Below are 106,256 nucleotides of genomic sequence, written 5' to 3' on the forward strand. Positions count from 1 at the left end.
TTATGAACCATACAACACAATTAATCACATAATCCACAAACATAATCCGGGCCGTTCCTATAGTCATTACACGTCATTCCATATCTATTTATTGCACAGATTCTCCAAAGGCTTGGTCACAGAGCCATGTTTTTACTCTTTTATGGAAGATCAAGATGGAGGGGCTGATCTAATGAGGGTTCTGAGGAATTGAAAATGTAACTGATGCTAAGCAGGATTTCAAACTACAAAATTATCATTTTTCTTTTAATACAATGTGGCAAAACAAGAAGTGACCACTGAATGGTCATCATATGACCATCCAGTTGTCTGAAGGCCACTGGGATTGCAAGGATCATTGTCTGAAAGCCATCTATCTCTGGTGACCCCATTCCCAGCATCTTAGCATTTTGTGTTTTTTTCTTCATCATCTTCTTCTAGACTGTAAATAATTGAAAGCAGGTACATGGAGACCTGCCAATGGATGGATAGATTAGTGCCAGAAAACCCTGGAAGTTCCGTTCTTTCATCGAATAGAAAGGGATAATAAAGTGCTTTTCAGTTAGGTGACTCTGTCCGGAATTCTGAATAGGCTTTTGCCAGAACCAAGCTTTAAAGATGTTTCCTACTAAATTAATGAACCCTGTCTTTGGTGAAAATGTTGTGTGAGACAAAACAAAACCAATTAGGAACATTTCAGACATTAACTTTTGCAGTCACTTTGTGTTCATAAGTCAAAAAACACTAGACAACCATTAGGGAGGCTGAAAATCAAAGTAGTTTTCTTTATAACTACCAAATTAAGCAGGATTTTCAACTTTTGATTTTGCAAGTTCTACCTACCACTTCTTTAAATCATACATAGGTGGTGAGAATGAATCCAGATATAAAAGGAAATTCAGAGTTTTGTTAGGGCGAAACTCTTCAGGAGAGGGGACTTGGGATTATCTTGTTGTCAGAGGAACATTTCCCTTCCACCTCCCAGGGGCTTTTTGGGCTTGGCAACTGATTAGATTAATCCTTTAAGAATGTCTGGGTTCTATGTGGTAGGAATGGTTGTGAAAGACAGCCATTGGACTTCTGCAGGCAGATGAGGCAGGTGTTTTGGATTCCTGTGATCGTTCCCAGGGAACCGGGGAAAGTGAAAGAAGTGAAAGGTCAATTTCTCTTGAGAAACGGCCTTCGGACAATGGGGAGTTTTACCGAGAAGCCAGATTAAGCTTGAGAATGGAGGGAGTGAAAACAGAGCCGGCCCGAGGTATTTTTCAAGTGTAGGCGAACAGAATTTTGATGCCCCCCCCCCCAAAAAAAATCACTGAAAAATAAAAGCGTTGGATAAGGGAAAATGTTGGATAATAAGGAGGGATTAAGGAAAAGCCTATTAAACATCAAAATACATTAAGATTTTACAAATTAAGCACCAAAACATCATGTTTTACAACAAATCAACAGAAAAAGCAGTCTCGACTGCGCCCTCGTATGTTTGGCGCTCGAAGCGACCGCTTAATTTGCCTCATTGTTGGACCGGCTCTGAGTGAAAAATAGATTAATTAGATGTTCTGAGATAATACGTGATAAGACTTTGAGGACCAGGTGCATTTGGCATGATCTCATGGCTACTTGGACGGGCTTAAAATAAGTGGGATTGGCTTCATGCCTCTCAGAGGACAACATTGCCATATGGGATGGCTCTCCTGTCTGTCTCTGCTCTCACGTTCATGATTCAAGTATCCTCAAGTTTCCTGTTCTGGTCCATGCCTTTGTTTTCTTGAAGGATTTACCTTGAAAAATGTGTTGTTGAAGGCTTTCATGGCCGGAATCACAGGGTTGTTGTGTGTTTTCCTGGCTGTATGGCCATGTTCCAGAAGTATTCCCTCCTATTCTGAGGATGCCTGTCATAGATGTGGATGAAATGTCAGGAGAGAATACTTCTGGAACATGGCCATACAGCCCGGAAAACACACAGCAACCTTACCTTGGAAAAGTTCCTGTTTTCTTGTTCATGGATTTATGTTTGAAGTACCGTTGTGGATTTTGGCTGTCTTGACTTTATATACTTTGTGATTTTTAGATTAGTACTCTTTTGTATTTTCTATTCTTCTGGCCCTTTTGGAAATACCCTTTCCCCCTTTTTATCTGCTTTCTTCCATAAACATTTTTAGATAGAACTACTGGACTCTGGTGTGGTGCTGGGTGAAAAGGTGTTTTCAGTGCTAGAGTGCAACACCAGTACCACATGAAACAGTGAAAAGAAAACAACCACCATGAAAAGATAATTCAGATCACCGTTGTTCTTGTTGGGTGTGTTCAACTTATTCCAACTTATGATGACTCCATGGTGAATCTGTTACTGGATTTCATGTCAAGATTTAGTCAGAGAATGTCTTTGCCTTGCTCTGATAGCCAAGCAGGGATTCAGATCCTGGTGTTCGAGAGTGCTAGTCCAACACTCAAAGCACTGCACTACACTGGATATATGTGTGAAGAGAATGGGATTTTTGTAAGTGTGAATTTTAATAAAACGAAGTTGGGAAATGAAAAGACTGGGATAAGAGGGAGGGAGCAGAATGAACAGGATGGCAAAGTTCACTCTATTAGCATGTTAAACAAAACAAGCACAGCAGGAGCCTTGGAAGGCAATTGAAAGAATGGGACTAGGTGAAAGGCTTTTCAATAGGACTTTATGACCTGAAAGAAGGGAGGGGGAAGCAGAAGAAAGGGAAGAGAGGGAGAAATTGTTTTGGAAAGGAGGCACCCAGAAAAGGGGGGAGAGAAGCCTAAAAACATTGTGAATAGAAAAAGGCCATGCATGCATGTTTCTTGCTTTCTTGCTTTGGACTATAAAGGTACTGAACTGCTACTCAGATTTTGTGGCACATTCCTTTGCTATTAATGGTCTCCTTCAACTTATTCCGATCAGAAATAAAACTGTACTTGGATCTGCCATTTCCAGTGTCTAATTTGGAAGGGAAAGATACTGGGGACTCACCAAGCCCCAACATGTGGACATAAATGCATATTGAACACTTATTCCTTTATTTTGGTGTTATCAAGTGGATCTCCCTTTTTGGCTATTCCCGCAATCCATTCTCTTACTCTTTTGGATTGCAAAATGGAAACTAAAGGTTATGCCTCTATTTTAATGCATGCAATACAATGTTGATGTTTTGGAAACAACATCTATTACTTTATCTTATTCTTGTTTTTACTGTATTCTTTTACTGATTATGTTAACAAGGCATCACATCACTCGGTCTTCTTCTGGAAATCTCCCCAGCCCCAATTATTGAGGGTTAATAGTTTAAATATTAGCGGTGTGTATTCGTATAGAATTGCTGTTCATTTTGTGTAGTTTCATTCATGTCGTTTCATTTTCGTATTTGTGTCCTGCTAACGAAAATGGACCTCCTATATGACACAAATTTTCATCTGGCTGATGAAAAACACTAAAATGCTTGTGCCATTGGTGGCAATGGGAGGGCTTCTGTGGCTCAATCCCCCCCCCCTCGGTTTTTGGGCTAGATGGGTGAAAATCGCCACACATAGATGGCATTTTGACCCCATCGACTTTTAAAATGCTTGGGTCTTCCCCAGAGTACTATTGTTATTAATATTATTCCTATTATCAAGACTCATCGATCCACATTGGATGGAATTAGGAGGAACTGCCCTCCCAGACTTGGCTTAGGGTGCCAGAATAACTGCTGTTCTTAATATGAATGTAAATATTACCATAAAGACCCATCGATCCACATTGGATGTAATTGAGAGGCACGGCTCTCCCAGACTCAGCTGAGGATACCAGAGTAACTATCGTTATTTATATTAATATTATTATTAACAGCCATTGATCAGCCATTAATATTATTATTAACAGCCATTCCCATCAGCTGTAATGGGAAAGCAGCCCTCTGTCAGTACCTGCTTGTTATGGGGCCGAAAGGAAAGGAAAAGAAAGCAAGCATGATGATTGTGCAGCTTTTATTTTTGTGTCGTCTCTCGTTTCCTATGAAAATGTCATCATTCTTTTGTGTAGACGAACGGTCAAAACGAAATGATATCACGAAGGAAACAAAGGAACATTTTTCGCACACACCTCTATTAGATATGCGTTGTATGCCATATTTTACCAAAACCTTGCCAACGTAACCTACATTGTATTACTTACCGAGTTGAGAAATGACCCTTAATCTCCTTCTGTCCTATGCATCTGTCATTTAGAATTGATCCCAATGAATGTGGAAGGTTGACTTTACTTTGATTATTGTAAAAAGCAGAAGTGAAGATCCAAATCAGGTACTGTGTTGAAAACTACCCAACCTGAGTAAATGTGCTGCTAAACGGGAAGACTCCAGCTGCTTTCATTCAATAGGTCCAACAGTTTTGCTTCAGCCTTTTGTGAGGTTTAAATATGTTGCCTAGGAAAACAACCTCTGTTTTGAATAGGTGATATTGAGAACCTGTATAATAAAAAAAACAGACCCCAAAATGATGAACCCCATAGTCTACGGCCCCATAGAGATGAATTGCGGAGCCCACGTGGACTTCAATCATAATTTCAGAGTGATTTTCATTAAACACTCCTAGAATGCTGCATAGACAGTGACACTGTACACACTTCAGACCTCAGGGGATGGCAAGACCTTAGTTAACATAATCCCCTCACAAAGCCCCGGGAGAAACACGGAACATATAATGGATTTACAAAACAGGATTTCTTCCTGTTTTTCCTGATATTATATGCTTTATTTCTGGGTATATATCTTCATCTCTGCCACCAAATCAGACCCCTCCCTAGGGCTTCCATTCGGATTGCCAACATCCTGAGCACCCTTTAGTTTACCAGACTGGCACCCATTGTATTAACTAAGGTGGGATCATGCCCTGCAATTCCTATTATCCCACCCCCACTCCCAAACCATGCTATCTAAGGTTGAAGGAGGGTCACACTCCAGCATCATCTACAAAATCACAATATGTCCACCCTGTTTTTAAAGTGCTGCCCAAGGGATTGCATTGGGTTTTGTTGAGCCTTGGTTTTGGCAGCAAAATGACATAGGCCAAGAGGAGCTCCCTGAGAAATTGATACATTTGGTCTCCCTGACCACATCCACTTGTTCTTTTGGCCAGATGTGTCTCAACTTGAATTTGTGAAAAGTTAAAGGGCATGCAAACACCACACACAAAAACCCTATCTTCATAAAAGTCCATGAGACTTAGGCCTCTTCTACATTACTTTAGGATCTGATCCCAGATTATCTGTTTATCCCAGATTATATGGCAGTGCGATTATCTTCTTATGCCAGATTATATGGCCGTGAAGGGCCCCCGGTGGTGCAATGGGTCAAACCCTTGTACCAGTAGGACTGCTGACAGAAAGGTCGGTGGTTCGAATCTGAGGAGCAGGGTAAGCTCCCATCTGTCAGCTCCAGCTTCCCATGTGGAGAGATGAGAGAAGCCTCCCACAGGATGGTAAAACATCCAAGCATCCCCTGGGCAATGTAGACAGCCAATTCTCTCACACCAGAAGCGACTTGCAGTTTGTCAAGTCACTCCTGACACGGAAAAAAAAATATGGCAGTAGGGACCCATATAATCTAGTTCAAAGCAGATCATTTGGGATCAAGTCCTGGAATATATAGTGTAGATCCAGCCTTAGCTGTGCTCACATTTCTGACCCAATCATTTTCACAGAAAAAAGGGACATTATTTTGCTAACTTTGATTTTTATTCAGATACTGACAGAGTACACATATGCTTTCGGAGCATCGAAGATAATTTCTGTATAAAAGAGCAATACATATGTACAGCCTTGAAATGCTTCTATTGCTGCCACAATACTGTTATAAACTACAGCGTATATACATACCTAAAAATTGTGTGAAACTGCTTGTTGTTGTTACCACTTTTCTTTGCACATGGCTTGTGTTGTAGACAGTTGCATGACTGTATGAACTATGCATAGATATAGTTACTCCTACTCTAATATGTAGGATGTGATCCAGCCAAATATAGACTGTCTTGTCCTATAGATTTCAATGAGATGGAAATGTGCATGCTTTACTTTTGCAGTAAAATTTGTGGGTCCTCATTGTGCTCAGGGACAGGTAGACCTTCATTGTGCCCATTGTTCTTTCTCTAAATGAAGACAATGGAAACAACAAAGTTGTGTTTAGGCTCAGATACTCTGAAGCTGTTTTCACAATCCATAAAAAACAAACAAAACATCTGGCAAACTTGCATTTCACCTTCTTTATATATCAGTATATATCTGTTTTTCATGCTTGCATTGTAACATGCTGCAAAAACAGTAGAAGTATGATTTGACAAGATACTTTGTGCAACGTTCTTCCTCTTTCAAAACTTTTTTTAAGTATTAAGAGGATGTTGCAATAAGAGTTCATTTTCTTAATACATTTCTGTCCCCTTCCTCTGCGTTTCCAATCCATTCCCAGTGTCTTTCATCCAATAGTACTGATCTGTTATCTTTCAAACAGCAAGGGCGTAATATAGCAAAAGTTAAACATTTTTACATTCCATTAATTTTAATGGGAGAATTAAGCACATGCTTAATGGGAGAGTTATGGGTATACTTAGCTCTTACACTGAAAGCAATTGGGCTTGAAAATTTCTAATTTTGCTGCATTGTGTCCTTGGTCCTAATTTTGTGACTTGGTCATTGCAGAAGCAAAGTCAACCTGGATTCAGAACCTTGTTTCTTTATAAAAGGGTCTCAGGCAGCATAGGCTCAACTGTTGAAGTGATACAGTCTGAGAATAGCATCTTCACCTCTCATTGCTTTCTGTGAGAGATTTGAGCATGCAGCTCTCTGTGCAACACTTCCACATTAAGTTGCTGTGGCCATGTTCCAGAAGCATTCTCTCCTGACATTTTGCCCACATCTATAGTAAGCATCCTCAGAGGTTGTGAGGTCTGTTGGAAACTGTTGCAACATTCACACTTGCCTCCAACAGACACGTGTTCTTCCTCTCACCCTGTATATTCCACAGATATATAAACCCCACTTGCCTAGTTTCCAACAGACCTCCTAACCTCTGAGAATGCCTGCCACAGATGTGGGCAAAACATCAGGAAATAATGCTTCTGGAACATGGCCATACAGTGTGGAAAACTCACAGCAACCCAGTGATTCCGGCTGTGAAAGCCTTCAACATTTTCACATTAAAATCGGTGAGTCCTAAATGCCTTAATTTGGCCCAGATTATAATTATAATATGATCATAATCCATGTTTACTTGAATATGAATTATGCTTATTTTATTGAATCTTTATTCCAAATAGGTTTGCTTATTATTATGATCCAACTTGGTCCTATTTAGAAAAACATGCACTTACCCATTTCAGGAAGATTAAGTATATCTAACCTCCAGAATTTAACCTCCGAATTCGATAGACTCTGATGTTCTAATAACAAGATAGTATAAATTAGCTGTCTCTAAAGTCTTTTGAAACTGATGGGTGTTCATTGGCTGATTCATTATAATCTATCTGTTACCTTTATAAGATTTGTATTTTTGAGAGGATACACCAGTGGTTCTCAACCTGTGGGTCTCCGGGTGTTTTAGCCTACAATTCCCAGAAATTCCAGCCAGTTTACCAGCTGTTAGGATTTCTGGGAGTTGAAGGCCAAAACATCTGGGGACCCACAGGTTGAGAACCACTGGGATAGACCCAAAATCCATAACCGCTCCATTATGGAAACTAGGTTGTTTTTCCTTTGTTTTTGTCCTGTGTGTAAGAAAGATATTTTCTTTGCTGCTTAATCGCCCTCATGATCTATATATAAGGACATACTAATGCTATAATTACTACTTATTGCTTTCCCCAAGTGAATTGTGATTGCTGTACCCATGCCAGTTATGCATTTCTCTAACCTTGACAGAACATACAATAATGATTTTGGAAGGCATAAACTTGGCCTAGCAAGCACTAGCTAGCCAACCTAGCTGGAACAAAGCTTCAAATCAAGGAGACACAAGTCAGTCACAACTGACTTCAATTCCATTACTTTCAATGAGCCTCTGTGGTGCCCCCGGTGGCATAATGTGTCAGCAGTTCAAATTGGGTAGCGGGGTGAGCTCCCGTCTGTCAGCTCCAACTTCCCATGCAGTGACATGAGAGACGCCTCCCACAAGATGGTAAAATATTGGGCGTCCCCTGGGTAACGTCCTTGCAGATGGCCAATTCTCTCACACCAGAGGCGACTTGCAGTTTCTCAAGTTGCTCCTGACATGAAAAAAATGAGCCACTGTGGCTTTATTAGGTTATTACCAATTCAACCTGAGAAATCTCACATGTGAAAACACACTGTGTAATATATGACATTTTGTCATTGTTGCACCAACCCCATCTATCACTTGGTTGTACTTTTATACTATAATAAGAATGTCTAGCCCAATGGTCCACAATTATGATACAGCACTGCACTTTCATCCCATGCCCTTGTTTCTTAGCTCCAACTTGCACTATCCCTTTCCCTTCTTGTTTACAACTGGCCATGTTTTTATGACACTTGCCAGTATAGGTTATTGGGTGCTGGTCTGAGTTCAAATTGTTGTTTTATATACAGTAGAGTCTCACTTATCCAATCTAAACGGGCCGGCAGAAGCTTGGATAAGCGAATATCTTGGATAATAAGGAGGGATTAAGGAAAAGCCTATCAAACATCAAATTAGGTTATGATTTTACAAATTAAGCACCAAAACATCATGTTTTGCAACATATTTGACAGAAAAAACAGTTCAATACGCAGTAATGTTATGTTGTAATTACTGTATTTACGAATTTAGCACCAAAATATCATGATACAGTAGAGTCTCACTTATCCAACATTCTGGATTATCCAACGCATTTTTGTAGTCAACGTTTTCAATATAGCATGATATTTTGGTGCTAAATTTGTAAATACAGTAATTACTACATAGCATTAATGTGTAATGAACTACTTTTTCTGTCAAATTTGTTGTATAACATGATGTTTTGGTGCTTAATTTGTAAAATCATAATCTAATTTGATTTTTAATAGGCTTTTCCTTAATCCCTCCTTATTATCCAACATATTCGCTTACCCAATGTTCTGCCAGCCCGTTTATGTTGGATAAGTGAGACTCTACTGTATATTGAAAACATTGACTACAAAAATGGCTTGGATAATCCAGAAACTTGGATAAGCGAGGCTTGGATAAGTGAGACTCTACTGTACTGCTGGTTTTATTTTGTATTGCACTGTGTGTTTATTTTATGCATTATTTTAGACACTTTGTACCATATGTAAGCTGCCCTGAGTCACTTCGAGGAGATGGAGGTGGGGTACAAAATAAAATTATTATTATTATTATTATTATTGTGCAAAGTACTGATAATTGTTTCTTTAGAATTCCTAGCTTTCTTATATCCTGTACCATAGAGTTATAATGATGCTGTTTCAATTAATTTATCTTTACTTTTTTGTTGCAGATAATCCACAATATCTACTTTGAACTGGATTATATGAGTCCACACCGCCATACAATCCAGCTCAATGTGGGCTCCACACAGCTGTGTGGAAGAAATCTGAGATCAGATCCTGGGATATAAGGACTGTGTCCCCTTCCACACAACTATGTGAGATTAATTAAGCTTTCTAAGAGAAATGTACGAATGGAAGAGCCACAGCTGGATGTTGGAGGTGAACCTACACATATCTAACTGCACGGGACTCCTAAGGGACTCATAAGGGATTCCTCAGCAAAACAGAAGAATGTTTGACTCAATAAAGAAAGGTGACGCAAAGGGTGGGAAACTGTGCTCTTCCATAAGTTGCTGGATTGCAGCTCCTGTCAGCATGAGCTAGCATTTACCGAAGGAATTATGAAAATAGTAATCCACCCTGAAACTATGATACCAATACCCACCCAAACAAATGCTTGCTGCCTCCAGGAAGATGTTGTATACCATATCAGATCTTTGGTCCACCAAAGACAATTTAATTATAGTTAGTGGTTTACTTATACAGCCTGCCTCTTATGCGGGAAACCCTTCTGAAAGTAATGTTAAAAACAGAGGCACAATGCAGCCCAAATCAAGTGCTATTACACCCCATTAATTGCAGTGGGAAACCTAAGCCAGTGCATTCTAATGGTTCGAGTGTTGGGTTTAGGACTGAGAGGTACAGTTTCAAAGTCTCAGCAGGTGATCTTTGTCTCGAACAGTATATTTAATTTTAAGTTTTGTCACGTAGTTGTGTGAATGATATGGTGGCTGCAAGTGAGGGATGAAGAAAATAATCAAAATACATGACAGGGAGGTGGAGTGGATGGTCCTTGTGGTCTCTTCCAACTCTGTGATTCTAAGTATCCTATACAGTCAAGTATAAGCCAAGTTTTCAGAGCTGAAAAATCCCCCCATGGCTTATATTTGAATGAGGGTCTTGGCCGGCTTATATTTGGGTTGGTTTATACTTGAATATACAGGTAATCAGAGTTGAACAGTCTCATCTTATTGAAGTCTTATTATTACAGTAGAGTCTCGCTTATCCAACGTAAACGGGCCGGCAGAATGTTGGATAAGCAAATATGTTAGATAATAAGGAGAGATTAAGGAAAAGCCTATTAAACATTAAATTAGGTTATGATTTTATAAATTAAGCATCAAAACATCCTGTTATACAACAAATTAGACAGAAAAAGTAGTTCAATACGCAGTAATGTTATGATGTAATTACTGTATTTATGAATTTAGCACCAAAATATCATGATGTATTGAAAACATTAACTACAAAAATGCGTTGGATAATCCAGAACGTTGGTTAAGCGAGTGTTGGATAAGTGAGACTCTACTGTATCTTAAATTACTGTTTTATGTAAATATTCAAAAACATTTAACCCAATGATGCCTCAATTAATGTAATTTTATTGGTATCTATTTTTGTTTTTGAAATTTACCAGTAGATGCTGCATTTCCCACACTCGACTTATACTCGAGTTAATAAATTTTTCAAGTTTTTGTGGTAAAATTAGGTGCCTCGGCTTATATTCGGGTTGGCTTATACTCGAGTATACAGTAGAGTCTCACTTATCCAACACTCGCTTATCCAACATTCTGGATTATCCAACACATTTTTGTAGTCGATGTTTTCAATGCATTGTAATATTTTGGTGCTAAATTAGTAAATACAGTAATTACTACATAGCATTATTTCGTATTGAACTGTTTTTTCTGTCAAATTTGTTGTAAAGCATGATGTTTTGGTGCTTAATTTGTAAAATCATAACCTAATTTGATGTTTAATAGGCTTTTCCTTAATCCCTCCTTATTATCCAACATATTTGCTTATCCAACGTTCTACCGGCCCGTTTATGTTGGATAACTGAGATTCTACTGTATATGATATGTTGTGCTGAAAGGCAGGAGTGAAACACAGTCTACCATACATATGAAACTGCTTTATGGACGAGAGAAAAACCAGCAGACACCATATACTTGATCATTTCTGAGGATTTTCTTTCTTTTAATGATATTAGCTAAGACTTATTATATCATGATCTGTTTTACTTCGCACATTAGAAATAAAAGTCAACATTCATGCTTATAGCAGATCGTGTTGTTGTCTTTTCAAAAACAGGAAAATTGAAGTAATTAAATGTTGCTGAGCGCTAGCTTGGTTGATAGTGGGATTCTTACCCACTAACTTATTGGTAGTGTCTTACAGATTTTGTCTTATTGAGAATGTTTAACTGAATTTTACAATGGAATGATGCTGGATGGAGTGAATTTCATCCAGCAATCATGGCATTCACCCATAAGACATTGAAAAAATGGATCTGAGGAATGAAATGTGCATGTCTCCTTGATACCAGTGGGACAGAAGTACGCATCATTTACTTCAAATTACAGAAGGGGTATCCATTTTACACTTATTGCAGCATAAACCAGAAGGAATCCCAGGGTATCTTAAAGACCACTATGTTTATTTAAGAATAACCTTTCCTGTCTGCCTCTGACACAAGTGGACTTGAATCCATAAAAGCTAGTGAATATACAAGTCTCTAAGGTGTCACAAGATCCTTTAATATTTTCTTTGGATTTTGGCTATCATCTTATTGCTCTAGCATGCCAAATATTGCTATATTAAAACCCTGAGCGTGGCCTCTGACCACAGACAGCAAGTTGTCTGGGTAAAGTTAACTTTCTGGATAAAGTCTCTACTCTGTTCCATTGAGGAAAAATAATCATATTGCTTTGTTATAGGACAATTTTGTTTTGTAACCTGGACAGAAGAAGAGAGCACGGCTTGTTTGGCAAAACATACCGCCTGTTCCCAGCCACCCATGACAAAGCCACACACGGCAATGCCACTTTCGTTATGATGAATGAAGGCCACAACCTGCATTCACTCTGTCATCTGTAACATTTATTTTTAAAGCCTGCTGAACAAAGTTTGGTTCTTGAATCATTCACTGGGCCGGCTTCATTTCAGCATCAGCAGAGCTTTCCATCAGCTAGATTGCCTGGAGTGACCTACTGCTAGCGTTTCCCAGGCTTCATTTAACACCAATGTGGTCAGTTATCACTTTGCTGGTGCATCTCATATAGGTAGGGGATAAAAGAGAATTTTGGCTCACTTAATGCAAAGTTATATAAAATATTGTCGACATCAGAAGAAAGACCAACAGAAGAAAGGCCATCTGAAGAAACTGCTTGACTGAAGAACGAGCTCGGCATGCAAGTAACTTCAGTGTAATTTAAGAAAAGGTCTGTTAAGGAGAGAAAGGGCAAAAATAAGAATGCTTTCTCTGATGCCTTGTTGGCACTACTGACAACTCTGATGTCTATGAGTTAAGAGTTGGCAAGCTTCATGGCAAAGATCACACTGTTATCTTTAGCAATAAGAAGTGTTCCTGCTTTCACTGTGCTTTCTGTCCCTTTTGTCCTCATTGCTCCATTCTCTTCTCACATCTCCTGCAAAGAAGAAAATGAAGAGGGTTGTTGTGTGTTTTCAGGGCTTTATGGTCATGTTCCAGAAGTATTCTTTCCTGACGTTTTGTCCACATCTATGGCAGGCATCCTCAGAGGTTGTGAGGTATATTGGAAAGACTAAGCAAGGAAGATTTATATATCTGTGGGAGGTCCAGGGTGGGAGAAAGGATTCTTGTCTGTTGGAGGACAGAACAAATGCTTCTGGAGAGAATACTTGTGGAACATGGCCATACAGCCCGGAAAACACACAACAACCCTGTGATTCCGGCCATGAAAGCCTTCGACAACACAGAAAATGAAGACTCTCTTTGCTTAAGTAGGTAGGAGAAAGGGATGGTCAATGGGACCCAGAAAAGAAGGTGTGATGGTGAACTATTTCACTGCATGTTCATTTTTAAAAGGCTCTTCTGCCTTGACCCATAAAATGGGCTTGATCTGGTGCTGGATGCTGGGTTGGGCCCATTTTGTGGCCCTAAACCTCCCTGTGGTAGATAGGTCACTGGGCTGGGGACCTATCTGCCACTTCTCCCACTGGTTGGCCAGAGCCACGACATGGACTCTTACTCTTGGGGATCTACCAGGTTAACTAAAATTCCCTGCTCTTCCTCTTCCTGGTAGTGAACCTGGTAGATCCCCCATTTTTGGGACCTGCAACAATGCCTGTGGACCCTTAAGAGTAATGTAGGTGCCTATGGACCTCATTACATTGCGGGGGCAATGGGGCATCCATGGGGCAGCGGGGCAAATCCAGCGGGCAGTGGGGGAAATTGTTGTCTCATGCCCCACATCGCCCGCATCACCCCCTTCCCCATCTCACAGCAGAAATTGTCACTGCCCTGACAGCCGCTATTCCCGGCTTTCCTAATGAGAACACGGGTAGCCGTGTTCTCAGGGCTTTGTCTTACAACGTTTCCAGGATGGAGCCTCACTGGAAGTAGTCCTGGGTTATGTGATGGGCTCCATTTGGCTCTGTCCTGGAAGCGTTGTAGGATGGAGCCCAAGCCCTGGGTGATGAAGTGATATGTCATGGCTGTAGCCAACCACAATATAGGGAAACGGGGTGGGAGGGGACATTATGGCGGTCAAGACAGCTGAAGCTGGTTCTGTTTAGAAACTGGCTCAGTTGTCTTGACAAGCCTTAACTCAGAGGAGAACCCAACCCCTGCTTCAGGAGTCATCTTTTCCCCTGAGTTGGCTTAATCTAGAGTAGAAGCCGTATTTGTTGCTTTTCCTTGGATTATGCCAAATCAGCCCCTATGTAGCATTTAGCTGCCATAGAGCTGATCACACCACACACCAACCTAAGGGTTCAGTGTAGATATGTCCCAGGATTCACCTGCCAAGCTTATATCATTACCTGGGCAATTTGGCTCTCAAAAACAAGGAAGGGGATCCTATACACTTAGCTATATTGTGATAAGTGCTGTAATTTTTTTCACAAGGATCTCAAAGGAAAATAAATTTCTTGACAATTAGATTTTCTTTTTGAATTGTTCAGATCCTGGGAAGTACAAAAAACGAAGGTACAGTGTGATCTATAATCTATACACTGAATTACAGGTTAAAACACTTTCTGCTGTAATTATTGTCATCCTAGTGTTCCTATTTATTTATTTCCAACATTTGTACCCCAAAGGGGACCCAGGGTGGCCTTACAACAGACAACAATTCAATTCCAATAACATGTCTATTCTGTTTATAGACATGTTTATTTTTCCTGAGGGGAAATAATTAATGCTAACTGGGGCGGGAGGAGAGCCATCCTGAAACTATGAAATGTTGCCATAATTTTTTTTAATTTCTCTCTTTTTATATTTATATTTATGTTAGAAAAGCTGGGAACTAGATGCACACACAGCCCATTGCCATTTAGAAACACTTAATAATTTGAAGCTAAACTTGTTGTTACTTATAATATTCTCATTTGAACCTTAGGTCTAACCTAATTGCCTAATAATAACCAAAATGAGAAGTTCATTCAAATTTTGTATGGAGTGAATAAAACCGATAAACAAAGCAAAGAAGACTCAAATTGACCAACAGCATAAAAAGTACCAAAACCCACATATGGTGGTCCTTATCAAAATTAATCAGGAAGTTCATGAAAGACTTAAAGCAGAATTAATGGTTTGTGATCCAACCAAAGATAAGGACTATGCATCCTCACATCTTTCAATAACAGCATTAAACAAGTGCATGATTCCCTTCCATGGCACTGCGAAATGTTTATGGTTTGGACTGGGGCCATCTGAGGGAACAGCAGATGAAACAACCGCGGTAGTAAAATGTTGTCACTTGTCATGTTTCTTTGCTAAACTCTGTAAGCAAGACATGTGCCTTGCCTTCACTACATTTAGGCCAGTGATTCTCAACCTGTGGGTCCCCAGATGTTTTGGCCTTCAACTCCCAGAAATCCTAACAGCTGGTAAATTGGCTGGGATTTCTGGGAGTTGTAGGCCAAAACGTCTAGGGATCCCCAAATTGAGAACCACTGGTTTAGGCCATGAAAATCACTACATTAACAGAGGCTGGCTATTAAATGAATTGGTTCAGAGTTTGATCACGCTCACTACAGATCTGCCATGAGGTAGCCACCTTGATAAGAATTTTAGGGAATGTGTCACATGCACACTCTTCATCCTTCCCTTAAAACAGATTAGGCAAGCAAATTTTAACAAACAGAATCAACTTGCACAAAATCAGAATTCACTATTGCGCTTCACAGATGTGCTCCTCAGTTATCTGAGGACTGGTAGTTATTTTCCTCTATTGTCCTAGTGACTGGTACCACAGTTCTTCCTTGTGTCTACAACTGTTTCTCTCTTAGAAACTCTGTGCAGATTGGCAACCAATCGTGCACGGATGACATAGGGACCATGATATGACTCCAGGGGCCCCTCCAGCAACAGCCACCCCAAAAGCCAACACATAGAGCTGTTTTCATTTCCTCTGCAATGTGAAGGGCTCATTTCCACACCTATGACCCTGACAGACCTTTTCCTCCTTGAGATCACTTTTAGACATGACAGTCAAGTATGTAGAGTCACTTATTACATTCCACTTCTGGAAAGCTTGGCTCAAATCATTAGTTTTTTCTTCTTTTCTTTAACGCAGTGGGCCTGTCCTATCTCTTCTGGTTTTCCTTCTTCAATTTTACATCATTTCTTTTAGATTGGTTAGAATTGTTTTTAATGCATCACATTCCCTTTCTGAGTAATAATAGGTTTGAAAGAATCTTAACCAATGGTAATGTGGGCATGCAGTTAGATCCAAGTTAATGCAATCCCTGATTAAATATGCAAACTTCTAAAAAATTCAGAAAACTTCTGACTAATACCATGGATACTTCCTGTTTCCAAGAAGCAAATAATCTCCTTTTTTTCTGCTTGTTTTAAAATATGAAAATGTCATTATGTATGAATTTCCCGCTCCCAGAGCTTCTTCATAAACTCAAATCGACAGTGATGTGTTCAAATATTTGTGTGTGGCCTTTAAAACTAGAAGCAAAGAAAAAATCTCTTCTATCTGTTGACACAGCTGTGAAGGAGCGAGGCGCCTGCACGTAGATCTCTTTAAATATTTTAAAGAGCTTCTTCTCCTCATCCCACTGGAAAATTTGGGAGAAAGTGTAGTCACTTCCCAAGGCTAGGTAATGATGACTCTTAAAGGCGAAAGGCTGAAGGGTCATGGCTCCCCGAGAAGGAAGAGCCTGAATCTCCACAAATTGTTTGCTATTCCACTTCATTACTCTTGAGTCACCAATAAATCTTGTGAGCGTGATGTAGAGGGTATCTTCTATCCGGAAGCTTTTCACAGCCAACACGTCTTCCATGTTGGGGATCTCACTGTGTGGGAGAAACTTTTTGGAATTTTTGTTCCATTGAAGGATAATGGGAATCTGTGAGCGGCTTGACAAGATCAGATGAGATTTTCCATCTATATCAACAAACTCGGCATCTGTGTCCCGAAACCATTCATGCAGGGATTGATAAGAGTAGAATCCCTTGTTATTCCATTTATAAATGGTTGTCAACCCAGCCTTCGAGCTATCTGCGATGACAAAGAAGGTTTCACCCTCTATCTGAAAAAGTTCTATATCATTTGGCTTTGAAATGCGGGAGACTTCTATGTCTTGGAACTTGACAAATTTTGTCCAGTTTTCCTCATACTTGTAAATGTGTGAGCCGCCAAAAAGTTGAGCAACCACCACAAAAACTTGATCCTCAATCAAGATAGCCTTGCATCCCACTATGGACTGACCTGTTGGTGCAAACAAAACAAGAATATTAGCAGAACACAACTGGAGAAGTAAAGCCTTTGAATCAAAATACTGACTATTAGACATGTCCAAAAAATTGTTTTGAATCGTATATCGGAATTATTTCGGATTGTTCTCGCTTTTTGATACGCATTCCGAGACATTGTCTCACAGCTCAACCAGCAATGTAATTCGAACCATTGTTGGCCCATTCTCTAATTGTCTCTTAATGTTTCGTTAATTTTTTTCCCCAAAAAAAATTTTTTTTAATATATTTTTAAAAATATATTTTTTGTTTCTGCAACCTACCTTGAATGGGAGCTTAGCACAGCCTAATATGGCTGCTGCTCCCCAGCCAATCAGAAGCTTCCACGAGGGATGCAAAGGTGGGGGCTAGCGTCTTCTGCGTCCACATGGAAGATTGCCATACAAGCCTGGTATGTAGCGATTGCGCATGCGCGTCTGCCATTTTAGAAACATTTAGAAGCATTACGAATTTTCGGAAATATCTGAAATTTTTGGGTGAAAAAATCGGAAATACTTTCTATATCGAAGCGGCAGCGCCCCCTACTTTAGAAACGAGAACTGAAACATTTTTTTCATCGATCGGACATGCCTACTGACTATACTGACTGTTTCGAACGTACTTTTTATAAAAGAGGATGCAGTCCATAAGGTATGTTTAAGACACATAAGAGCAACTTAGGATAAATAAAGAAAGGTTTCTGTTATAGGAATTCATTCTAAGGGCCCATCCAGACAGGGCACAAAACGCACACCCTCCAGGATATTTGTGGGGGGTATCCAGATGACGCCCCACAAAATACGAATGCTTATGGCACAAAGGGGGAAAACTCTGCTTTGTGCTGAGATTAGTTTTTAGTGGAAAAGAAAGATCTGCGTCTTTCCAGCTGCAAGCACTGTGTAGATGGGACCGGGGATCATGCCACGTGACTTCCAGTGCCTATCTACCTATCTGTCTTGGGTTTCTTGGGCTGCTGGAGCCCAAGAAACCCAAGACAGCCCCTACCCCCTACCAAAACACCTTTAAAAGCCTTTGAAACAGGAAAATAACTCACCTGGCAGCTAGAAGCGAGTTTCCTCCTACCCATCCCTTCTGTTGGCGCATCATTGGTACAAGCCAGAAGAGCCTCAGAGAAATATAAATGGCTGCCACGTGAGTTATTTTCCTGTTTTAAAGGCTTTTTAAAGAGGTTTTCTTTTATGTCCTGGTGCCCTGCTAGAAAGCCCAGCAGAGCATCTGGACACCCCCCGCCCAGAAAAGCATGCTCTTTCTGGATGTGTTTTTTAAACCTGACTGGACTTGCATTAAAGTACTGTCTGAAACCGCCCTAAGATAGCTATATAAGTTGAGGTGTGATGCCAGAGTTGTTGTCTATTTGGCAGAGATGGAAGAGAACTCTGGTGGTAGGAAGTGAATGTAGCTCTAAGAATAGCTAGCTACATCCAAAGTGAGACAAGAGAAAACTCTTAGATGGATATAACTATCTTTCTTCTACACAAAACAGTATGATTCCTTTCAGACATAGAGTTCTTTGACTGGGCATTGATGCAAAAACCCTCTATTTCCAAAGATATAAATGTGTAAACTTAACACTATTACTGGGAAGGAAAACAGCATCAATGTTGGTACGGTACCTGGATTAGTTTAACAATTGGTTAAGTTAAACTTTAATTTAGCTGTGGGCATATATCACTGGACTGAAGAAATGTTAGTCAGAGAAACATTAAAACCAATGTGTTGTCAAACACTTTCATGACCTGAATCACTGGGTTGCTGTGAGTTTTCCGGGCGGCATGACCATGTTCCAGAAGCATTCTCTCCTGACATTTTACCCACATCCATGGCAGGCATCCTCAGAAGTTGTGAGGTCTGTTGGAAACTAGGCAAGTAGGGTTTATATATCTGTGGAAAGTCCAGGTTGGGAGAAAGAACCCTGATTTCAGACAAGAAGCAATCAGGGCCAGCTACCACCTCCCAACAAAGGATCTGTCAGGCAAGAAGCAGCCAGGCTTTGAATCTGCAAGGCCGTTAAATGCTAATCAAGCTAGCCAACTGGAACATTCACACTTGTTTCAAACAGATAAAAGTTCTTTCTCCCAACTGGGACTTTCCATAGATATATGACACTCACTTGCCTAGTTGTCAACAAACCTCACAACCTCTGAGGATGCCTGCCATAGATGTGGGCAAAATGTCAGGAGAGAATGCTTCTGGAACATAGCCATACATCTCAGAAAACTCACAGCAACCCCATTAAAAACAATCTCTGAGCAAGTGTCTACAGTTCCCAAACATGGATCCTCAAATGTCGCAGGAATTCAGATTCCAAAATCTTGGACTTTTGCCATATTTTCTGATACATAATTTTGCTTCAGATGCTTTGGCCCAGCTTATGCTCTGAAAAAATCTATATTCTTCTTTTCTGCCTCACCCTGAGAAGGTCCTGAAGGTGTATGTGACATAATTGTGTGTCCCTTTGCTGTATCCCAAGTTTTCTTTCATAGACCAATAAAGACATTGGAAAAATAAATCTGCTCTAACATTAGCACAGATATCCTAGCAGGAGTGTCCTTATGAGTAAGAGATGTTCTGCTGAGCTGGAACAGTTTCAAGAATGCTAATGGGTCTGTTTATTATAATGAGGCCAGCTGCAGCTAAATAAGTGTCACATTGTCATTTATTAGCTAACAACTGGTAACTTGAAAATCTATTTTGATCTGCGGGGTGTGAAATGAAAGAGGATTGCTAGAAGACACAGAAACTGAAGGGAAGCTGAAAGTAGAGGAAAACAATGCATATGTTGTAGGTGGTGACAGAAGGAGAAAGAGAAAAAGGAGGAATCCCTTCACTTTCACATGCATGGTTTTGATTATTTCAACAAGTTCCTAATTCCTTTCAATGATTTTAAGACAAATAGGAGGTCTATTAGAAATTGGTTGCTATTTCCCCAATATACCTTGCTCACATAAGAAATATGCTGTAGTTCCCCAGTGGAACTCTGACCATTCCCATTGATTTTCCTGATACAATAATAAAAAAGAAAATGCTGGCAGCAGAAACCTTAAGCAATTGAGCACCAACACAAAAAAGACATGTTATTTGTTTTTACCAGTAATGTTGTCATAACTCCTGAAGTTCTTCTCAATGTGATCCCATTCTAATACCATGCAATTTTCCATGCTGGGTTGAGCAATGGCTACATACACGTCATTTTTGGAGTGGAATGTGTCAACTGAAACCGACTCATAGGGCAAAATCTGATGAACCACAAAATCTGAAATCACATAGTTAATTGGGAAAAAACACACATTACAATTCAACATGGCAGAAAACATGAAAGAAACTACATGAGATCCTGATTTCTTACTCACTCACTTTGGTGTCAGTTTTTCTTTATTTTTTTGGAGGAGAGCAGTAGATGGTGTAAAAGTTTAGCACCTTCACCCTCTTATGCCCATTTTTTGTGATTTAAATAAGGGCTTCTTAAACTTTTCCACTTGCAACCCCTTTGGCCCAATAATTTTTTACACGACCCAGGCAACATAGGTATATAAAATAGATATAAAAACAAACATTTATTTGCATTACTATGGTTTTAAATGTGTTTTTATTTGCTTGAAGATGTTGTTTTTACATGTATTTTATTTTGTTTATTTTTTGTTCTTTGGGCTTGGCCCCGTGTTAGCGGCCCTGAATCCCTGCAGGGAGATGGAGGTGGGATAGAAAAATAAATTATTATTATTATTATTATTATTATTATTATTATTATTATTACTATTAAACCAGCATATGCAAGGTTTGCAAACAGGAAAATTTTCCCTTTTAGGAAGTACAGCTGAACATGTAAACACTACATAACAAATTTGTGTAAATGTCTAAAAACAGACACTAGGTGGCATTCAGAAAACTTTTATTGTTGCCAAAAAATTTTGGGATCCCAACAGTGAGCTGTCTAAGAAGCAATGATTTAAATCACATCTGCTGTCTATACATTTCTGAGGAGCAGTAGTGAAATATGCAAGCAAGAAAAAGCAACAGATGACACCACCTCATCTATCTTCCTCAACTTCATTGGCAATGACAGTGAGATGTGTACAATTTAAAACTGGTTGCGATAATGTTTTCAATGGTATTCTCAAGCTCTGCATCTTTCCTCGGGACTATATTGAGTAATTCTGAACTAATTTTCTGAAGGTGCATGAGTGAACAAACATTCAGTTTATCCTATGCTGTGTTAAGAACAAGGAAGGGAAGAAAAGCTAATAGAGAGAAGATTAAATGATATTTCCAATTTGTTCCGAACCGACAGAAATCAGTGGCAAAGGAGGACATCTCAGCAATTTGTTTCACGGCATGGACACTAAAGTATTCTACTTCATGCTGTCGGAAAAATCGCATTTCCATTCGAGAGGTAGGCTATAAGATTGTTCCCTCACTAATGGCATTGTTCTGCTTTCTCAGCATTTTCCTTCTCTTGCTGCTATTTTGAAAACTAGAACACATTTTGCTGATTTTATCCATTTTGAAGCACCAACTATTTTCCCCCTGTTGTTGTTCAGATCAAATAACAACTGTGAGGTTGGAAAATCTCCAAGCCACCTTGCTTGATTGCATTTGTTACTGCAATGTCTAAAAAGCCTTCAAGCAAAGATTGTACAAGTTTTCATCCAACCAAACACGACAAAACACTGTTTAATGCAGGGGCTCTTAACCTGAGGCGCAAGGAATCCCAGAGAGCCCATAAAGCCACTTCCTTTGGAAATCGTGTTTAAGTACACTTTTCTGGGAAGGGTGTTTATAGCTTTATCAGATTGTCAAAAAGGGGCATAATTTGCCCTCCCACCAAAGTTAAAAACCCCAATTCTAAAGTATCAAGGAAAAGGATATTTCCTAGCATTTAGAAGCCTAGCATGTGCTTTCCCTACATTCTCAGTAAATCTTTTAAGCACTAAAATGAATCAATATTATTAATATTATTGCCATTTTACCAGGTGGGTTCATAGTAAAAGACAGTGACTTGTGAAAAGTTTTTTTTTAATGGATTCAAATGTGATGCTTCTTTTTAAAAAAGATCAATATCCAATTAATACACAAACTATTTCTGGATGGATGAGTAACTAGAAAGGAACCATGGAAGAATACTTCAACACAACAACAGAGAGAATATTAGGTAAAGGTAAAGGTTTTCACCTGACATTATATCTAGTCGTGTCTGACTCTGGGGGTTGGTGTTCATCTCCATTTCTAAGCCGAAGAGTGTCCGTAGACACCTCCAAGGTCATGTGGATGGCATGACTGCATGGAGTGTCGTTACCTTCCCACCGGAGCAGTACCTATTGATCTACTCACATTTGCATGTTTTCGAATTGCTAAGTTGGCAGAAACTAGGGCTAACAACGGGAACTCACCCCATTCCCTGGATTCTAACCGCCGACCTTTCAGTCAGCAGCTCAGTGGTTTAATCTGCTGTGCCACCAGGAACTCTGAGAATATTATTCACTCAAAAATGGGATGACTTGTAGCCTACTAAAATTAAATAATTTCACTGAAATGAAAATCATCTACTTTGATTAATTAAACATCATTAATAATGTATTTTAAAACTAGAAATCCTTGTTTAACATTTGTGGAGGCAGGGAATTAAGACTATTGTTGGTCATGTGAATGAGTATTTTATGATATTATTTGATGATAAAGTAGAAAGAAACAGAAGAGTAAGGGCTAAAAATATAAACGTAGAAAAGATAGTTGCAAGTCATATTTTTTCTAGAATCCCCAGTGGCGCAATTGGTTAAACCCTTGTGTCAGCAGGACTGCTGACCGAAAGGCCAGCAGTTCAAATCCGGGTAGAGGGGTGAGTTCCTGTCTGTCAGCTCCAGCTTCCCATGCGGAGACATGAGAGAAGCCTCCCACAGGATTGTAAGACATTCGGGCGTCCCCTGGGCAATGTCCTTGCAGATGGCCAATTCTCACACATCAGAAGTGACTTGCAATTTTTTAAGTTGTTCATTAAACCGCTGAGCTGCTGAACTTGCCGACTGAAAAGTTCGAATTTCGCAAGCGGAGTGAGCTCCCGGTATCAGCCCCAGCTTCTGCCAACCTAGCACTTCGAAAACATGCAAACATGAATAGATCAGTAGATACCACTTCTATAGGAAGGTAATGGCACTCCATGTAGTCATGCCGGCCACATGGCCTTGGAGGTGTCTACGGACAACGCCGACTCTTTGGCATAGAAATGGAGATGAGCACCAACCCCGAGAGTTAGACACAATTAGACTTAATGTCAGGGGGAAATCTTTACCTTTACTATGTTTTAACTTTACTATGTTTTGCTACTTATACTCAACTAAGTAGCTGTATAGAATGGGTTCTTTGGGAGCAACAACTTGTTTTTTGATTACTGGTAATCTATTATCAACACCCATGTACAAATAATAATGTGGTAATTGAAAACTGAAAATAGGGGAATTGCTATAATTCTAATAGAACAAAGGATTCTGTAAAGACATTATCAGGTGCAACAAATGTCAGTCTTTGGGTTTACACCTTCACCATTATTTGTATGTAATAAAATATTCTTTCTAAAATACCTGTAGTGGTACATTCATCATCAAAACTTGAGACATCATTTAACATCTTGTCCTGAAATTCTTCTGGACTAACACACAGGACATCAGAAACAGAAGAATTGGTCATCTTTAACCACAAAAACAACCACTTGGCTCTGCAGTCACACTCAAACTTATTTCCCCTCAAATCTCTAAAAAGAAACACAGAACAAAAGGAACACAGAACATGGATCAAAAGTACGAGTTGAAACGGTTGCAGTTGAGATAAAAGCCAAACATTTTAAAAAGTTATTTGCATTATTTAATTTGAAAAGCATTTGAACAATTCACAGTTGTGATCAAAAAGTGGGGAGGCAATAAATGGTATCCCGACATGTGTTCCATTGATAATAAGGAAGATATAGCACATGATAGAGCTCCCCATTTGTTATTGTGATGCTTATATTAGTGGCAACCAACTGACAGCTTTCATATCAATGGGGCTGTAATTTTTTTCTAGACGTTGGATAACTCAGGCAAGCCCCCTCACTGTACGGCTTTCATAAGGAACTGAAAATCTGGATGTTCCAGCAAGCTTTTGTGAAGAATTAGTCCCTAGACCCAGTTCCCAGGACTTCATCCACTTCCCTGGCCCTGTGATGGGCTGTTTGAACCACCTCTCACCCAATCAGGTCCATTTTAGTATTCCTGGCCATTGGATTCCTGAACCTTGCCTGATGGAGCTCTGGTGTATTCAGTTTTTATATTTTATTTTAGTGTGTTTTATCAGAGTTTCTGGATTTAATCATGTTTGTATTTTATTTTTATTTCTTATTTTTATTTTATTAATCTTTATTTTATTTGTCATCATTTTGTTTATTAAGTTACAGTTAGATTGTTTACATTGTCTAATGTGCCTTGTCCTGACATAAACAGTTTGTATGGTTTCCTTTTGGCATTAAATGGTTGCCATATTTTTGTAAAAGATTGTTACCTTGATGTGGTGCGCCTCAATGATGCCGTGAGCTAAACCATGAAGGGACACCCAAGATGGGAAGGTCATGGCAGAGAGGTCAGAATAAATACGATCCCTGGGGAAGGTAATAGCAACCCACCCCAGTATTCTTGCCATGAAAACTAAATGGATTAGTACAACGAGAGATATGTCGATATACCATCAGAAGATGGGACTCCCAGGTCAGAAGATGGTCAAAATGCTACTGGGGAGGAACAGAGGATAAGCTCAACTAGCCCCAGAAGTGATGACGCAGTTAGCTCAAAGCCGATAGGAACACTAACAGCCGACAGTGCTGGAGGCGAATGATGAATCTGTTATTTCTAAAGATCAGCACACTATAGGAACCTGGAATGTAAGATCTATGAGCCAGGGCAAATTGGATGTGGTTATTAGTGAGATGTCAAGGTTAAACTAATAAACAACAACAATGTGCCTTGTCCAGATGTAAACTGTGTGGTTTTCTTTTGGCATTAAATGGTTGCCATATCGTTGGAAACTGCCCTGAGTCCCCTCAGGAGATAAAAGATTATTATTATTATTATTATTATTATTATTATTATTATTATTATTATTGACACAAAGACATTGTATGACACAGCAAACAAGATAGATATGCTGGATTATTATCATCATCATCATCATCATCTTCAAAAGGAGCTCTCCAAGATGCAGAACAGAATAGAATAACTTTATTATCATTGTACATTGTACAATGAAATCAAATGCTTTCTCCAGCACACATCACAAAACAACACACTCATCCCTCTACACTCCCACCACCACCGCACAGCCCCCAATGCCACATCAATGCGAAGCTAAGGAGTTCCTTAGAAGTCTCAGGTAGTACAGTCTCAGCTGGGCCCTCTTAACCAATGCTGGCGTATGGGTCCCCCAGGTCAGATCCTCCTTCACAGTGACACTCAATAACTTAAAACTGGCCACCTGTTCCACTTCATCCCCATTTATGCAGAACCTATGGTCTCCAGCACCTTGGACAGTTCCTTTAGCTCTATTTCCTTCTGCTTAATCAGGACGATTTTGCGGTTTTATCCTATCAGCACCTTATATAGTAGGTTATACAGTGGAACCAAATGTATATTTTGTCTCACAAATTGATCTCATATTTTGGGCAGGATCCCCAATAGGTTGATGCCATGGAACAATACAGGCGGAGGAATTCAGTGACATACAAATCTCAAAATACCGACTGATAGATTGTTTGAAGACAACTTGAAAACATTGCTTCCACTTACAATTTCTCATTCTTTTTCCACAAGAAGGGCCAAATTGAATTGAAGGATGAGAACAAACCTGACTTGCAGTATGGATTCATAAGCTATCAACTACTGCATTGTGCTATATACCATACTGGTGTTCAAGTTTTAACAATGCGACACAATGATTAGATTACCCCACATTATCCCAGCCGTCTCCCTGACACTTGTCTATGCACTTTATCAAAAGCCCTTGGAATTATGTATTTTTTGCACTCGACCCCTTTTATCCATAGTGGTGATGTTGATATTATTGTCTTAACTTACTTGGTCATTCTATGTCTTCCTACATGGTATGTTTTTAACTGATTATTTTATTTGATTGTTGTACTATTGTTTTTAGTTATTGCTATGTGTTTTAATTTGTTATTCTTTGTTTTTGTGTTGGACTCCGCCTCATGTTAGCCGTCCCGAGTCCCTCCGGGGAGATGGTGGCAGGATAGAAAAATAAAGTATTATTATTATTATTTTATTATGACACAGCAAACAAGATAGATATGCTGGATTTCATATCACAAAATCACAAGTCGAACACTTCCCAAGTGTCTAGGACTGTGTGATGTATTTTCAGATGATGCGTGCAGATCCCAGTAGGGTGGCCTTTTGCAGTTGGCAGATCGTAATTTTGTCAATGTCTATTGTTTCCAAATGCTGGCTGAGATCTTTTGGCACGGCACCCAATGTGCCGATCACCACCGGGACCACCTGCACTGGTTTCTGCCAGAGTCTTTGAAGTTTAATCTTGAGGTCCTGATAGTGGCTGAGTTTTTCCTGTTGTTTTTTGTCAATGCGACTGTCACCTGGGATGGCAACATCAATGATCCAAACCTTTTTCTTTTCCACAACTGTGAGGTCTGGTGTGTTGTGTTCCAGAACTTTGTCAGTCTGGATTCGGAAGTCCCACAGTATTTTTGCGTGCTCATTTTCCAATACTTTTGCAGGTTTGTGATCCCACCAGTTCTTTGCTGATGGCAGGTGGTACTTGAGGCATAAGTTCCAATGAATCATTTGGGCCACATAGTTGTGCCTCTGTTTGTAGTCTGTCTGTGTGATTTTCTTACAGCAGCTGAGGATATGATCAATGGTTTCGTCGGTTTCCTTGCACAGTCTGCATTTTGGGTCATCAGCTGATATTATTATTATTATTATTATTATTATTATTATTATTATTATTATTATTAGCATTCAACTGGTTAAGAGTGTGTTTCCTGATGGTTATCAGAGCAGTGCTAAAAGTGGAAGGACCAAAGACGGAAGGGGCATATCATAAGAGAGCCATAGGCCACCCAAGAACATTTCACAGGAATGAAATGTCTCACATATGTTTTCTCTGAGAGCAAGAAGATTTCATTTGAGCACTTAGTAATCAAAAGGAAAAAAAACAACAGCCAGGCATTGTGATGATGTGACTAGTCATTAGGAGCCCGTCCATACAACATAACAGTAGCATCATGTAACACTTTTAACTCCCATAGTTCAGGGAATCCTGGAATTTGCAGTTTTACAGAGAGATATTTAGAATTCTCTCACTGAGAGCTCTAATGCCTTCCTAAACAATTCCCAGGATGTCACAATGGAAATTAAAACGGAATCATGTGGCTATTATTATGTAACATGAAAGGGCCCCATAAATACAACTTTCACATCATATTATTGACACTGTATCAAGAATGTCAACATGACAGTATGAAGATAACTAGATTGTTGTTACATCTGATGATCTATTAGTATTAGTAAATATGTAACTGCTGTATGTACTGTTTTATGACTATTCAGTACTTTTGGTCAAAAGCTTACAGCCCAAGATGTAGCTGGTTCTTTCAAATCAATATATTTTCATTTCTGCTGTTGCTAGCCAAGCACAGCTTTCTGTCCTGCCCATTCCTCCCTCCTTCACCGATATCGGTCATCCATTCCTTCTCATTTTTTTGGCCTGTTCCTTCTTTCGGTGCCCAACACTTCTCCTGGCCTGTTGCCATTCTGGCTCCTTGTTACCTAGTCTCATATTTCTACTTTTCTTTTTCTTGGCTTTGCCAAATGCTCTGGGTTTTTTTAAAAAAAGGAATCTAATGAGTCCTGGTAACAGAAGCCAAAACTCTTTGTGACACTAGCATTGTCAAATGATCAGTAAAATCCCTGGTCTAGCCATTTTTGCTTCAGAATCCAGTTATTGTTCAAAATCTGCCCTGTTTGCCAGAATTATGTTAGCAAATTCTAGCAGCTGCATTTTCATTTACAGCACAAACCAGGCTTTTAATCTCAGCCCTAATGTTGAGCTCAATCTTAGAACAGGACTAGTATTTAAAAATTTTGATATGTTTGATATGCTTTAATCATTTGAAAGACTATTTTAATTGATATGTATTTTTTTTACAGTTTTATAATATTGTGTTTTACTGATATTGTTATTGTCTGAATCTGGCATTGAATTATTGCCATACAGTAGTGTCTCACTTATCCAACATAAACGGGCCGGCAGAACTTTGGATAAGTGAAAATGTTGGATAATAAGGAGGGATTAAGGAAAAGCCTATTAAACGTCAAATTACATTATGATTTTGCAAATTAAGCACCAAAACATCATGTTTTACAACAAATTGATAGAAAAAGCAGTTCAAGACACGGTGACATTACGTAATACAGTTGAGTCTCACTTATCCAACATTTGCTTATCCAACATTCTGGATTATCCAACGCATTTTTGTAGTCGATGTTTTCAATACATCGTGATATTTTAGTGCTAAATTTGTAAATACAGTAATTACTACATAGCATTACTGAATATTGAACTACTTTTTCTGTCAAATTTGTTGTATAACATGATGTTTGGGTGCTTAATTTGTAAAATCATAACCTAATTTGATGTTTAATAGGCTTTTCCTTAATCCTTCCTTATTATCCAAGATATTCGCTTATCCAAGCTTCTGCCAGCCTGTTTAGCTTGGATAAGTGAGACTCTATTGTAATTACTGTATTTATGAATTTAGCACCAAACATCGCAATATATTGAAAACATTGACTAAAAAAATTGGCTACTAACAAATTGACTACAAATAAAGATAGAATTGCATAAAATGAACTTACAGTAACAACATTGTCAGAAATTAAATCCATAAAAAGTTCAATCCTTGCTGCCTAGAGAAACAGTTGCGGATCCGGACGGATAATCCAGAACATTGGATAAGTGAATGCTGGATAAGTGAGACGCTACTATAGTTTGTAAGCCATCCTGAGTCCCCCTTCCGGGGTGAGAAGGGCAGGATATAAGTACAGCAAATAAGTAAAATATTAGGGGTTTGCAATCTGAGAATGGGCTCTCCACTGTCTCCACACAGATTTGAATTGTCCCAGGTTCTCCAACTTGACTTCAATTTGGTCTGATATCAAAACGGGGGGGGGGGGGGGTGTCATTCACTTTTTTATAATATGCTGTCATAATTTTTGATCCTGCCATTATTCCACTTTGAGTAATCTTAAGATGTGTAGTCTCATGAGCAATCTAGCATTTTCAGAAAGAGAACTGTAGGACCTCAACAAACTACAAGCCCTATCCCATATGAATCTTATCTTAATCATTATCACCACTGCATTGTCTTAGTATATTGCAAGAAAGAGGGATCAAAGTGTTATACCTATGCCCTTTGAATCACTCATGAAAAGGCAGAGATTTAAATGTCTTTGAGAGGTCTCTCTTCCTGAGCTAAAATTTTTGCTGTTTCCAGCTGAATGTGGCTTTTTGGAACAGCTGCTCCCTCCTTCATGCACTCAAATTAATGCTTAAACAAGACTTTCGGATAGCTCTTACAGCGCAGAGTCGGGAAACATGGATATGACTCAGCACTGCATTCCTATACTGCTTACGCTTTTCAAATCCCTGGCTGAAAATCACAAAACACTTAGCATTCAGCTTTGTGTTGCTTTCCTCTTGTTCCTAAAAAATCTCGAAAAGCAACCTTGAAGGCTGCAGTGAAAGATGGGGTTGAGGGAGGTAGGGATATGAGATAAACTTAACTCTTTAACTTCCTGTCATTTTTCAACTTCTTGACTACTTTCTATTCTTGGGTCACAGCATGAAGGAACCCCATGTCCTTTCTTGCAGCAGAATTATGAGATGTATGTTGTCTAATAATGATCAGAATGGTAGCGCAGCACCTCTAGAAGGAACTAAGTTGGGAAAGAATGCCAATATTGTTTCTAGTTGTTTTTTAATGATCCAAATTAAAATATAAGGAAATCCTATTTAACATTTAGTTTGCACTGGAAATATAAAACAAGCTTGTTGAGAAAAATTCTGGACTGAAAACCTCATTGCTATTGAACATGAGAACATGAGAAATCTCAAGCCCATGCTTCTAATGCATGCATATTACTTAGTACATAATGACAACTAGCATCACAGTAACATCATAAAAGCAGAATCTCATATCAAATACAGAAGACATAAATAGACCAGATTTAAACTATTATCTACCAAACAGGGCAAGAAGCCTGCCAGTTTTGTTCTGTTCTGAGGGTTTTGTTATGGATCCAATTAGTCAATAGAAGACAATTACAGAAAAAGCCATCCAAACTTCACCAAGAGTGCAGCCACTGAGACAGGGTAAATTCTTATCACTTTGCTTCAAGTTTCTGAGCAGAACATAGAAAGATTTTCTCTATGGGACCTTAGGCAGTAGACTTGTGCATTGATTCAGAGTGGTTGTTTCTCCTCGGCCAATCTGGCTTGTTCAGCTTGGACAGATGGCCATAATGGTAAGGGTTCAGTCATCACATTTTTTGTCCATTATGGGACCACGTGGCAGCTAATCTCAGCTCCTATTTGGCACCACGCGGTGCAGAGAGACTGCCTGGTACTGTTCACATGGGGTTTTCCTGTGAGCCCTGCCTGTTGGGCCAATAATAATAATAATCATAATAATAATTTTATTTTTATACCCCACCCCATCTCCCCGAGGTGACTCGGGGCGGCTTACATGGGGCCAAGCCCAGGCAATAGGCAATATAAAACTCAGCAATAAAAACAATCAGAATAGACGTGTCTTGCTCAAGCTGTGTCTAAGAAAAGGGTCCCAGAAAGGATGCTTCCTTAATCCTATTCTTCAGACCCAGACTCCCTTGAAAGAAGATAGGAAAGGATCCCAGAGAGGGTGCTATGTGAAGCTGTTGCCATAAATCCAGGTTTCCTTGACAAACTGAAGGGAAAGGATCCCAAAGAGGGTGCTATGTGAAGGCCTTGCCATAAATCCAGGTTTCCTTCACAAACAGAAGGAAAACGAACCCAGAGAGGATGTTATCTTAAGCCCTGCTCCTGCTTCTGGAGAAGTTATGAGGCAGGGCCAAGAATCTTTCGGGGATTCTTTTTAAGGACATTTTATTTCTAAAAAGAAAATAAATTCCTAAAAATCAAGGCATGGCCCAAATGTTATGAAATTTGGTGAGCTAACAGTGGTGATGTGTCCTTCAAGTGTGGTCATTTTCATCCCGATAGCCCTAAAATGATGGGAAGGGGAGCCCGCAGAGCTCCCCCATTGCTGCCAATGGACCAGATCTAGCCATATTTTTTGGATGAAGCCCGAAAATGGCTATCCAGCTACCCGCCCATTTTTGGAAGACACACAAAAATGGAAACGGGGGCCTATCAGAATCCGACAAGCAGAAACAGATCATGGTTCAGCCAAAATGCACAAGCCTATGTAGTTTCTTCTAGACATTCTAGACTACTAATACCCATCAACAGCTGATATACTCCAACTCATATGCATCTCATCTTGCAGGGGAAAAGATATGGGCACCCCAGACCTGATCAGAAGTCAAAGTGCCAACAGGCTCAGATTATTTTTCCAGAATTTAAAATTATATCAGATTGTGAAATTCACTCTAGAATCCAACAATTTAAAATGGATTTGGTTCAAAAGCTTGGGATTACATTTGGAACAATACTGATGGTTTTGTAATATAGTAGAGTCTCACTTATCCAACACTCACTTATCCAATGTTCTGGATTATCCAACGCATTTTTGTAGTCAACGTTTTCAATATATCATGATATTTTGGTGCTAAATTTGTAAATACAGTAATTACTACATAGCATTAATGTGTAATGAACTACTTTTTCTGTCAAATTTGTTGTATAACATGATGTTTTGGTGCTTAATTTGTAAAATCATAATCTAATTTGATTTTTAATAGGCTTTTCCTTAATCCCTCCTTATTATCCAACATATTCGCTTACCCAATGTTCTGCCAGCCCGTTTATGTTGGATAAGTGAGACTCTACTGTATATCTAAGGAACAAAAATTTGATGTGTCATTTCTTGTGCTGCTCTTTTCCTTTTTATGGAAGTCAGAGAAATCACAACAAGGGTAATAATATAATAACTTTATTTTTGTGTCATGCCCCATCTCCCCGAAGGAACTCAGGGCGGCTCATATGGGTACCAAGCCCAAACTACAATTCATTTACTTTGCAATCATGCACGTACCCACTTCATTAAAATAAGCCCCATCGTATTCAATATGGCATATTGCTAACAAAATGCAAAATTAAGAATGTAACTTCTCCTATTTGTATAGGCAACTGCTTGCTTCCATTCAGCCTTTGCTGCCTGGGAGTGAACCTATACATGTTCAGCACCTTGGAGAGGTCCTTCAAAGCCTGATTGAAGCCTTTACCACCCCATTGAAATGGGAGCAGAGAGCCGACAATACTTCTGATTATAAGATCATGTATGCTTAGAAAAGCTTAAATGCAATACCAGAGTGTATATAGCCTGGATTGGGGCCCAGCTTTTGTATTCCTGGTTCCTCTTGTGTGGTCAGGGCTTATGTTTTTCAGTTGGTAGGTTTAACTGTGAGCCATCATGTCTTTAGCAGTTATGTACAAAGAACTCAAGTGATATACAGGCACATAAAAATCAATTATATATATTTATTTAGCAAAATGTCATTTGAACCCAAACTTTACACAAAGGATTAATCAATACAGATCAACACTGGATCAATACTGAATAGACCCATTGTCCCAATGATTTCGAAGAATCTACCATGTGTGGGTGCAATTCCATGAGTATTACTACGTTTATCATTACTATAGTCTGAATAATTACTTAAAAAAAAACAATAAAGTAACGCAAAATTTTCTACTAGGTCATCTATTTAAAAGTGGAGCATTGTAAGGTCTGCAAGAAAATTCATTTCAACAGATGCATTCATTTTAAATATCAGCTGAATTCAAGTCTGCGTTCCGAATTTGGGTTTTAAAACAGAAGAGTATGCTTACAAATAATAAAAATGGTTTCACTTAGCTTTACTTACAGTTCAATCAGAGAATCTAAATCACCGAAAACATCCCTTGGCAGAGCTTTAATCTGGTTATTGGCCAAAGACCTGGAAAAGTGAAGTTAGATGTTAAAATAGTTGGAGAGGTGATAATAACTAGATACAGCAAGATTCGGCTAATGTAATGTTCTGGATGCCGCCCAATTTTCAGTGTTGACAATGAATAATAGGATTATGACTGAAGCAAAACATCTATTTAAAGTTAATGAGAATCTAAAGTGGTTTGACTTAGTTCATAAAAGTAGTGACTACCATGAATAGTCCCAACCAGGCTCAAATGCTGAATGGTAACTCAATTGTAAATCCCATTGGTTCAATGGGGCTACTTTAGAGAAGATTTTGGACAGTGTGTTCTCAAAGGCTTTCATAGCTGGAATCACTGGGATGCTGTGAGTTTTCCGGACTGTATGGCCATGTTATAGAAGCATTCTCTCCTGACATTTCACCCACACCTATGGCAGGCATCCTCAGAGGTTGTGAGGTTTGTTGGAAACTAGGCAAGTGGGGTTTATATATCTGTGGAATGCCCAGTGTTTTGTTATTTAGAATGAAAACTGCACATACTACGCTTATAAATTGATTACCTATCTTAGGCAATGAACTGTGAATATGTATATATATTCAGTCCTTTGGGCCACACGTACTGCACTGGAGCTTGGTTCAAGGTCAAAAGTAACAAATCCTCCCTGTTTCCATCAGAAACTGGCTAGCAGAAGGCTGATCAACAAATAGGCCCTATATGATTATCATACAGCCATTTCCCAAGATCAGAGTTATCTATCAAATTAGACAGAAGCTTGGCTTTTTTTGAAAAGGCAGTGAATAAACATTTATCATTAGGCAATCATAGAACAGCTCTATCCATTACTTGACCATCAGTATTTGCTGCCCAAAGCAGCTACTTCACTCTGATTCATAGTAGGGCTGGCCAAGTGAATATATAAAAACCATGCAAAGTAGAATCATGAAATCACAGGTTGGAAGAGACCATAAGACTGGAAGAGGCCACAAGGGTCAAAGTGAACAAACCCGAAGGGTGCTCACCAATGCTTCCTCTTCATCCTGGAAAGAAGTGATGAATGGAGTGCCCAAAGCAGGGTTTGGCCCTGGGACCGATTCTGTTCAACATCTTTATTAATGACTTAGATGAAGGATTAGAAGGCATGATCATCAAGTTTGCAGATGACACCAAATTGGGAGGGATAACTAATACTCCAGAAGACAGGAGCAGAATTCAAAATGATCTTAACATAGAATCATAGAATCATAGAATCATAGAATAGTAGAGTTGGAAGAGACCACATGGGCCATCCAGTCCAACCCCCTGCCAAGAAGCAGGAAATCGTATTCAAAGCACCCCCGACAGATGGCCATCCAGCCTCTGCTTAAAAGCCTCCAAGGAAGGAGCCTCCAGATTAGAGATGGGTCAAAACTAACAAAATGAAGTTCAACAGGGACAAATACTCCACTTAGACAGAAAAAAATGAAATGTAAAGATACAGAATGAGGGATGCCTGGCTTGACAGCAGTACGTGATGTGGCAGCTAAAAAAGCTAATGGGATTTTGGCCTGCATAGATAGGAGTATAGTGTCTAGATCGAGAGAAGTCATGCTACCCTTCTATTCCTCCTTGGTCACTCCTGGAATACTGGGTCCAATTCTGGGCACTGCAATTGAAGGGAGATGGTGACAAGCTGGAATGTGTCCAGAGAAGAACAACTAAAATGATCAAGGGTCTGGAGAACAAGCCCTATGAGGAGCGGCTTAAAGATCAGGGCACGTTTAGTCTGCAGAAGAGAAGACTGAGAGAAGACATGATGAAGGCCATGGATCAATACATAAGGGGAAGTCAGTGGGAGGAAGGAGCAAACTTGTTTTCTGATGCTCTGGAGACTCAGACATGGAACAATGGCTTCAAACTTCAGGAAAGGAGATTCCACCTGAACATTAGGAAGAACTTCCTCACTGTGAGAGCTGTTCAGCAGTGGAACACTCAGCCCCGGACTGTGGTGGAGGCTCCTTCTTTGGAGGCTTTTAAGCAGAAGCTGGATGGCCATCTGTCAGGGGTTCTTTGAATATGATTTTCCTGCTTCTTGACAGGGGGTTGGACTGGATGGCCCACGAGTTCTCTTCCAACTCTGATTATATGATTCTATGACCTAGTTCAACCCCTGCCATGCAGGACACCCCAGGAAGGCATTCCCAAGAGATAGCCGTCACCAATCTGTACCAAGACCCCTAGATTCTTTTTAACATGTACTGTCCCCAAGTCAAGACCATTCTATATTTCTGCAACCTTACATTTATCCTTGTTGAACTTCATTCTGTGAGCTTTTGCTCAACTCTTCGGTCTACCAGAGTCATTTTGAATTCTGATCCTGCCCTCCAGCTATCCCTTGATATTTGGTGTCACCTGCAAATTTGACAATTATCCTCTCTATTTTGACATTCAAATTATTAATGAATAGGTTGAACAACAATGGTCTCAGGACCCAGCCCCATGGCTCCCAACAGTCACATCAGAGTGAAGAGAACCATTTGTGAATACTCTTTGGGTTCGGTCCTTCAACCAGTTACAAATCCACCTAACAGTAACCCATATTTGATAGCTTGTCCATAAGAATATCATGGGGTACAGTAATATAGATGTTCCTAAATGTGTTCAGTAAACATGTAAGGAGGGCGAGGTGCTTGCTCCCCCTCCTTTAGTATTACAAGGGTTGAATGAAAAGTAATGCCTCCACCTTCGTTACTTGGGTTTGGATGGGAATATTTTAATAAATCAAATGCAGAAATAATCCTTAGAATGTGCTTTTTAACTACCACTATTCACTTTTCCACATAATCACCAGACAATTGGATACATTTATGTCAAGGATGAACAAGTTTTTTGAAGCCGTCATGGAAGAAGTCTACACTCTGTTTCCACAACCAGCGTCTTACAGTACCCATCGTGCACATATTTTCCGATAGCCAAGCAAAGCAATAATGTGACCCACACGTTCTTGAGAAATGCCGATGATGCTTGAAATTTCTCTCTGAGTGATACCACGATCGTCCTGAATCAATCTGTCAACCTTTTGCTTGTGAAACTCGGTGGTTGCTGTCACAGGATGTCCAACTCTTCGTTTGTCATGCAAGTCAGATGTTCCCACCTCAATATCTTTAAATTTACTCGCGCAACGATGCCCAGTACTCACATCAACACAATCGCCATAAACAGCTTGCATTCTCTGATGAATCTCCTTTGGGGTGACACCTTCTGCTGTCAATGACTGCACGTTGCTTAAGTCGCCTTGACTGACCGTCTGCACAGGGTTCCATACTTCGCACCTTAACATCACAACTGCTTAATGCTAAGGCTTCCCACCAAGTCTACTGAACAAGCCAGTACCTGCCGCATTCCAGTACTGCCATCTATTGAGGAGTTACGAAGGTGGAGGCATTACTTTTCATTCAACCCTCATACTTTTGTAGCTTCCTATGCATGATATCTGACATTGACCATCTCTTTTATCCATGGAGCTTCTCGAAGTAAGTTGGAATCCTAAAGATTCTGAGTCAAAACAGAAAATCCCAACAGACAACAAAGATTCACCATATCAGACCACAGACTGCAGATAGGAGGGTGATGGGACCAGGGACATTGGGGGATAGAGTTAGCACACTCCCTTCTTATCTGTTTATCATTTGACCGAATAATACCATTCTTACTCTTAGTTGTGAGTAGCAAAAATATCATTTAATGAAAATTAAAATTCATTTGATTAGTCTTTCAGGACTTACAGGTGCGTCAGGTCTCGAAGGCCACGGAAAGCATTCCTTGAAATAGTCTCTACTTTGTTTCCTTCAATAAATCTATGTGGGAACAGTAAGAGAGTTACTATTTTCAGAGCATATTTTAAAAATAGAAAAAAGGCAGGAAGTTCAGGAAGATAAAAAAGCGAAACATATCAAAGAAAACTGAGGACTATGGAGTCCTTTTTTAAAAAATGTAAGAGTTGGATATGATTTGATTGACAACATGAAAGTTCTTCAAGAGAGTCATCCCTTATGTGCAACAGAGGAATCCTGTGTGAGCTTCAGAGGTTCGGCTGCAAATTTGTTTCTTTACTTCGGATTTAAAAGTCACACCTTCACAAAGGGATTATGTTGCTGAAGTAAAAGCAAAGAATCTCTCAATCAATATGGACTACATGCTGTTTTGGCTCCTACTTTCTCATGCAGATTATATTTTAAAGAGGCAAAAGATACAAAATAGATGACTGCAACTATATTGACCTACCATATACATCTCATATATAAGTCTAGGAAAATATGAATTGATTCAACCATGGATCAATGTAAGTACTATGCCTTAATGCAGTGGTTTTCAACTTAGGGTCCCCAGATGTTTTTGGCCTACAACTCCCAGAAATCCCATCCAGTTTACCAGCTGTTAGGATTTATGGGAGTTGAAGGCCAAAAACATCTGGGAACCCACAGGTTGAGAGCCACTGCCTTAATGTGTCGTCAAAGGCTTTCATGACCAGAATCACTGGATTGCTGTGAGTTTTCCAGGCTGTATGGCCACATTTCAGAAGCATTCTCTCCTGACATTTCACCCACATCTATGGCAGGTTGTGAGGTTTATTGGAAACTAGGCAAGTGAGGTTTATATATCTGTCCAGGGTGGGAGAGAGAAGTCTTGTCTGTTAGAGGCAAGTGTGGATGTTGCAATTAATTACCTTGATTAGCATTGAATAGCCTTGCAGCTACAAAGCTTTGCTTCCTGCCTGGTGGAATCCTTTGTCGGGGTGATTAGCTGGCCCTGATTGTTTCTTGTCTGGGATTCCTCTGTTTTTGAGTACTGTTCTTTATTTACTGTCCTAATTTCAGAGTTTTTTTAACACACAAATGAAGGAACATGAAAGGCACTGCAGACTAACTCAACCAGAGAAGTCAGCCAGAGCAGAGAACTTGATGAACCAACTTGGATACAGCATATTTGAGAACACAAAAATACTGGATCACTCTAACTACCATGTCAGACTACACAGAGAAGCTGTTGAAATCCACAAGCATGTGGAAAATTTCAACAAAAAGGAGGAAACCATGAAAATGAACAAAATCTGGCTACCAGTATTTAAAAACCCTAAAATCAGGACAGTAAATAAAAAACAACACTCAGAAACAGGGAAATTCCAGATAAGAAACAATCAGGGTCAGGAAATTCCAGACAAGAAACAATCAGGGTCAGCTAATCACCTCTCAACAAAGGATTTCCCCAAGCGGAAAGCAGCCAAGCTTTGAAGCTGTAAGCAGAGCCGGTCCAAGGTAATTTTCAAGTGTAGGCGAACAGTAATTTTGGCGCACCCCCCCCCCCCAAAAAAAAACAATCACTGAAAAATAAGTGTTGGATAAGCAAAAATGTTTGATAATAAGGAGGGATTAAGGAAAAGCCTAAATAAACAACACTCTGAAAATGGGAAATCCAGACAGGAAGCAATCAGGGCCAACTAACACCCCCCAACCAAGGATGCCCCCAGGAAGGAAGCCCCACTTGCCTTGCTTCCTAGACTTCTTACAGAGGAGGAGGCTGAGTTGGATGACCCAGTAGTCTGAATCAGTACAACTATTTCTGACAATGTATGTCAGATTTCTCAAACTGACATTTTCCAGAAATGCTGGACATTCATTACTGCCATCTCTGCCTTGCACATCCATTAGAAAGTGTAGATTCTATATCTCTGCTAAACTAAATAGTTGCATACAGGTGTTAAAACTTTAATCCTCGGGAAAATCTACTTATAAACGAAGGTACTAGGACTTATTTAACAATTTCCCTCCTTTCTCATAAATGGGGCCAAAAGTGGCTCACCTATGAATTCAAACAAGCTCCATAAATTAAAAAGTAACAGTAGAAAATGAACATTCAATTAAATAAGTGTGTATGCATTAAATTAATTCATCCAAGTTAGGTAAGATAAGCAATACTTACTTCACAGTCTTCCCAAAAACCATATTGTCTTCCTAGGCTCCTTTCTGCCGCAGGAGACAGGAGTTGCCTCGATAGCGCCCCCAACAACATGGCGCCACAGGCAAATGCCTAGTTTGCCTGGTGGTAGAACCGCCTCTGGCTGTAAGGCTATTCAATGCTAATCAAGGTGATCAATTCATACTTGCCTCCAACAGACAAGAGTTCTTTCTCCCACCCTGAACCTTCCACAGATATATAAAATCCACTTGCCTAGTTTCCAACAAACATCACAACCTCTGAGGATTTCTGCCATAGATGTGGGTGAAACGTCAGGAGAGAATGCTCTGGAACATGGTCATACAGCCCGGAAAAGTCACAGCAACCCATACTATGCCTTACTTGTAAGTACTCTTATTTTAAAAGGAATCAACTTAAAGCAGCACTTTCCCCTCTCTGCAAGATCCACGGGTCGTATCAAAATCCGTAATGCAAGCTCCAAAACTTGCCCTCAGCTTATACAAAAGGCCAATTTATGAATGAATTTATGACATTTATCATCTTTAAAACATTTATATTAGTCATCTTCTAAATTTAGGGTAGCAGCAAATATATCGACTATTAAAAACCAGCAATATGAAAACAAATATAAGCCATGATCCTAAACAAAGCACTGCATGTCCTATTGCTTTAGGACAGTAGCATTTTAGATTATGTATTTATTTAAATGTTTCTCTCCAGCTTTTCTATAAAGCAGGAACTGATATAATCAATAAAAGCCCTTTTAAACATCCTTCAAATTATTAACATAAAGTCTGGGTTGGTTTTACGTTAGGATAGAACAAGTCAGTATGAAGACAGGACTTTTAAAAATGACATGCTGTGATGTTCAAACACTGGAAGAGTTTCACATCAATATTAGGTTCAGTAGCTATTTGGAGGCTCCAATGCTAGTTGGATGTCTCAACTGTAAATGAGTTAGCCAGGGTGCTGAACTTTATCAAAGATTCAGCAACTTGATAGTGTCTCTAAAGTTTGGAATGAAACCCATAGTGGATTCATCACCACATTGACATTGATTTAAACTGCAATCGAAACATCCCTATATAGAAGCTGTCTAGAGTGTGTATCGGACATCATAGGAACCTAAAAGACCACAGAAGTGAACATGGTGAGGGGCAACATTGGATTGAGAACAGATTAGAATGCCTTTTCTTTTTCTTATATTATGGAGCAGTATTATGAAATGAAAGGAAACTTTATTTTTGAACACGCCCATTGTGCCTGGCTATTGGTTATTAGGGTTGTTGTTGAGTTAATGCTTTTATGATATTTATATGTTTTTATGTATTAATTCATTGTAATTGAATGTATCTTATATTGTTGTATTTTTTGTTGTATAACTTGGTCCCCATGTAAGCTGCCCTGAGTCCCTTCGGGGAGATGGGGCAGGATATAAGAATAAAGTTATTTATTATTATTATTATTATTATTATTATTATTATTATTATTATTATTATTAGAAACACAACAAGATGAGTCCACAGCAGACACCCTGCTGGCTGTTGTATAGGCCGGGCTGTGGTGCAGGCTGGTTAGCAGCCAGCTGCAACAAATCACTCTGACCAAGAGGTCATGAGTTCGAGGCCCGCCCGTGCCTGCGTCTGTCTCTGTCTCTGTTCTATGTTATGGCATTGAATGTTTGCCTTATATGTGCAATGTGATCCACCCTGAGTCCCCTTCAGGGTGAGAAGGGCAGAATATAAATACTGTAAATAAATAAATTGGATCACACATGGGACATTTCCCAAGTGTCTAGGACTGTGTGATGTATCGGCGAATAATGCATGCAGATCCCAGTAAGGTGGCCTTCTGCAACTGGCAGGTGGTAATTTTGTCAGCGCCAATTGTGTTTAAGTGCAGGCCAAGGTCTTTAGGCACTGCACCCAATGTGCCGATCACCACTGGGACCACCTTGACTGGCTTGTGCCAGAGTCTTTGTAATTTGATCTGTAAATCCTCATATCGTGTCAGCTTTTCCAGTTGTTTCTCCTCAATCCTGCTGTCACCTGGGATTGCAACATCGACAATCCATACTTTGTTTTTTAACACAATTGTGCGGTCAGGAGTATTATTATTATTATTATTATTATTATTATTATTATTAGCCTGCCCCGTCTCCCCAAAGGGACTCAGGATGGCTCATATCAAAATACACAGTGGCAAACATTCAATGCCGACAGTTAGAAATAAACAAATCAAGAAACAAATCAAGAACTACCCTGTTTCCCCAAAAATAAGACATCCCCTGAAAAATAAGACCTAGTGCAATGATGGGCAAGCTTTTGCGCTTGGTGTGTCAAAATTCACCAAAAAAACCTAGCATGACTTGGGTGGTGTGTCACTTTGAGAGAGAAAAACCATAATTTCGCAATATGTATAGTTTACATAACAAAAATGTATAATAGTAATATATAACTGTATTTAATAAATCAAAAACTATTTACTACCCTTATTTCCATGTACAACTATCTATGATACCTCTTGCAGTTTGCACACTGATTTCTCTCTATTCTAGTTTCAATGTAGTCATGAATAATGAATAATATAATAGTAATAATATGATAATATACTACAATAATAATAGAATAATAATAGAATGATATTATATATGTATGTGTGTATGTATGTATGTAATGTGCATAATTCCCATGGAGTAAACAACAAAACCACTGGACCAAATCACACCAAATTTGGCCACAAAATACATAGTCATCCAATCAATCTGCAGGCAGCAGCGTGTCAGCAAAAATGGCCTGGTGTATCAGTGCTGACCCGTGTGTCATATGTTGGCATCACTGACCTAGTGCATCTTTGGGAGCAAAAATTAATATAAGACACTGTCTTATTTTTGGAGAAACATGGTACCCAGTCATAAATTATAAACCAATGTAAATGTACAGGACACAACATAATCCATACAATTGCTAATATATTATATCTTAAAATATCATTTAAAATCTCTAAAATTAAGCTAAAATTGTTGGGGGGGCGGAGATGGAAAACAGCAAGTTACCATAGTGGCTGCTAGCAGCTAGGTAAGGTGCTGATAGATGTACTTAATCCTAATCCTCTCCATAAGCTAAATTGCGTAGATATGTTTTTAATAGCTTTTTGAAGGAGAAGAGGGATGAGGCCATTCTTAGCTCTTTAGGGGGGCAGTTCCAGAGGTGGGGAGCGATCATGGAAAAGACCCCCTCTCTCCTTCCTGCCACCTGTGCTTGGGACATGTTGGGACCGAGAGGAGGACCGCCTCTGCCGACTGGAGCACTCGTGTTGGTTTATATACAGAAATGCGGTCGTTCAAATAGCCTGGGCCCAAACCATTTAGGGCTTTATAGGTAATACAGGTTATAGGCTTTATAGGAGCCCCCAGTGGTGGGGCGGATTAAACCACTGAGCTGCTGAACTTGCTGACTGAAGGTCGGCGGTTTGAATCTGGGGAGCGGAGTGAGCTCCCGCTGTTAGCCCCAGCTTCTGCCAACCTAGCAGTTCAAAAACATGCAAATGTGAGTAGATCAATAGGTACCTCTACGGTGGGAAGGTAATGGCTTAGAAAGGGAGATGAGCACCAATCCCCAGAGTCGGACGCGACTAGACTTAATGTCAGAGGAAAACCTTTACCTAGGTAATAACCAGCATTTTGTATTTGGCCTGGAAGCAGATCGGCAGCCATTGGAGCTGCCGTAACATAGGAGTCCTTCGCTCCCTTTACGGCACTCCGGTTAGTAACCTAAGGGCTGGAGATGTCTCTGTAATCCATATTTACTCCTTGCAGTAGTCAATTTTTAATGATTAATTTTAAACTCATGTCTTGCGTTTACTGCATTTCAATCTTTATTTTGTGTATTTCATATATGTATTTTACATCATGCTTTATAATTATGAGTTTTTAACTGTGTCGTGCCTCAAGGAGAAGGTAAAGGTAAAGGTTTCCCCTGACATTAAGTCCAGTCATGTCTGACTCTGGGGGTTGGTGCTCATCTCCATTTCTAAGCCGAAGAGCCGACGTTGTCCGTAGACACCTCCAAGGTCATGTGGCTGGCATGACTGCATGGAGTGCCGTTACCTTCCCGCTGGAGCGGTACCTATTGATCTACTCACATTGGCATGTTTTCAAACTTCTAGGTTGGCAGGAGCTGGAGTTAACAGCGGCAGCTCATGCCGCTCCCGGGGTTTGAACCTGGGACCTTTTGGTCTGCAAATTCAGCAGCTCAGCACTTTAACACACTTTGCCACCGGGTCTCCTCAAGGAGAGGTGGGAAAGAAATCAGAATTATTTATTATTATTATTATTATTATTATTATTATTATTATTATTATTCCTATTGCATAGAAAGAAAAGGCACTGGTCAGAATACAAAAAAGCTCAGCAATGGATTCAGGAAAAATGATAATGTTAATGGTCAAATTGTTGTCTTTTTAAAATGAATTCTTTCTTTAACTCACTATCTTTGAGCTTTGCAGTATGATCAGTGACATTGTTCATAAGATTTAAGTGTTCTCTAATTGGGTCCAAGTATAAGACATCATAGCTGGAATGAGATCATTAATTTAGTGCCAGTACTTAATCATCAACACATTGGCGGGGATCCAGAGTGCTACTTTGTGCACGGTCACAGGTATGAACATGCCTAAGTGAATTTTAAATATATATATTTTAAGCAGCAGATACCACCCTACCTCATGCTATGGCACCATCTGCTTTTGAACCCACCCACCATTTTGAAAAAAGTTTTCTGTGTTTTCAAAACCTTCCTTAAGTTATGGAACACATTCTGTCATCCTTTGGAAGTCTGCCCTTTACTTTTAGGGGCGAGAAGTGCTAGCTATTTTGTCTTTCTCTGCATGGTTTAATCTTCCTAGTATGGAAGAAGAGGGTAAAGACCGAAAAAATCTTGTGAAAGAACAGGAGATTTAGGAACTGAATAAGATTATGTTTCTGGTATGGTGGCTGCAGGATCAAAGCTTCATCTGGAAATACCCCGATGTTTGAAATCATGATAGACTATCAAATACATTTTGCAAGTGAAGTGCTATTTCTCCGGTTTTGTAGAAAATGTGAAGGCGCATTAAGTGCTGAAGGTCATATTGTAAGTTACACGAGGAGGCATAAACAAGAGCATGACTAAGCTTCAACTTTCTACTTGAATCTACAAATCTTTGTGAAATATTCTAATGTCTCTGTAGCAAAGGCATTATTTTTTGGAAAATACCTCTTGTTCCTGATTTGTGCATCACAACTTGCAGTGGAGCATGACAATGTAAATATGTCCTTCACACAAAAGCTTGGCCCCATGAGTTGCAACATGCATTGATATCTAGAGCAGTGGTTCTCAACCTTCCTAATTCCGTGACACCTTAATACAATTCCTCATGTTGTGGTGACCCCCAACCATAAAATTATATTAGTTGCTACTTCATAACTGTAATTTTGCTAGTTATTAATCGTAATGTAAATATTTGATATGCAAGATGTATTTTCATTAACTGGACCAAATTTGGCACAAATATCCAATACGCCCATATTTGAATACTGGTGGGGTTGGGGGGTTGATTTTGTGATTTCGGAGTTGTAGTTACTACGATTTATAGTTAACCTACAATCAAAGATAATTCTGAACTCCACCAATGATGGAATTGAACCAAACTTGGCACACAGTTCTCCCATGACCAACAGAAAATACTGGAATAGTTTGGTGGGCGTGGATCTTGGGTTTGGGAGTTGTAGTTCACCTACATCCAGAGAGCACTGTGGACTCAAACAATGATTGATCTGGACCAAACTTGGCACGAATACTCAATATGCCCAAATGTGAACACTGGCAGAGTTTGAGGAAAATAGACCTTGACATTTGGGAATTGTAGTTGCTGGGATTCATAGTTCTGCTACAATCAAAGAACTCCTTGAACCCCACCAATGATAGAATTGGGTCAAACTTCCCACACAGAACCCCCATGACCAACAGAAAATACTGGAGGAATTTGGGAGGAACTGAGAGTGATTTAGAGGAGATGTAGTTCACCTACATCCGAAGAGCACTGTGAACCCAAACAACGATGGATCTGGACCAAATTTTTGCACAAATACCTGATATGCTGAAATGTAATACTGGTGGGGCTGGGGGGTGTTGTGTGGGGTTGATTTGTTGGGAGGATTAACCATCTGTTTCCAAAAAGAAAGAGAAAGACAGGCTGAGAAATCTTCAGCCTTCTCTGTCAAAGAAGTTCCTAAGAACATCAGAAATATGTGTTTTCTGATGGTCTTTGGTGACCCTTTTGACATCCCCTCGTAACTCCCCCCCCCAGGTGTCCCAACCCCCAGGTTGAGAAACGCTGATCTAGAGAAAAGAACACAGATTACTCAGTAGCAACAGAATGGGTAGGTTTTTCAGTAGATTGTCAGAGAAGGTTCATTTCAGAAGGGTTTTTATTTAAAAAGTAGACTTACAGGTACTCTAAATGGAAAAGACCACCAAAGGCATCATCCCGTATGATGGTAAATGAGTTGGAATTCATTAATCTAAAAAAAAAAAATGAAAACAAGTATTAAAAGGAGAAACATGCAAAACATGTTAACAATCAATTCACGGGACTCTAAGGGAATGGAGAAAATCTTATACATTGGTGAATCAAGTGATTAGTGGGTACTGAATACACTTCTGCCACAAATCATGCATTCCTTAGAGAGAGGCATCCAAAGTTTAGTAATGTCACCTTATATTTAATATTTGGAAATGATAGCAAAAGGGGTGGAATTCTGTGAGTTTTCCAGAAGTGCACATGGCAAAAGGAGAAGTTTTAATAATCTTCCAGTGATGTCAGATGTAAGCGAAGAGAGGAGAAGATGAAAGAGGAACAATAAATAACTGTCAGGACTGATAACCAAGGATGTGTATCTCTGTTTTTTTTTTCATCTAAGGGAATAACAGCTGGATAATGGATGATGTACAGTACTAAACTGAATGCCAGCACTCACCATGTACCAACAATGGTGTTTTCTTCAGCAATATTAAAAAAGGTAAAGGTTTCCCCTGACGTTAAGTTCAATCATGTCTGACTCTGGGGGTTGGTGCTCATCTCCATTTCTAAGCCAAAGAGCCGGCGTTTTCCGTAGACACCTCCAAGGTAATGTGGCCGGCATGACTGCATGGAGCGCCATTACCTTCCTGCCAGAGCGGTACCTATTGATCTACTCACATTGGCATGTTTTCGAACTGCTAGGTTGGCAGGAGCTGGAGCTAACAGCGGCCGCTCACGCCACTCCCGAGGTTTGAACCTGGGACCTTTCGGTCTCCAGCTCAGTGCTTTAACGCACTTTGCCACTGGGGCTATAGTTATAGTTATTTCTATTTTCCTATAATTTACTTTAGAATGTGGCTTAGGAGCAAATTCTTATGTCTCTCTCAGCAAGAAAAACTGTAGAAATTTGAAAGGGGATTTTTGGTATTGAAGCAATGTATTTGCAAAGAAGGAGCTGAGCACAACCTTTATCAGATGAGATTTAGAAGAAGTAAATCCGCAGATGAGCTCTAACTAATCATATTGGTCCAATTAAACTGCCCAGTTAACAATGAATTCATAACTTGCTGATTAAACAGAACAGGTTCTGGAGAAGAATGGAAGCAAACTCGTTTAATCTAACCAGGTTTCGAGCAACATTTAGGTAGTGATATGGCAGGAAAAAATTCAAACGGGCAACGATTACTGAGAGTGATTATATCAATGTAAAGTACAATCCATTGTAATTGTCATGGTGGCTACAGCACTGCAAGAGCTCCTGGACATCCTTAGGCATCATTTCTGACATTCGAAAGATACCACAAAACGTGGAGAGAGGCGGGAGTGACTCCCCTCCCTGATTTGGGCAAGCATCCATAGAAATGGCAGCAATGGCACCCAAAGATGGCAAGGAGCACCACAAAAACAACAAGGCCACCAAGTGTCAGGACCACCCCTCTGCCCCCAAGGCATTGAGCAGTCGTTCCCAACCCATGGGCTGTGAGAACGAAAATTTGGTCCACGAACCTCCTTCCTCTTTATTTATTTATTTAACTTCCGTTCCTTTCCACAGAGCTGACCATTGCATTGGCTAGACCACATCAGCTCTAGATTATTAAATATTATTTTCTGTGGGTGAGCTGATGGCGATTACTGGATGGCATATGTTCTGCATCAAAAACTAGAACTGATGTGGTCTATCCACTGCAATTTTCTGAGTCAGCACCCCAAATAACCAAACCGAATCTAAAGTTGGCCAAAAACTAATTCGTAACCCTTTTGGTACCAATGTTGGAAAGTAGTCCCTGGTCAAATGGGCCCTGGTCAAAAAAAGCTGGGAACCACTGACACAATAATAATAATAATAACAACAACAACAACAACTTTATTTTTATACCCTGCCTCCATCTCCCCGAGGGGACTCGGGGCGGCTTACATGGGGCCAAGCCCGGATAATTACAATCATTGAAATGATAAAAACAAATAATAAAATACAGTTATACACAATAAACATTAAAAACAGTAATATCAACTTGACATAATCTAAAAACCAAAGCAAAAATTGTAAAAAAAAAAAAAAGAGGCTGGTTGCAGATTAGAAGTAGCCCATTCACATAACTGGATGTACTTTGGAGCATTTCCCTGAGCATTACCCAACTTTGGCTTACATGGGGCAAAACCCCGTTAAATGGCCTTGTCTTGAGTTGAGGGCAAGAAGGGTTGATGCATCATGTGAGTACCACAAGGCTGATTGTCACCTACTCATGTAGCTATGCCCATGGACTACCCATTCATTGCATCTACTTCTCAACTGACACTTCTTTCTAGCTCTGCCAAGCTATACCATCACATCACCTGTCATCTTGTGGCAACCCCATGAATTTCACTGAACATTCTCAGTTGCCTTTGCCAGTGCCTTTCTCTGAAATATAGCCTGGCATTTGCTAACAGCCTCTCCTCTGAATTCTAATCAAGATCAGATAGGATCTGCTGCTTTTACAGTATTTAATAATAATCTTTGATGGATAGGTTAACTGGAAGGTTGGGGTTGATAATTCTTCTATCCATTCCTTAATTCTGTTCATCATCGAGGTCAAGTTGAGAGGCAGCGCAAGAGACAGCCAGAAATATTGCCATTTTTTCCAAGTCTGTTTTTTTCTTGCTTGATCACAATTCCTTTCCCCTTAGTGCAGCCATCACATTCAAAAGATCAAGATACACTTTCAGTGGGATTAAAAGGACTGGCATTTTTGGTGGCTCCCATGTCATTCAGATAGTGAGCCTATTCCAAAGATCAGCATATTAGATAGCTCCTAGAGACACTGCTATTCATTGCTGTCATCGTGTTAATGTGTTGTGATTCCATGAGTCCAACTTTAGCTATTGTAAGTCATTTTTTGGTCGTTGCAGATGTTGGAAGTCTGTTCCAACCATGCAGTGACCATCACCCCAAATTATATTTTATTTGCTCAATACTACAATAATGCCATTTCCTAGCCAGCTAAGAATTGGGGAATGCAGCAAATTACAAAATCCAACAATAATTTTATCAGGCCAACTAACAAGCAGAAAATACACAATGCCACTTTTGAAGCTTCACTGACTGCATTGATACCACTCTAAACAATCTTAATAGACAACAGGCATCAGCTCTGAGATAAAATGTAGGCAGGTATCACTGCTTTGTGAGAGAAAAACAGAAAATAACCCAGATAATTTCATATCATGGAAAGTAATAGGAGTCCCCTGAGAAATCCTGGGGAAGGTGGAGAAGGGGAACATGTTCCTTTTTGAAATCCCTGATGCCGATGACTAGCTGTGGGAAAATAAGTGAATTTTTCTCTGACATTCCCTTTCTCTTCACTGGCCAGGAAATGACCTTGTTAGGAAGAGGAAAAAGTGGATGTGGGGTGCAGAATGGAGATGTATCATAGTTATGTAGTGATGACAGTGGAACAGTGAAAATATGATTAATTTAGAATTAGACACTTTGGATAGCTCCTAGGGAGCCTCCAGTGGCACGGCAGATTAAATCGCTGAGCTGCTGAACTTGCTGATCGAAAGGTCACCGGTTTGAATCCGGGGAGCAGGGTGAGCTCCCGCTATTAGCCCCAGCTTCTGCCAACCTAGCAGTTTGGAAACATGCAAATGTGAGTAGATCAATAGGTACTGTTCCGGCAGGAAGGTAACGGTGCTCCATACAGTCATGCCGGCCACATGACCTTGGAGGTGTCTACAGACAACACTGGCTCTTTGGCTTAGAAATGGAGATGAGCACCAACCCCCAGAGTCGGACACGACTAAACTTACTGTCAGGGGAAAACCTACCTATAGCTCCTAGATATACTGTTCTTGGCATCTGATGACCTCCATGTCAGTGGGACAGTGAACCAACACTGTGGATAGCTCCTTTAAATACTGACAGAAGCCTGGGATGCATTCACTGCTTTATTGGCAAGGGGACCATCCTCTGCCATTGGAACCCTCCTCTTCCCCTCTTAGAAAACCCTTGCAAGTAGTGGCAGGACAATCTAATCTTAGAAGGACCAATGGTTCATGAAGTTCTCCATAATGCTTCCTCCAAGTGCAACATTTTACTTTTCTTCATAGAAACACATGCCCAAAGATGCATCAACATAGGAGGAAATAAATATATTCACAAGCACTTCTCTCAGTCACTGTTGGCCCTACCCATTAAGAATCAACCTTACTTCTTCCCTCTGCACAGCCTACTTCTTAATCTAGCATGCTCAGGAGTAAAAGCCTAAATCACAGAAAATGAAGGAGTAGCCTTGATTCTTGTGATGGAGCATCAGAGAAATATGACAGACTTCTTGCAAACTGGTGGATGTATAGTCATGTATTTATATCATTGTCAAACATTTAGTGAGCTTGACCCTGTCAGTTCTGCTGACTCAGGATCCTGTACTCTAACTTATGTGCCATAGTTTAGAAGACGCAGAAAGCTGAGTGAAACAAAATGTTTTAAAATCAATGGCAACATATAGCTGTAATTTAATAACAGTGGAAAATATTAGAATGAACCTCCCATTTATTATTATTATTATTATTATTATTATTATTATTATTATTATTATTATTATTATTATTATTCAACATTTCTACCCCGCCCTTCTCACCCGAAGGGACTCAGGGTGGCTTACAACAACCGGCAAAATTCAATGCCACACAAAATCAGTAAAAAGCAACAACATATTTAAAACCATTAACAATAATCCGTAAAATACATTATTCAAGCTTCAAAGCATATAATTAATTACTTCCATTCATATAGTGATTTATATGGAAGATGCTCTAAGTTCTGGCTAGGATAGACCAATCAACAGTCCTGAATAGCACGATAGCAAGATGCAAAGATGTAGAACAGTGATTCTCAACCTGTGAGTTCCCAGGTGTTTTGGCCTACAACTCCCAGAAATCCCAGCTAGCTTGCCAGCTGTTAGGATTTCTGGGAGTTGAAGGCCAAAACATCTGGGGACCCACTGGTTGAGAACCACTGGTGCAGAAGATGTAGGGAACTTCATGCCATGGTGACCTATAGACTAGAAGGGCAGCTTCTATCATTGATGAGGCTGTCTGAAGGAGAGCTGTAATCCAAGAAACCCAAAGCCCTGCACTCTGTCAACAGCCTGCAACACATTGTATCATCTGGCAGTTTGCTGAACTGTTCCTCGTGGAAGTATCTTGCAGAAAGAGCACTACAGATAACTTGATTTCTAAACCGTGACCCATGGAAACTTTGAGGCTAGTTCACCAGCAAATATATATTGGTTGTTGAGAATGGGGAAGAAGTGGAAATAAGTTAATGCTACTTCTTTATCGTGTCAGAAGCTAACATAATGCAGGTCGCTTCTGGTGTGAGAGAATTAGACATCTACAGAGGCATCGACCAGGAGGACGCTCAGTTGTGTTACCATCCTGCTGGGAGGTTTCTCTCATGCCCCCGCATGGGAAGCTAGAGCTGACAGATGGGAGCTCACCCCGTCTGCGCATTCAAACTGCCAACCTTCAAGTCAGCAATTCAGCTGGCACAAGAGTTTAACCAATTCCCAGTCATTGCTACTGAGTCTGGTCCAATGTACTAAGGTGCTGAGGGGGCCCCTGGTGGCACAGTGTGTTAAGGTGCTGAGCTGCTGAATTTGTGGACCAAAAGGTCCCAGGTTCAAATCCCGGGAGCAGAATGAGCACCCACTGTTAGCCCTAGCTCCTGCCAACCTAGCAGTTCGAAAACATGCAAATGTGAGTAGATCAATAGGTATGGCTCCAGCAGGAAGGTAACGGCGCTCCATGCAGTCATGCCGGCCACATGACCTTGGAGATGTCTATGGACAACGTCGGCTCTTCGGCTTAGAAATGGAGACCCCACCAACCCCAGAGTCGGTTAGGACTAGACTTAATGTCAGGGGAAACCTTTACCTTTACTAAGGTGCTGATTATGTTTAGGATAATAGAGTTCAGCACTCTGGATAGCTCCCTTGACATATGGCCTAAAATCCTTCATCCCATTGATTTGGAAGCTATTATGCACCACTGTATAAATCAGGCATTCTCAAACTGAGGGCCTTCAGTCATTTAAACCTCCAACTTCCAGAATTCCTGAACATTGAAGAACCTGGCTAGGGCTTCTGGGAGTTGGAGGCCCAAACAGATGGAGGGTCACAGTTTGAGGATGCCTGGCATAAATGGGCATGTCAAAAGAGGTCCAGAGAACCATAACACTGTGGACAATGCTTGGAAATGGCAGGGGAGGAGTTCAAACAGATCAAAACAACATAAGTACTTTTTCAAGACAAATAGAAAAGAAAAGAAAAGATGAATTGGGTCAAAGATGTAACAGACATGTTGCTATGATAGTGCAGAACATTTGGTGCTGATCGCAATGGTGACCTATGATGTACTTCTTGAGACATTTTGACAACATGACACTGCAGCTGGAACAGCATTTCTCCCAAATTTTGTAGCGTAAGACTTGAAAAAGAATGCCCCAAACCATGGATGATGTATTATTCATCCCCTCCCCATATAATTCAACATGTATCATAGAAGTTGCTTTATTAGCCAGTACCAATGAAAGTACATTTCAGTTACTGAAGAAGGCTTAACTTTCCTTTCCTCTATAACTCTTTGCCTTTTTATTTGGAAATCTATCATGGCAAGAAGTTGGCTTTTACTGCAATGCAATTCTCAGTCTTCTCTAGGTTGTAAGAAAGCGAAAATTCATAAAATAAATGAATGGAGTATCCAACATGAAAAGTTATAATAGAAAGGACCATACGTAGAACAACATCCCTATGAAGGTACAAGTCAAACTAAATAAGCATATAGATGTGTATTTTCTGTCCCTCTGTCTTACACACACACATATCCAGTAATATCAAAATGTAAATGCTGAAATTTGAAATGCTGAATCCACAACAATCCATAACAATCTGACCCACAAACTATACTTTGCCAACTGTTGTGCAACTTACTGCAGCAGTCTTGTTGTCTCTGTCAATTTACGCTGTGATCGTTGTATATTTTGAATTATTCACTTGCTGGCAGCTTTCCAGTTGGCTAAACCTATTAATTTTGACAGTTGCCTTGCTTTTTAGTCCTGTCTGCATTGATTTTGTTATTGTGAATTAAGATTACGTACCTAATGCAATCTTGTGCATTTATATAAATGGTATCACGAGGTCACACATTGCGCTGGCGCAATGGGTTAAATCCTTGTGATGGCTGAACTGCTGACCTTGAAGGTTGGGTTGCTGACCTGAAGGTTGCCGGTTTGAATCCGCAAGACTGAGCTCCCATCTGTCAGTTCGCACTTGCGAGGACATGAGAGAAGCCTCCCAGTAGGATGGTAACACATCCGGGCATCCCCTGGGCAATGTAGATGGCCAATTCTCTCACACCAGAAGCGACTTGCAGTATGTTCTCAAGCCACTTCTGACACAATAAAAAAAAAAACCTGAACTCACTCAAATGCTTGCCCGTTTCTGCTATATTTGGGGTGCTTCTTTGTTAATTGGTGACTTTTCATTATAGGCTGTAAGTATGGAGCTGTCTGCTAAGTTTCCTTCTCCTCTGTGATAGGCCTGTGGGTTAAATTTTCTTTTGCTTTAAAAAAAGCAATGTTGCAATGTGGTATGTGGTATTTAGTATACTGGAGCCCCCAGTGGAGCAGCAGATTAAACCCCTGAGCTACTGAACTTGCTGACCAAAAGGTTGGTGGTTCAAATCTGGGGAGTGGGGTGAGCTCCTGCTGTTAGCCCCAGCTTCTGCCAACCTAGCATTTCAAAAACATGAAAATGTGTGTAGATAATAGGTACCGCTTTGGCGGGAAGGTAATGGTCCTCCATGCAGTCATGCCAGCCACCTAAAGATGACACTTTAGGTTATTGGCAATGTTCTGAGTTCAAATTGTTGTTTTATACATTAGTCGTTTTATGCTGTATTGTACTGTGTGTTTATTTTATGCAATGTTTTAGGCGCCTTGTGCCCTATGTAAGCTACACTGAGTCCCTTCGGGGAGATGGAGGCGGGGTACAAAAATAAAGTTGTTGTTGTTGTTGTTATTATTGTATGACACAGCAAACAAGATAGATATGCTGGATTTCGTTTCACAAAATCACAAGTCGAACACTTCCCAAGTGTCTAGGACTGTGTGATGTATTTTCGGATGATGCGTGCAGATCCCAGTAAGGTGGCCTTTTGCAGTTGGCAGATCGTAATTTTGTCAATGTCTATTGTTTCCAAATGCCGGCTGAGATCTTTTGGCACGGCACCCAGTGTGCCCATCACCACCGGGACCACCTGCACTGGTTTCTGCCAGAGTCTTTGAAGTTCAATCTTGAGGTCCTGATAGCGGCTGAGTTTTTCCTGTTGTTTTTCTTCAATGCGACTGTCACCTGGGATGGCAACATCAATGATCCAAACCTTGTTCTTTTCCACAACTGTGATGTCTGGTGTGTTGTGTTCCAGAACTTTGTCAGTCTGGATTCGGAAGTCCCACAGTATCTTTGCGTGTTCATTTTCCACAACCTTTGCAGGTTTGTGATCCCACCAGTTCTTTACTGCAGGGAGGTGATACTTGAGGCATAGGTTCCAATGAATCATTTGGGCCACACAGTTGTGCCTCTGTTTGTAGTCTGTCTGTGCAATTTTCTTACAGCAGCTGAGGATATGATCAATGGTTTCATCGGTTTCCTTGCACAGTCTGCACTTTGGGTCATCAGCTGATTTTTCGATCTTGGCCTTGATTGCATTTGTTCTGATGGCTTGCTCCTGGGCTGCAAGGATCAGGCCTTCTGTCTCCTTCTTCAGGGTCCCATTCGTGAGCCAGAGCCAGGTCTTCTCCTTATCAGCTTTTCCTTCAATTTTGTCAAGGAACTTTCCATGCAGTGTTTTGTTGTGCCAGCTGTCAGCTCTAGTTTGTAGTGCGGTTTTCTTGTACTGGTTTTTTGTCTGCTGTGCTTTGAGGAGTTTCTGATTTTTGACTTCAATCAAAGCAGGTTCTTCACTTTGCTTTACATATTCAGCCAGGGCATGTTCTTCTTCTTTGACTGCTTGTTTTACTTGCAAGAGTCCTCTGCCCCCTGATCTTCTAGGCAGATACAGCCGGTCAACATCACTGCGAGGGTGCAGTGAATGATGAATGGTCATGAGTTTTCTCGTTTTTCTGTCCAAATTGTCCAGTTCCATCTGTGTCCAGTTTATAATGCCAGCAGTATATCTTATGACAGGTATGGCCCAGGTGTTTATGGCCTTGATGGTGTTGCCTCCATTGAGCTTGCTTTTGAGAATTTTTCTGGCCCTTTGTGTGTATTCTTTACTGACCACAGTTTTCACATGTTCATGCTTGATGCTGTCCAGCTGTAATATGCCCAGATATTTATAGGCCTCTGGCTGGTGACACCTTATTGTTTGGCCATTGGGCATATTGATGCCCTCACTTTCAATGATTTTTCCCTTCTTCAATGCCACTGTCGAACATTTGTCCAAACCAAACTCCATGTTGATATCAGTGCTAAAAATTCGGACAGTGTTGGTCAGAGATTGGATTTCAGTTTCCGTTTTCCCATATAGCTTCAGGTCATCCATGTACATCAAATGTGAAATTTTGTGAGAATTCTTAGATGTTTGGTAGCCGAGATTTGTTTTTTGTAAGATTGTTGACAGAGGGATCATGGCAATAATGAAAAGCAGAGGGGACAATGAGTCTCCCTGGAAAATTCCTCTCCTGATGTTGACAAGTCCATAACTTTCATTTCCAACAAACAGTTCAGTTTTCCAGTGCTCCATCATGTTTTCAATGAAGGTGCCAACGTTTTTACTAATCCCGATGGCGTCCAGGCACTTGATGATCCAGCTGTGTGGGAGTGAGTCAAAGGCCTTTTTGTAGTCAATCCACGTCATGTGAAGATTAGCTTTTCGGCTCTTACAGTTCTCCAGAATCATTTTGTCAGTCAATAACTGGTCTTTTGTGCCCCTGCTTTTCCATTTGTTGCCTTTCTGTTCATCTGGCAAGATGTTTTTTTCTTCAAGATAGTCTTGAATTCTGTCAGCTATGATGCCAGTCAGTAGTTTAAACATAGTGGGCAAACATGTTATTGGCCTGTAGTTTCCTGGTGCTGCTCCTTTTGCTGGATCCTTTTGTATCAGGTATGTTCTTCCAGTTGTTAGCCATTCACTGATACTTCCTTTCTGCAGCATCTCATTGAATTGTTGGGCCATTTTTCCATGTAAACTAATCAGATGTTTGAGCCAAAATCCATGGAGTTGATCACTACCAGGCGATGTCCAGTTCTTGACTTTTTGCACTCGTTTGCTGATCATTTCAGTTGTTATTTCCATCAGCCATGATCTTATCCTTGAGCTCTTGTTGTCTTGCTGTCAAGGTTCCTGGTGGTTCATCAGATGTTTCAAGTGCTGGTTCATGAAATTCTTGCAAAAGCTCCACACTTTCTTCTGGTTCAATCTGTTCCACCATTCCAAGTGTTGCTGGAGTCTCTGCTGCTATCTGTGCTGTGGTCTGATGGTAATTTACTTTGTAAATTTTCTGGATTTCTTCAAGTTCAACTTCACTGAACACTTTGTTTCTGATTATGAATCTTCGTTGGTCAGCCAGTCGGGGTTCTGTTATCTGTGAGTCAGGGTACTCTTGTTTCCACAGTTGATGCATCCTTTTTTGGTAGCCACGCCTTTGAGGTTCAGATTTGTAGTAGCATTTCATAATTGTGCGGTTTTCTGGCATTGTGTATTTCTGCCGCTTCTGTGACTGTTCATTTGGGGTTTGATGATTCCGTAGCCCACTTGTCAATGGATGTCCAGAATCAGCAGCATCCACCGCGGTCCTTTTTATCCTGGGCGACGACCGAGCCAGTATAGACTTCGTTTGGATTTGTTTCTCCATAATGCTAATGGGTTAGGTGCTCTTAGTTCTGCTCCTCAGCTGAGGCCTCTCTGGCTTGGTTGGACCTACCGGTAGTTACACGACCGCCAGCACAGCCCTCAGTCATCATTGGAGCAGTTAAGCCCCCCCACCACGTCAAGGTGGCACCTGCGGGGGGGGGGGGGTTATTATTATTATTATTATTATTATTATTATTATTATTATTATTATTATTATTATGACCTTGGAGGCATCTACGAACAACGCCGGCTCTTCGGCTTAGAAATGGAGATGAGCACCAACTCCCAGACTCGGACACAACTCGACTTAATGTCAGGAGAAAACTTCACCTATTTAGTATATTACTACAGTTGTTAGGTTTTTATATTCACATTTCAACGTTACTGGATCTATGTACTTAGAATGTATAACTTTTTGACTTCTAGCTTCCTTGCGGCATTCTCTGCTATGTGTGGTCTTTCCTGTTCAAAGTTAGAATTGCCAAACGTTTTCCATCGCACAGGTTAACTATCAAAGGTGGCTCCAATCTGTGATTCTGAAAGAGCTTTTTAAAAATGCAGTGATGTCTCCAACCAGAAATAAGTTGGAAGGATATCTTTTAATTCTTTTTTTAAACGGTAATACTTACAGCAACTGCAGGGAGGGCAGATGGGAAAACATCCTTTCTTTAATTTCAGCAAAGGTTCCATTTACCAGGCTCCTGAGAAAGGAACAAAAAAAAGTGCAGGAGGAATCCGTAGGGAGGAATCATTTGCAATACTTTTTATTATACTGCCAACCACAATGTTTACCCTTTGGACGTGTGGGATGCCAACTCTCATCATCAACCAGCATGTACTCCTTGCCCTCCCTTAACTCCGAACCTGACCATCAATATGGTTTCTCCACCAACAAATCAAGTCCTACCAATTTTTTTTCCAACAAAGCAAGTCATCCTACATCTTTCCACACACATAATAAAAGTGAAAATGTATGTACGTGGACCTGGTATCCATTTACACAGATGCGTGTCTACCTCCACAAACAGCCATAGCTCCCACTACTCAGGAGACACCAATGGCCCTCCCTCCAATGACATTGCAGGTTATAGTGAGCACTGTGAACATATCCAAGAGCCCTACCAATGTCCTCCACATGCACCATACTGCCCACCACCCAAGTGAAAGCTTTCATTCGGGGACAATTTCACCCTAGATTTTCTGTTTTTCCTCCACCACAGACATCCCAGTGTTCTTAATTCTCTCCATTGGTGTGGAATTTGCATGACCCTGCCCACTGCCTCTCCCATAACCCTTTCCTATTCTTTTCTATGGCACGCAGCAAACAAAGAAATTGATCAGCAACTGAACGTACTAGAGAGGTTTGGGGAGAATTCACTATCAGTTATAGGAGTTGTAGGTACTGGGATGTATAATTCACCTGTAATCTAAGAGCACTCTGAACTCCACCAATGATGGACCTGGAACTAATTTGGCACACAGGAACCCCCATGACCAGCAAAAAATACTGGAGATCTTTGGAGGGGTTTTATGGGAGTTGTAGTTCACCTACATCCAGAGCACACTATGAACCCAAACAATGATGGATCTGGACCAAACTTGACATGGATACTTGATATGCCCACATTTGAATACTGGTGAGTTTTGAGGGGAATTGGCCTGGACATTTTGGAGTTGTAGGTACTAGGATGTATAGTTCACCTGAAATCAATGAGAACTCCACCAAAGATGGAATTGGACCAAACTTGGCACACAGAGCCTCCATGCCCAGCAAAAAATACTGGAGGTCTTTGGGGAAAAATCACCTTGATTTGGGGGAGTTGTAGTTCACCTACATCCAGAGAGCACCGTGAACCCAAACACCGATGGATCTGGACCAAACTTGGCACATATACCTGATATACCAAAATTTGATTACTGGTGGGATTTGGCGGGAACCGACGTTCCTTTCTGGGAGTTGTAGTTCACCCACAACCAGGGAAACTGTGACCTCCACCAATGATGGACCTGGACCAAACCTGGCACACAGATCTCCCACGACTAACCCAACCTATTGGAGGGGTTTGAGGGGACTGGCTCATCATAGTGGGAGTTGTAGTTCACCCTACAGCCAGAGAGCACACTGATAATGCATCCAGAGCAAACTTGCCCAACATAACAAACTTTAAGTATTGATGGAGTTTCTCGGGGTTAACTGGCATGATGTGAGTTGTAGTTCACCCACAAGCTTATGCATTTTGTATAAGTAAAATAATTGACTTTTTCAAATAATCCGGGCAATGCTGGGAACCCAAGCTAGTGTATGTGTGTGTATATGTGTGTGTGTGTGCATGTGTGTGTGGCTAGATAGGATTATATATATAGCATTGTCACAATCACTTTTACAAAAAGAAATTCCATATATTCTCATAACATTCTGAGGATTCCCATTTTCCTAACCTTTACATTCCTATACTTATCTACAACTTATACATATTTATTATTTATTTGTTAACCATACTAGTATCCCGCCTTTCTCAAGCCCGCAGGCGACTCAAAGTCAAAAACAATTCAATGCCGCATGTATACACACATCAATCAATAAACAACATTAAGACCAACCAATTAAAATATAACATTAAAACAAGAGCTAAAATCACATAATCCAGATCATATTCCAGGGCCAGTCTGGGTCGTCATTAATTTATAGTTTATTATTGAACCGCTCCCATTACTGACCAAAAGCCTGATCCCAAAGTCATGTTTTTAGTTTGTTTTTTTCCCTAAAGGCCAGAGGGAGGGGGCTAATCTAATTTCACTGGGAAGGGAGTTCCATAGATGAGGGGTTAATACACAGGGCTGTAGCTAAGGGAGTTCAAACCCCCACCCCACAATTTTTCAAGTTAAAAAAACTGGTTTACTCATGAATTTTAACTGGTTAATCAAATCTCCATAAGTGTCCACTGAAGTTTATCTGTTTTGAGTGTCCACTGAAGTTTATTGATGAAACCTGATTTCTAAATTATTTTGTGTTATGGATCTACTCTTCATGATTTGCAAAAAAAAAAAAGTTTCACCCTCCCCCTGAATTTTTTTTCTGGCTATGGCCCTGCTTATACATATCCAATTTTTCCCTTTCCCCCTTCTTTTAAAGTTGACTTCCATGTCTACTCATGCATTTTGCAAGGGGCAGAAGAACCAAGCAGGTGAAATAAAACTAAGCAGGGGTGACAGTGGGACCTCCTCCCGAGAAAACAGATCCAGGAATTGGGTTGTTGTGTGTTTTCCGGGCTGTATGGCCATGTTCCAGAAGTGTTCAGCCTGGAAAACACACAACAACCCTGTGATTCCGGCCATGAAAGCCTTCGACAACACATAGATCCAGGAATGCAGAATAAAGGAGTTTCGAGCTATTGTTTCTTTCCCTCCCTCCCTTTATTTCCAAAGACTCAACTTGTCCCAGCTCAAGAGTGAAGCTCAAGAAGCTCAGCTAGATATCAAAGGCTTTCTTTGCCTCTCTGGGGACTCCAGGGCCAAAGCCAGAAAACAAAAATTTTGGGGGGAGGGGGGGGGGGTTGAAACTTTTTAAAGCGAATCATGAAAATCAGTTTGTTGTCCCTTCCCCTTCTTTCTCCCCTAACTTTCCCATGGACTTACCCAAACCCATCTTTTTTTAACCTATTTGTCAACCATTTGATATACCCTAATAAAAATTATTATAAAAAATGAAAATTAGTTCCATAATGCAAAATAATGTGATGTCGAAGGCATTCATGGCCAGAATCACAGGGTCGTTGTGTATTTTCCGGGCTGTATGGTCATGTTCCAGAAGCATTCTCTCCTGACGTTTTTGCCCACATCTATGGCAGGCATCCTCAGAGGTTGTGAGGCGAAATGTCAGGAGAGAATGCTTCTGGGACATGGCCATAAAGCCTGGGAAAAAAAACAACAATTCAATGCAAAATAATTTAGAAATCAGGCTCCATCGACAAACTTCAGTGGACACTCAAGACAAATAAACTTCAGTGGACACTCATGGGGATTTGGTTAAGTAAAGGTAAATGTTTCCCCTGATGTTAAGTCCAGTCGTGACCGACTCTGGGGGTTGGTGCTCATCTCCATTTCTAAGCCGAAGAGCCGGCATTGTCCATAGACATCTCCAGGTCATTTGGCCGGCATGACTGCATGAAGCACCATTACCTTCCCGCCAGAGCGGTACCTATTGATCTACTCACATTTGCATGTTTTTGAACTGCTAGGTTGGCAGGAGCTGGGGCTAACAGTGGGCGCTCATTCCGCTCCCGGATTTGAACCTGGGACCTTTCGGTCTGCAAGTTCAGCCTTCCCGCTGGAGTGGTACCTATTGATCTACTCACATTTGCATGTTTTCGAACTGCTAGGTTGGCAGGAGCTGGGGCTAACAGTGGGCGCTCATTCCGCTCCCGGATTTGAACTGGGACCTTTCGGTCTGCAAGTTCAGCCTTCCCGCCTGAGCTGTACCTATTGATCTACTCACATTTGCATGTTTTCGAACTGCTAGGTTGGCAGGATCTGGGGCTAACAGTGGGCGCTCATTCCGCTCCCGGGATTTGAACCTGGGACCTTTCGGTCTGCAAGTTCAGCCTTTCCGCTGGAGCGGTACCTATTGATCTACTCACATTTACATGTTTTCGAACTACTAGGTTGGCAGGAGCTGGGCTAACAGTGGGCGCTCATTCCGCTCCCGGGATTTGAACCTGGGACCTTTCGGTCTGCAAGTTCAGCCTTCCCGCTGGAGTGGTACCTATTGATCTACTCACATTTGCATGTTTTCGAACTGCTAGGTTGGCAGGAGCTGGGGCTAACAGTGGGCGCTCATTCCGCTCCCGGGATTTGAACCTGGGACCTTTCGGTCTGCAAGTTCAGCCTTTCCGCTGGAGCGGTACCTATTGATCTACTCACATTTGCATGTTTTCGAACTACTAGGTTGGCAGGAGCTGGGGCTAACAGCGGGCACTCATTCCACTCCTGGGATTTGAATCTGGGACCTTTAGGTCTGCAAGTCCAGCCTTCCCGCTGGAGCGGTACCTATTGATCTACTCACATTTGCATGTTTTCGAACTGCTAGGTTGGCAGGAGCTGGGGCTAACAGCAGGCATTCATTCCGCTCCCGGGATTTGAACCTGGGACCTTTTGGTCCGCAAGTTCAGCAGTTCAGTGGTTTAACACACTTCGCCACCGGGGCTCCACAGGGATTTGGTTAACTGGCTAAAATTCATGAGTGAAAAACCTGAAGAATTTCAGGGGGCGTTGAACCCCTAACCCACCCACCCCACCTTCTTGGCAACAACCCTGACTCTGACCTATGGCCACTTGAGTTGTGTTGCTCTGAGTCCCATCAACCAAACCTTTCCAAAGCTCTCTGCTGCAAGAGTCTTGGTAGAGAAAGTATCACCAACTCTTGGTGCATGGAATGAGCATGCACAGTTGACAATGGGTGGGAGCTGGGTTTGGGGGAATCCTTGCCTCTCCCTGCCTGGCCCAAGGCTGTCTCTCTGGGATGGGGACTTACAAGGAGCTGATGTCGGCGGGGAGGCTGCGGGGCACGCCGGCGGATCCGACGCAGATGACCGACTCCTTGGTGCAGCTGCTGCAGGTGGCCGGGCAACGGAAGGGCTTCTTCACCTGGGCGCGTTGCAGCAGGCAAGGCACGGCCAGAGCCAGAAACCACAAGCAGCCCCAGGCGCCCAGCGGCACTGGCAAGCGAGCCATGCTGCTCCCTCCTCCTCCTCCTCCTCCTCCTCCTCCTCCTCCTCCTCTTCCTCTTCCTCCTGCCCGCCTTTTGGTCCTGCAAGGCGGCGGCCGAGGAGGAGGATGCTTCTGCTGCTGCTGCTGCTGAAAAGGCTGGCAGTGGAACCAGAGCCAAGCAGCATGCTGCACCCTTAACGCTCAGCCTGACTCTCTCTCTCTCTCTCTCAATGCAGCAGCAGCAGAGGTTTCACTGCTTCCCTTCCTCCTGACTGACATCAGCACACCGGCCCTTTTTTCCCCCACCTCCCCTGTTTGGTCATGAATAATTCAACAAAGGCTACACTGTCAGGGAGATCTTAAAAATAGCCCCCCCCCCCCCAACCCAGGCTCTCTTATAGAATCATAGGTAAAGGTAAAAGTTTCCCCTGATGTTAAGTCCAGTCGTGGCTGACTCTGGGGGTTGCTGCTCATCTCCATTTCTAAGCCGAAGAACCGGCATTGTCCATAGACACCTCCAAGGCCATGTGGCCAGCATGACTGCATGGAGCAACATTACCTTCCCGCCGGAGCGGTATCTATTGATCTACTCACATTTGCATGTTTTCGAACGGCTAGGTTAGCAGGAGCTGGGGCTAACAACTGGTGCTCATTCCGCTCCCGGGATTTGAACCTGGGACCTTTCAGTCCGCAAGTTCAGCAGCTCAGCGCTTTAACACACTGAGCCACCGGAGGCTCCATATAGTACAATATAATAATATATAATGGTTATATAGTGCTTATATTATGCTATACTTATATTTAAAGGTAAAGGTTTCCCCTTATGTTAAGTCCAGTCATGTCTGACTCTGAGGGTTGGTGCTCATCTCCATTTCTAAGCTGAAGAGCTGGCGTTGTCCGTAGACACCTCCAAAGTCATGTGGCCAGGATGACTGCATGGAGCAACATTACCTTCCCGCCGGAGCGGTACCTATTGATCTACTCACATTTGCATTTTTTCGAACTGCTAGGTTAGCAGGAGCTGGGGCTAACAACTGGTGCTCATTCCGCTCCTGGGATTTGAACCTAGGACCTTTTGGTCTGCAAGTTCAGCAGCTCAGCGCTTTAAAACACTTTGCCACCAGGGGCCCCTAAGTTACATATACATACAATATATTGCAATATAGCCGTATAATACAATATAATAATATATAATGCTTATATAGTGTTTATATTATGCTATACTTATATTATGCTATATTAGTGGCACAGTGTGTTAAAGCGCTGAGCTACTGAACTTGCAGACCAAAAGGACCCAGGTTCAAACCCCAGGAGCGGTGTGAGTGGACAACGCCGGCTCTTCGGCTTACAAATGGAGATGAGCACCAACCCCAGAGTCGGTCACGACTAGACTTAACGTCAGGGGAAACCTTTACCTTTACCTAGTATAGCATAATATAAGCACTATATAAGCATTATATATTATTATATTGTACTATACGACTATATTGTAATTTTATTAGTAATATTATATATAATATAAATATCCAATAATAATAATGTATTATTATTATTATTAATACATTGTATTACATCATAATATTATTATCAATATTATATGTATATACAATATATTATAATATTAATATAGTATAATATGAGTATTATATATCATATTGTTAAAATTGATACAGAAAACATGGTGGAAAGATGTCTTCCTGGCCCCACTTTCTTCATTCTGGTCCAGAATAGCAGTTAGATCTTGCGGGGGGGGGGGGGGGGGGGGGCTCCCATCTGATGATATAGGAGACATGGTGGAAATATGTCTTCCTGAGGAAGTTCTTTCTAATGTTCAGGTGAAATCTCCTTTCCTGTAGTTTTGAAGCCATCATTCCGCGTCCTAGTCTACAGTGCAGCAGGAAACAAGCTTGTTCCCTCCTCCCTTTGACTTCCCCTCACATATTTATACATAGCAACATGTCTCCTCTCAGCCTTCTCTTCTGCAGGATAAACATGCCCAGCTCTTTAAGCCGCTCCTCGTAGGACTTGTTCTCCAGACCCTTGATCATTTTAGTCTCCCTCCTCTGGACACTTTCCAGCTTGTCAACATCTCCCTTCAGTTGCAGTGCCCAGAATTGGACACAGTATTCCAGGTGTGGTCTGCCAAATGTCCAATAGAGGAGTAGCATGACTTCCCTGGATCTAGACACTATACTTTTCAAAAGGTTATGTCCCTAAAAAGTCATGCCTTTCCAAAAGAAATAGTCTGTAACACACATGTAGGATGTGTATTTATCCTGGTATGTTCTGGTCAGTCCAGCCATTTGGCATCTTGCTGATTGAAAGAGAAAAGGCTTGCTGCTGCCGTTGAGCTATCCAAGGTGCTGAACCCATTTGGGGAAATGTGGTTCAGTACCTGGGATAGCTTCGTTAAAGTCTGGAGTAAAATACAATGTGTCTTACCCATGACATGGAAGCCATGGAAGTTCAACAACAGCCACTAAGACTCAGTGGTCATAACTGATCTTTCTTATAACACAGTGGAGTGCAGCTTGGCAGACCTGGGTTTGAATTCTGTTCCGCTTTGAAGCTCCAGGTGACTCTGGCTCAAACAATCCTTTTTTGTCTCATCTACATCAAATCACTGATGTGAAGATAAAAGGAGACAAGGCAGGAAAGCCATGAGTGCCACCATGACTTTCTTGAAAGATAGAGCACAAAGGATAGTCTTAATCAGAACTATCATATTCCAGAATTCTGTTGGCAGAGAAAATGATAGATCTGTTTTGTCAATGGAAACACAATTATGTTTCCGCTATATTCTACCCAAACAATTGCTTCTGTCCTTACTTTGATTATATTTGTTGTTGTTGTTTATTACTTCATCAAAGCATCTTTGCTGACCATTAATAGTACTACCTCTGTCTAGAAAATATAGGTAGGTAAAGGTAAAGGATTTTCCCTGACATGAAATCTAATCGTGTCCGACTCTGGGGGTTGGTGCTCATCTCCATTTCTAAGCTGAAGAGCCAGCATTGTCCATAGACACCTCCAAGGTCATGTGGCCAGCATGACTGCATGGAGCACTGTTACCTTTCTGCTGGAACAGTACCTATTGATCTACTCACATATGCATGTTTTTGAACTGCTAGGTTGGCAGAAGCTGGGGCTAACAGCGGGAGCTCACCCCGCTCCCCGGATTCGAACTGCTGACCTTTTGGTCAGCAAGTTCAGCAGCTCAGTGGTTTAACCCGCTGTGCCACTGGAGGCCCCCTAGAAAATATAGACAAATGCAAATCTCTGAATCTATTGATATAGGCATGTAAAAAATATCAAACAAGATCCACAGAAAACAATAATAATTGTTTATACAGCAAAAGGTGCAGGGTCTCACAATGCTTGCTGGTCAAAGACAGAGAGAAATTTTCAAAAGCCTGCTGTCCGCAAAACAATGGAGGGATCTAGGAAAGTATTCAACAACTGTATGTAGAGGGTTGTTTTGTTTTTGTTTTTTGAAATAGCACTGAAATGATTATTATGTCTATCAATAATTTCAATAGCTATAATTTATACCAACTTGAATGTTAACGGAGTGACATGATCGCTGATTAAGTCACATTCAAATATTCATAAGAACTTCCTGATGCTTAATAGCTATCTAAGAGCTAACTATCTTAGAAAGTGGTGGGTGCTCCTTCCTTAGGGATTTGTAGACAGAAGTTAGACAATCATTTGCCAAGAATAGGTTAACATAACTGTAGCTTGGCATAGCATTGGAGGAAATGACCCTTGAGGTGCTGTATTTCAGTGCATAATAGTTACCATTGCATAATAGTCGCACCCCTCTTTTCCAGTTCAAAAATTGATTTCTAGCCTTTAGTCACATAATTGTCGCAGGGCATAATTAATATGGATGTTTGGCACTAGGACTCTCCTTCCTCCTCTCCCTCTTCTCTCAGATGAAAGGCTGTTTAAAACAAACAAACAAACAAGCAAGCAAGCAAACAAACCTAAAAACTGGGTTCTTGTGAGTTTTCTGGGCTCTATGGCCCAGAAAACTCACAACAACCTAGTGATTCCAGCCATGAAAGCCTTCGACAACACAAACCGTAAAAACCAAACCTGTTTGGGACTGAGACTCTGCCTCCTCTCTCTCTTTCCTTCTTCTCTATCAGAGTTAAGGCAGTTTAAAAAAAAAAACAATAACTGAAAACTGGCAAATCTAAGGCATGTATTTTTCTTTCCACTCTTCATTTTGGAAAATAAATAGGCACAAAAATGAGACCACCGTGCAGTGAAATTGGTCTCCTCCAGCTCTATGGATCTATGATTTTATTATTCTGTGCCTTATCCCACAGTTTCCAAAACCTAAAAAGAAAGCCAGTTCTCACACACAAACCAGATTCACACAGAGGAGGGAACAGCATGTGATTCAGACAGCATAATCTGTGAGAATGCCTGACTGCCTTTGCTACATAGCCTCCTAATGCAATTGGCACCTGATATAGCTATATATTTGATGAACAATTTGCACACTTTGTACTTTGACCGGGAGCAATGGCTGGTGTGATCTTGGCATCAGGGCCACATTAGCTCAATGTCACCTCAGTGCCCTATTTTGACCTTCAGAACCATATCCTCCAAAGATGTCTGGAGGGCATCAGGGTGTGGATACTTTCTTTGTTGTAACTTATTCCTCTAAACCATGGCCCACTGGTGGGCTACGAAACCTAAAATACAGTCTGTGAGACATGTGGGGGGAATCAGCTCTAGATTATTAAATATGGTTTTCTGTGGGTGAGCAGATGGCGACTACTGGATGGCATATGTTCTGTGTCAGAAACTAGAGCTGATGTGGTCTATCCAATGCAGTTTTCTGAATCAGCGCCTCAAAATACCAAACCGAATCTAAAGTTGACCAAAAATTGATTCATAACCCTTTTGGTACTAATGTTGGAGAGTGGTCCCTAGTCAAGGCAGTCCCTGGTCAAGTGGTCCCTGATCAAAATGGTCCCTCATGAAAGTGGTCCCCGGTCAAGTGGTCCCTGGTCAAATAATCCCCAGTCAAGTGGTCCCTGGTCATGTGGTCCCTGGTCGAAATAAGGTTGGGAATCATCGCTCTAAACTGTAAAAGGGCAGTTAACTCTACAAGAGAGTTGACACAGTTTTCCGAATCAGTGTCCCAAAATACCAAACCGAATCTAAAGTTGACCAAAAATTGATTGGTAATCCTTTGGTACTAATGTTGGAGAGTGGTTCCTGGTCAAGGTAGTCCCTGTTCAAAATGGTCCCTGGTCAAAGTGGTCTCCAGTCAAGTGGTCCCTGATCAAAGTGGTCCCCAGTCAAATAGTCCCTGGTCAAAGTGGTCCCCAGTCAAATAGTCCCTGGTCAAGTGGTCCCCAGTCAAATAGTCCCTGGTCAAGTGGTCCCTTATGAAAGTGGTCCCTGGTCTAAGTGGTCCCTGGTCAAAGTGGTCCCTAGTCAAAGTGGTCCACAGTCAAGTGGTCCCTGGTCAAGTGGTCCCCTAGTCAAGTAGTCCCTGGTCAAAATCATCCCTGATCAAGTGGTCCCTCATGAAAGTGGTCCCCCATCAAGTGGTACCTGGTCAAATGATCCCTGCTTATGTGGTCCTTGGTCATGTGGTCCCTGGTCAAACAAGAATGGAAATCACTGCTCTAAACTATGAGAGGGCAGTTAACTCAAGAGTTGACAAGCCAGAATACCCACAAATGACTTCAAAGTTTGGATCTTCACCCCACTATAAACTTACTAAACCAAGAGAATTGTCATGCCAAGACTGGAACAAGATCAACACTATGGTTCCAAGCATGACTTCAACAGCTCAGATTACATGGTTACAGTTAGGATCCCTTCTTTGTTCTTTACATCCCAAGAATCAGAGTAGACCACTTCTAAATACTGAGGCATAATTGTTACAATGTCATTTGCATTTTAAAAAAAATCTTGTATCCATTCCTTCTTGTCAATTTATTCCATACAATTGCAACTCATTCCATGAAAAGGTATTTGCTTTCAAATACCATTATTGTTTTGTGCCTTCAAGTCATTTCCAATTTATGGCAACCCTAAAGTGAACCTATCATGGGGTTTTCTGGGACTGGCACAAGGTTATCGAGTGAATTTCCATGTCTGAGTGGGGAATTGAACCCTGATCTCCAGAATCAAAAGGTACAACACTCAAACCACTACCCTACATATTCCACCATATACATCATATATTATCATAAGCCACATGCCTATACCTGATCTTAGTTTCTAAGATGTTAATATTTTAAGTGGCATTAATTTTAAGGATAGTTTAATTATATTCTTAACTTCTGTGATTGATATATTGTTTAAATGTCTCTTTTAACTGTTATAAACCATCTTGAGACCTTGAGGAAATGGTGGGATATAAACAATTAAATATCATCACCACTGATATTGGAACCACAGTGGCGCAATGGGTTAAACCCTTGTTCCGGCTGAACTGCTGACCTAAGATCTGAAGGTCTGAAGATTTGAATCTGCGAGATGGGGTGAGCTCCCATCTGTCAGTCCCAGCTTCCATGCAGGGACACAAGAGAAGCCTCCCACAGAATGGTAACACATTCGGGCACCCCCTGGGCAACGTCTCTGTAGACAGCAGATTCTCTCACACCAAAAGTGACCTTGTGGATGCAAATTCCATAGTTAACTATGTGTCAGGTGAAGTATATGATTTAATCTGCCCTACTTCACTAGATGATCCTAGAACAGTGGTTCCCAACTTTTTTTTTGACCAGGGACCACTTTGACCAGGGACCACTCTCCAACATTAGTACCAAAAGGGTTACAAATCAGTTTTTGGTCAACTTTGTATTTGGTTTTATTATCTGGGGTGCTGATTCAGAAAATTGCATTGGACAGACCACATCAGCTCTACTTTCTGATACAGAATATATGCCACCCAGTAATCACCATCTGCTTGCCCACAGAAAACCATATTTAATAATCCAGAGCTGATGTAGTTTATCCAGTGCAATTTTCTGAATCAGCACCCCATATAACCCCAGGAACAGGCCAAAAAACGAAGACACCAAGGCACCCAGGCACCACATGGAATGGCTCCACTCAGGGAGGGAGAAGGAGGAGAAGCAGCAGTCAGGAGGCTTGTTGTCGTGCCTTTCGTGGGTAGTCAACCTCTCCCCTCCCGACATCCCCGTTGCCTCGGCACTATAAGAGAGTTTTGCGAGACCAGTTGAGCTCGTTGCAAGGGTGTAGTAACAGTGAGACCATATTTTAGTTCTTAGGGACCACTAGTGGTCCACGGATCACAGGTTTGGAACCACTGCCATAGAGGATTCTAATATTTTGAGAAAAGGAGAAAAAAATTCTCTCTACCTATTTTTCCCACTCCATGCACTCCTTATTCACTTTATTTTCTAAAATCAACAGTATATTTTTAGTAAAGGAGATAGTCCAACCAGAACTTTTAAAAAATAGTATTACATTTGTTAACCGTAAAATTAATGCTAATTTTAAAATTAATTTTGCTTTTTTTAAATGATAGTTGTTCCAGCCAGAGCTTCAAAACGTTAGCATTACAGAGAATGTGTTAACATGAACCTAAAGAAAAAGAGGGGTTAGTTGTTATGATCCCTCTGGTTAGTAATTTAGATTGGATTTCGACCGCAGAGCTGTTCAATGTAATATGTTCTGAAAGATCTTGAGGGACTCCTGCTGGGAGCACTTTAGTGACAGCTCACAGTCGATGTTGAAGCATGCAATCTGCGACTTCTAAGACCAAGCAGTCCTTTGCTCTATCTTTTTTTTTTTTTCCTCATCCCTCACGCCATTGGAGACATTAGCTGCAGCTTCAGGGAGTGATTTAGACTGTTTTAAAGGTTTTTCCCTGAATACCAGTATAGTTACCTTCAAAGTAGTCTTTTAGCAACATAAAATGTAGTCTTTAGACTATTTAATATTTGTACAGTTTTATGGCAGACCCCTTGCAAGTTCTCAGACATTCATTGAGACTCTTTCTTGAGTGACTGTCAGGTCTAAGATCAATAAAGGGATGTTAGCATTCCTTCAGAATAGTACCTCAGACCAGAATCTTATTTGAATTACAGTAATATGCTCTATGGAGGCTGCCTTTGAAATGAACACAGAAACTTCAATAGTCCCAAAAGAGGAACAGCCAGATTGTTAACTACAAGGAGCACACAACTCCTTTGTTGCAGTGATTCCATTGGCTGCTGACCTGTTTCTGGGTACAATTCAAAGTGCTGCTGTTAACTTATAAACCCCATATGGCTCAAATCCAGTCTATTTAAGCGCAATAATTTTCCTGTGTGAAACTGCCCTTTCGGAGATCTTTGGAGATCTTTTGGACAATCCCCCTCTCTGTCTCACCAGGTTCATAGATATATCTGGTGGGAACAGAAGAGGAGCGTGGTTGCTATTTCCAGGTTCTAGAACTCTCTACCTTGGGAGTACAATTCCAAGACATTTATTTATTTATTTATTTATTTATTTATTTATTTATTTATTTACCATATTTATATCTCACCTTTCTCTACCCCTGGGGGGACTCAAGGCGGCTTACAAACGGCACAGCCCAGGGGCCACATGTGGCCCATCGAAGCCATTTATCCAGCCCCCATGGCACAAAGGCTGAAGGGGTTGGGCTAAATGGCCCAAGGGTTCTCTTCCAACCCTCTTTATTATTATTATTATTATTATTATTATTATTATTATTATTATTATTATTATTAACATTGAGGCTGGGAGGCCATCTGTCAGGGGTGCTTTGCTTGTGCTTTTGGTCCACAAAGGCAGAAAGGGATTGGGCTAAATTTATTATTATTATTATTATTATTATTATTATTATTATTATTATTGCTCGGTGATCACCTGGCCAACTATAGTCCGGCCCTCCAATGGTCTGAGGGATCATGAACTGGCCCCCAGTTTTAAAAGTTTGGGGACCCCTGGCCTAAACCATAAACATGACATAAGATTAACTTAAAATTGAACATACATAAAAATATAGTTAAGATACAATCCAATGTTGAGACACGTCATCAAAAGGCAAGGTCCATGGCCGTTCCATAATCAATTGTATGATTTCCAGTAAATTTGTTGCACTGTACTATTTCTCAAAGGCCTGCTCCCAAAACCAAGTTTTAATTCTCTTTCTGAAGGCCAGGAGGAAGGGGGCGGATCTAATATCACTTGGGAGGGAGTTCCACAACCGAGGGGCCACCACTGAGAAGGCCCTACCAATTGCACTTGCGAAGGAGATGGAGCCGAGAACAGGGTCTCCCCAGACGATCTTAGACTCCGAGATGGTTCATAAGGGGAGATACATTTTGACAGGTAGACTGGGCCGGAACAGTTTAGGGCTTTGTGTTAGTCTGGAATATCAATATGTAAAGGAATCTTGTAACACTCTAAAGACTAACTGAAATAGCTAAATCAGCAGCATAACCTGATTTCGTCTTCTTCTAAGGTGCTGCAAGATCCCTTCACAGAGAGATTACATAGTGGTTTAACCACACTGGATTGGGATTCTGTTTCTAAACAAGTAGTTATTGGTAATTTTGAACTTATTCAGAAATAAAAAAAGTTTTATTGGCTTTGTCCTTTTCTTCTCCTTCCTCCAGTGATTCTCAACCTGTGGGTCCCCAGATGTTTTGGCCTACAGCTCACAGAAATCCCAGCCAGTTTACCAACTGTTAGAATTTCTGGGAGTTGAGAACCACTGTCCTAACCCAAACCATCCATACCACAGACCATGCTTAGCCTTGGTAACTAGAAGAGGTAATTCTAGTAAAAGAGCAGATCTCTGACCTCTGTGAACTTGCACAGAGCTGATGTCACAGAGGATAGTTCAGTATTTATTCCTCATTAAGTGAGCAGTCTCTATCTCTCATTCTTATGTTAATCCATTTCATTCATACAGTACGACCCACACATCTGCAGAGAATACATTCCTGAACTTACCTTGGAAACAAAAACAATGGAGAATAGTGAACCCTGCTCAAATGAACAACTTCTGCCAGAAGATACCATCATGTTCTGGAGGACCTAGAAAGTTCCTGGGAAAGTATATTCTCTAAGTCCTCTATGTTGATTCTCTGGTAACTTCAAGTAGAAGCATACCATAGAATTGCTTGGAAAACCACAAAAAATATTGATAAAGGTAGGTATCAGTAGGTATAGATATGAGAGCTATACTGCATGTCTCATCCGATCCAATCTGAGATTTTTAATTCACTGGGGCAAAGGACAAGATGACAAGCTCCACCTGTCACCTTTTACAGATACAAAAGCCTACTGGACTATCAGGTGTGCATGACTAAGACTGTAGGGAACCAAAGTTCAACAACACCTGGAAGGCCATGCATTCCCCAGTCCTGCTATAGCTCCTCTTCCACAAGCATGAGTGACCAACATTAGTGCAACAGAACACCAATACAACAGTTTCATTGCATGATCAGCAGCCTTCAGCCTAGTCACACATCTGGACTCCTTCCACGCAAAAATACTAAAGTTATTAAAATGGAATCGCTCCTAAAATTTTGCATACCACAGTGAGCAAAACACAAGACATGGGTGGGGGAGACTTGGGTTTAAATAATTACAAATCTTGATTTAGGAGCTAAATCAGTTCTTTTCTCTTAACTTAAATTTGTGAGGTTAAAAACATACTCAGAGGTGGGATTAAAATTTGATAATCTGGCCAAGATCCTCTATATTTTAAGCACACCCAAAATATACACCGGCTTAGTAGTGCAGGGTCTCATCACTGGCCAACTGATTGAGAAATTGGCACTTTCACAGTGTGCTCACCTATTGTACAGCCCACTATTCCCCAAGTTAATAGCAGTTGCGGAGAATGCAGTTACACAATCTCTAAGAAAGTACATTTGCTTGTGCCAGAGTTTTACACTAGTGTGATTTATTTATCATGTCAGAAGCATAGAATCATAGAGTTGGAAGACACCTCATGGGCTATCCAGTCCAACCCTCCTGCCAAAAAGCAGGAAAACCCATTCAAAGCACAGATGGCCATCTAGCCTCTTTTTAAAACCTCCGGGGCAGTGAGTTCCGGGGAAGTGAGTTTCACTGCTGAACAGCTCTCACAGTTAGGAAGTTCTTCCTAATGTTCAGGTCGAATCTCCTTTCCTGAAGTTTGAAGCCATTGTTCCTAGTCTCCAGGGCAGAAGAAAGCAAGCTTGCTCCTCTCTCCTCCTTATGACTTCCCCTCACATATTTATACATGGCCATCATGTCTCCTCTCAGCCTTCTCATCTGCAGGCTAAACCTGCCCAGCTCTTTAAGCTGTTCCTCATAGGGTTGTCGAAGGCTTTCATGGCCGGGATCACAAGGTTGTTGTATGTTTTCCGGGATGTCTGGCCATGTTCTAGAAGTGTTCTCTCCTGACGTTTCGTCCACATCTATGGCAGGCATCCTCAGAGGTTGTGAGGTATGGAGAAACTAAGCAAGGAAGATTTGTATATATTTGTGGAAAGTCCAGGGTGAGAGAAGAACTCGTTGGAGGCCAGTGTGAATGTTGTAGTTAATCACCTTGATTAGCAATTAGAAATCAGCCATAGCAGAGCACTTGATGAACCAACCTGGACACAGTATATTATTTGAGAACACAGAAATGCTGGACCACTCCAACAACTATCAGGTCAGACTACACAGAGAAGCCATTGAAATTCACAAGCATGTGGACAACTTCAACAGAAAGGAGGAAACCATGAAAATGAACAAAATCTGGCTACCAGTATTAAAAAACTCAAAAATCAGAACAGTAAATAAGAAGCAACACTCTGAAAACATAGGTATTCCAGACATGGGAACCAAGGGTAGTTAACGACTCTGAACAAAGAATGCCCCCAGGCAGGAGAAGCCAGGAGATAAGCTATTCAATGCTAATCAAGGTGATTAACTACAACATTCACACTGGCCTTCAACTGACAAAAAGTTCTTCTCTCACCCTGGACTTTCCAGAGATATATATAAACCTTCCTTGTTTACTTTCTCCATACCTCACAACCTCTGAGGATGCCTGCCATAGATGTGGGCGAAACATCAGGAGAGAATACTTCTAGAACAGACAGTTCAGAAAACATACAACAACCATGTTCCTCATAAGATTTGTTCTCCAGACCATCAATCATTTTAGTCACCCTCCTCTGGACACATTCCAGCTTGCAAACATCTTCCTTAAAAACAATTTGAGAATACAGCTATAATGTATAAAAAACTACAAAGTTAAAAACTTGGCATTGTGCTAAATTTCCTTTGATCAGAAGCTGGCTACTTCAAGTGCCTCTGATGCCGCTGTAAGAAGGTCCTCCATTGTGTATGTGATATCCCAACATAATTCAAGCATTTATTTATGAGAGTACTACAGTGTCTTTCCCCCTTCCACATGTATGATATTAAGGTTCATGTTTCAGCTGAAATGTTAGCATGGCATCTTGTGAACTCAAAATGAACTCTTTCCAATACCATACTCTCATCCTTTGAACTGCTCTCCTTGACAGAGATGTGGTGTCAATGATATTATTAAATTGGAATCCAATTCCAAGTTTGTTCTACAGCTAGTGAAGTTTTATTAGTAAAGCGATCATTTAACACGCTGTGCCCCTGATGGCGCAGCATGTTAAAGAGCTGAGCTGCTGAACTTGTGGACCGAAAGGTCGCAGGTTCAAATCCCAGGAGCAGAGTGAGCACCCGCTGTTAGCCCCAGCTTCTGCCAACCTAGCAGTTTGAAAACATGCAAATGTGAGTAGATCAATAGGTACCACTCCGGCAGGAAGGTAACGGCGCTCCATGCAGTCATGCTGGCCACATGACCTTGGAGGTGTCTACAGACAACGCCGGCTGTTCGGCCTAGAAATGGAGATGAGCACCAACCTCCAGAGTCAGACACAACTGGATTTAATGTCAGGGGAAAACCTTTACCTTTACCTTTACCTATCATTGTATTGGCAATTCTTTTACTCTCCCCCTCCCCCTCCCCCCCCCCCCCCACACACACACACTCTTTTATATCAGTCACCTCTGTTGTTCTTTTTTTCTGGATATCACATTACTGTTTCAAAAATAAAATAAAATTTAAGGATGGAGATGTACAAACTGATGAATTGGGTGGCAGATAAATGCAGCAGAAGGGAAGGAAAATCAGAAATGGCTCAATTCCCATTGGTTTGCTGAAAAACTGGTTGCTTTTTTCCTCCTTTATTTCCATTCATTTCCCTTTTCTATTATGTCTTTTTTAAAATCAGAAGACTGTCTTTTTATTGATTATATGTAAGTTGCTCTGAGAGCCTTTTTGGCCAAGGGGAGGGCTACAAGTGCTTTAAATGTAGTAAATATATATAAAGGATATTGTCGGTGTCACATGAATAATAAATACACAACAATGCAGAAAAGCGGAAGGAATAGGAACAGCAATTGGAGGGTAGCAATGCTTTTCTTTTTCGGGAATGCTGTCTTATGGGCTCTGTTGTCCGAAACATGTCACACTTTGTATTTGTTTATATAAACATTTTCTTCCTTTTCCCCTCTGGTATATGAATTACTTTGTCAAGCTACTTTTCTCACAGCTTGGTCAGGGGGAAGTAATATGACCTTGTTCTGAACTCGATGCCGCCAGCTTGCCCCTCGCTGGAAGGCACGTAGAGGGTATTTTATGTCTCATTTTCTATCCACCTGCAAGCGGAGGTAGTTTTGGTCTATAGCTGCACCTACAAATTTAAGGTGAATGAAACATGAATCTTACCTGAAACTGAGAATAATAGTGCAATATAATGCAACAGCTGCTTCCAATAATCTATATTTCCAGAGTTGCACAGGTAGGGTGTCCAAAAAACAAAACAAAAAAAAACAAAAAAAAAACAAAGTCTCTGGATTTGGATTGGATTTCAGCCACAAAATGATTACACTGGCTAAGGCATATTTTTGTGCTTCAAGTACATTACTCATGACTTGTTTTGTAAGAGGGGAAAGTATACCTCACCCCACCAATTTGCATTAAAAACTCAGTCCTCCTCAGACCATGGACCACCACAGTTAAATGTCTATTTTTGCCAAAATGTAGATGCTTCAACAAATAGTTAGGTGTAGTTTTAAGCCCATAGAGAGGAACAAACAACACCTCGAATGGCACTCTTTTGTAATACAATCATTAAAAAGTTACAGGATTATGGGAAGCCCTCTCAGCCCAGTTATAGCAAATTTCTACATGGAACACTTTGAAAAACAAGCCCTGGAAACAACAACAAAAAAGTCCACTATATGATTCAGATATGTGGCTTCAAGGTCTGGCTGCTTCCTGCCTGGGAGAATCCTTTGTTGGGAGGTGTTAGCTGGCCCAGATTGATTCAAGTCTGGAATTCCCTGTTTTCAGAGTGTTGTTCTTTATTTACTGTCCTGATTCTGAAGTTTTTTTAAAAAAATATATTGGTAGCCAGATTTTGTTCATTTTCATGGTTTCCTCCTTTCTGGTGGATTTCAGTGTGAATGACACCTTCACCATTTAGAGCCATAGAGAAGAAGAACTAAACTAGTTCCTGGACCACCTCAACAGCATCCACCAAAACATCCAATTCATCATAGAAAAAGAAAATGAAGGAAAACTGTGATTTCTAGATGTCCTAGTCATCTGCAAACCCAATCAACAATTGGGCTACATAGTCTAGAGAAAACCTACACACATGGATAGATACCTTCATAAAAACTCCAACCATCACCCAAATTAAAAAATGACAATCAAAGCCCTGGCAGACCATGCAAAAAGAATCTGCGAACCCCACCTCCTCTAAGGTGAACTGAACCACCTAAACTGGGCTCTACAGGCCAATGGATACTCCACCACAGACACCAGAAAAGCTGTAAGGCCAAGAACAAGCCACGAGAGTAAAGACAAAAATCCACAAAGAGGAAAAGTGTTCTTACCATACATCAAGGGAACCACTGACCACATAGCGAAGCTGATGAAGAAACACAACCTACAAACTATCTACAGATCCACTAATAAAATCCAACAAATGCTACATTCAGCAAAGGACAAGAGGGATCCTCTCACCTCTGCAGGAGTCTACCGTATTGTCAGAGTAATTGCAACACAGCAGTAGTTGGATGGAGTCAATGGAACGCAGAACGAAGAGACATCAGAGACGTTGGTAAAACTATATACAAGTTTTACTGACTTCAGTAATAATCAAGACAAACAGACTTGCAGACAAACACAGGACTTGACTCTACTCTACATAGAACTGAACTAAACTGATGTAATCAGTAAAGCATACACACTTGTGTCTGGACACTCCCCAGTTCCAGCCACACATCAAGGTCAACACAATTAACAAGGTCTCAGCAATTAACTCTTTACAGACTATAGTACACTCTGGATGATGCAATCAGTATGCAATACAGACAAGACACAAATTGCATTTAAACACTACCAATACACAAATCCCACATTAACACGTATACCATGCAGCTGTGAACAAGTCTACATAGGGACAACCAAATGCAGCATTGTCCAGACACGAATCAAAGAACATGAAAGGCACTGCAGACTAACTCAACCAAAGAAATCAGCCATAGAAGAACACTTGATGAACCAATCTGGACACAGCATAGTATTTGAGAACACAAAAATGCTGGACCACTCTAACAACTACTACACAGAGAAGCCATTGAAATCCACAAGCATGCGGACAAATTCAACAGAAGGGAGGAAACCATGAAAATGAACAAAATCTGGTTACCGGTATGTTAAAAACTCTAAAATCAGGACATTAAATAAAAAGCAACACTCAAAAACAGGGGAATTCCAGACAGGAAACAATCAGGGTAAGCTAATCACTTCCCAACAAAGGATTCCCCCAGGCAGGAAGCAGCCAGGCCTTGAAGTTGCAAGGCCATTCAATGCTAATAAGGTTGATCAATTGCATCATTCACACTTGCCTCAAACAGATAAGAGTTCTTTCTCTCATCCTGGACATCATTCCATAGATAGATAAATCCCACTTGCTACGAGCAAACTTCACAACCTCTGAGGATGCCTGCCATAGATGTGGGCAAAACATCAGGAGAGAATGCTTCTGGAACATGGCCATATAGCCTGTAAATCTCACAGCAACCTAGTGATTCTGGCCAGGATCAGTTTCTTCTTTTGTGTAGCTCCATTGCAGGAGCACAAAGTATGTGGCAGCAGAGAGAGAAGCCTTCTGATCCAAAAGTGTGAACTAATAAATACTGAATAATTCAGTATTGTTTCCTTCCCTTGGCCTTCATCACCATATAAATAGAACCAGGTTGTGTATCAAAAGGAGGATTTCTATTCTTTTTACCAAATCTATACAACATATTTATTCCTAGAAATAAAAAGGACATGTTCCTCCTAGTCAGCTTTTTCCCAACTGTAATGACCTTGAAAATGAAAAATAACAAGGGAATTACTTTTGGACATTTGGACAATCTGAAGATGAAAGTAAGGGAGATTCCGGAGAAGCTGAAATGTTGCTGTACCAACAGGATTCCATTTACCTGGAATCCTGTTGGTACAGCAGGGGGGAAAACACCCAGGCAGCAAGTGCAAAGGCACTGGCAAGATTTTGGGCTAAATCCTATTCTTAGCCCTGACCACAGCAGAGTGACTGGATGAACTGGATATACTTACCGTATATACTCAAGTATAAGCCAATCCGAATATAAGCCGAGGCACCTAATTTTACCACAAAAAAACTGGGAAAACATTGACTCCAGTATAAGCTGAGAGTGGTAAATTTCAGAAATAAAAACAGATACCGATAAAATTACATTAATTGAAGCATCAGTAGGTTAAATGTTTTTGAATATTTACATAAAGCTCTAATTTAAGATAGGATTGTCCAACTCTGATTAAATCATCATTCTCATCTTCTTCAATGTAAATGTGCTTATATATACTTTTAATAATAATAGAGTAAAATAATACCTGTAATAATAATGATAATTATAATTATCATATCCTCAGCTGCTGTAAGAAAATTGCACAGACAGACTACAAACAGAGGCACAACTATGTGGCCCAAATGATTCATTGGAACTTATGCCTCAAATACCACCTCCCTGCAGTAAAGAACTGATGGGATCACAAACCTGCAAAGGTCATGGAAAATGAGCACGCAAAGATACTGTGGGACTTCCAATCCAGACTGACAAAGTTCTGGAACACAACACACCAGACATCACAGTTGTGGAAAAGAAAAAGGTTTGGATCATTGATGTCGCCATCCCAGGTGACAGTCACATTGACGAAAAACAACAGGAAAAACTCTGCCACTATCAGGACCTCAAGATTGAACTTCAAAGACTCTGGCAAAACCAGTGCAGGTGGTCCCAGTGGTGATCGGCACATTGGGTGCCGTGCCAAAAGATCTCAGCCAGCATTTGGAAACAATAGACATTGACAAAATTACGATCTGTCAACTGCAAAAGGCCACCCTACTGGGATCTGCGCGCATCATCCGAAAATATATCACACAGTCCTAAACGCTTGGGAATTTGTATTATATGGTCCAGCTGCGATGCCACTATGCTTGCCTCATGTGATAAAGTCCTATGACAAAATCCCTGATACAGAGCAGTTTATAAAGCTAATAAAAAATTGATGGCTGAAACATGCAAGTAGCGTTATCTGAAAGTCATTTAAAAATAAAATTTTATGTCACTGTTTACACTTATCTCTCTCCCAAAAAAGACTGTTCAAAGACAGAGAACACACATAAAAATAGAATCTGTAGGAACACTGACCACCTAATCTAACAAGGGAAGGTTGTGGCCTCGATTAGAAACACAAAACTTCATTTAAAAATGAGGTTTCTAATTATTTTAATGTTAATACTTGCTTAGATGAATCGGCTTACGAAAAAATGCTTAATTCTTATGATGCAACACTCAGCAGTAGTAAATACTAATATAGACATAGAGAATTTATAAACAAAGTGTAGGCAATCTTTACTGAAGAGATCAGCATACAGAAAATGTGTACCTAAAAAAAGGTAATGAAGCATTTTTACTGAGTCTCTCTGCAGGTTTATGTTTTGGGAGAAAAGGGTGTTTGCTCGGTCAAAGTTATACAAGGGCACTTCACATGATACATGAAGCCTAACATGAGAACAGATTATTCACACAAGCAAGATCATATACCATGCACCATGAAATGCTCAACCAAAAGATACAATGATGGCTACAAATTTGGATGGCCTAAAAAGTAAAGGTAAAGATTTTCCCCTGACATTAAGTCTAGTTGTATCCGACTCTGGGGGTTGGCGCTCATTTCCATTTCTAAGCTGAAGAGCTGGCGTTGACCATAGACACCTCCAAGGTCATGTGTCTGACATGACTGCATGGAGCGCCGTTACCTTCCTGCCGGAGAGGTACTTATTGATCTACTCACATTTACATGTTTTCAATCTGCTAGGTTGGCAGAAGCTTGGGCTAACAGCTGGAGCTCAGCCCGCTTCCCAAATTCGAACCACTGACCTTTCGGTCAGCAAATTCAGCAGCTCAGCAGTTCAGTAGTTTAACCCACTGCACCACCAGGGGCTCCGGTGTAGAAAAACACAAAGTATGTCCCAAGCAATATTTGACCCTACTCATTTTGCTGGACACTCTCTGGACCTTGTTTTCTGTAATGAATGTGAATGTGGTCTGGGAGCGGAGGAACAATTTCTAATTCCATTGTCATAGGCAGATCATCACCCGGAGGGGCTTAGACTTGCAGGGACTCCAATTCTCTGCAGGGATGGGACGCCCATTGAAATGGGAAGTTTATGGATTTGGATAGATTCCTGATGGCTCTTAGGGATTTTCCTGCTATATTGACAGGCAATCCTTTTGAAGTTCTGGCAGACTTCTGGAATGGAGAAACAGCTAGGGCTGTGGATACGATTACTCTGAAATATCTCTTCTCATTTATTAGAGCCAAACCAGAGAGCTGATTATGATGAAACAAGTGAGAAGGCAATTAGAATGGTTTTGGTAGAAAAACCAGAGCTCATCTGTTTGATCACAGGCTTGGACAGTGCTTATATAACAACTTACTATATGTGAGCCAGTGACATATAGTAGGCTCTCATATACTAGTGGCAGAAGTGAACCGAGGGTACAAGTTGTAATGTATTTAAAAACACAAAGTTTTTTTTAAAAAAACCTTGGCATTATGCTAAATATCCTTTTACCCATAGCTGACCACTTGGAGTGCCTCTGGTGTTGCTGTAAGAAGGTCCTCCATTGTGCATGTGGAAGGGCTCAGGCTGCATTGTAGTAGATGGTCTGTGGTTTTTTCTTCTTCACAATCACATGTCGTGGACTCTACTTCGTAGCCCCATTTCTTAAGGTTGGCTCTGCATTTCGTGGTGCCAGAGTACAGTCTGTTCAGCGCCTTCCAAGTTGCACAATCTTCTTTGTGCCCAGGATGGAGTTTCTTATCAGGCGTCAGACACTGATTGAGGTTCCGGGTTTTAGCCTGCCACTTTTGGACTCTCGTTTGCTGAGGTGTTCCGGTGAGTATCTCTCTAGATCTTAGAAAACTATTTCTTAATTTAAGGCATTGGCGTGCTGGCTGATATCTGAACAGGGGATGGGCCGGAGATGTCACTGCCTTGGTCCTTTCATTACTGGCTGCTACTTCCTGGCGGATGTCATATGGCACAATACTGGCTAAACATATAATTTCTCCTGTAGTGTGGGGTGTAGACATCCTTTGATAATGTGGCATGTCTCATTAAGGGCCACATCCACTGTTTTAATGTGGTGAGATGTATTCCACACTGGGCATGCACATTCAGCAGCAGAGTAGCAAAGCACAAGGGCAGATGTCTTACTATATGAGAGTCTACTATATGTGAGCCAATGACAATGGATTTTTTTAGTTTGTGCAACCTGTGGATGTGGGGCCCCTGGAGGTGGCGCAGTGTGTTAAAGCACTGAGCTGCTGAACTTGCAGACCGAAAGGTCCCAGGTTCAAATCCCAGGAGCGGAATGGGCACCCGCTGTTAGCCCCAGCTCCTGCCAACCTAGCAGTTCGAAAACATGCCAATGTGAGTAGATCAATAGGTACCACTCCGGCGGGAAGGTAACGGCGCTCCATGCAGTCATGCCGGCCACATGACCTTGGAGGAGTCTACGGACAACGCCGGCACTTCGGCTTAGAAATGGAGATGAGCACCAACCCCCAGAGTCAGACATGACTGGACATAACATCACGGGAAACTTTTACCTTTACCTATTATTTTCCTGTATTTATTATTATTATTACATTTATTATTTTACTCTATTATTATTAAAAGGATACATAAGCGCATTTACATTGAAGAAGATGAGAATAATGATTTGATCAGAGTTGGATAGTCTTATCTTAAATTAGAGCTTGATGTAAATATTCAAAAACATCTAACCTACTGATGCCTCAATTAATATAATTTTTTGGTATCTATTTTTATTTCTGAAATTTCCCATCCTCGGCTTATACTTGATTCAATGATTTCCCAGTTTTTGTGGTAAAATTAGATGCCTCGACTTATGTTCGGGTCGGCTTATATTTGAGTATATACGGAATACTAATTTGTAATTTGCAGGCTATAAAGAGTTATGTGTCACAGAGAGTTGGTATATTTGGCAGCAGTGTGGGTGGAAGTGAAGGCAACTGTCCATCTGTTTTTCAGTGCCCAAAGAAAGACATCTGAGTATAATCTCGGCTGTTCATACTAGAACTGTATGTTTTCTAATCTCAAGTGTTTCAGTGAAATTTGATTCAGTCAATAGTTCATTTCACTCTGTGAACACACATTCTCCCTCCCCGTTCCAAGGATTGGTTGCCGGGTAAACTCTTAGCTCATTTGTATTCCACACCCTGAATCCTGATGATAAGACGCCAAATACTCCTAGGAAACTGCATAAATGAAATATGGCACGTGGGAGGCAGGATATTTATAGAAACAAAATATCAGCATTTTCCACACATTTACACAAGGCAATTGCAGGCTTTTCATGAGAAGAAAGAAGCAAAATGCTGGTGCTCGTTCATTTGTTTTCCCTGCAGCAACACATTTCAGCTGTAGGAGAGCTCCAATTCCGGAGGAGTTCTCAAGGAACGGTCACTGCAGATTAAAGATCGATGACACCATATAATAGAGGCTGCCATATTTTAGTGCCATTTTTACACTTATTTTAGACAATAAACAGGGTTACACTGGAGATATGATGAAGCACTTACCATGAAATTGGTTTACCTTTATACTATGGCATCATCCAGCATATAGATGAAAAGCAAGTACATCCAGCCTTGCAACACTTGGTTTTGGATTATTTAGGCCCCTGGATTAAGCCAGTCATTTTCTAATTATGTTGTTGTTGTTTATTCGTTCAGTCACTTCCGCCTCTTCATGACCTCATGGACCAGCCCACGCCAGAGCTTCCTGTCGGACTGTCAATAAAATAGTGAAGAGTAGAGACATCACACTGGCAATGAAGGTCCCCATAGTTAAAGCAATAGTATTCCCCATAGTAACCTATGGATGCAAGAGCTGGACCATAAGGAAGGCTGAGCGAAGGAAGATAGACGCTTTTGAACTGTGGCGTTGGAGGAAAATTCTGAGAGTGCCTTGGACCGCAAGAAGATCCAACCAGTCCGTACTCCAGGAAATAATGCCCGGTTGCTCACTGGAGGGAAGGATATTAGAGGCAAAGATGAAGTATTTTGGCCACATCATGAGAAGTCAGGAAAGCTTGGAGAAGATCATGAGGCTGGGGAAAATGGAAGGAAAAAGGACAAGGGGCTGACCAAGGGCAAAGTGAATGGATGATATCCTTGAAGTGACTGGCTTGACCTTGAAGGAACTGGGGATAGCAAGGGCCAACAGGAAGGCTCTGGCGTGGGCTGGTCCATGAGATCATGAAGAGTCAGAAGCGAGTGAAGGAATAAACAACAACAACAACAACAACACATGAACAGGCCAAAGTCATTCTTAAGAAAGTTTGTAGGGATAATAATACTTCAAATCAAACAGAGTAAATGGTTGGTCCTGATGTGTGACAAACTCTGCAGCTCCTACCCTAGCAGGAACTTGAGAGATAGATTTGGTTGTCAATCCACATTGTTACACCACTTGAGATCAACAAAATATAATAAATGAAGTGTCTTTCTAAGATTTTATCTCCTTGATCTACCTCCCAAAAACAAAAGTTTGAAACTTTTTGAAACCTCACAATCTCTGAGGATGCCTACCATAGTTGTGGGCAAAACATCAGGAGAGAACGCTATACAGCCCGGAAAACTCACAGTAGCCCAGTGATTCCTGCCATGAAAGCCTTCGACAACACAAAAGTTTGAAAGCTGGATTGAATCCCAGATCTTTCTGCAGACAGAGGCACTAGCAAGAGATCCCTCAAAGACCAATCCAAACTGACACAAAGATCACAGACATCACTGCTCCTCTGAATTTTCTCTTATCAGACTAAAAGGTTTGTCCATAGAAAGTTAGATAGAAAATTAAAGAAATGTCTCCTAGTTAATTTTGGAAATGGCTGAGACAGAAAATTAAGTTGAAGACCACAAGGTAAGCACTTCTAGTATATTAGGTATATGAAGGCACAACATTAATAACAAATAAGAAGACTTATCAGCATCACTGTCACTGTCATCAAGACAACTCCATTATTGTTGAATTTTTAAATCTTTAAAAGCATTGCTCCAGGGAACTACTCCTACAATCTGACTACCTTCCATCATTCTCTGATTGCTTGTTTACCTTACCTTTGCAGGAAAATTAATAGCTTTCCTGGCATTCATATTGCAAGGAAGAGATTTCTGGGATGGAGATGCAATGCTCACAATGGGAGATGCTGGAAAACAACATCGGACCTGAGAAAAGTGGAAATAAACCTCATTGAGTTCAATGAGATTTGGTCCAAGTAATTACACAAAACGTTCTGCCTTGGTAATGTTATACTGTTGCCCTTGAGCAAGGCACCCTCAGTGGTGGTCCTTCATGCATCTCCCTGGTTGAAATGTTGGATTTGGCAAGTACCCAACAGTGCCCACTCTACAGGCAGTTTTCATCTCACTGCTTCCAGAAATGTGTTTTTTATTCAACTTGTGCCAGAAGAAATTAACCCAGAGGGATATTCTTCATTATCGATTTAAAATCCTCCATGCATTTCCAACCAGACTCTGCAAAACAAAAGAAATGAAACATAAATTGCAATGCACATAATCACAAATGTTTTCAATGTACCTCATTCAGTGCTCTATATTATTTATTCACACGCCACATTTGCAGCCTTTCGGTGAAACTTCTTCCAGGATGGCATATGATGGAGTATTAAGACAGATGGATCTATGGAGAGAGGAATGTTCACTAAAAATAGTTTCCTGTCTGCTCCATCAGGCTATTTATTCTTTCTCATGATCAGCGTGGGATGCAAGAGCTCCTAGGAGAAGGGGGTGGAAGAATCATTCAAAGTTTAGCAGAAGTACCTTCCACAAATAGAACTAACGCAAAATGTGTTAATCACTCCGCGTGGTTCCTCTCTATCCCAGCCCATCACATAAGAGATGAGTGGATGAGTAACCAGGCTCTCAAACAAGGTGAGGAACCATAAACTCCTCTCCTGGAAACATGTTCTATTCACGAGTCTCAGGACTGAGACAAGTAAAAATTTGAGGACTCAGGACTATTGCGGGAGAGTAGTTAGTATCAAACTTGCTAGATACAGTTTTTACAGTGGTATGACTAGGGATGTGTGGCGGTGACACCATCAGAGGGGTTGACAACAAAATTACTGAATATAAAATATTTTTATAAAAGCATAATAAAACATTCCTGCAATTTTATATAACTATGAAAACATTATTTGTAGACCCATGTTACATTCATTGTATCAATGTTTACATGGCTAAAACTCTGCTGATTTGCTTTATGAACCTTCTGATTGTTCATACATGCTCTGATCAGAACTATTATTTTCCCCCAACTACAATGATACTTCTAATCATGTGTTTTCATTTGTGTGCACTTACAAGCACACAGTGTTGCTTTCCTTGCTGCTATTTTTAAATAGTTGTTTTTTGTCAAATGTTCTGGCATTTTAGCTACAGTTTTGTGGTCTGGTTCATTAGTGGAGGAGGCCCATGTGAAGTGATGGCAAGAGTTACTGTGATGGGTGATGCCAACCCTAGGGGCACCACTGATCTTTTTGTTAGAGAAAGTGCTATTTTGAATCCAAATTTGGGGGAGATAGTAATCATAACAGCAACAGCTCTTGATAGCTGATGCTACTTTAAGGTTTGAACTAAATTACAAGAACCCTACTACCAGATGAAGACTATAGGTAGTAGAAACTTGTTGTGGATCATCTTTTACGAAGAATCAAGAAAACAAGAAATAAGTTTACTCCATTGTGAATGCAACTACCATTCATCACACCAGAAGCGACTCAGGTTGCTCCTGACACGGAAAAAAAAAACTGTTAATGCAAAAGTTTGATTGTGATTTGTAACCTTTTATCTGACATTTATATTCATTTATTGTACATAATACAAAGTTTAATGACATCTAATACATTGTTATTCGATTAGTGGGTACTTGTTAGTTCAAGCCCTTGGGAACCCATTTTTTCTTATAATTTTTCTTATGCTACTTTAAGGTGCTCAGTTCTATGGAATCATGATTGCTGTAGTTTTGCAAGGTCTTTAGCCTTCTCTACCAAAGAATGCTGGTGCCACATAAATCTGCAACTCATGGGATACCATGAGCTCAGTGAAGTCCTTTGGTTGTATGTGTGGATATGTTTCATGTAGTTTGGCCTGGAATAACCATTTCCCCAGACTACTCCCAGGAAAGTGTCTCAGGAGAAGAATGCAGTTCAAAGCCTATGGCATGGAAAAGAACTGGAGGATCATAAAGATATAACCCCCTGATCTATTTTCTCAACTCGGGGACAGCCACATTACAGTATTATAGTGCTATGATTTGATTTTTTTTCCTACCATGTTCCATCCTATGGTCCAAAGTGCTCAAGTGCCTCAACACTTTCCTGGGATTCACTCTGATGCAGTGCTTGCAAATTCGAGCAGACAGCCAGCTTCATGGAGCAAAAGTGGGAAGCAAAAGTTCAGTGGGAAGCAAAAGTTCCAGGGGACACATTATGCTTTCATGTCTGTATATTAGAAGTGACTGACTCTTTGCTCTTCAGTTCAGGCCATGTGGCTTTTAAGTTATGGTCAGGCCTGGGATCTCTAGTTCTTGTCTTGCTTTTGGGATTCTGGGAGTTTTTTCATGTTCATGTTGTGTATTTTTGTTTTTGGACTCAAGTTGCTTTTGGATTTTGGGACTATTCTTGAACTGCCTTGCTTTTGGATTTACAAGAGACATTTGATGTCTGACTTTTTGGATTTTACACCTTTTTTCCTTATTGCTGCATTTTACTATCTATCTTTTGTGTGTTTTTACAATAAACTGTTTGCCTTTACTCTGTATTCCTGTGTGATGCTCTGGACATAGGTGGTTTCATATCTGGGGTGCGACAAGTATGCTATATATACTCCTGCACAGGTCTAGAAATGTTAGCAAAAAAATCGACCAGAAGAAACTGGGTCAATTTTTCCACAGATTCATATAAGTACTGTACACTTAAATTTTACCCAAAAAAGGAACCATCCCCTTCTCTGAGCAGTGGTAAAAGGTGAAAGCTTAGTCCTGAGAGAACCTAAAGGAAGCACTGACACCCCCCCTCCCCCTATTCTCTCAATCGTGCCTCCACTTCTGACCTTTTTGAATACCTGGGCGGGGAAAGGGCAGTGATGGCTTTTGACATTTCCCTTCCTAGGAATGTTGAGAGAGTAAATGAGGTCAGTACTTTTTTTATTTCTCCCAAGACTGACTAAGCTCTGACCTTTCAATACTTTATTGGGAAAAGCGAATGGTTCCTTTATTGTAAGAATTGATAATCTGCTTTGACTTTTATTTAAAAAGGAACCATTGCCTATCCTGAGCAGAGACGCAAAACACCTTATTGAATGCTTGAGCAGGAAAATGCAAGCAGCATCCAGGATCAACTAACCCCCCTAGTTGGTGCTTGTGCCGCCCGCCTCTATGACTTATCCACAGGTCATATCAAAGTCTACTGGTTGTTGCAATCACCAAATACACATCTTAAGAATGGCTGCCTTTGGAACATGGGTCAGTAGTAATAACATCACAAAGGATACTATAGAATTAAAGATTTATATGATATGAACGGCCATCTTATCCCCATAAACAGAATAATAGATAAGATGGGAGATAAAAATTGGATTAAGATATTAGGACTATATAATAAACTGAAAGAAGGGAAATATGGAGAATGTATAGTTAAGGAGAGTATGATGGAAAACATAATTAGGAAAGCACAGATTTCAGAGAAAGGGCTGGTGCGAGTAATATGCAAAGGGATGATCAAAGATGAGGAATATATCATAAGAACATTACAAGACCAATGGCAAAAAAGAGGGGGTACTTACAAGACAAATAATAGAGAACTTTAAAAGAGAGGCCACAAAAATTAAAATCGAGAAGTACAAAGAAATGGAAAGGAAATTCATATGGAAATGGTACCGCACCCCAGCACAATTAGCAAATATGACCAGGGACAAAAATTCAACATGTTGGCATTGTGGAGTAGGCAAGGGATGGTACGCTCACATGTGGTGGGAATGTCCAAGGGTAAAAACATTTTGGGGGAAAATAACGGGGAAAATAGAGGAATTATTTAGAATTTCACTCCAAGTAAACATGGAATTAATGTTGATGGGGATATTAGGGAACAATAAAATTAACATAAAATATCAAAATCTATTCAAAGCTATGATTCTTGCAGGGAAGGCAGTAATAGCTTGGGGCTGGAGAGATGAAAAAAGTGGAATATGGTCAAATGGAATAACTATTTGTTTGACCAGGTCCAATCAGAAATAATTGCAAATGTAACCTCTGAGGATAAGAAGGAAGATAGAATGAGGAAAATTAAAGAGAAATGGACAATATATTTGGATTGGATAAAAAGAGGCGAAGCCAATGTAACTATTGTACAGAAATGGGAGAAGTTGTGCTCATGGATGGAGTTAAATTTCTAATGGAATTGTGGTATGGGGTAGGGGTGGGGGGAGGGGTGGGGGAGGGGGAGGGCAGGGAAAAAAAAGAATGAATAGAATGATGATATATTAGATATGTGAGTAGACAATATAGAAGGGAAGAGGATGAAGAAATGTGATAATAGATAAATGATGTGTAGGTAAGAACGTTTGTATTAAATGTGTGATATGCTCACACAAAAAAATTTAAGAAAAAAAAAGAAAAGAAAAAAGTAGTAATAACATCACCACCTCTTCATAACACTTTCTTTCCAGCATTGAATGAAACAGGAGGTTGTCATGATGAAAAAGAATAGACCAGGGAGCCTAAGGCACTGATAGTAATAGTGATGGTAGTAGTGGTGGTTATAATGATGATGCCTTTTGTAATAGACAAGAACTTCTAATGCTTCTGCGCTCTCATTGGGAAGTAGCAGCCAATAATGAAAAGACCAAGGCATTGACATCTCCAGCCCATCTTCTGTTTGGATATGAGCCAGCAAGTCAATGCCTTAAATGAAAAAAAAAAACAGCTTCCTAAGATCTACAGAGATACTCACAGGAACACCTCAGCATGCGAAAATCCAAAAGCGGCAGGTTAAAACCTGGAATCTCAATCAGTGGCTGAGACCGGATGAGAAACTTCCCCCGTGGCATGCAGAAGACTGGGTGACTTGGAAGGGGCTGAACAGACTGCGCTCTGGCACCACAAGCTGCAGAACCAACCTTAAGAAATGGGGCTGCAAAGTGTAGTCCATGACATGCGAGTGTGGAGAAGAGCAAACTACAGAATACTTACTACAATGCAGCCTGAGCCCTGCCACATGCACAATGGAGGACCTTCTTACAGCAACACCATAGGCACTCCAAGTGGCCAGCTTCTAGTCAAAGGAAATTTAGTATAATGCCAAGTTTTTAACTTTGTTTGTGGTTTTTCTATACATATGACTGTATTCTCAATTCACTTCTGAACACGTTAAATAAATAAATAAATATCAGAAAATCATAGTACATTTTGCCCATCTTTCTGAGAGCAAAAAGATACAGATACAAAATATTGCAGGTGAACCCTGGAAATGGTTACAACACCGAGTCTTTCCCTTGCCTTTTTCCTCACCTTAAACCTACTCATCTTGCTTTTCACATCCTCGAACCGCAACCCTCTCCTTTTCTTTCTGTTGCCTCACCTTGTGCTCTCAATATGCTTGCCACCCTTGCACCCAGCTGCACCATTCTTCCTTCCTTAATTCACCTTGCACCTTTGTCATGCTCTCCGCCTTTTACTTCTTCCACTGGCTGTACCTGACACCTTCTCTTTCCTCCTTGCCTCACATTATGCCACTATGCCGCTCTGTCCTGCGTCATCTGTAACCTCATGCCTACCTCTCTTGCTCCTCTCACCCTGCCGGTGAACTCTCTTTTTCCCTCCTTTCTCTCACCTCAAAACCTCTCCGTGTCACCCTCCACTACTTCTTGCACTCCACTACTAGGACATCTCACCCTCTCTTTCCCTCTCGGTCCTCTCACCTTGTGTTACTATGCCATCCTTCTCTTACCCTTTGCACCCACTTGCTGAACCTCTCACTTTTCCTTCCTCCCCTTCACCTTGCTTCACCTTACTTCACCTGCGTCATCTATGCCCCTATGACATGCTTTTCTCTCTGCATCTCCCTTAGCTCCTTTCCCTAGCACTTGCCGTACTCCTCAATCTTGCTTGTCTGTTCATTAAAGATTTCCCCTGACCCACTTCTATTTATCACAGGATGCTGAAACGGCACATAAGTAATGATATAAATCTCTATAGGATATGTGCCAAATTACAACTCAGAACTGATAACCGCCTTGATTTTACAAGTGGTGAAATGGTGTGAGGTTTGATAATGGACCCAGTGGAATATAGAGCAGTCATCAAGTTCCTTTACTTGAAAAGGTCACACACCAAATGAGATGTTTGATGAGATGAAATAAGTTTATGGTAGTGATTCCCAATCATATGATGTAGTCAAGAACTGGCATCTTCAATTCAAATGTGGTCGGACTTTGGTACAAACAGCTCCAATTCTAGGATGATCCCACTCTGCCATTGATGAACACACCATCCAGCAAGTGGAAAGTCACCATGTGACCATTCGCCACCTAGCCAAAAATGTCAAAATTAGTGTGGGGTCTATAGAAAAAAAATCATCCAAGACCATCTTCACATGCATAAAGTATCCACTTGCTGGGTTCCCCGTCTGCTCACACCTTTCCAGAAGCAGGAATGAGTTGAATACTCTCAGGCTCTATTGACAACGTGCCACAAAAACCAGGAGGACTTTTTCAACAGACTGATCACACAAGATGAAAGCTGAGTCCATCACTATGATCCTGAGACTAAAGTACAGCTGATGCAACAGAAGTATCATGACTCACTACCTCCAAAGAAGGCACGTGCCCAACTCTCAGTAGGCGAAGTCATGCTCATAGTATTTTGGAACCAGAGCAGAGTAGTATTGATGGATTTCCTAGGAAAGTGTACTATGATCACTGAGGCATGCTATGCTTCACTGCTGCAGAAATTGCAGGAGGCCATCAAAATCAAGAAACCAAAGGTGTCCACCTTCTGCAAGATAATGCACCAGTTCACAACTCACATGTTGCCCAAATGGAAGCATGCTCCTATGGCTTTGAAATTCTACTAAAGGTAAAGGTAAAGGTTTTCCCCTGACGTTAAGTCCAGACACGTCTGACTCTGGGGGTTGGTGCTCATCTCCATTTCTAAGCCGAAGAGCCGGCGTTATCCGTAGACGCCTCCAAGATCATGTGGCCAGCATGACTGCATGGAGCGCCGTTACCTTCCCACCGGAGCAGTACCTATTGATCTACTCACATTGGCATGTTTTCGAACTGCTAGGTTGGCAGGAGCTGGAGCTAAATTCTACGACATCCCCTTTATTCACCACACCTCGCACCGTCGGACTTCCACCTCTTTCCAACAATGATGTTATTTTTGAAGGTCAAGCATTTTTTAGATGACGAGACTCTGATTTCTGAAATCACAACGTGGCTTTTGGAGCAACCTGTCAACTTCTACAAGCGAGTTGCTTAAAAAGATGGAAGAAGTGTGCGTCCCTAGATGGCACCTATATAAAGAAGGACCAATAACTGCCAAGCTTCATTGCTCTCAGTCCACAGGAAGTGGGTCAGGAGAAATCTTTAATGAACGCCTCTTGTATGTAATGGTTGCACAATGCTGTCAGTGCTGTGTAGAACAGAAGGCAAGAAGGTAATTGTACTAGTGCAGCACACAAAAAGAGCAGGAGGAGGAGAGAGATAAATTTGGGAGAAGGTGGCTGTAGCAGTGACAGAAGCAAGGGCAGAGAACATGACAAAGGTGCAAAACAAAGCAAGAAAGAATGGGGCAGTTGTGTGCAAAGATAGCCATAATGAAAATGGTCTTTTCATCCCACATTAGACAGTGGGAGAACCTTAACTGTCTTTTGGCTTTTGCCCTTCCTGGCTACCTAATATGAATATATAATATTCCTACATCAAGCAAGAAACAAATTCTATGGCACCCTAAATATAATCATCGTATTGAATTTTTCATCTGTACTGTATTCTTTCCTTTTTTATTGCTTTCTATTGCAGTTTTGATTGCTGCAAACCAGATGTCAACTAGATTTTCCCTCAAAGGTTACACTTTTCTACAGATTTATAATGTTGATCCAAGGAACTGGAAATAGGAACTGAGAAAGGAGGGGTAACAATTGACAACCATAGGTTTAAAATGCTTTTTAAAAAAACAACCAAAAATACTGTCTTGTTTCTCACAAAACAATTGGATAGAAGAACAAGTGTTGTTGAAGGTTTTCATAGCCGGAATAACTGGGTTGCTGTGAGTTTTCTGGGCTGTGTGGCCATATTCCAGAAGCATTCTTTCCTGATGTTTTGCCTGCATCTATGGCAGGCATTCTCAGAGGTAATGAGGTCTGTTGGAAACTAGGCAAGTGTGGTTTATATATCTGTGGAATGTCCAGGGTGGGAGAAATAACTCTTGTCTGTTTGAGGCAGGTTTAAATGTTGCAATTGATCACATTGATTAGTATTGAATAGCCTTTCAGCTTCAAGGTCTGGCTGCTTACTGCCTGGGGGAATCCTTTGTTGAGAGGTGTTAGCTGGCTCTGATTGATTCAGGTCTGGAATTCCTCTTTTTTAGTGTTGCTCTTTATTTACTGTCCCATTTTTAGAGGATTTTTTTTTAATACTGGTAGCCAGATTTCTTCACTTTCATGGTTTCCTCCTTTCTGTTAAACATTTGCCACACTTCTGGCTCCCCTGGACTGTTCAATTTTAGAAAAGGCCGGGCTGTGGCCCAAGCTGGAGAGCAGCCTGCTGCAATAAATCACTCTGACCATGAGGTCATGAGTTCGAGGCCAGCCTGTGGCGGGGTGAGCACCCGTCAATTAAAAAATTAAAAATAGCCCCTGCTCATTGCTGACCTAGCAACCCAAAAGATAGTTGCATCTATCAAGTAGGAAATAAGGTACCACTTATAAAAGTGGGGAGGCAAGTTTAACTAATTTACGACATTGGAATGAGGAAGTGCCGTCAGAGTGGATGATGAAGCAGCTGCTCCCCCCTGTGGCCTCTGTATCTGTCTGTCTCTGTCTCTGTTCGATGTGTTTATGGGCATTGAATGTTTGCCCTATATGTATATAATGTGATCCGCCCTGAGTCCCGTTCAGGGTGAGAAGGGTGGAATATAAATACTGTAAATAAATAAATAAATAAATAAATATTTTGCAAATAATAATAATAATAATAACTTTATTTTTATACCCCGCCCCATCTCCCCGAAGGGACTCGGGGCGGCTTACATGGGGCCTTGCCCGATAAAACAATCAAATATCAAAACACAGCAATAAAACAGTTATCCAATAAAAACATCAATTACAGTAAAAACAATCGTTAAAATCAACATAAAACATACAATATTAACACTGGAGACTAATTCATAGAACATTATTCCAAAACACCCTCAAAACCTCATCATTCTTCACTATTGCTGTTCTTTAATTTTTTTAAAAAAATATTTTAATTGTTTACAATCCTGCCCCCGATGTCATATTACTCCTGGCACAAAATGGAACTCATTGCACCTAGGTAGATGAAAGGAACATTGAGAGGTATTGGGAGGTATTGATGGGAGAATCACAGGGTGGAAGGGGAAGCAAACTGGCAGCGGGATGCACATGATGGTGTGTGATAGAGCTTGTTACCAAAGGTCATAGTTAAGGTGCAATGCCAGTTTGCCTGCCTCGTGTGATTAAGGACCTCATCACATTTTTTTTGTGTCAGGAGCAACCTGAGTTGCTTCTGGTGTGAGAGAATTGGCCGTCTGAAAGGACATTGCCCAGGGGACGCCCGGATGTTTTTTGATGTTTTTACCATCCTTGTGGGATGCTTCTCTCATGTCCCCGCATGGAGCTGGAGTTGTTAGAGGGAGCTCATCTGCGCTCTCCCCGGGTGGGATTCAAACCTGGCAGCCTTCAGATCAGCAATCCAACCTTAAAGTCACAAGGCTTTAATCAACTAGGCCACCGGAGGCTCCTCTCATCACATTTATTTATTTTGTGTCAAAAGCATTGCATAACAAATACATTTTAAAATGATGAGAAAAAAAAGGAAATCACAAGCAACTAAATAGTTTTAGACCAAAAACGGGCAATAGCAACCGCATTGTCCGTAGCTTTAAACAACTCCTCCTCCGTGCATTGTGGGCAAGCATACATATGCGGAGTTGTTTGTTCTGCTCCACAGTCACACAAGGTGGAGGATTCCTCCAGGTAGTGCCACCTTGCCAAGTTGTCTTTAGATCTGCCCACTCCACTTCTGAGTCTGTTCAGGGACTTCCAAGTTGCCCATTCTTGGTTTGCCCCTGGAGGAAGACCCTCATGGGGGGCCATCCAGTTAGAATTGCCAGGTTTAGCTGCCCAGAGGGACACCCTTGCTGTTGCTGGAGGAACATCAAGAGGAGTGGTGGTTCTCATGAAGCCCTTCCTTGATTTGAGTCTGGTGGGAGGAGGGTGATAGCCATGCAGTGGGTGGCTTTCACAGTGTTCAACCTTATTTCTCTCACCGTTAGCAGCAACTTCCCGTCGCACGTCAGGAGGGGCAATGCCAGCTAACTTGTAGAGTTTATCAACAGGTGTAGGTTTAAGGCATCCTGTGATTATTCTGCATGTTTCGTTTAGTCCACTTGCTTCGCATGGGCAGACTTTTGCCAGACAGGACAAGCGTACTCAGCAGTTGAGAAAGACAAGGCCAGGGCTGATGTTCTTATTACTTGTGGGTCTGCACCCCATGCACTGCCAGTCAGTTTCCGCAGGATGTTGTTGCGTGCAGCTACTTTGTGCTTGGTGTTCATGCAGTGTTTCCTATATGTTAATGTTCGATCTAAGGTGACACCAAGATATTTAGGATGGAAACAGTGTTCGAGCTCTTGGCCTTTCCAAGTAACTTTCAGTTTCCTGTTGGCTGCACGGTTACGTAGGTGGAAAGCACACACTTGTGTCTTGGCAGGGTTAGGCTTCAGGTGGTTCTCTTTGTAGTAACTGGAGAGGTCTTTCAAGGCATTAGTGAGTTGGTTTTCAACTGTTTCAAAATCTTTCGCTTGTGTTGTGAGGCCAAGGTCATCAGCATATATAAAACTCTTTGTGAGTGGTGGTTGTGGCTAGTCATTTGTGAAGATGTTAAATAAAGTCGGTGCAAGAACGCTGCCTTGGGGTAAACCATTCTTTTGCCTCCTCCATCTGCTTTTTTGGCCCTGAAACTCCACATAGAAGCTGCGGTTTTCTAGGAGGGTCTGGACAGTTTTTGTAAAATCAAAGTCCCAGGTGATATGGTAGACTTTATGCAGCATTTTTCTATGTTGCACCATGTCATAGGCTGCCGTAAGGTCCACAAAAACTGTTCCCGTAATGCAGCCTTTCTCATAGCCTTCCTCGATATGCTGAGTCAAATGAAAAATTTGACCTGTACAGTTTTTCCCTGGTCTGAAACCTGCTTGTTGTGGAATAAGCTTGGGTTCGATAACAGGTCCTAGTCGATTTAATAGCTTCCTCTCATAGACTTTATATAGATGACATAAGAGGGAGATTGGTCGGTAGTTCCTGGCATTGGAGGCATCTTTACCAGGTTTTAAAATGGCAATGATCTTAGTTTTCCTCCATACTCTGGGAATCTGTTTGTGTGCGAAGCATTGATTGTAGAAATTCAAAAGCCAGTTTTCAGCTTTGGGGCCCAAGTGTTTGATTTGCTCCATCATCAGGTCATCTAGGCCAGGTGCTTTACCAGTCCTACATCGCTTGATGGCTTCCCTGAGTTCTTTCAGGTTTAGAGGAGAAGACAACTGGTGGGTTTCAAGTTCTGGCACCCTGTTGATTTTCCCATTCTGAATTAGCTGGTGAGCTATCTGGTCTTGTGTCACCTTTGCGTGTCCATGGTTGACCACAGGATCACTATCCAGGCGTCTCAGCAGTTGCCAGGCTTTTCGGCTACTCTTGGACATGCCAAGGTTCTCAAGCAGCTCTATCCAACGGTCTTTCTTAGCATTAGCTAAGGCTGTAGATAGTTTTTGACCTGCTGCTATAGTCCCATCACTGTATGGATTCTCTTGAAATAGTCTGAGATATTCCTGTAGCTGATTTAGCGATTCTTCGTTTAGGCCTGGTAGGTAGCTTGTGCGACAGCCTCTAGGGATTGAGAGCCTTGAGGATCTTTTCACAGCTTCTACAAACAGGTCATAATTTTCTATAGAAGGTTCTATATCAGAAATAGCAGCTTCCATGGTCTCTGTAAACTTTGTCCAGTTAGCTTTATTGAAGTTATATCTTCTGCGGAATGGGACACTTTTTGGTCTTACAGCTGCATGTGCTACGCAGCATATTGGTCTGTGTTGTGTTTTAGGTATCGGGTTTAATACCCTTTTGATGCATTGGTGGATTATGCTTTCCTTTACAAAAATCAGATCAGGGTTATAACCACGCTTCCATCGGCTGCTATTGAAAGATGGTGGTAATTTACTGTCATGGAGGAGGCTCATTCTACTATTGTCGGCCCACGTTAGAACTGCTTCGCCATTTCTATCATCTTCGTCATAGCCCCAGACACAGCTATGGCTGTTGAAATCTCCCACAACAAAATGGGCTTCATGACTGTGGCAATTGGTTGGGGGCGTAAAATAGAAATCAGCCCCAGGTGGTTTATAGAGTGATGATACCATACAACTATCAAGTTCCACGGATAAGATTTCAATGTTGTTCGCTTCTGTGAGGGAAGTTTAGAGATTGCTACACCAGATTGTACAAAATGGCACTGCCATATTGCCTGTGAGGTCGTTCCACTGCCAGTTGCATTCCAAGAATTTTTGGTCTTCTCATTGTGATGTTTCTGTGTGTTTCCTGTATACATAGGATGTCCGATACCATCACATTGATAAGGCCCTTGTGCTGATTTGCCAGCCTCCGTGGCAAAACAGTGGGGCAGCAGGACAATTCTGGCACCCCGCACCCTGTCTAGCTGATAGCAATGCTTCCCCATCACATGTGGGAAAGCGTTGTTGCACAGCTTGTCTCTACGGTAGTTGCATTATTCCAAATCGGACATAGAGAAGCTCCTGTGTTGGCGGAACAATGTCCTACCACGCTGCTGCCCAGTTGATCAATGGAGCCCTGCCAAAAGTGAGGCTACATCATAAGATGGGCAGCGCCAGGCTCCGTTACTCAACTGGGGCTCCTTGTATGATGAAATGAAATGAAAGGGTTTTTGTATGTTTTCCGGGCTGTATGGCCATGTTCCAGAAGTATTCTCTCCTGACGTTTCGCCCACATCTATGGCAGGCATCCTCAGAGGTTGTGAGGTTGCAAAACGCCAGGAGAGAATACTTCTGGAACATGGCCATACAGCCCGGAAAACATACAAAAACCCTGTGATCCTGGCCATGAAAACCTTCGACAACACAAACTCAATAAATTATAAAACTACTAAAGTAAACTATATGTAACGCAATACACATAACTACAAACATTTTAAATCCTTAAAATCTCATTAAAAGCTCTAAGATTGGGATAAAATTGTTTGAAGGGGGATAGTGAACTGCAGATTAACAGAGTGGATATTAGCAGCTAGGCGAGAGTGCATATAGATGTACAGTAGAGTCTCACTTATCCAACGTTCTGGATTATCCAACGCATTTTTGTAGTCAATGTTTTCAACACATTGTGATATTTTGGTGCTAAATTCGTAAATACAGTAATTACAACATAGCATTACTGCGTATTGAACTACTTTTTCTGTTAAATTTGTTGTATAACATGATGTTTTGGTGCTTAATTTGTAAAATCATAATGTAATTTGATGTTTAACAGGCTTTTCCTTAATCCCTCCTTATTATCCAACATATTCGCTTATCCAACGTTCTGCCGGCCCGTTTATGTTGGATAAGTGAGACTCTACTGTACTTAATCCTCCTCCTGAGGTTGTGTGTCACGTGTTTGTAGTGTTTCAAAAATGTCTCACTCCACGGCATTTCAAGTGGAATCACAAAACCTGTGTGGTGTGAAAAGAGCCCTGATATTTTGGGTCTTCAGCTCCCATCAGCTTTAACTAGCATAGAAAATAGGGAAGGGATTCTGGGAGCTAATGTCCAAGAACATCAGAAGGACTACTGCTTGCCCACCTTGGCAAATAGGTGCAGAAAGCCAGCCAAGTAAAACTCCTGGCAATGTAAACAAGTATTTTTGCTGTCAATGACACATCTTGCTCCGTGTTCCCAAAATACTTCTCTCCTAGCCTCTGGTGTTTACATCATCATTATCTCTTCACTCTGAGATACATAGTTGGCTTGCACTCTCTGACAGATAAATGGGAATGGGAATAACATAATGACACCTGGAAACGCCACTTGATGCCCAGTTAAGCTGCTACATTTCAGCAACTGAGATAAAAAGTGCACTTCTAAGTTGTTTTATTTTTCTCCCTGTCAAAGTGCTATGTCCCATTTGACTCTTCAGTGCCGGTTTCCCCCTCCCTGACAGCGGCCTGCCCCATCAAGAAATACAGGTCAGCATTCCAGCCAGCTGATTCCTAAGCAATATTTAGGAGAATTTGCTTACTCTAGACAGAAATTCTGCAGAGAAAAAGGAAAAAAAAGTAATAATGATCTTATCAGGGGAAAACAGGTGCTGTAGTCTCCATATGAAGGTTGCTTTGTTAAGTTAGCAGGATTTTCTCCCATGAGCAGATTTGAGACTTGCCAGTAAAATGAAACTAAGCTACAACAGTACATTTATTCCTGTTCTTAGGTGTATCACTTGAGTATGTAGGATGAAGGGCGTTATTTAGAAGTATATCCCATGTCAGTCCTTCGGAAATGTCTGCAGTATATTCCATGGTATAAAGGAAGGAGCAGAGCGGGGAGGCTCCTTCAGGCAGGGGGGAATCTTTTTATCCCACCGCTACCACCAATATAACAGACACCTCTCCACTCTATTCAAGTTCACACGCAAGCACACGTATGTGATAGGCGAGGGTATACCGTTTGATTTTAGATTTTCTTTTAAAATGGTAGCTGCCACCAAACTAAAATGTCTTTAGGATTTTTGTTATTAAATGTGTCTGAGGCGAACTTCTCCCATTCCCTGCCCACACTGTTTCTGCCCCTGGCTCCCAAACTGATGTTCACTATGAGGCTTTTCTGTGGTATTTTATTGTTGTATCGCTGGAACTTTTATAAATGTTTCTTGATGGAAAACATACACTGTGGAGGCTCTTGAAAGTTGAAAATAGAATAAAAATTTATTTTCTTAAAAACAGGTAAATGATTACTTCAGAGAGGTACATTAGCGTAAACTGTTACAGATGTTCTTCAGATTAACTTAGTTGTATGTTTCAGATTACTTAATTTACTTACTTTCAAACAGTTCCAACCAACCAATCTATCTATTGATCACAAAAACCCTTACTCTATTTGCTGAGAATAGACACGAGTTCCCCTGGGTTGTTAATTAACTCTAACCTAGAGTCCTTCTATTAACCAGCCCAGTAGTGAGAGTCAATCCCTTGAGTTATCTCCCCCAAGAGATCTAAACTGCCTGACCTAGCCTGTCAGTTTCCACAGCTTTTAGTTCTCTCACACACACACACACCCTCCAAACTCCAAAACCAAACTGCTCTCTTCAAACCCTAAAACAGAACTCCCCGGAGCTCTTTTTTTCCTCTGCACTCTAAGACTTGGCTCCTCCCATCTGCTCTGGTTGGCCAATCCTAGGAGTCTCTCTCTAAGCTCCTCCCTCTTTCTAACCATACTCAAGATGGCTGCCTGGCATTTCTCTACAAAATGGAGGCTTGCCTCACTCACTGTTACCCAGGCTTCATTCCAGGCCTAATAGGTAAGGTTCACTACACATGGCTAATAGTGTAATTGCCCTAGTACAGCGTTTCTCAACATGGTGGTCGGGACCCCTGGGGGGGTTGTGAGGGGGTGTCAGAGGGGTCACCAAAGACCATCAGAAAACACATATTTCTGAGGTCTTAGGAACCCCTTTGATTGTAGTTGAACTATAAATCCCAGCAACTACAACTCCCAAATATCGAGGTCTATTTTCCCCAAACTCCACCAGTGTTCACATTTGGGCATATTGAATATTTGTGCCAAGTTTGGTTCAGATCCATCATTGTTTGAGTCCATACTGCTCTCTGGATGTAGGAGAACTACAATTCCAAAACTCAAGATCAGTGCCCACCAAACACTTCCAGTATTTTCTGTCGGTCATGGGAGTTTTGAGTGCCAAGTTTGGTTCAACTCCATCGTTGGTGGGTTTCAGACTGCTCTTTGATTGTAGGTGAACTATAAATCCCAGCAACTATCACTCCCAAATTTATTATTTATTTTATTTATTTACAGTATTTATATTCCACCCTTTTCACCTCAAAGGGGACTCATGTGCATCACAATACACATATACATGGCAAACATTCAATGCCATTAGACATATGACATATAGACAGATATAGAGGCAATTTAACATTTTCGAGCTTCTGGCTTCATGAGGTTATGCTTGATTCTGGCCACAGGAGGAGCTGCCGCTTCATCGTTCAGTTGTGACATCGAGTCCTTGATGGAGTCCTTCCTCATTCCTTTCCGCATGCTGCTGATAGTTTTTAATGTATCGTAAATTAATTAAATTAGCCTCCCTGCATAAAGCGGTACCTAAATTTTATTCTCAACAGATGCAACTGTCTTTTAAGCTGCTTAGGTCAATAGCAAGCTAGGCTATTAATGGTCGGTATCTCAATCCAACCTGGGCTTCGATCTCATGACCTCTCAGTCAGTAGTGATTTATTGCAGTTGGCCACTAACCAACTGCGCCACAGCCTGGCCCAAATGACAATAGCAATCCTCCCCCCCCCCAACGCCAGCAGTATTCAAATTTGGGCGTATTGGGTATTTGTGCCAAATTTGGTACAGTGAATGAAAATCTGTTCTGCATATCAAATATTTACATTATGATTCATAACAGTAGCAAAACTACAGTTATGAATCATAATGTAAATATTTGATATCAGAATAGATTTTCATTCACTGGACCAAATTTGGCACAAATACCCAATACGCCCAAATGAAGTAGCAACAAAAAATAATTTTATGGTTGGGGGTCACCACAACATCAGGAACTGTATTAAGAGGTCGTGGCATTAGGAAGGTTTGTCAGAGTATTTGCAGAGCAGCAGTAGTTCGATGGAAGCAGTGGAACGCAGAACGAAGAGACACTCAGAGATGTTGGTAAAACTATTTACAAAGTTTTACTGTATGCAGTTGTAATCAGCACAAACAGACTTGCAGACAACAGATGAACACAGGACTGTTCTGTTCTCCAACAGAACTTGACTCGAACTCTAGGCAGACAGAACTCAACTGAAATGACACAGTCCTTATGCACAAACACTTGTGTCTGGATACTCCCTAGTTCCAGCCACACATCAAGGTCATCATAGCTTCTTGGCAATTAACTCTTTCCACACTATGGTACATTCTGGATGATGCAATCAGTTGCAATACAAGCATGGCACAAATTGCATTCAAACACTATCAATACACAAATTCCACATTAACAAGGCTGAGAACCACTGCCCTGGTACAAGATGTGCTGACCTAATGGCAATGCATTTATGGAGTTAGCAGATCCATTGCAAAACCCATACAGTGTATATGCTTCTTCTGGCATTGCCTCTTTTCCAATGGACAAATCCAGGGCAACTGGCAAAGGGAGTTTTGGAGGGTGGTGGCTGAGGTTGCATTGTATTCTCAAACAGCTTTTTAAAAAATGCTGGAGCACTCAGAGTATCTACAAAAAGACAACTGAAATGAGCTTGTCTTATGGCATAGGAAATTAAGCCCACCCACTAGAATTACATCTCAAGAAAAATGGGAAAGCCACAGCTCTGCTGGCAGCGTTGGCTTTTTATGGTAATGGTTGCTGTTAAAAGGTTCTGTTTAGAAATAAGGATGTGAGCTGAGTACATGGTCAAATAAGCAAGGCTGGATTATCCATCCATGCACACAGGCATGCACACAGAAGAAAGAAATATTCCTGGGAGGAAGGAGATGATCGTAGAGCTCTCCTTTAGGGTGCATCTGCACTGTAGAAGTAATGCAGTTTGATCCCACTTATAGTGCCATGGTTCAATATTACGGAATCACAGGAGCTGTAGTTTTTGAAAGCCTTTAGACTTTTCTGCCAAATAGAGCTTTTGCCTCACCAAACCACAAATCCTAGCATAGTGGTTAAAGTGGTGTCAAGCTGCATTAATTCCACAGTGTAGATATACACCCATGCAGCCCAAGGATGGGTTATATATATTCACCTGGATCCCCTTTTTCCAGCTGAGGAGTGACTGAAGAGACAGGTGACGTATCGCTGGTGTTGATATAGATGGCATAATCCTCGGTCCTGAACGTCGAGACAGAAAACTGTAGAGGTCTCCTGTACCTCTAATGGTTGTGTAGTCAAAGCGGCTACAGGTGTTATTTTTAATGCAACCGGGTAACAATACCTGCTGAAATTCTCCCTTCTACAGAACCAGTGAAGCTATAGGAATCCTCTTGTTCCCATCCTGAATTTTTGGCCTGCCAAGCTTGATCCGACAAAGGGCAAAGGCAGCCCTCCAACATTGGCAACTTGTAGCCATGCATCTGAACTGTTCCAATTACCTGAATCCAGTTTTATGGGCAAGGGATATAGCCATGACAGCATTAGGTGAATATCAACCAAGGGTGTGATGTAATGAATCTGGAAATGAGGCAATAGCAACAACAAAAAAAACTTGGTCTATTTTGAATTTTATTCATTATTAAAGCCTTATTACACTTTCCTTACCACAGTGCAGTTTTTCTGGTTCCTGTGCAAAGCAAACCAGATCACAGTAGTGTTGTGCTGCCTTCATTTTTGGGAAGTAAACATTACTGAAAAGCAGGGGGAAAATTATGAAGGAAAATGATGCAGACGGTCAAACAACAAGAATCGCTGATATAAAACAGCCCATTTGGTAAGCGTCTGAGCTCCAGCCTTTCTTGAAAAAAACTGATGATTGTACAGTATAGATTTCTTGGCTTGCAGATCTTAAGCTGCCGTGCCAACTTTTTGCAGCTTTTTGCTTTCCCCGACACAAGGCACTTTGCTACATTTGTAATTCCTATTTTCTGTCAATATTTGGTGCTGCAGTAACTTCCAAAAAGAAGTTAAACTGTATGAATATTCTTAGGGGGAGTGGTGGCTCAAGGCCAAGCCAGCAGTAAAGCTAAGCATATCTTTTCCAATCATGTCAAGATAGTTGTGGTTGGTTTACCTGTTTTTCTTGGAAATGCAGATTTAACTTTCCCTCTCCCACCGTAATCCTGACCAAACTTTTAAAACCAACACACTTTCTGATTGCTACTGGCCTGCAAAATGAGACAAATCAGGGCTTGCTTTGTTGTGTCATTTTAAGCCATATTAACTTGCTCCTGAGTTTGCTGTTGTCTGTTTCTCTCTTTCTATTCTCTTTGTACAAACATTGGTCGTTTTGTCTTTGTAGTATTCTCTAAAAACTGCAAGTGCTTCCAGTAGGCATGTGCAATCCATTTAAAAAATGGTTCTAAACTGTGTTTAAAAGTAGTGGGTGCTGGCACTTGGTTTCTAAAGTTCTTTCCAAATTTGGGGGGTAAACATTTCGGAACTTAACGAAACTTATGAATCTTTGTAAGTACTTTGTTAATGTCAGCCATGATTGTGCAATAGCGAAAATATTATCAAGGAAGAAAGTCCCACATTTTCTGCTTTGAACTGGAATATATATATATATATATATATATATATATATATATATATATATGTATATACTGTATATACTGTATATACTGTATATATAATTTATACTCCGCCACCATCTCCCCAAGAGGACTCGGGGCGGCTTATATGGCAGTGTGGACTCAGATAACCCAGTTCAAAGCTGACTGGCTGTGATTGTTTCCTTCTGGAATTCTGGTTTTTTTGTTTTGTTTTTTTAGTGTTGTGGTTTATTTACTGTCCTGATTCTAGAGTTTTTAAATACTGGTAGTCAAATTTTGTTCTTTTCCATGATTACCTCCTTTCTGCTGAAATTGTCCACATGCTTGTAGATTTCAATGGCTTCTCTGTGTAGTCTTGCATAGCGGTTGTTAGAGTGGCCCAGCATTTCTGTATTCTCAAATAATACACTGTGTCCAGGTTGGATTCATCAATCAGCCTGGTTTAAGTTAGTTCATCAATCAACCAGCCTGCCATAGCAGAGCAATCCCAACAAAGGATTCCCCCAGAAAGCCACAGCCAGGCTTTGAAGCTGCAAAGCTATTCAATGCTAATCAAGGTGGCCAATTGCAACATTCACAATTGCCTCAAACAGACAAGAGGTATTTCTCCCACCCTGGAAATTCCACAGGTATATAAACCTCAAGTGCTTAGTTTCCAACAGATCTCACAACCTCTCAGGATGCCTGCTGTAGATGGTGGTGGAACGTCAGGAGAGAATGCTTCTGGAACATGGCCATACAGCCCGGAAAACTCACAGCAACCCAGATTTGAATGTGTTAGGCAGGGTCAGAGCCTGCATTTCTTGAGGCATAGAGTAGGGCATGATATTTTGAATCTCTGGCCATCTTGAACAAAGAATCATGACCAGTGCCATAAGGATGGCCAGGAGAAGTAACATTCATATCTACCCTTTGAACATAGTGCCTTTGCATGGGAGGTATTTGAATTTTAAGGACATGGGGATTTATTTTTTAAATAGAATAACATTAAGTTCATGTTTTGAGCCCCCAAGTTAGAAACATGCTAAGCTAAGGTAAAGGTTTCCCCTGACATTAAGTCCAGTCGTGTCCAACTCTGGGGGTTGGTGCTCATCTCCATTTCTAAGCCGAAGAGCCAGCGTTGTCTGTAGACACCTCCAGGTCATGTGGCCGGCATGACTGCATGGAGCGCTGTTAC

At 41.0% G+C, this 106,256-nt stretch overlaps 1 protein-coding gene across 1 annotated transcript; it reads right to left on the reverse strand.

Annotated features, from left to right (window-relative positions):
- Positions 1-5,685: 5,685 nt before the first annotated feature.
- lgi2 (leucine rich repeat LGI family member 2) lies at positions 5,686-62,845 on the reverse strand. Its single transcript, XM_003228524.3, has 8 exons — positions 62,386-62,845; positions 57,485-57,556; positions 45,889-45,960; positions 37,208-37,279; positions 33,398-33,469; positions 23,834-24,003; positions 20,350-20,514; positions 5,686-17,217 (listed from the first exon to the last, which is right to left on the reverse strand). The coding sequence occupies exons 1-8, from the start codon at positions 62,583-62,585 to the stop codon at positions 16,400-16,402; spliced, it is 1,641 nt and encodes a 546-aa protein (XP_003228572.1). The 5' UTR covers positions 62,586-62,845; the 3' UTR covers positions 5,686-16,399.
- Positions 62,846-106,256: the final 43,411 nt, after the last annotated feature.

The sequence above is a fragment of the Anolis carolinensis genome, chromosome 5, assembly GCF_035594765.1.
Source record: "Anolis carolinensis isolate JA03-04 chromosome 5, rAnoCar3.1.pri, whole genome shotgun sequence".
Taxonomy (NCBI): Eukaryota; Metazoa; Chordata; class Lepidosauria; order Squamata; family Dactyloidae; genus Anolis; species Anolis carolinensis.

Coding starts and splice junctions, on each gene's coding strand:
- lgi2 (XM_003228524.3), bottom strand. CDS start 62,585: ATGGCTCGCTTGCCAGTGCCGCTGGGCGCCTGGGGCTGCTTGTGGTTT. Junction 37,280..45,888: donor CTTTTCCATTTAGAGTACCT/GTAAGTCTACTT, acceptor GTTCCCACATAG/ATTTATTGAAGGAAACAAAG. Junction 33,470..37,207: donor CTTCGAGACCTGACGCACCT/GTAAGTCCTGAA, acceptor TCACTTTTCCAG/GTCTTTGGCCAATAACCAGA.